The sequence below is a fragment of the Tachypleus tridentatus genome, chromosome 8, assembly GCF_004210375.1.
Source record: "Tachypleus tridentatus isolate NWPU-2018 chromosome 8, ASM421037v1, whole genome shotgun sequence".
In the NCBI taxonomy this organism is placed as follows: Eukaryota; Metazoa; Arthropoda; class Merostomata; order Xiphosura; family Limulidae; genus Tachypleus; species Tachypleus tridentatus.
Genome location: NC_134832.1, coordinates 83,203,672 through 83,314,707, shown reverse-complemented (window position 1 = coordinate 83,314,707; position 111,036 = coordinate 83,203,672). Strand labels below are relative to the sequence as shown.

Here is a 111,036-nt window from a genome sequence, read left to right as displayed (position 1 = left end):
TCTGTGGATCCAATGTAGCATTGTTTCTAGAAGGTTCCTAGGTTAATTTATAAATAAAAGAATCTTGAACAGTTTTCAAAAAAACCTATCTCCCTAACGTATTGATTCTAGTCTTTCCCGATCTATATGCCTGAAATTAAATTACCCATAATTATGATTTCATTAACTCTTTCAGCATGGGTTCGATCACGGAGACTGACCTTGTAACCATTTTGTGCTGCTTATAGTGTTCATGCTATAATTTTTTTTATTTATTATGCATATGTTCACGAAAGTTTGGATATTAACAGTGAATATTACAAGAATTCCGTACTCAAAAGTTTTAATCTTCTCAAGTGTGTCTGTGTTTTCTTATAGCAAAACCACATCGGGCTATCCGCTGAGTCTATCGAGAGGAATCGAATCCCTGGTTTTAGCGCTGTAAATACGTAAACTTGCCGCTGTACCAATGGGGGACTTATAAAACTGACCTTCACAAAATGATCTGTCTTGGCTGTGTTTTAGTAGATCAACATTTTGCAGAATACAATCATCTTTCAGTTATAATACATTATATATATATATACGTTATTACTGTTAACAAATAAGTTCTTAAACTTTGTTGTTGTTTTCTAAACATAGAACAGTAAATAAAAAGGGTGTGAGAATAGCTTAGTAAAGTCAGCATTAGTTAAGACAAGAAAGAAGCCCAGAAAGAGGAAGCCCGTATCGAAGTGGAAAGTAAACATCTCGAGGCTGAACAAGACCATATCAAAGCCAAAAAATAAAATAGACCAAAAGAAATAGATCTTAGACTCAACTTCAGTTGACAAAGGCAAAATAAGAACTCTGAATTCAGTTGGCATATTAAGATACCACAATTTAATGAAAATGAAGTTGATAAATATTTAGAACATTTGAAGAAAGTTGCTCAAATAATGGAACAGCCCACCGAAAAATGGCCATTATTGCTACAGTGTTTTGACTGATAAAACAGATAGCCAAATGTGGCTTTGCTATAAGAAAACGCACTCACACACAAGAAGCTTATGCTGTTCTTTTTCTAGAAGATTGCACAGATTATGATAACACTAAAGCAGTTATCCTCTAAGTATATGACCTAGTTCCAGAATCTTATCGCCAAAAGTTTCGAGGTTACTGCAATCATGATGGTCAAACTTATATGGAATTTGCCCATGAAAAAGAGGTTTATTTTGATAGGTGTTGTAATTCTATGCATATTGACAATAGATTTGGTAACTTAAGTCAATTATGTTTAATTTTGGAATTTCAATGCTGTACAAGTTACGATTTCAAAACTTATTTCTACAAAAATAAAGTTAAAACACTACATGAAAGCACCCGTTCTTTCCAATGATTACTCTTTAACTCATAAAACCACTTTTCATGAAAAGGAATTTCCGCCAGCTAAGCAAAAATCCGTACCCCTAAAATTGAGGATACTATTAAAAATGCAGTTCCTGTAGTTCGAAATCTTCTGGCAGATTGAACAAAAACTTCATCAAAATCATCAAGGTCTGTCTTCCATTTCTATAAACACCTTATTATATTATGCCCTGTTGTTGGAGTTTGAAAAAGGAAAAGAGGCAACATCCAATGCATCTGTGTCCACATATAGATGTAGTTTTACCAGATCATTCGATGTTGTTGATTTGGCCACTGATAGAAGTGCTAACGTTGTTAGAAAGGAATTTAAACTTTTTGTGTCTGTTGGTTCTGTAATTTCATAAACGACACTGCTAATCTCCTACCTGTACGTATTTTACGTGATAGTAGAGCGACTCAACTACAATTGTCAGAGAGCATATTGACTTTAGGTTCGAGTCCTGCCATTGCTGGTCTATCATCATTTAGGGTATTGAAGGTAACTTTGATAATGTTCCTCTTCATAACATTTATTTAACATCAGACCTAGTTTCGAGACCAGTTGTGGGTGGAGTGAGACCTACTGTGCCAATTAATAGTTAGTCATTATTGTTGGGAAAGGATTTGGCCACGGGAAATTTTGTTAACAAACCCAAGATGGTTAGTGAACCGATCACTGTTTCATATAAAGATGATGTTGTTGATGAGAATCCATAAGTTTCTTTCATGTGCTGTGAGTTGAGCTTAGGCAAAGAAATTAAGCCAAAAACATATGTTTTGGACCCAAATAGAATCCTGTGAATAACTGTTACTACTAACAACTCATTGGTGAGTGACAATGATGGAAGTGAGGAATCTGATTCAACTGGTGAAGTTTATTTGCGAGAAGTAAACTGATCATTGAGCAGGAAAACGATCTGCAGATCTCCTCATAATTTAAATACGCACTTCCAAAAGATGAACTGAAGAAAGTTCCAAATGGCTATTTTTTCAAAAATGGTGTGCTCATAAGAAAATGGAGATTACCAAATAAACCAGCCTCAGAGAACTGGGCTAGTTTATCAATTTGTTTTTCAAAAGTGTATTGTTGTTATATGTTGAAAGTAGCTCATCAACTCTCCATGAGAGGTCATTTAGGAGTCACCAAAACGTGTGACAAAATTACAAGACATTTCTTTTGGCTAAAAACTAGGCAAGAGATTTCTCGGTTTTGTAAAACTTTTCATATCTGTCAAATGGTCAGAAAATCTTACCAGAAAATTCCCATTGCTCCTTTAAAACCTGTCCCAACTTTCGAAAAACACCTAGGTCATGTAATTATTAATTACGTTATGACAATAAGATAACATTTGTGTCTGAGCACATTCACGTGCTGTGTAAATTTAGTCTCATATGATTGTTTGTATTAATTATCGTGATATTTAAAACTGTATGATTTTTTGACAGTGTATTGTATTTAATGCGTGTATATATATACATATATCAGTAAAAATTGTCTTACGTCAATTTTTAAATGTCTAAGGAATGAGGTACAACGGATTTATCGTTGTACGTTTATTTTAATGCCTACGCTTGTTTCACCATAGTTTTCTTTTTGCTTGTGACGTATAATTTAATGATCTGTAACAAATTCTCACTAAAATTCTTTGTCCTATATTATGATAAAAAGAAACCCAAATGGATTTAATCCCCTTGCTGTTGTCTTTGATATCCTCAACTTCTACAGGATCTAGCTCATATTTTGCATATAATGTCACCCCTCTGCTTCTTTTATACTCTATTCCTATTAATTAGCCTGTAATCTTATATTTTAAAGATTTTGTGTCATCAAAACCATTTATGTTTAACCATTTCTCAGTTATCTCATTATGTCAAATTTCCCTCTTTCAACCATGCACTGCTATAGTAATCAATTTCATTTTTATACGTCCACCATTATGAGTACTTCTATACCCATTTCTAATGCAAAACGTTTCTCTGCCTCAATTTCTTTTTTCACTTAGTTTATCTTAGTGGCCCGGCAGAGCCAAACGTGTTAAGACGTGCGACTCGTAATCTGAGGTTCGCATCTCCATCGCGCCAAACATGCTCACCCTCTCAGTCGTGGGGGCGTTATAATGTGACGGTCAATCCCACTATTCGTTGTTAAAAGAGTTGGCGGTGGGTGGTGATGACTAGCTGCCTTCCCTCTAGTCTTACACTGCTAAATTAGGACGGCTAGCACAGATAGCCCTCGAGTAGCTTTGTGCGAAATTCAAAAACAAACAGTTTATCTTAGCATTGACCCCTATCTCGTATACATGCACCACGAAAACTTTATCTCTGCTAACCCCTTTATATCGCCTGTTCTGCCAGTTATATCCCTCACCTGTTTCCCTGGATAGCAAAATCTGATTCTTTTCTCCCTATTTGCCCACATCTTGTCAAGGAACCACCTATAACTATAGCCTCAAGTTTATCATCCACTTCCTTTTCTGAACTTTTTGTTTTCCTTCCCTTCAAATGACGGCCTGGAGCAACCAGTTAGTTTAGACACTTGACTCGTTATCTGAGGGTCGCAGGTTCGAATCCCGGTCACACCGAATACGTTCGCCCTTTCATTCGTCGGTGTGTTATAATGTGGCGATTAATCTCACTATTAGTTGGTAAAAGAGTAGCCCAAGAGTTGACATTGAATGGTAATGACTAGCTGCTTTCCTTCTAGTCTCACACTGCAAAACTTGAGATGGCTAGCGCAGATAACCCTCATGTAACTTTCAGCGAAATTCAAAACAAACCAAACACTCCAAATAAAAGTGTTCGGGGTCTGCTGAAGCTCAAATTTGTTGCTAAATAGAAGAGTCTCATTACAATTAAATTTATTACTTTTAGTTCTAATAATGAATCATGAAAACACAATATTTTGAATAAACTAGTTTAAAGATTACGATAATTTAACACGTTTAATGATTTACCAGTGAGTTGAAATATACCTAAGCCTAAAGCACGGGTGCTACTTCAGCCTGTTTTTTAACTCTTCTGCATAAACACATTATCTGAGAAAAATATTATTTTTTTATCTACTGGGGATATTTCGCTGTTATACGTGATAACTTGTATAGAGCTGCCTCCCGCTAGTACAGCGGTATGTCTCCGGATTTACAACGCTAAAATCAGGGGTTCGATTCCCCTCGGTGGGCTGAGCAGATAACCCTATGTGGCTTTACTATGAAAAAACACACACACATTGTATAGAGCTAACTATCTCTCCTTATAGGATATTTGCTTCTGGCAAAAAAGGTTAAAAGCAGGTATACAATACATTAACTTTTATTTTTTGACTGTTAAGAAAGTTGGAAAGTCATTACTGAGATAAAAGTTATTATATTAAATTAGAGCCAATTCTAAACGTTAATTTGAAAAATAAATAAAAACAATGATATACAGTGCTTAAAAGAACGACATACTTTCCTCCAAATCTGAAAAAATTGATAAACTTTCAGCGGAAATTCTGCGTCATTATTCTTTTATTAATTTATTTGAATGAAACTTGTTGCTTAGGGACAGATGTGTTCTACTTTTGACGTTATTGCGAATGAGCGGTGTTTCTATTGGATATTGTTACAAACCAATGTTGTTTAAAATTAGGTAATGATTGTTTCTACTCCGTTGTAAATTAATTTTAAAATACAAAAAAAACGTTAGATATAATGATAATAAAATTTAGAAACCTTTATTTTCACTCAATTTTTCAAGCAAAAACCCTTTCTTTCAAGTTATTTCTGTTAAAAATACACGATTCGAATTTCACTAAAATATAACAAGTAGAAGATTGTTTTTTAATTTTGCGCAAAGCTACTCAAGGGCTATCTGCGTTAGCCGTCCCTATTTTTCAAGTCTTCAACCTTCAGGAAAGTATGAAATGTAATTCATTTAAACTGATATCAGGTTTTTTTTTAATCATAAATAATATATTTTGTTGTTTGTATTTTAAAACAGCAGAGACGTTATTAAAGTTTTATGGTAACCACTTTTTTTTTTTAATTTCGCACAGAGCTACACGAGGGTTATCTGCGCTGGCCGTCCCTACTTTAGCAGTGTAAGACTAGAGGGAAGGCAGCTAGTCATCACCATCCACCGCCAACTCTTGGGCTACCCTTTTACCAATGAACAGTGGGATTGACATTCACATTATATTATACCCTCACGGCTGAAAGGGCGAGCGTGTATGGTGCGACCGGGATTCGAACCGGCGACTATCGGATTACGAGTCGAACACCTTAACCCACCTGCCTATGCCGGGCCAACAAGTAGAAGAAAGTACGAGGCATGGTTCGAAGAGTGATGCCACAATAGTGGTGAACCAATTGCTGTAAAGAAATGACGTAAGTGAAAAAGTAGCAGAAGAAAAAGGTGTATAAAAAATATAATGCTGACATGCGAGGAATAATAGTAAGAAAGGTCGGAAGATGTTACAGTTACAAAAAAAAAATACAATTTCCCGTTTAAACTAAGTGAGAAATTGTACCTAGTGTATAATTAAGGTTATACGACGATCGACTTGCCATCTGATCGTCGCCAATTTGAATTCCTGGCTCACCATATATGCTCGCTCTTTCAGCCGTTGACAGCTTTATAATTTGTCAGCTAGTCCCACTGTTCGTCAGCGAAAAGAGCAGTCCAACAGTTAGTGATGGGTGGGGATGACTATTTGCCGTTCCTCTACTCTTTCACTGCTGAATTAGGGACGGTTGGCGCAATTATAGTCTTCGTGTAGCTTTGCCAAAATTCAAAACGAATTGGGTAAAGAACCAAGAGTTCTGTGTGCTCGAAATCTCATCCATATTTAAGTTTCCTCTTCATATACGTGTGAAGAAAGCGAGATAATTATTCGTCTAGCGATATCTTACCTGCAAACAAAGTATTTTAGGTAATATTGATGGTACTTTTTCTTCGTTAGTATATAACATTAGAATTGTTAATTCCTCTTTCTGAAAGTAATTTCGTTTATGTACTTCTTTTAATTCAAAATACTATTGGTTCTATTGTCCAATATCAACCGACAAACCAACACCTGGTGCTCGCTGATATCATTGATTACAGTCTACAGTAGCATTTGTCGAAAGTTTGTTTGACAAAATCCTGCGGTAACAGTATATTAATATTCAAACCATCTTTTTTACATTATAACTTATATTAAGTTCAGTTGACTGGAGACTAATCATGAATTAACTTCAAAGTGATCTAAGTCAAACTTATATTACAATGTATATATATAAATTATAGTACTCTGTATTATATAGTAATAGCAGTGCCTCCCAATTCCTAAGCTACTGCGCTCTTGTAACATTAGTTTTTATTTTATTTTTTTAGATCTGGAGAAATATTCATACAACATTTCGTGCCTCAATTGTTAGTTACCACTCTATAGTACAGGAATTTCAGTTTAAGTATAATACTGTTACAACTAGTAATAGAAGTAGTATGCTTACGGTTGACACAGGAAACAAAAACGTGGTTTTGTTAGTCATCTGTGATAATGATGGTGCTGCACTCCATACTGATGAAAGCTGAGACAGTGCCATCGTTCACAGATACATTAACTTTAACGTCACTACAGTGATGTCCAAGAGAGGCTCAAGCTACAGCAAACTCTTTCTGAGGTACAACAACATGAAGATGTGGAAACCATCTTCAGCATTTTTACCTTTGATGAAACGCACACAGTCATAAATGTATCCAACGATGGAGCTTCAGGTCTGGATTTTCTATATATATATTCAAGAAGTTTACAAAAGTCATCCTGGACTTTCAACATAAATTGGCAGTAGGTAACATACCTGAAATATGAACTGAATCCTTACCAAATCCTTATTCAATCTCATAAATGTTTACTGCTGTCTCACAGGTGATCCAATTGTCATCCTACAAAAGATCATTGGCAAGATCACAGTGAAGGATGAAGCTGGATGGCTTGGCTATCAACGTAAAGCATTTTTTGTGTCATCAGAAGGTGGATATAACACTGAAAAATAAATCTGAATTTGAAGCTGATATTTTGAGACTGGTCAGATCACTTTGGAAATAACCAAAGGTTTGAAGAAGTGTCTTCAATAGGGCTCAGTTGGCCATTCTTGCTGGCAAAATGCTCAGAATAGGCATTAGTTTGTTGTGGGTAAGAAGAACTAAAGATGCAAGAAGGTTTATCAAAAAGCATGAAACCGCCAATCTGACTAGATAACTATCATCACTATCTCACCTCAAGGCCAGATTAAGGCTTTTATTGGCCTTAGGCTTTTCAACTTATAGAGGCCCCCTCGAAACAGGACCACCACATGCAATACATTTATAGTCATAGCTTGAGGTCTTCTAATTTGTGTGAGGCCCTGGGCTTCAGCTCGGTAAGCCTATGCCTTAATCCAGAGTTTATTGCCATTATCACCATTTCTTAATATCTATGTCATTGGTCTAAACCACTTTAACCATCCAACCAAGTGACAGTTTCTAACCTTTACTATGTCATTCCTGATGTATAGCAGAGAATCTAATTAAACTGAAATAAAAAACAAGATGCAATCGTTCTTTAGCAGCTTTAACAAATAGTTCGGTAATGTAGAAACTGTTATTAATTCTATCTTATTCATAGTCATGTTCTTCACGTTCAACAACATACATACTTGTGAGGACAAACCATAACCATACTTTATCGAACAAATATAGAAGTACGTGGGATTAACCTTTGACAGATATCTCAACATCACTCGCTAGCAGTATTAACACTATAATAACAGAGATATCAAAGGTAACAATATGTACAAATTGAAACAGGAAATAGAAGAATTTCACTTGTTTGTACACCACTACAGTTCCAATAGCTTCAACCTATTACACATAAAGGTAACATAAAAAATAAATGCATAATATCTGTTTAATACTTGTACTTCAGCCAACTCCTCAAAAGACTGTTACATCTAACAATCTTCAGCAGCAACACGGAACACAAACAGAACTTACAAGTAACTTCATTCGGGTTTGGCATTTAAAAGGCCATTCATTAAATCGTTGAGCTACTATATTTGTTAATTGGTACATTCCATCTCCACATCAACCAACCAGTATTCCCTAAATAATGCTTGAGATGACAGTCATGGGTAGACAGTAGTTATATATCAACCTGTGGCTTTAATTTATATTTTCGAAATCGTATGTGACTGTACAAAGAGTGTATTATTTCAAAGTAAATGTTAAGCAGAAACAATTGTTTTTAGATGAATATTGTTTATGCATATCTGCACTCATTTAATTTGATTGCGTATTTCACTAAAACTACTGCTGAAAATCAGTAATTAAGGTTTCAAAAAACGTTGCATATGCAGTGCAGGGGATGTAAAGGATGACATGCTAGGGGGATCAGAAAAGAATGAAGCAAAGGTTCAAGGATGCAAATCTGGGGAATACACTGAATCCAGTGGAAGCAACATTCCTGGTAGTGACAAATACTTATGTGAAAATAAATGAATAATATAGTATATTCCAGTATATAAACATTTCAATTCATTCATTCATTCACCACTCGATTCCATCAAGGAATATAGGGCCGCAATCACTTGCGGATTCTTCAACAGGTGTTTAAGTGAGTAGGTTGTAAGCCCACTGCACCGAGCCGTCCCTAATTTAGCAGTGTAAGGCTAGAGGGAAGGCAGCTAGTCATCGCCACCCACCGCCAACTCTTGGGCTACTCTTTTACCAACGAATAGTGGGATTGACCGTAACATTATAACGCCCCCACGGCTGGGAGGGCGAGCATGATCGTTTTTGTTATCTTGAAATCTTTTTAGTGGTTATTATTATATTCTTGTTGCAAAGCTACATAATGAACTATCCGAACTCTGTTTACCGTGGGGTATCTAAAACCAAATTTTAGTGTTGCAAGTCCGTAAGTTAATCACCGACCCAATGAGTGGCGGTAGCAGTACTTTTCGGCGTATCGTCTGTTATTACCATGAGCAAATCGTCGGTAATACACGTACAAGAAAACTACAGATTTATAACTAATCTTGAGAGGGAAACAAACAACTATCAGCGTTCCCATTTTCTCGCAAATAAAAGTGAACACGAACCATAACATGGCTCGAAAACAAAAATAATACATTCATGTGAAAACAAAAGTACAATGCATAATTAACAAAGTTTAATTTTTTGTAAAGGATTTTATATGGTAATTCAAGTACAGTTTATTAATTGTCGCGATAATGTTTTAATCTTTGTCTAAAAATAGTTTGACGCAATTGTTATTTTCAAATCTTATTTTTAATGGCTGTTTGACGGATAAACAACAACATTACAGCTGTAAAATAATAAATATCAATACTGACATCAAGAAATAGGCGAACGACACATTTTTCGTTGTGCGCATGTCTCCTTTAGTACCTGCGCACATACCTTCCTTTGGCATTTGCGCGCATTATGTATGGGTTCGTTCGATTGAACAGAGACTGAGTTTGTTGGCGGGAGTGAGTGGAGAGAGGCGTATTCTATATTTTTGCAAATTTATAACGGAAAATTGAGCGAAGAGTTAATTTTTCGAGAATCTATCATTCAATATACTTTTATCTGGGCTACTCACCATTTAAAGCTACGAGTCATACTGGCCGAAATGCCAAAGAAGACTGGCAAGTCGAACGATGCAATGGCGTTGAAAATGGGAGGCCTAGGTCAATTTTCAACAAAAAGTAAGTCTAATGTAGGTGGCCAAATAGTAAATGAAAATATAAAATTAAAAACCTAAGTAAAAATTGCTAATGAAGAACTAAAAACTATAACCAACCCAGTGAATGTTACTCAAATTAAAGCTAGAAAAAAAATATATAAAATGACTAATGAAAATGTAAACTCAACTCATGTCGACAGTGTAGTTGAGGCTATATTAATGATGATAAACTAACAACTAATAGCATAAGTGTTCAAAACCCCACTTTGGATATTGAAACAAACACAAATTCTGAACCAGACGAACTAGTTCTGACGATGAAGGCTTCACACTAGTGAAGACTAGAAGTCAGAAAAAACATACACCAACAAATACAGAAATACACACAAAAAATGTATCTAAATTACCAAATAAACGCCATTATCATACCAGGCATACCAGGAAATTACAACCAGCCACAACTAACAAGGGAAATATTCAGGTGTAAACCTAAAACTTACATTACTAACATTAAGCGTCTGTCTTGCTGCGGGCTTGTCGTTCAAGGACCCGCTGACTTAAATAGATTACAGAAAGAATGGCCTTCAGATGCTTTTAAAACAGGAAACCTAACTTTACACTTACCTGGAGCTAGGTCAACACCCAAATTTTTCGTAATCAGGGGGTTGCACCACTCTTATCGACAAAGACGACATTAATGATGAATTAAGTGAACTAAATATAAAACATGTTTCAGTGGAACAAATAATTTCTAATATAACTAAAAAACAACTAACCTAATTAAAGTAGTTACAGAAATACCCAAGACATAACCCATCTAATAAATAATGATATCGCAAATACACAGTGTTACCAGTGCCAAAGGTTTGGACATGTAGCAGCAACATACCAAGCAACTGCTTGCTGTGTAGGCTGTGGAGAAAATTGCCACATATCACAATGTACCAAACTAAACCCCAAACCTTAATGCTGTAATTGTGGGGAAGAACACATGGCAAACTATAAAAGATGCTAAAAATACAAATCAGTTAAGGCACACTTGTACTGATATGACTAAGATTAGAACTAACCATGTCTAATGTTAGGACTTGGGCCTAATGTGTTAACAAGACCTAGATTTGGGTGTACATCATAACAGCAAAATTTGTAAACTTTATACAGTTTCAGGCATTGCTTTAAATTTTGCAGAAATAGATATTAGCTTAACGCATCACACTGAAGGCTGAAACCTGATTGTTTGGGTATCTTGTAAGATCAAGTTATACATGTAACTCACATCTAATAGATCTAGATGGAGATCTAAAATGAATATAATTATCTGAAGATTAAAGAGAAGATGCATTCAGTATTAGACATAGAGGTTTGTCATCATTATCATTGGTAATAATGCCCATCATTTTTAATATAACCAGCCAATTTTTCTTAAGACTAGGATGTGTCTATAAGCATATTTTTAAATACCAAACATGAAGAAATTTTCATGGCTTTGAAGTCTCTGTTCAATTTTAATTACAAGATTTACATATTGATTCAGTGATAAACCTTATGTTTTTATTAATTTTGCCTGACCTATCATAAATTATGATGAGTTTGAGTTTTGTAAAACAAAACAGTGTCCTCTTCCATTCTTTCTGTGAGCCTTGTTTATCCAACACCACCATTCTATTAAGAAAACAAACACACTTTGAAAACATAATTTCTGGTACACATTCAACAAATTTGTAAGAATTGTGAAACTTAAATTAAAATTTGCTCATAATATGAGCATCACAGCAAAAATGATAGCTGGAATTTATATGTATATTATATTTTAATGAACAGGGAAATAATAGTATGATGTCATAATTAACAACTTCTATATAAATTTGTGAAAATCATAAATTTTTTTCTCTTTTTTTTTTCCACATTAGGACTATATCAAGAATGTTTACATTTCATATCTAATATTAAAAAGCATTGTGATAATTTGACCTTGCAAAAAAACTAGTTCCAGAATAAATAGCCATCCATGGTTAGTTGTCTGTACCTGCTATTCATTAATTGTGATGCTAAAGTCAAAGAATGTAAAGGACAAAAGCAAATCCAGTAAGGTATAATTTTTCATAAAATATGCCTAAAATTTACAAAATCTCTTTCCAAAATTGAAAAACATCTATAGTAATATATTGTAGTGCCATCTGTCTGGTTGGAAAGATATTTGTCATTTCTGACACAAACATGCATAACTTTGTTGAAATCTTTGGTAATTTTTACTTTGCATTTGTATACAACACAAGATCAAATAAGTTATAAATACCTTTATAGTCTGTGGACTTACAGCACTAGAAATCAGGTTTTGATACCTGTGGTGTGCATACTGGAGATAGTCTGTTCTGCAACTTTGTGCTTAACTGTAAACAGACTTTCTCCTGATGGAACTAGTAAGCCCAAAATACAACTTTTTTGTAATTAAACCTGAAGTGAAAAAGAATTGTGGAGTCGCATAACTTAGGTTCAAACACAGTTTCTCATTTGTTCAATCCATCAACAGCAGGTCAGTTTTTTTGTAAGAGTATCCAGGTGCCCTCACCCTTTTTTCAGCAAGCTTTATTGCATAATTTGAATAGTTTGAATTCATAGTTTTAACACATGTAGCTAAATGTTATTTGACCATCAGATTTAATACACCTACCTGAAACATTACTTCATTAAAAGTTGTGGTTACTTCTCTTTTGTTTACAAATTCAAGTTAAAAAAGTTTTAGTAATCTTCATCATACAATTAAAAAATGTAAATAACAAAATCTTGTTAAAATTTATTATGCTGCTATAAGTCAGCTTTATGAACTATTCTTTTTTCTTTCAGTTAAGCCTAAATTAATGACTATTGAATCATTTAACTTTGGCTCAAATACATAAAGTCTCATGGAAGTGAAAATATCTGTTTAGATTTTAACCTAAATGATTTCTGAATTGAGCTATTTTGCTGTTATATCATGGAAATTGGAAATTAACAAAAAACCTTCTAAATCAACATGGACACTAAATTGATAAATGAAACTTTAGTTTTTACTTTTTAGACATTTTATCTTTTTCTTTGAGTACATAGATTAATAAAAAAAAATTGAGGTCGTATATAACAGCCTTTATGGAAGTGCAATTTTACAAAAAGACACTGGCTTTTGTCTACAGTAGATATGCTTATTCAGTTATGCAGCGACCACAGTGCATCTGGAGTTAACATTTGTTGAAGTAATATAATGTGTTATTAATTACATCAAGGTATTTTTCATTTAATATTTTAGGTTTACAGCATAACCAAAATTGTCCATAAATTTATGAGTTATCAGCACCCTCATGTGGCATATGGAGAATGTCTCACCCGATGATATCTTACCCAAATATATTTTTATATAGTCTACAATTTTATTTATTTTTTAGTACTTTTTAAGACATCTTGAAACTTTGTTTTAAAGAAAAAATATAATTAGGTATGTAATTTGATAGTTATAGTTTGTATTTTTCAAGATTAGAAATTACACTGTTGCAAAATTAGAAAGAAATGGTTCTATTTCAATAAAACAATTGCCAAACACATTTTTCAGTCAAATACAAGAGACAAAAAAAGATGAGAAAATGAAGATGTACAACAAAAAAGTTTTGCCTAAACACAAAACAAAGACGATGATTCAATTCACATAAAGAAAAACTTAGAGCAGCTGCCCATGGATGAAACATTGTTCATAATTAAAATATTATCACATAAGCTTTAAATCCTTAATTTTATGAGGAAATACTTTTTAAAAAATCCTCAAACTCCCATAATATGGAAACTGTAATTTACGCTCTAGTTCTTTTCTCTTCTCTAATTTATTTTTTGTCCTAAAAATAGAAGGTGTGGTAGAAATTTGTTGTAACATTGTTATTGCTCAAGCAAAGAATATTTTTAAAGTCTTCAATACAAGTAGTTTACAGAGCCATAAACAAGAAAATCAGACCCACTTACCACATGTGCCTCTCACATTCTTCCTTTCACAAATTACCAGTCTTTCTTTCTGATGTCATAAACTATATTTATATGCAATAAAAAGTCAAAGATTTAATCTAACAAATTATATATTATATTACATCATTTTTTCAACAGAGAATTGTTTATTTTCCATCCAGTTCAAACATTATTTCTGTATGAAACATTTTGATGAGCTTAACTAAGTTTCATGTCGTAGGTGGAAAGCCAGAGAAATTATGACAGTTGTAGGACATTGTTTGTTTTCTGTGTTTTATTATTTTGTGTATGTAAGTGTATTAAACAAATCAAAAAAATTTTAGCCTGTTTGTTTCACTGATACAAAACATTAGGCTTAAATTTCATCAAAAATAAAAAAAAAATTTGTAAGATAAAGAAAAACAACAGTACTACAAATGTTTCACAAGGTATGCTTGTGAGCAGTTCATGAGTTACATTATTTGATCATATAATATATGATACAATTTGTTGTGGGATTTTCAACTTTTATGGTGGAATTGTTGGTTGGACACTGTTCAGAGCAATAAAACAAAAATATTTTAGTATAAATTATATTACAATATTTAAGCTACTAATGATAAAATTGTAGTTTTCTCTTACAATTTGCAGTCATTATGGAAAGAACATATGGTAATTTTGATTTTTTTTTCCTTTCATGGTGGTTGTGAGGAGTGTTGAACTCAATAAATGCATAGAGAAAACAGAAGATAATGTATGAAGTTTTCCTGAGAAAAGCTTTTGATATTTATTTAAGAAGTTTTAGAGATTACACAAATGAAGTTTTAATAATTTTCAGATGAAGGAAATTATTTTTTTGTCTTGTGTAAAAACCACTTTGCACTTGAAGCAATCAATACTTTGATTTCATTCTGGTGTTTGTATACAAAAAACTTCTAATGTTTACTGAGAACTTGTGAAATTTCAAAGATACATAAAAACAAAGTCACAGTATGAAAACTAAAGGTCAGTTTGTGGTTACAAACAGTCAATTTGACTGAGCTCGTGGTAAGACAGTTGAAATATGACAAACTTATTTATATTACTGAAAAACATATTTTTGGATTAGTATCTTAATTTAAAACTTATAGAATTATGTGAAATATGTTTAAAATCATATATTTATATATTTACTTACAACACTATTTGTGTTGAGAATAGATTACAAGAAAATCTTGGTAAGGTTACGTCTTATTTTTTTATATCTCAATAGTGCACAGCTGGGGTTACTGACGAGGAGAGCTGATTTCCAATGAACTGTTCTAAATTGGTGAAAACTGATGTATCAGATGATAAGCTTGGCTTCATGTTTTTTCTTGCTAAAACATATGGTATGTATATATGATAATGAGAAAAAGAGTCAACATTATTCTAAAGACCACTGTCACTCCTTGTTCCATCCCTAATTGTTATGTAACATAATACATTCCACTGGTGGGAACTTATTTAATGTTACATCATCACTGTTTACAAGGAAGGGATGGTAGGAGGATGTCAACAGTACAATGTGGAGTTGGTGTGATAAAAATTCTATTATTGTGATACAGTATTTTAACAGAAGGCTACATCAAAGTCAGGACCATTATGTAATTAATTTGAATGTATGATACAGGGCAGCTGTTCAGATTAAAATCTACTTAGTGGACAACCACAAAGACAAAAACAATATTTTCTGCTATCCTTTTATACTGTTTGAATCCACATAGAACAGATGAAAATCAACCCAGTAATAGATATTGAAAATTAAATATACGGTTTTACATTTTTGCTTGAAATCTTTTTTTGTTGTCTTCAGTTGAGTATTGTTGTTGGTTAGTGATATTCTTGGCTGTAATCCCAGTAATACCTCATGATAGTAATTAGCTTTGGTGATTTAGGATAGACTTAATTCTATTTAATGAGCAAGCAATGTAAATTAATCTTTAATTAAAATGTAATGACAAAGCTGGTACTGATAAAAATAGATTTATAAAACAAACTTACTGGTACTGGTACCACAAAAAGCCATAATAATTCCCAATATGTTTTGTATATCTTGATAAAAATTTCATCAACTGTGAATAATCATTAAATCATTTGTTGAGAAAAACATAATTTTTAATGAAGTCTCTTTCACTGCAACAGTCTGAATATGTGGAGTCACAAAATTGACTACTGTGGATGCAAAGTGATTATCATATAGATTAAAAACTTAAATCATCTGAAATTTATATTTAAACATCATAAATAAACTTGAAACATTTTAATCAGTAAAACTAGACTGTATTTTATATTGTTCTACCCAAACTCTGTGTGAAGTTTGTCAATATGACCAATCTTGTAATCATCAAAATAAATGAAAATTATCATTCTTTTTTTCTATAATGACTTCAGATTGTAACAATGAACTACATTTGTTTATTCGAAATAGCTTTTTTTGTAGCAGTTTTATTGCTTTCTGAACTATGTCTAACTTGTATACCTATCAAACAGGTTGTAAATCACTCACATTATCCTAATGAACTACATAATGCAAGAGCTACTCACACATTTATTGAGTGTACCTCAGGAAAAATTGACTGCAACCACAAAGCAATAATTGCCAGAGTTTCCATACTATAAGTTCTAATATGTTTTGTGTATATTCACAAAAGTTTGCAAGCTTTCAGTAAAATCTCAAATCTTTTGTGCACAAAATATATATTTTTTAATTTTGTACATATACTTGTTCATGAATGGATGTGAAACAAAACATTGTTCTTTCTGTGAAAAGCTTCAGGTTTCATTTGTATAATGCAGTGGTTCCCAACCTTTTTTATGCCCTGCAACCCTAAAAAATTTTAATATGCTCTTGCACCTCTCACAATAATTATTTAAGAATAAAGCTGAAGTTGACCAAAACAAATGTTATCTCGCACCCATGGTTGGGAACCACTGGTATAATGTCTAGAATTTCCTAGGGAAATGTCAAATATATTACTTTCAGTAAAACTTTATATTTTGATTTTCTTTACTCTTAAACTCTGTGAATTTGTCCAATTTTGACAAACCTTGTTAGCCACACAACAAAAATACAAATCTGGCTTATTTTTTCTTTCTTACAATCTGAAGTCATTTTACAGAAAATAGCAATCATTTAACTCAAATAGCTTTTAAAATTTGTAACAGTCTACATTCATGTATACGTAATCACAATGCTAGCCAAAAACCTTAGGCCAATGAACATAAAGAAAAAATATGCATTTTGCACTGTTAGACTCGACCACTTCTTTGTGTAGATCTTCGAAAGATGAAAATAAGAAAAGGGGGAAAAAAAAAACTTTTTTAGCATTTAATAGGGAAAATGTGAACACTATGAAATTAGCCTAAATACTAGCTGGGCAAAAGTTTAAGACCATACCAAAAAGAAGTCCTGAAGAGGGTAGGAAATGCCCAACAAGAGTTTTCAGTAGCGAGTTGCACAGCTGTCATTATGAGTAACTTCTAACATTCGCTTTGGCATGGTCGATATAAGCGTTTGCACAAGACTGGCTGGAATGTTTCTCCAAGTGGTGAAGATGGCTTCACGAAGATCATGCACTGCTTGGAAATGACGTCCATTTCTATAGAGTTACCTTTCCATCCACTCCCATACATTTTCAGTGGAGTTCAGTTTGGGTGAATATGCTGGATGGTCCAAAAGAATCGTCATTTTCCATGAAAAGGTCCTTTGTCCTGTGGGCATTGTGGATTGCAGCATCGTCCTGCTAAATTTTGTTACGTGTTTACCAATTAACACACATTTTAGTATGGTCTTAAACTTTTGACCAGCTGGTATTTAGGCTAATTTCACGAAGTTCACATTTTCCCAATTAAATGCTCAAAAAGGTTTTTATTTTTCCTTTTCTTATTTTCATATTTTGAAGCTCTACTCAAATAAGTGGGTTGAGTCTAACAATGCAAAAGGCGTATTTTTCTTTACGCTCATTGGCCTTAAGATTTTGGCCAGCAGTGTATATAGTTTCGTTGCCCTTGATCTATTTCAACATAAATACATCCACCACACATGTTATAAATAAATCGGGGAACATATAGCTCATGTTGTCATTATAAATGATGTTATACATGAGATGTTCATGAATGTACATTGTGGTTTAATGTTTTACTTTATGATGTTTTTGTTTTTCACAAGTGAACATGAGTCAGTCAGTAATGGTACTTTTGATATTACTTGCCCCTGAAAATTAAAAAAAAAGTAATATATCACAATTTGCTTCAAGAAACAAGTTTGATGGTAGTTATAATGTGTAAAGCCGTCATCTGTGAAGTTGGTTAGAAAGGATTTTAGATGTAACAAAGTATTTGTCTTTATTATTAAGCCTGTATGGTTCATCAGCTTCTATATTAAATATTTCAAACCTACTAGATTGACAAGTAAGATCTATATAATAGTGCATGTAATGTTACATCAGAATAAAATTAATAACATAAATCATAACATCCTTTACTGGCCCAGACAGGTTTCTAGTAAAAAAGAGTATTGTCATATCGTGACATCTGTATCTATTAATAAATGTAGTGCATCATGATTTAAATTGTTATGCATTTAAGGAACTGTTAATAGTTAATTACTTTGTAAATGTAACTTGCTGCTCTAACAGATGAAAGAAGTTTGTAATTTTAAAAATATTTTGTTCATATATGTTCATATTTGTGTAAAAGTTATTTTTTACTGGTCTTGTTGAAGATTTGATGTTCCAGTGAGGAAAGAGTTCTTTAACCCAAGCCAATGTGCACAAATTGTGGATTTTATTTGGAAGCGGAAGAGATTCAGTAATAACGCAAGAGAATCTTGTGCATTTGGCAAGTGCAAAAAAAAATCTAATATATTTTAACATAATATGCATTTAATTTACTTTGTATAATTTACTATGCATCAGAATTACTGAAAAAAATTCATAAGCTAAATTTATACTTTTTGAAAATAAATTTCTTTATTTTGAACTGAATCATTAGATAATCTGGAAGAGAAAACTGAATTTTTTCAATTAATTTTATAAAATATGAAGTTATTTTATGTATCATGCTTATGTGTTTTTCCTTGCATTTTAAAATAACATTTAGTGATGAGTTTATAATAATTAAAATGCATGTAGTTAGCTTTTTCCGAGAGGTGCTAAAAGTATAAAATCATGTTAGTAGTTATTTATATGCAAAAACGGCTCGTTTGGGCTGAGAAAACACTTTACATAGAAGAGCGAACAAGAGCTGTTTTCTCAGCCCAAACGAGCCGTTTTTGCATATAAATTTCTCAACAAGTGGGTTTCTCGTCATCACTGATGTTAGTAGTTACTGACACGAACAGTAAGCTACTAAAATTTACATTAAGATAGAAACATGAGCTAAACATAATTACAAGTAAGAATCTGAATTTTTTTAACTTTTTGATTTACTGATATATCCTTAAATTGTATAGTCCAGCATGGTCAGATGGACAGGGCACTTGAATCAGTCTCAGGGTTGCAGATTTAAATTCCTGTCAAACCAAACACGCTTGCCTTTCAACTGTGAGAGCATTATAGTGTAACAGTCAATCCATTGGTAAAAGAGTAGCTCAAGAGTTAGTAGTGGGCAGTGATGACTAACTGCCTTCCCTCTTGTCTAAATTAGGGACATCTAGCACAGATAGCCTTCAAATATTTAGTAGAAATAATGTTAGATCTGTTAATTAAAAGTTAGTGTGTATTTTTAGAGCTAACATTTAAATGTCATAAAATACCCTTTGGGTTATAATGATTTGTACTTATCACCATTATATTTAGTTTTGACCTTGCACTGACCAGCTGCTGATTTATTTTTTCATGCACATATAAAATCCCAAGATGAACGTCCACCTGAACTTTTGTCACATAAAACTTTACAATTTAAATTTAGAAACTTGTATTTTTTTAATGTAGTTTAACATAAGACTGTGTGTACTAGAAGTTTATTTATCACATGATGTGAACCGTCAATGAATCTAATTTTATATAGCAAACTGACTAGAAGTATGTAATATACATAAGTTAATACACAGAAAATAAGAACCTACAATTATTAGAATGTACTGATTGATCAATTGGCTACCTTTGCTTATTAACACATGATAATATCTCATAAGTTTCAACTGGATAAAGTTTGTCCTAAAGTTTAATAGTGCTGAATAATATTCATAAATATAAAAATTAATAGACATAACTATATTGTACACAAGTAATCAATGTTTCTATTAAAATATTTCCCATAAAGATCTGTCTGTGAATTTCTAAAGCTGTAAATGAATCAGTTTGAGTGAAAGTTTGAAAGCTATTTTCTGGCAAAACTTCATATTTTATCTATATTTTTCAACTCTAATATTAGTAGTAATGAAATTACCAATGTGCAGTGAAATGAAAAACTGAAAAATTTGAAATAGAATGAACAAATATGTTTTTTCTCTCTGAATGCTAGGTTTTCTATTTTCTTAAGTTTCAACTTGGCATTTTCCCATACTCTTCTTTTAATTTTATGGTTTTACTGTCTGTACTTAGAACCACTGTCTCCTGTCAAAAGCTCAGGAAGTTGTAATGCTGACACATTAACTGATGTATGAAGAAATAGCAGTACATCAGTGGAAAACTAAAGTTATGATAATAGTATAATTATGGTGTTAGAAAAACATACCAGTGGTTTGTTAAATATATAATGAACTATTTAGAGTTAACAACTTAAGAAAAGGAATATTTTGTAATATAAATAGAAACAAGTCTGGAGAAAGACACATTAAAACACAACATTGAAAGATACAGCAAAGCAATAGCTTTGCAAATAAGCAAAAACTTTGAAGACTTGCAATTATTACTTTAACTGCATGAAATGAAAATAAATCTTGTAACCAAACACAAATTGTTAGTTTAATTAAATTTTAAAATCTTGTAATAAATATTATATTTTGTACGTTATTCCCCTTGGTGTGGATTCTAGTACGTGGTGAGGGGGCCTCCCAGGGAAGGTTGTTCTTTCAGATCACCTCCTTTGGCATCTAAACATCCATCCACGTGTTTGCCATGCATGGCAACTCTTGAAGGGGGGAGAGGATCCTGGTGGTTTAGGGGTCCAACCCTAACACACCACTTTGGCCTTGAATTCCTGTAGATGGGCAGCCTTTGGGTGGTTTCTGTTGGGTCAATCGGCTGGCTCACTAGGGTTAGAGTCAACCAAGTACTAGTGTTGGAAGTTCTCAATGGGTGTTGTGGACATTGGATCTGATGCTGGTCGTTGGGTATAGTGCTCACGAAACTCTGGCGTTGCTGCAGTATCCTTACTTGACATTGTAGTGTGTCCCCTCGTAGGACTCCATTGTGAGTGGGGTCAGTGGGCACTGAAATTTTCTTTTTTTCTCATGGATTCTCCAAATAAAAAAAATAAAATAGTGAAAAAATAGTCAACAGGTAAATGACCATGTCTTGAAGACTCTGATCAGCAATCTTCAGCATCTGTACCACCAGTTGTATCTCATTTTCTCATCCTACATTCTCTTTCAGAAAAACCTTTAGGGCAAATGCCCCATTTTTATTCAGAAGGAACTAGAAAAACTTGCTGGCTCTCCAAAGTCAGTAAAGAAGTTTTGATCTGGAGACATATTGGTTGAAACATCCACATCCCAACACAGTGAACTCCTTAAATTCAAAGGCAATTGGGGATATATACCTGTTGAGGTTACCCTTCATGCTACCTTGAATTCACCACGAGGAATTATTGTTGAGAGGGATTTCAAGAAAGTCCCTGAGTCAGAGATTCTTGCTTGTTTCTCCACTGAAGGAGTTTCTGCAGTGAGATGCATCTCCACTTGCAAATTTGCTGACAGATATCCTTGTTTTGACATTTACATCACCACATGCTTCTGCCACCATCAAGGCAGGTTATCTAAATTATAGTGTACAGATCTCTCTGTCCCTCCAAGAGAATCTTTCTCAAAACAAATGAAAAGCCTTTTTACCTCCATGGTTAAAGTTGATGAATCAACTTATACACCCAACCCTGTTCCTCCCATACATTCCAACAAACCACAAGATCCACATCCTTTGGTTCCAGGTACAGGCATTTCTTCAGATACATCTTTTTCTCCCAACTGAAGATGCAAAACAATCATTTGTTCGGGTCCTCAGTCACCGGAATCCCCTTCCAACAACAAAGACCTGCCCAATTGACCCAGGGCAGGCTCCATGGAGGTCAATACACCTCCCCTGAATAAGGACAGTAAAGAAAAAAGATGTGGTCGTAAACAGAAGGGTTCTCCAGTGACTTTGCCAACATGTCATTAAAAATGGCTGCCTTGATACAATGGAACTTCATTGGTCTGGCAGTACATCTGTTGGACCAGATGATGTTCACTATGACATGCTGCGACATCTACCTCCTGCTTCTCTTGATATTCTTCTAATATTTTTTAACCAGATCTGCCAGAAGAATGTTTTCCCTAATGCATGGCACCAGGCTATTATCTTACCTTTCTCTAAGCCTGGGAAAGATTCCTTCAACCTACTCTCCAATTGCTTTGATGAGCTGTCTCACTAAGACCTTAGAGAGGATGGTTAATGCTTGTCTTATTTGGTTCTTTGAAACAAACAACCTCCTCTCTCCCACCTAGTGTTGGTTCCGACAGCAGCACTCCACCATGGACCACCTAATTCGACTTGAGACGTCAATCAAAGAAGCCTTTCTCAAACAACAACATCTTGTATCAATATTCTTTGACGTTGAGAAGGCTTATGACACAACATGGAGGTATGGCATTTTTTGAGACCTCCATATATATGGGTTATGTGGCAATTTACCCATGTTTATTAAAAATCTTTTAACACACAGGAGATTACAAGTTCATGTGGGTTTGACACTTCCCCGTTTTTTTGTACAGGAACTTGGGGTCCCTCAGGGCTACATTCTGAATGTCACACTTTTTAGTATAAAGATTAATGCCATCACTGAACAACTCCCTCTCACTGTTGCAAACAGGCTCTATGTTGATGACTTTGACATCTCATGTCAGTCATCAAACATGAGATATATCGAGTGGCAACTACAAACTGTCCTCAATCGTGTATTGAAGTGGACCACGGTGAATGGCTTTAATTTCTCTCTAAAACTGTTTGCATGCACTTTTGCTGCCAACGGGGTATTCACCCTGATCCTGAACTCTATATTGGTGAAGTTTTGCTGTCTCTGGTCCCTGAGACCAAATTCTTGGGGCTTATATTTGATTGCAAGCTGATCTTTATACTACACTTAAAGCAGCTACTGGTCAAATGCACAAGAGCACTGAACATCCTCCATGTCCTCTCTACCACCAGTTGGGGAGCAGATCGATGTTCTATCTTAAAGAAAAATCGTGCTCTTATTTGATCGAAACTCGACTATGGATCAATGGCCTATGGCTCTGCCAGACCCTTGGCCTTAAAGATGCTGTACCCATTCATCATCAACAACTTCGACTCTGCACTGGGGCTTTCTGCACCTCCCCAGTTCAGAGCTTGTACATAGAATCTGAGGAACCTTCTTTGCACCTTTGCCATTTGCAACAGTCTTTACTATATTCTTTGAAACTTCGTTCCTTACCAAAGCATCCCACCTGGGTTGTGTTTTCCTTCCTCGGTGGGCCATACTTTTTCAGAACAGATGATATCCCATTGCGTCTTTTAGCCTTTGCATCCAGGTGCAATTGGATGAATTGGGTCTGTCCTTGGATAACATTGCAGAATCCACTAGTCAGCCCATCCCACCATGGCTTCTTACAGTTTCCAACAGTCACCTATCTTTAAGTCATTTGAGAAAAGCAGATAATCCCGATTGGAAGTACTGTTTTATTTACTGAACATCTTTTGAACAATCTTTTCATTCCAATTTATATGGATGGTTCCAAATCAGGTGACTATGGGCTCTGCCATGGTTTGTTTTGGTTTTGTAGTTGCATGCAGAATCCCCTCTACAGCTTCTGTGTTCATTGCTGAACTGTTTGCCATTTCTTTTGCCCTGGATCATTGAAGCTAAGCAGTACTTCAACTGCACAATTTATACTGACTTGCTTAGTTCTGTACTGGCCTTGGAATCAATTCACATTGGCTCAAACCCTGTTCTCGCTGATATTCAAAACCGACTGGCCCATTTCTCATTAACATTTACTTCTATCCAGCTTTTCTGGATACCAGGCTACGTTGGTATTCGTGGGAACGAATTTGCAAACATGGCAGCTAAATCTATCTGCTCTGTCACTATCACCACTGTGCCTATTCTGTACATAGACTATGGTCCTGTATTCAAGACTCGGGTTTGTGCCAGCTAGCAGTTGACTTGGAACGAGCAACGCAGAAACAAGCTTTTCCGAAATAAAACCCTATGTTGGACTTTGGTCATCTTGCTTCCGTAAGGATTGAAAGGAGGAAGTTGTTCTAACTAGACCAGTGATGGCGAACCTTTAAGAGATTGCGTGCCTCAATTGTGACCCAAAATTATTTTGTCTATTCGAACGTGCCAGGATTTTCATAAAAAATGACAGTTACTTTCCAATAAAATAACAACTTTTTGATGAGTATCTTTATTTAAAAAAAAGTTGAATTACAAAAGTTTCAATGAAACTAATAAATAGCCTTGTCTTAAAATTTGTAGATTTTGTCTTGAATTTTATTAAATCAATGCGATCTCTGCTGTTGTGAACACTTGGATAATTTGTTAATTGATGATTCATATTTTGTTGATTTGAGAGCAATGCATCCAGCACTCAGTTCATCTGTAAGCTTGTTTCTTCTGTCTGATTTGATGAAATTCAAAGTTGAAAACAACTGCTCACAAGCGTAAGATGATCCTAACAAAGTAAGAAGAGCTATTCCAAGTAATTTCATTGACTTAAAATTAATTGGCAAAGAATTCCACACTTTAAGAATTTCATTTTCACAACTATTTGCAACATTTTCTTCCAAGATCCCTCCACTCTTTATTTCTCAAGTGTTTTATGCAGGGCACAGAATTTACCGTTTTTATTCGCTTATAAGACGGGTCCCAACTTCACCTGAGAGATTGTCGATATTCTGTTTAGACTCGTTTATAAGACGAAGGAAGGAAAGCAGGTAACGAGAAAAAAGTGAAAAAAATGGAAATTAATAGAAACCTAATTTTGGGTTTCGTATACGATATTTCGATTTCAGATTAGAAGGAGAAAAATAGAAGAGATAGAAAAGTGAAAATAAATGAATAAATCCAAACTCGGTGTTCAAGCGTTTAATGGAATTTCGTCAACTATTTTATTTACTGTATGATAAATATTCATATTTAAAACACATAACAAAGAACAATCTAACGCACAACATATTTCAGTATCAAAGTACGTTTATGCTAACTTTTAAACCACATTTCTTCAAAGTATTAAAAGAGTTTACGCAAACTGCACTTTAATAGAACACAGCAAATCAGTATGCAAGTTATGAAATTCAAAAGCCTTCAAATTATTCGTTGTCGCTATCTCCAAACAGTTCATAAAACTGCTCCTCGGACAATCCATCATCGTGGAGGTCACATTCCTCCGTGTTCTCCTCCTGCTCTACGTCATCTCTGCCGCCGATAAACTCACTGAAAAGTTCATCATTCTCACTGCCGTCAATGGAATTCGAAATTCCGCATTTGAGGAACGATCTGATAACCATATCTGACGGAATCTCGTTCCAAGAGTCCACAATCCACTGACAAACTGTAGCTAATTCCGTCGTTTAAGGTTTCCGCTTCGTCAGCTGCTTCTCACCGTTGACCATCCATTCATTCCATTTCTGCCTCATATGCACCTTGAACGGTTTGTTGAGACAAACTTCCAGTGGCTGGAGAACTGAGGTGCATCCGCCTGGTATCACACACTGGTACGTTCTGTTTCTCTTCAGCTCACTTTTCACAGAGTCCAATAAATGTGCACGAAACATATCCCACACAAGCATGGACTTTCCATTCAGCAGTGCACCTGGTCTCTTGAACCATACTTTTCTTAACCATCCGAAAGTACTCTTTCATCAACCCAGCCCTTTTCCTGAACAAACACAATGATATCCTTAGGAAGCTTTTCCTTGGGCATTGTCTTTCTCTTGAACACCACTGCCGGTTTCAACTTGGTACCATCAGCAAGACATGACAAGATAATAGTAAAGTGTTGTTTCTCCGCTCCAGAGGTCTTGATAGACACAGTACTAGCCCCCTTCACGTCAACCGTTCTGTTGCCTGGCATATCAAAGAACATCGGTGTCTTGTCCATGTTTCCGATAGCTCTCAGGTGGAATTGCTGACTCTTTTTTAAGTCGATCACGAACTTGTGAAAGTTCATCACCTTGTCTTCTACATCTTTGGGCAGCTTCTGAGCAATGTGCGTGTGCTGTCGGAGGCATAGACCATGCCGATTCATGAAGCGCGTGCATCATCCGTTCGACGCCTTAAAGTCAGCATGCCCCAGCTCCTTGGCAATCTGCAACATTCGGACTCTGATGGATGGTCGGGTGATGACGTAACCATTGCCCCGAAGATCCAAAACCCATTCTTTAAGTTTACTCTCCATGTCTTCGTAAGGTGCCAGCATGGGACGCATTTTCTTCAAAGTCTTGGAGGAAGTGTTTCAGTAGTTTTCTTCCTTCATTCTCCAATCCCGGACCGTTTTCTCAGTTACGCCAAACTCCCGCTCTGCTGCACAGTTGGAACTTCCTTTAGCATACTCAACGACTTTCAGCTTAAATGATACATCATATGAGTTTCTCTTTCTCTTCTGTGACATGATAGTAACGGTAAATTTTTGCTGTTTATTAAATACCAGTAGGTGTTGACAACAAGGTACTTACCAACAGCAAGCTAGTACCGAAGCAGCCAAAGCAGCCAAGTGTTCGGGAAGAAACCGACAAGATGCTAAAAGATGTGTCTTTATTGATTCTTCTTCGTTAGCACTGTGGATGCATTGTGCTTACCGGTATGACGTTATAGGGAAAAACAAAGTCCCGCGCCCTTCAACGAACAATGCGCTGACTCACAATCACAGATCTAATAATAACAAGATAGCTCACTTCCCTATTTTCACTGTCTGAAATATCTGCACAGTTCTGAGTGAACTAAATTTATTTTCTATGTCTGTAGATCTCGCCTACAAGACGGCCCCCCCCCAATGTGAGCCCAAAATCTCGAGGAAAAATCCCCGTCTTATAAGCGAGTAAACACGGTATTAGTCCAAGTATAGTTTTACTGAAATTCTACCAGCTCCATTTCTAGAGTTTTCAAACCCAACCAGTGTAGACAGGAAAGATAGAGATCTTCAAATTCAGTTTTATCGGGAAAGGTAAGAAAATACAAAGTTTTTTCTATCTTTCGAAACTGCATAAATCTGTTACTAAAATTCTCCTTTGCTACTGCGATAATGCATGAAAATTCTTTGGAGATTTTCTGTTTGCTTAAGGAACAGTCTGCAAATGTTGTCGAGTTTTCTAAATGCATTTTCAGATTTGGAAAATATTTGAGTTCCCCACCTTCGATGTCTTTTTCAAAAACTTGCAATTTTCTCTCAAATACCTTTATATAACAGAACATTCTTTCTGCTGTTTTTCCTACTCCTTGTAGTTTTGTGTTCAGTGCATTGAAGTGTGATACAAAGTCTGTAAAAAACATGAGGTTATTAAGCCAAGCCACATCAGTGAGCTGTGGAAAGTCTTGTCGTTTTTCATGCACAAAAAATCTAATTTTGTTCAAGCAAGCAGTAAATTTTTCCAGAAAACGTCCTCTGCTCAACCATCGGACATTGTTATACATAATTAAAGTACTATATTGTGCTTGAACCTCATCAAGAAGTGTTTGAAACTGACGAAAATGAAGTGCACGAGTCATAATGCAATTCACCATTTTTGTAACATCTTTGAGTATATCATCTAATTTTTTGCTACTTTCTTTTGCACAAAGAGCTTCTTGATGTATAATACAATGAAACTGGATGACTAGATGTTTTATTTTGTTCTCAAACAACTTTATGAAACCAGATGTTGACCCAACCATACATGGTGCTCCATCACTAGTGATCGAAACTGTCTTTTCTGGCTTAATACTTTGTGTCAAAAAACATTCCATCACAGCATTGTAAATACAGTAAACTCTCATTGTAATGAAGTCGTAGGGACCAAAGAGAATTGTTCGTTACAAAGGAAGTTCGTTAAAAAGGATTTTTTTTTCATTCACTAGCCAAGTCTGGTAATGGTAGGCCCTATAACTGATGGCTGTTGCAGTACTGGTAATTGGATGAAAGACTCAGAAGTCACACATGTGTAAACACTTAAAACACATTTAATGAAATTCAAAAGAACAATTAACAGCACTTGTAAAAAAAAACATAAAAAAAAAAATAACATTCATAATCTAGACATATGTAATTATAATGTACAGGATACAAACACCAGCAAGAACGTCTAACTGGAGTCACTTGAAATATTGCACAATGCTTTTTTGCGAACTGCTGTCCCTCTGGCACTTGGTCACAAAACGCTCCATCATGTTTAATTGAGAGATAAATTGTCCTGCGTTAGCCTGGTGTTCAAGATATCTCTGAAGTTGCAGGCACATCTCACGAGCTGCAGAATGTGTTGGGATGGGGGGTTCCTCATTGTCGTCATCTTCACTTTCACTGTCATTTTCTGGTGTTTGTTTATTTTGCACCATGGCCACAATATCACTGTCTGTCAGGGGCGCGCTAGTGATCAGATCATTATCAGCAGTATCGTAGTCCTCTGCTGTGCCATCCACCATAAACCCAGTGTTATTCAGCCGTGTCAAGAGCTGGGCCAATGGTATGTCATCCTCTGGGTCCTCATTGTTTTCTGCTGGCTCTGGAGAGGAGAAGCCACAAGTTCTGAAGCAATTGGCTATGGTTGATTGCTTTACCAATGACCAGGCAGAGCGTAGCAGTCGCATGGCTTCAAGCACAGTAACAGTGAAAACACTTTTATTGTCTATTGAATCAATAAGACGCTGTAGCAGTAGGGTGCGGTAATGATGTTTTAGATTAGCGATGATGCCTTGGTCCATGGGCTGTCTTGCTTGTGGTATTGGGAGGCAGGAACACCAGCTTGATGGCCTTAAGTCCAGTGGGGTTGGAGTGGGTGGGGCAGTTGTCAATTATTATAAGGACCTTTCTTTTCTGCAGCACAAACTTTCGGTCAAGTTCTCTCAGCCACTCGGTGAATAGATCTGATGTCATCCAAGCTCGCTTGTTGGCTTTGTATGGTGTTGGCAGGGTTTTGACGTCTTTCTTTCCTAAAAAAAAAAAAAAAAATGTACATGGTTAATGTCTTGAAATTAAAAATGAAACATTTACATGTCAATAATCTGAAGAAAATCATAAAATAACAACTCCTATAGAAAACACAGGAAAATATTTTTACTTGCTTTTGACACTCACCTATGACAAGTAAAGGAAGCTTCTCGGTGCCGTCCATATTGGCGCATACCAAAACAGACAGCCGCTCCTTCTTCGCTTCCCGCCGTGACAGGAGTCTCCCTTGATAACAAGAGACTTGTCTGGCAGAAGTTTAAAGAATAAGCCAGACTCATCTGCGTTGAAGACATCCCGTGGGCTGTAGTTTTCTAGCAAGTGTGGCAGTGTTGTTCATGTCCACTGGTTTGTTTGCTCTGGTTCTACACTACCAGACTCACCACAGATCGTACAAAATTGAATGTCGTGTCTTTTTTTGAATCGGGTTAACCACCCATCACTCATGCAAAAGTCAGTGATTCTCATTTGATCAGCAAGTTTTTTTGCCTTTGCTTGCATAACAGGCCCAGAGATAGGAACATTCTCTGATCTAGCATTTTTGAACCACAGAAGCAATGCCGCTTCAAGGTCAGAATGTTTTGCAGTTTGCATGCGTTTTCTATTGGGACAAAAGTTGTCTCGAGAAGACAATATGGCCTCTATTTTTCAACCATGTTGACAAAGTGTTCAGAGGCACATCAAATGCTTTTGCTGTTTCTGTTTTTGTTTTAACATTTTTTCAACTTCTTCCATTGCTGCAATTTTAGTTTCTATCGATACTAGCTTGTGCTTCGCCATGATCAATGATTAATGATCTGTTTAATTTGACTGTGATTAGCCTTTTATAGGCTACAGCATGCAGGCTGCTCAGGCGTAATCTACTCAGGCCATAATCTGAAAATTTTATATCGAAGCTAATTTTTGCTGGGAGGGCGGGTGAGTTGGGGCGGACAGGGGTTTAAAGTGTTATTGACCATAATTGTTGTAAAAACATTGCTAGGCTAATCTACTACCCCATCTGCAGTCTGCTATTTCTCAAGTGTAAGATTTTGATGGTGGCAACACACATTGTTCGCCGGAGACTGACTAATTGCACTTGCTAGCGGCATAGCGGGTGGTCGGCAGCCAGCAGCGGTGACAATTAATTTAGGGAAGAAGAGAAAAATAAATGACTTCGTACCTGGTTCGATACAAAGGATGTAATATTGATGCTTTTCACACCCTAGGGACTATAATTATACATCGTTACAAGCCGACACTTCGATACATGCAGTTTTGTTCAAGGGCTTTTGTTACTATGTATTTATATGGACAGTTGGCTGGACCAGTCAACAACTTCGATACAAGTGATATATTCGGTTCTAGCAACTTCGAAACAATGAGAGTTTACTGTATCTACTACTTGTGTTCTTCCGGGTAAAGAAATCAGTTTCACCAATTCTTCCCTCATGGAGTCACCAACAGCATAATGCAAAATTACTGCTAACCTTGCATGATTATTTATATCCGTACTCTCATCCAAACACATGGGGTAACAAGAAGCCTTTTGTAAATCAGTACGGAGTTGTTGATTGACATCATTTGCCATACGTAAGATATGATCTTTCACGGTATTTCTGCTGAGTGGTACCTCACAGATTCATTGTAAAATTTCACGTTTATTTGAAAAATCACTAAAAAGGGAATCACTTCCAGCTAACATAGTCGTTTTTATGAAATCTCCATCAGATAGAGACTTACCATGTTTAGCGATACATACTGAAATTTGAAAGCTGGCCTTCATCAAATGATTAGGTTTAGAAAGAAAGTTTCCAAGATTAAGACATTGTGAATGATATTTCCTCAGTTTGTTTGCAAGAAATTCCTCCTTTTCTGTTTCATCAAGTTCAGCAACATTTTTGTGGTTGGTTTCAAAATGCTGTTTGACACTTGAAGTACGACACACAACACTTTCACCACATAAAATACATAACGCTTTTCCGTTGCGTTCAGTGGTTCCAAATAATTTTGTCCAATTTTCTTGAAATAATCGTCCACTATCCATTAGCTTTGCCTTCTTTGCATTCATTTTTGGTATAACTTAAACACACAAAAGTAAAGTTTAATGAAACAAACTTTTAAAAATTTACTTAAAGAACAGTTAAATATTTAAACAAATTAAATTGGCCCGTTTCGTTAATGTAGCTTTTTTAATGCCATGATGATGTGGAGTGCAAAATTTAAAACTAAAAACGATTGGTTGAAAAATATTCTCAAATTAATCAATAGTTTATAATGTTTTGCATTTTTAGCTGCATTTAGCTTGTATTATATTCAAATTTTCAATAAAATTACAAAGAATGATTTATGACAAGTTTTCTGTGTTTTGTATAAAAATACTGCAGAATAATGACTGCAGAATAATAAGTAACCGATATAATTATTTATTCATGTTGGTTGAAGACCAATACGAATAGATGTAATGACTTACGATGCCACCCCCATCATTCAAAAGGTTCGACATGCAACCTGCAGGGATAATATCCCTAATATATTCCTGGGATATATTATACAGGGTGAGCCAAAAGTAGGTGGACAGTAAAAAAACATTTATTTAGAGATCACTTATACGTACAACTATATGTAATAAGACAATTATATTAATGAAAATAAAATGTTATTTATTAACGCAAATGCTCAAATTGTTTTCCTTTTTGATTTACACAGCTTTGAAGTCTACCTCTTACGCCGACAACCATTTTGCACAAGTCACTCTGGGCATTAATTTCTTGAAATGCATCTCTTATGTAATTTTTAAATCACCGACACTTCTTGGTTTTGACTATAAACTTTTTCCTTGAGTACTCCCCAAAGAAAAAATCCATAGGGTCAAGTCCGTGAACGTGCCGGCCAATTGATTGGACCTCTTTGACCAATCCATTTCAATGGAAATGTTTCATCAAGATACTCATGAACCCCTTTGGAATAATGTGGAGGGGCCCAATCTTGTTGAAAATAAAAGTCATGTAAATTAGGTTGTTGCTGTAACTGGGGAACAACTTGATTCCTTAGAATTTGGAGATACTTATCTCCTGTAATTGTTCCATCAAAAAAAAATGGTCCATAAACACCAGAACTTGAAATACCACCCCAAACATTGACACCAGGCTGATTTAGCTGTTGTTCTAATGTTAAATGCATGTTCTCACTATACCAGTAAACACAATTATGTCTATTGACATGACCAGATAATTTAAAAGAAGCTTCATCACTCCACACAATGTTATCTAAAATTCCTGGGTTTTCTGCAATCTTGTTCAGCATAATTTCACTAAATTGCAGTCACCTGTCTGGATCATCCTCCAATAAGCCATGAATTAGTTGTGGTCGATTGGGTTTCAACCCAATTTGCGTTATAATTCGTCTAATAGAGGTTTGTGGTATGTTCAATTCCATAGAAGCTCTTCTGGTGGATTTGTTTGGACTTTGAACAAATGCATCGGCAACACGTTGCTTATTATTCTCTGTACAGACTGTTTTGGGTCGACCAGTTTTAGCAGCATTAAGGATTGAGCCAGTAGCGTCGAATTTGTCACGGATACGGTAAATGGTTTGTCTTTTTGGAGCTGGAGTATCAAATGTTTCAACCCACTTTCTCCTTACGGTTTCAGTATTTTGAGATTTCCAATACTCTTTTAACACCCATATTCTTTTATCTGTATTTAAAGTATTTGACATTATGGGTTCTATTAACAATCTAAAAAAAAAGAAAACATTAAATTAAAACAAATGTAATTATATAACACAAATAATATAGTTGCAACATAGTTATAATATACAATTGCATTAATATAACCAATACATAAACCTATTCCAAATGCTGTCCACCTACTTTGGCTCACCCTGTAGTATTAATCTAACCCGAAGTAGAGACAAGGGCTGACGTTAAGGTGCATTAAACTGGGAACAACGATTTCCAAGGCTTTACCGATATCCAATCCTTCTCATCAATCCTACCGGGAATATCCCTAGTTCTAGTGTTAGCTACACTTACGTGCATTGCCTCCTCTGCACCACGAGGAGGACCTGAAAATCGAAGTACTTGAACCCTAGTGCTCTCAGGTCATGCCACCTCATAATTACTAAGCTCGCTACATACTTCTTAGCAAAGATGCGGGAATCCTATCACGTGCCAGCAATCGTGGCCTTGCGTGCCACCTCTGGCACGCATGCCATAGGTTCGCCATCACTGAACTAGACTATGCATTGATCACAGTTTTTCAACTCATCATTTTCTTTTATCTGGAACTAATGCACCAGTTTGTAGTCTATGTAACACTCAGATCACAATAAGCCACATTTTACTTTCTTGCCGTTGTTATGACTCAACAACGGCGCCATTTTAAACATGTTCTGCACCAAGGTTTGTCCATAACATTAGACAGTGTTATTGGTGATGGTGACACTGTCCACCTTGATAAAGTTTATAGTTTTTTAAAGGCCATTAATTTTTTAATGCCATTTAAGTTTTATATTAATTCATTAAACCTTTTTTATTGTGGTTCTTTTTTAAGAGACATCTCTTTAGTTCGATTTCAAATTAGAAAATGGCCGTAACATTAAATAACTCAACACCAGGACTGGAAAGGCCAACTTCAGGTGACTAGTGCTGCTGTTTGAACTATCCATTAGTTGTCCTGGTAAGTTATTACAATTTTGCTGCATGTTTTTTTAACACTTTTATTTCTTTACTTTTTTATAATTGCTGTAATGACACAACCTGGAACCAGGACTGGAAAGGCCAACTTCAGGTAACTGACGGTGGTTTTTGAACTTGCCTGTCAGTCTTCCTGGCAGGTTACCATTATGTACAGAAAGTCCTTTATTACTTTCTGTAGTTTCTCTCTTAACATTGTAGACTAGATGTTAACATTGGTTTTATGCTATTTATGTTTTTCAATGCTGTTTTGTTTTACCTTCATTTCCTTTTATGAATTTTACTTCAGCCATGTGAAAAAATTAGGACACCCTATGAAAGCCTGTGTATTTTTGTAACACTTTTGGATATATATATCTTTAATCTCAATTTTAACAATACTAAGAGATTATAAGAATATAAATAAAACTCTGTAAAACTGAAGAAAAGACTTTTCAAGATCTTCTAAATATGTCATGCTACAAAAATGCATATTAGAACTGAGGAAAAATTTCGGACACTCTACCCCCTAACAGCTAGTGTTACCGCCTTTGGCTGAAATAACTGCAGTGAGATGCTTCCTGTAGCCATCTACCAGTCTCTGACATCAGTCTGAAGAACGTTTGCTCCACTTCTCAATTCAGAATTCTTTCAGCTGCAAGATGTTTGAGGGTTTTCTTGACTATGCCATTCCAGGACTCTCCATTTCTTATTTTTCAGCCAGTGCTTGATGGATTTACTGGTATGTGTTGGGCCATTGTGATATTGCAGGGTTCAGTTCTGCTTCAGCTTTAATTTTCTCACGGATGGTCTCCACTGATCCTCAAGCAACCTCTGATCACAGTGGAATTCATGGTGGATTCTATGATTGTGAACTGTCCAGGTCCTGCTGCAGCAAAGCAGCCCCAAACTATGACACTTCCACCTCCTTGCTTCACAGTTGGTATGAGGTTCTTTTCCTGGAATACTGTATTTGGTTTCTTCCAAACATGTCCTTTGTTCTGGTGTCCAAATAATTCAATTTGAGACTCATCTGTCCAAAGAACATTATTCCAGAAGTCCTGGTCTTTGTCTATATTCTCTCTGGCAAACTTTAGTCTGGCATTGATGTTTATCTTACAGAGCAAAGGTTTCCTCCTTGCACACCTCCTGTGCAAGTTACACTTGTGCAGTCTCTTTCTGATTGTAGAGGCAGGCATTTTCACATCAACAATTGTCAGAGCCTGTTGTAGGTTTCATGATGACATTTTAGGGTTTTTGGAGACCTCTTTCGGCATCTTGCAGTCTACTCTCGGGGTGAACTTCCTTGGACGACCAGACTTGGGCATGTTGGCAGTTGTTTTGAAAGCTTTCCACTGGTTGACTATTTTCTGGACAGTGGAATGGCAGATTTCAAACTATTTTGAGATCCTTTTAAATTCCTTACCAGACTTGCTACAATTTTCTTTCTGAAGGCCTCGGGCAGTTCTTTTGCTCTCACCATTGTACTCATTCTCACTTCAAAGGGTTTCATACGGTGTTCTAATTTTGTCACATGACTGTATATTTACTTTACCTTTTCACTGAACGTTTGGCACAGATAGCCTAGCTGCTTTGTGCTATAAAACACAAAGTCAACCAAACAGTCGTACATTATTTTCTTATGTAAAACAAACAACTGAAGAATCAATTAACAATTGATCATGAAATAACACACACATAATGATAAAACAAGATTTACTTGAGGTTCCAACCTTTCGTCTTTGAAATTTGCTTCAAAGAGTTATCTGATGTTTCCATGAGGACCACTGTCCTTCTCTGATGATGGCTTGTAAACTAACATAAAGTCAGTTTAATGGTAACTGTCATCAAACGGAGAAGGTTCCTAGTTTATACAATTCCAAAATTTTGAAATTCGAACTAGGTTTTCATTTCATTTAAACAAAATCATTATTGGTTTGTCTCAATGTTTTGTTTCTTGTTCATATTGAAAATAATTTAATATGTACATATACACTTGATCTTTTTCACCTATCAAAGGTGAATCTGTATTTATAAAAAATTATTAATAAGCTTTTGAAGAGTATATAAATATGCTTAGTGAAATATACTAGTGACAATTTGTAACGTCTCTACATGTAAAGCTCACAAGTAGCATAAATGAATAGGTTTTTTTACCACAGGACATGGAGAAACTTCCCTAAAATTAACCCCACCCAAAAAAAATGCTTTCCAAATTTAAGCAAATATAACTTTTGTGATAAAAAGAAAGGGGCCCTTAAAACAGGACCATTTTGAACATACTTGTAAAAAAGATCTTTAGGTATAAAACCAGACAATGTTTAGTCACACCACAGTGTCTCAATGGGATTGAGATATGGGCTTTGACTATGCCATTCCAGGACTCTCCATTTTTTAGTTTTTAGCCAGTCCTTGATGGATTTACTGGTATGTGTTGGGCCACTGTGATATTGCAGGGTTCAGTTCTGCTTCAGCTTTAATTTTCTTACAGATGGTCTTGCATGATCCTCAAGCAACCTCTGATACACAGTGGAATTCATGGTGGATTCTATGATTGTGAGCTGTCCAGGTCCTGTTGCAGCAAAGCAGAATCAAACAATGACACTTCCACCTCCTTGCTTCACAGTTGGTATGAGGTTCTTTTCCTGGAATACTGTATTTGGTTTCTTCCAAACATGTCCTCTGTTCTGGTGTCCAAATAATTCAATTTGAGACTCATCTGTCCAAAGAACATTATTCCAGAAGTCCTGGTCTTTGTCTATATTCTTTCTGGCAAACTTTAGTCTGGCATTGATGTTTATCTTAGAGAGCAAAGGTTTCCTCCTTGCACACCTCCTGTGCAAGTTACACTTGTGCAGTCTCTTTCTGATTGTAGAGGCAGGCATTTTCACATCAACAAATGTCAGAGCCTGTTGTAGGTTCCATGATGACATTTTAGGGTTTTTGGAGACCTCTCTCGGCATCTTGCAGTCTGCTCTCGGGATGAACTTCCTTGGACGACCAGACTTGGGCATGTTGGCAGTTGTTTTGAAAGCTTTCCACTGGTTGACTATTTTCTGGACAGTGGAATGGCGGATTTCAAACTATTTTGAGATCCTTTTAAATTCCTTACCAGACTTGCTACAATTTTCTTTCTGAAGGCCTCGGGCAGTTCTTTTGCTCTCACCATTGTACTCATTCTCACTTCAAAGGGTTTCATACGGTGTTCTAATTTTGTCACATGACTGTATATTTACTTTACCTTTTCACTGAACGTTTGGCACAGATAGCCTAGCTGCTTTGTGCTATAAAACACAAAGTCAACCAAACAGTCGTACATTATTTTCTTATGTAAAACAAACAACTGAAGAATCAATTAACAATTGTTCATGAAATAACACACATATAATGATAAAAAAGATTTACTTGAGGAACATGTTCTAGTTCCAACCCTTTATCTTTGAAATTTGCTTCAAAGAGTATCTGATATTTCCATGAGGACCACTGTCCTTCTCTGATGATGGCTTGTAAACTAACACAAAGTCAGTTTTATGGTATCCGCCATCAAATGGAGAAGGTTCCTAGTTTATACAATTCCAAAATTTTGAAATTCGAACTAGGTTTTCATTTCATTTAAACAAAATCATTATTGGTTTGTCTCAATGTTTTGTTTCTTGTTCATATTGAAAATAATTTAATATGTACATATACACTTGATCTTTTTTCACCTATCAAAGGTGAATCTGTATTTATAAAAAATTTTTAATAAGCTTTTGAAGAGTATATAAATATGCTTAGTGAAATATACTAGTGACAATTTGTAACGTCTCTACATGTAAAGCTCACAAGTAGCATAAATGAATATGTTTTTTTACCACAGGACATGGAGAAACTTCCCTAAAATTAACCCCCACCCAAAAAAATGCTTTCCAAATTTAAGCAAATATAACTTTTGTGATAAAAAGAAAGGGGCCCTTAAAACAGGACCATTTTGAACATACTTGTAAAAAAGATCTTTAGGTATAAAACCAGACAATGTTTAGTCACACCACAGTGTCTCAATGGGATTGAGATATGGGCTTTGACTATGCCATTCCAGGACTCTCCATTTTTTAGTTTTTAGCCAGTCCTTGATGGATTTACTGGTATGTGTTGGGCCACTGTGATATTGCAGGGTTCAGTTCTGCTTCAGCTTTAATTTTCTTACAGATGGTCTTGCATGATCCTCAAGCAACCTCTGATACACAGTGGAATTCATGGTGGATTCTATGATTGTGAGCTGTCCAGGTCCTGTTGCAGCAAAGCAGAATCAAACAATGACACTTCCACCTCCTTGCTTCACAGTTGGTATGAGGTTCTTTTCCTGGAATACTGTATTTGGTTTCTTCCAAACATGTCCTCTGTTCTGGTGTCCAAATAATTCAATTTGAGACTCATCTGTCCAAAGAACATTATTCCAGAAGTCCTGGTCTTTGTCTATATTCTTTCTGGCAAACTTTAGTCTGGCATTGATGTTTATCTTAGAGAGCAAGGTTTCCTCCTTGCACACCTCCTGTGCAAGTTACACTTGTGCAGTCTCTTTCTGATTGTAGAGGCAGGCATTTTCACATCAACAAATGTCAGAGCCTGTTGTAGGTTCCATGATGACATTTTAGGGTTTTGGAGACCTCTCGGCATCTTGCAGTCTGCTCTCGGGATGAACTTCCTTGGGCGACCAGACTTGGGCATGTTGGCAGTTGTTTTGAAAGCTTTCCACTGGTTGACTATTTTCTGGACAGTGGAATGGCAGATTTCAAACTATTTTGAGATCCTTTTAAATTCCTTACCAGACTTGCTACAATTTTCTTTCTGAAGGCCTCGGGCAGTTCTTTTGCTCTCACCATTGTACTCATTCTCACTTCATAGGGTTTCATACGGTGTTCTAATTTTGTCACATGACTGTATATTTACTTTACCTTTTCACTGAACGTTTGGCACAGATAGCCTAGCTGCTTTGTGCTATAAAACACAAAGTCAACCAAACAGTCGTACATTATTTTCTTATGTAAAACAAACAACTGAAGAATCTATTAACAATTGTTCATGAAATAACACACATATAATGATAAAAAAGATTTACTTGAGGAACATGTTCTAGTTCCAACCCTTTATCTTTGAAATTTGCTTCAAAGAGTATCTGATATTTCCATGAGGACCACTGTCCTTCTCTGATGATGGCTTGTAAACTAACACAAAGTCAGTTTTATGGTATCCGCCATCAAATGGAGAAGGTTCCTAGTTTATACAATTCCAAAATTTTGAAATTCGAACTAGGTTTTCATTTCATTTAAACAAAATCATTATTGGTTTGTCTCAATGTTTTGTTTCTTGTTCATATTGAAAATAATTTAATATGTACATATACACTTGATCTTTTTTCACCTATCAAAGGTGAATCTGTATTTATAAAAAATTTTTAATAAGCTTTTGAAGAGTATATAAATATGCTTAGTGAAATATACTAGTGACAATTTGTAACGTCTCTACATGTAAAGCTCACAAGTAGCATAAATGAATATGTTTTTTTACCACAGGACATGGAGAAACTTCCCTAAAATTAACCCCCACCCAAAAAAATGCTTTCCAAATTTAAGCAAATATAACTTTTGTGATAAAAAAGAAAGGGGCCCTTAAAACAGGACCATTTTGAACATACTTGTAAAAAAGATCTTTAGGTATAAAACCAGACAATGTTTAGTCACACCACAGTGTCTCAATGGGATTGAGATATGGGCTTTGACTATGCCATTCCAGGACTCTCCATTTTTTAGTTTTTAGCCAGTCCTTGATGGATTTACTGGTATGTGTTGGGCCACTGTGATATTGCAGGGTTCAGTTCTGCTTCAGCTTTAATTTTCTTACAGATGGTCTTGCATGATCCTCAAGCAACCTCTGATACACAGTGGAATTCATGGTGGATTCTATGATTGTGAGCTGTCCAGGTCCTGTTGCAGCAAAGCAGAATCAAACAATGACACTTCCACCTCCTTGCTTCACAGTTGGTATGAGGTTCTTTTCCTGGAATACTGTATTTGGTTTCTTCCAAACATGTCCTCTGTTCTGGTGTCCAAATAATTCAATTTGAGACTCATCTGTCCAAAGAACATTATTCCAGAAGTCCTGGTCTTTGTCTATATTCTTTCTGGCAAACTTTAGTCTGGCATTGATGTTTATCTTAGAGAGCAAGGTTTCCTCCTTGCACACCTCCTGTGCAAGTTACACTTGTGCAGTCTCTTTCTGATTGTAGAGGCAGGCATTTTCACATCAACAAATGTCAGAGCCTGTTGTAGGTTCCATGATGACATTTTAGGGTTTTGGAGACCTCTCGGCATCTTGCAGTCTGCTCTCGGGATGAACTTCCTTGGACGACCAGACTTGGGCATGTTGGCAGTTGTTTTGAAAGCTTTCCACTGGTTGACTATTTTCTGGACAGTGGAATGGCAGATTTCAAACTATTTTGAGATCCTTTTAAATTCCTTACCAGACTTGCTACAATTTTCTTTCTGAAGGCCTCGGGCAGTTCTTTTGCTCTCACCATTGTACTCATTCTCACTTCAAAGGGTTTCATACGGTGTTCTAATTTTGTCACATGACTGTATATTTACTTTACCTTTTCACTGAACGTTTGGCACAGATAGCCTAGCTGCTTTGTGCTATAAAACACAAAGTCAACCAAACAGTCGTACATTATTTTCTTATGTAAAACAAACAACTGAAGAATCTATTAACAATTGTTCATGAAATAACACACATATAATGATAAAAAAGATTTACTTGAGGAACATGTTCTAGTTCCAACCCTTTATCTTTGAAATTTGCTTCAAAGAGTATCTGATATTTCCATGAGGACCACTGTCCTTCTCTGATGATGGCTTGTAAACTAACACAAAGTCAGTTTTATGGTATCCGCCATCAAATGGAGAAGGTTCCTAGTTTATACAATTCCAAAATTTTGAAATTCGAACTAGGTTTTCATTTCATTTAAACAAAATCATTATTGGTTTGTCTCAATGTTTTGTTTCTTGTTCATATTGAAAATAATTTAATATGTACATATACACTTGATCTTTTTTCACCTATCAAAGGTGAATCTGTATTTATAAAAAATTTTTAATAAGCTTTTGAAGAGTATATAAATATGCTTAGTGAAATATACTAGTGACAATTTGTAACGTCTCTACATGTAAAGCTCACAAGTAGCATAAATGAATATGTTTTTTTACCACAGGACATGGAGAAACTTCCCTAAAATTAACCCCCACCCAAAAAAATGCTTTCCAAATTTAAGCAAATATAACTTTTGTGATAAAAAGAAAGGGGCCCTTAAAACAGGACCATTTTGAACATACTTGTAAAAAAGATCTTTAGGTATAAAACCAGACAATGTTTAGTCACACCACAGTGTCTCAATGGGATTGAGATATGGGCTTTGACTATGCCATTCCAGGACTCTCCATTTTTTAGTTTTTAGCCAGTCCTTGATGGATTTACTGGTATGTGTTGGGCCACTGTGATATTGCAGGGTTCAGTTCTGCTTCAGCTTTAATTTTCTTACAGATGGTCTTGCATGATCCTCAAGCAACCTCTGATACACAGTGGAATTCATGGTGGATTCTATGATTGTGAGCTGTCCAGGTCCTGTTGCAGCAAAGCAGAATCAAACAATGACACTTCCACCTCCTTGCTTCACAGTTGGTATGAGGTTCTTTTCCTGGAATACTGTATTTGGTTTCTTCCAAACATGTCCTCTGTTCTGGTGTCCAAATAATTCAATTTGAGACTCATCTGTCCAAAGAACATTATTCCAGAAGTCCTGGTCTTTGTCTATATTCTTTCTGGCAAACTTTAGTCTGGCATTGATGTTTATCTTAGAGAGCAAGGTTTCCTCCTTGCACACCTCCTGTGCAAGTTACACTTGTGCAGTCTCTTTCTGATTGTAGAGGCAGGCATTTTCACATCAACAAATGTCAGAGCCTGTTGTAGGTTCCATGATGACATTTTAGGGTTTTTGGAGACCTCTCTCGGCATCTTGCAGTCTGCTCGGGATGAACTTCCTTGGGCGACCAGACTTGGGCATGTTGGCAGTTGTTTTGAAAGCTTTCCACTGGTTGACTATTTTCTGGACAGTGGAATGGCAGATTTCAAACTATTTTGAGATCCTTTTAAATTCCTTACCAGACTTGCTACAATTTTCTTTCTGAAGGCCTCGGGCAGTTCTTTTGCTCTCACCATTGTACTCATTCTCACTTCAAAGGGTTTCATACGGTGTTCTAATTTTGTCACATGACTGTATATTTACTTTACCTTTTCACTGAACGTTTGGCACAGATAGCCTAGCTGCTTTGTGCTATAAAACACAAAGTCAACCAAACAGTCGTACATTATTTTCTTATGTAAAACAAACAACTGAAGAATCAATTAACAATTGATCATGAAATAACACACACATAATGATAAAACAAGATTTACTTGAGGTTCCAACCCTTTATCTTTGAAATTTGCTTCAAAGAGTTATCTGATGTTTCCATGAGGACCACTGTCCTTCTCTGATGATGGCTTGTAAACTAACACAAAGTCAGTTTTATGGTATCTGTCATCAAATGGAGAAGGTTCCTAGTTTATACAATTCCAAAATTTTGAAATTCGAACTAGGTTTTCATTTCATTTAAACAAAATCATTATTGGTTTGTCTCAATGTTTTGTTTCTTGTTCATATTGAAAATAATTTAATATGTACATATACACTTGATCTTTTTTCACCTATCAAAGGTGAATCTGTATTTATAAAAAATTTTAATAAGCTTTTGAAGAGTATATAAATATGCTTAGTGAAATATACTAGTGACAATTTGTAACGTCTCTACATGTAAAGCTCACAAGTAGCATAAATGAATAGGTTTTTTACCACAGGACATGGAGAAACTTCCTAAAATTAACCCCACCCAAAAAAAATGCTTTCCAAATTTAAGCAAATATAACTTTTGTGATAAAAAGAAAGGGGCCCTTAAAACAGGACCATTTTGAACATACTTGTAAAAAAGATCTTTAGGTATAAAACCAGACAATGTTTAGTCACACCACAGTGTCTCAATGGGATTGAGATATGGGCTTTGACTATGCCATTCCAGGACTCTCCATTTTTTAGTTTTTAGCCAGTCCTTGATGGATTTACTGGTATGTGTTGGGCCACTGTGATATTGCAGGGTTCAGTTCTGCTTCAGCTTTAATTTTCTTACAGATGGTCTTGCATGATCCTCAAGCAACCTCTGATACACAGTGGAATTCATGGTGGATTCTATGATTGTGAGCTGTCCAGGTCCTGTTGCAGCAAAGCAGAATCAAACAATGACACTTCCACCTCCTTGCTTCACAGTTGGTATGAGGTTCTTTTCCTGGAATACTGTATTTGGTTTCTTCCAAACATGTCCTCTGTTCTGGTGTCCAAATAATTCAATTTGAGACTCATCTGTCCAAAGAACATTATTCCAGAAGTCCTGGTCTTTGTCTATCATCTCTCTAGCAAACTTTAGTCTGGCATTGATGTTTATCTTAGAGAGCAAAGGTTTCCTCCTTGCACACCTCCTGTGCAAGTTACACTTGTGCAGTCTCTTTCTGATTGTAGAGGCAGGCATTTTCACATCAACAAATGTCAGAGCCTGTTGTAGGTTCCATGATGACATTTTAGGGTTTTTGGAGACCTCTCTCGGCATCTTGCAGTCTGCTCTCGGGATGAACTTCCTTGGACGACCAGACTTGGGCATGTTGGCAGTTGTTTTGAAAGCTTTCCACTGGTTGACTATTTTCTGGACAGTGGAATGGCAGATTTCAAACTATTTTGAGATCCTTTTAAATTCCTTACCAGACTTGCTACAATTTTCTTTCTGAAGGCCTCGGGCAGTTCTTTTGCTCTCACCATTGTACTCATTCTCACTTCAAAGGGTTTCATATGGTGTTCTAATTTTGTCACATGACTGTATATTTACTTTACCTTTTCACTGAACGTTTGGCACAGATAGCCTAGCTGCTTTGTGCTATAAAACACAAAGTCAACCAAACAGTCGTACATTATTTTCTTATGTAAAACAAACAACTGAAGAATCTATTAACAATTGTTCATGAAATAACACACATATAATGATAAAAAAGATTTACTTGAGGAACATGTTCTAGTTCCAACCCTTTATCTTTGAAATTTGCTTCAAAGAGTATCTGATATTTCCATGAGGACCACTGTCCTTCTCTGATGATGGCTTGTAAACTAACACAAAGTCAGTTTTATGGTATCCGCCATCAAATGGAGAAGGTTCCTAGTTTATACAATTCCAAAATTTTGAAATTCGAACTAGGTTTTCATTTCATCTAAACAAAATCATTATTGGTTTGTCTCAATGTTTTCTTTCTTGTTCATATTGAAAATAATTAAATATGTACATATACACTTGATCTTTTTTGACCTATCAAAGGTGAATCTGTATTTATAAAAAATTATTAATAAGCTTTTGAAGAGTATAAATATGCTTAGTGAAATATACTAGTGACAATTTGTAACGTCTCTACATCTAAAGCTCACAAGTAGCATAAATGAATAGGTTTTTTTACCACAGGACATGGAGAAACTTCCCTAAAATTAACCCCCACCCAAAAAAAATGCTTTCCAAATTTAAGCAAATATAACTTTTGTGATAAAAAGAAAGGGGCCCTTAAAACAGGACCATTTTGAACATACTTGTAAAAAAGATCTTTAGGTATAAAACCAGACAATGTTTAGTCACACCACAGTGTCTCAATGGGATTGAGATATGGGCTTTGACTATGCCATTCCAGGACTCTCCATTTTTTAGTTTTTAGCCAGTCCTTGATGGATTTACTGGTATGTGTTGGGCCACTGTGATATTGCAGGGTTCAGTTCTGCTTCAGCTTTAATTTTCTTACAGATGGTCTTGCATGATCCTCAAGCAACCTCTGATACACAGTGGAATTCATGGTGGATTCTATGATTGTGAGCTGTCCAGGTCCTGTTGCAGCAAAGCAGAATCAAACAATGACACTTCCACCTCCTTGCTTCACAGTTGGTATGAGGTTCTTTTCCTGGAATACTGTATTTGGTTTCTTCCAAACATGTCCTCTGTTCTGGTGTCCAAATAATTCAATTTGAGACTCATCTGTCCAAAGAACATTATTCCAGAAGTCCTGGTCTTTGTCTATATTCTTTCTGGCAAACTTTAGTCTGGCATTGATGTTTATCTTAGAGAGCAAGGTTTCCTCCTTGCACACCTCCTGTGCAAGTTACACTTGTGCAGTCTCTTTCTGATTGTAGAGGCAGGCATTTTCACATCAACAAATGTCAGAGCCTGTTGTAGGTTCCATGATGACATTTTAGGGTTTTTGGAGACCTCTCTCGGCATCTTGCAGTCTGCTCTCGGGATGAACTTCCTTGGACGACCAGACTTGGGCATGTTGGCAGTTGTTTTGAAAGCTTTCCACTGGTTGACTATTTTCTGGACAGTGGAATGGCAGATTTCAAACTATTTTGAGATCCTTTTAAATTCCTTACCAGACTTGCTACAATTTTCTTTCTGAAGGCCTCGGGCAGTTCTTTTGCTCTCACCATTGTACTCATTCTCACTTCAAAGGGTTTCATACGGTGTTCTAATTTTGTCACATGACTGTATATTTACTTTACCTTTTCACTGAACGTTTGGCACAGATAGCCTAGCTGCTTTGTGCTATAAAACACAAAGTCAACCAAACAGTCGTACATTATTTTCTTATGTAAAACAAACAACTGAAGAATCAATTAACAATTGATCATGAAATAACACACACATAATGATAAAACAAGATTTACTTGAGGTTCCAACCTTTCATCTTTGAAATTTGCTTCAAAGAGTTATCTGATATTTCCATGAGGACCACTGTCCTTCTCTGATGATGGCTTGTAAACTAACACAAAGTCAGTTTTATGGTATCCGCCATCAAATGGAGAAGGTTCCTAGTTTATACAATTCCAAAATTTTGAAATTCGAACTAGGTTTTCATTTCATCTAAACAAAATCATTATTGGTTTGTCTCAATGTTTTCTTTCTTGTTCATATTGAAAATAATTAAATATGTACATATACACTTGATCTTTTTTGACCTATCAAAGGTGAATCTGTATTTATAAAAAATTATTAATAAGCTTTTGAAGAGTATAAATATGCTTAGTGAAATATACTAGTGACAATTTGTAACGTCTCTACATGTAAAGCTCACAAGTAGCATAAATGAATAGGTTTTTTTACCACAGGACATGGAGAAACTTCCCTAAAATTAACCCCCACCCAAAAAAAATGCTTTCCAAATTTAAGCAAATATAACTTTTGTGATAAAAAGAAAGGGGCCCTTAAAACAGGACCATTTTGAACATACTTGTAAAAAAGATCTTTAGGTATAAAACCAGACAATGTTTAGTCACACCACAGTGTCTCAATGGGATTGAGATATGGGCTTTGACTATGCCATTCCAGGACTCTCCATTTTTTAGTTTTTAGCCAGTCCTTGATGGATTTACTGGTATGTGTTGGGCCACTGTGATATTGCAGGGTTCAGTTCTGCTTCAGCTTTAATTTTCTTACAGATGGTCTTGCATGATCCTCAAGCAACCTCTGATACACAGTGGAATTCATGGTGGATTCTATGATTGTGAGCTGTCCAGGTCCTGTTGCAGCAAAGCAGAATCAAACAATGACACTTCCACCTCCTTGCTTCACAGTTGGTATGAGGTTCTTTTCCTGGAATACTGTATTTGGTTTCTTCCAAACATGTCCTCTGTTCTGGTGTCCAAATAATTCAATTTGAGACTCATCTGTCCAAAGAACATTATTCCAGAAGTCCTGGTCTTTGTCTATATTCTTTCTGGCAAACTTTAGTCTGGCATTGATGTTTATCTTAGAGAGCAAGGTTTCCTCCTTGCACACCTCCTGTGCAAGTTACACTTGTGCAGTCTCTTTCTGATTGTAGAGGCAGGCATTTTCACATCAACAAATGTCAGAGCCTGTTGTAGGTTCCATGATGACATTTTAGGGTTTTTGGAGACCTCTCTCGGCATCTTGCAGTCTGCTCTCGGGATGAACTTCCTTGGACGACCAGACTTGGGCATGTTGGCAGTTGTTTTGAAAGCTTTCCACTGGTTGACTATTTTCTGGACAGTGGAATGGCAGATTTCAAACTATTTTGAGATCCTTTTAAATTCCTTACCAGACTTGCTACAATTTTCTTTCTGAAGGCCTCGGGCAGTTCTTTTGCTCTCACCATTGTACTCATTCTCACTTCAAAGGGTTTCATACGGTGTTCTAATTTTGTCACATGACTGTATATTTACTTTACCTTTTCACTGAACGTTTGGCACAGATAGCCTAGCTGCTTTGTGCTATAAAACACAAAGTCAACCAAACAGTCGTACATTATTTTCTTATGTAAAACAAACAACTGAAGAATCTATTAACAATTGATCATGAAATAACACACACATAATGATAAAACAAGATTTACTTGAGGTTCCAACAACCCTTTATCTTTGAAATTTGCTTCAAAGAGTTATCTGATATTTCCATGAGGACCACTGTCCTTCTCTGATGATGGCTTGTAAACTAACACAAAGTCAGTTTTATGGTATCCTGCCATCAAATGGAGAAGGTTCCTAGTTTATACAATTCCAAAATTTTGAAATTCGAACTAGGTTTTCATTTCATTTAAACAAAATCATTATTGGTTTGTCTCAATGTTTTGTTTCTTGTTCATATTGAAAATAATTTAATATGTACATATACACTTGATCTTTTTTCACCTATCAAAGGTGAATCTGTATTTATAAAAAATTTTTAATAAGCTTTTGAAGAGTATATAAATATGCTTAGTGAAATATACTAGTGACAATTTGTAACGTCTCTACATGTAAAGCTCACAAGTAGCATAAATGAATATGTTTTTTTACCACAGGACATGGAGAAACTTCCCTAAAATTAACCCCCACCCAAAAAAAATGCTTTCCAAATTTAAGCAAATATAACTTTTGTGATAAAAAGAAAGGGGCCCTTAAAACAGGACCATTTTGAACATACTTGTAAAAAAGATCTTTAGGTATAAAACCAGACAATGTTTAGTCACACCACAGTGTCTCAATGGGATTGAGATATGGGCTTTGACTATGCCATTCCAGGACTCTCCATTTTTTAGTTTTAGCCAGTCCTTGATGGATTTACTGGTATGTGTTGGGCCACTGTGATATTGCAGGGTTCAGTTCTGCTTCAGCTTTAATTTTCTTACAGATGGTCTTGCATGATCCTCAAGCAACCTCTGATACACAGTGGAATTCATGGTGGATTCTATGATTGTGAGCTGTCCAGGTCCTGTTGCAGCAAAGCAGAATCAAACAATGACACTTCCACCTCCTTGCTTCACAGTTGGTATGAGGTTCTTTTCCTGGAATACTGTATTTGGTTTCTTCCAAACATGTCCTCTGTTCTGGTGTCCAAATAATTCAATTTGAGACTCATCTGTCCAAAGAACATTATTCCAGAAGTCCTGGTCTTTGTCTATATTCTTTCTGGCAAACTTTAGTCTGGCATTGATGTTTATCTTAGAGAGCAAAGGTTTCCTCCTTGCACACCTCCTGTGCAAGTTACACTTGTGCAGTCTCTTTCTGATTGTAGAGGCAGGCATTTTCACATCAACAAATGTCAGAGCCTGTTGTAGGTTCCATGATGACATTTTAGGGTTTTTGGAGACCTCTCGGCATCTTGCAGTCTGCTCTCGGGATGAACTTCCTTGGACGACCAGACTTGGGCATGTTGGCAGTTGTTTTGAAAGCTTTCCACTGGTTGACTATTTTCTGGACAGTGGAATGGCGGATTTCAAACTATTTTGAGATCCTTTTAAATTCCTTACCAGACTTGCTACAATTTTCTTTCTGAAGGCCTCGGGCAGTTCTTTTGCTCTCACCATTGTACTCATTCTCACTTCAAAGGGTTTCATACGGTGTTCTAATTTTGTCACATGACTGTATATTTACTTTACCTTTTCACTGAACGTTTGGCACAGATAGCCTAGCTGCTTTGTGCTATAAAACACAAAGTCAACCAAACAGTCGTACATTATTTTCTTATGTAAAACAAACAACTGAAGAATCAATTAATAATTGATCATGAAATAACACACACATAATGATAAAACAAGATTTACTTGAGGTTCCAACCTTTCGTCTTTGAAATTTGCTTCAAAGAGTTATCTGATGTTTCCATGAGGACCACCGTCCTTCTCTGATGATGGCTTGTAAACTAACACAAAGTCAGTTTTATGGTATCCGCCATCAAATGGAGAAGGTTCCTAGTTTATACAATTCCAAAATTTTGAAATTCCGAACTAGGTTTTCATTTCATTTAAACAAAATCATTATTGGTTTGTCTCAATGTTTTGTTTCTTGTTCATATTGAAAATAATTTAATATGTACATATACACTTGATCTTTTTTCACCTATCAAAGGTGAATCTGTATTTATAAAAAATTTTTAATAAGCTTTTGAAGAGTATATAAATATGCTTAGTGAAATATACTAGTGACAATTTGTAACGTCTCTACATGTAAAGCTCACAAGTAGCATAAATGAATATGTTTTTTTACCACAGGACATGGAGAAACTTCCCTAAAATTAACCCCCACCCAAAAAAAATGCTTTCCAAATTTAAGCAAATATAACTTTTGTGATAAAAAAGAAAGGGGCCCTTAAAACAGGACCATTTTGAACATACTTGTAAAAAAGATCTTTAGGTATAAAACCAGACAATGTTTAGTCACACCACAGTGTCTCAATGGGATTGAGATATGGGCTTTGACTATGCCATTCCAGGACTCTCCATTTTTTAGTTTTTAGCCAGTCCTTGATGGATTTACTGGTATGTGTTGGGCCACTGTGATATTGCAGGGTTCAGTTCTGCTTCAGCTTTAATTTTCTTACAGATGGTCTTGCATGATCCTCAAGCAACCTCTGATACACAGTGGAATTCATGGTGGATTCTATGATTGTGAGCTGTCCAGGTCCTGTTGCAGCAAAGCAGAATCAAACAATGACACTTCCACCTCCTTGCTTCACAGTTGGTATGAGGTTCTTTTCCTGGAATACTGTATTTGGTTTCTTCCAAACATGTCCTCTGTTCTGGTGTCCAAATAATTCAATTTGAGACTCATCTGTCCAAAGAACATTATTCCAGAAGTCCTGGTCTTTGTCTATATTCTTTCTGGCAAACTTTAGTCTGGCATTGATGTTTATCTTAGAGAGCAAAGGTTTCCTCCTTGCACACCTCCTGTGCAAGTTACACTTGTGCAGTCTCTTTCTGATTGTAGAGGCAGGCATTTTCACATCAACAAATGTCAGAGCCTGTTGTAGGTTCCATGATGACATTTTAGGGTTTTTGGAGACCTCTCTCGGCATCTTGCAGTCTGCTCTCGGGATGAACTTCCTTGGACGACCAGACTTGGGCATGTTGGCAGTTGTTTTGAAAGCTTTCCACTGGTTGACTATTTTCTGGACAGTGGAATGGCGGATTTCAAACTATTTTGAGATCCTTTTAAATTCCTTACCAGACTTGCTACAATTTTCTTTCTGAAGGCCTCGGGCAGTTCTTTTGCTCTCACCATTGTACTCATTCTCACTTCAAAGGGTTTCATACAGTGTTCTAATTTTGTCACATGACTGTATATTTACTTTACCTTTTCACTGAACGTTTGGCACAGATAGCCTAGCTGCTTTGTGCTATAAAACACAAAGTCAACCAAACAGTCGTACATTATTTTCTTATGTAAAACAAACAACTGAAGAATCAATTAACAATTGATCATGAAATAACACACACATAATGATAAAACAAGATTTACTTGAGGTTCCAACCTTTCGTCTTTGAAATTTGCTTCAAAGAGTTATCTGATATTTCCATGAGGACCACTGTCCTTCTCTGATGATGGCTTGTAAACTAACACAAAGTCAGTTTTATGGTATCCGCCATCAAATGGAGAAGGTTCCTAGTTTATACAATTCCAAAATTTTGAAATTCGAACTAGGTTTTCATTTCATTTAAACAAAATCATTATTGGTTTGTCTCAATGTTTTGTTTCTTGTTCATATTGAAAATAATTTAATATGTACATATACACTTGATCTTTTTTCACCTATCAAAGGTGAATCTGTATTTATAAAAAATTTTTAATAAGCTTTTGAAGAGTATATAAATATGCTTAGTGAAATATACTAGTGACAATTTGTAACGTCTCTACATGTAAAGCTCACAAGTAGCACAAATGAATATGTTTTTTTACCACAGGACATGGAGAAACTTCCCTAAAATTAACCCCCCCCAAAAAAAATGCTTTCCAAATTTAAGCAAATATAACTTTTGTGATAAAAAGAAAGGGGCCCTTAAAACAGGACCATTTTGAACATACTTGTAAAAAAGATCTTTAGGTATAAAACCAGACAATGTTTAGTCACACCACAGTGTCTCAATGGGATTGAGATATGGGCTTTGACTATGCCATTCCAGGACTCTCCATTTTTAGTTTTTAGCCAGTCCTTGATGGATTTACTGGTATGTGTTGGGCCACTGTGATATTGCAGGGTTCAGTTCTGCTTCAGCTTTAATTTTCTTACAGATGGTCTTGCATGATCCTCAAGCAACCTCTGATACACAGTGGAATTCATGGTGGATTCTATGATTGTGAGCTGTCCAGGTCCTGTTGCAGCAAAGCAGAATCAAACAATGACACTTCCACCTCCTTGCTTCACAGTTGGTATGAGGTTCTTTTCCTGGAATACTGTATTTGGTTTCTTCCAAACATGTCCTCTGTTCTGGTGTCCAAATAATTCAATTTGAGACTCATCTGTCCAAAGAACATTATTCCAGAAGTCCTGGTCTTTGTCTATCATCTCTCTAGCAAACTTTAGTCTGGCATTGATGTTTATCTTCCAGAGCAAAGTTTTCCTCCTTGCACACCTCCTGTGCAAGTTACACTTGTGCAGTCTCTTTCTGATTGTAGAGGCAGGCATTTTCACATCAACAAATGTCAGAGCCTGTTGTAGGTTCCATGATGACATTTTAGGGTTTTTGGAGACCTCTCTCGGCATCTTGCAGTCTGCTCTCGGGATGAACTTCCTTGGACGACCAGACTTGGGCATGTTGGCAGTTGTTTTGAAAGCTTTCCACTGGTTGACTATTTTCTGGACAGTGGAATGGCGGATTTCAAACTATTTTGAGATCCTTTTAAATTCCTTACCAGACTTGCTACAATTTTCTTTCTGAAGGCCTCGGGCAGTTCTTTTGCTCTCACCATTGTACTCATTCTCACTTCATAGGGTTTCATACGGTGTTCTAATTTTGTCACATGACTGTATATTTACTTTACCTTTTCACTGAACGTTTGGCACAGATAGCCTAGCTGCTTTGTGCTATAAAACACAAAGTCAACCAAACAGTCGTACATTATTTTCTTATGTAAAACAAACAACTGAAGAATCAATTAACAATTGATCATGAAATAACACACACATAATGATAAAACAAGATTTACTTGAGGTTCCAACCTTTCGTCTTTGAAATTTGCTTCAAAGAGTTATCTGATGTTTCCATGAGGACCACCGTCCTTCTCTGATGATGGCTTGTAAACTAACATAAAGTCAGTTTAATGGTAACTGTCATCAAACGGAGAAGGTTCCTAGTTTATACAATTCTAAAATTTTGAAATTCGAACTAGGTTTTCATTTCATTTAAACAAAATCGTAATTGGTTTGTCTCAATGTTTTGTTTCTTGTTCATATTGAAATTAATTTAATATGTACATATACACTTGATCTTTTTTCACCTATCAAAGGTGAATCTGTATTTATAAAAAATTTTTAATAAGCTTTTGAAGAGTATATAAATATGCTTAGTGAAATATACTAGTGACAATTTGTAACGTCTCTACATGTAAAGCTCACAAGTAGCACAAATGAATATGTTTTTTTACCACAGGACATGGAGAAACTTCCCTAAAATTAACCCCCACCCAAAAAAATGCTTTCCAAATTTAAGCAAATATAACTTTTGTGATAAAAAAGAAAGGGGCCCTTAAAACAGGACCATTTTGAACATACTTGTAAAAAAGATCTTTAGGTATAAAACCAGACAATGTTTAGTCACACCACAGTGTCTCAATGGGATTGAGATATGGGCTTTGACTATGCCATTCCAGGACTCTCCATTTTTTAGTTTTTAGCCAGTCCTTGATGGATTTACTGGTATGTGTTGGGCCACTGTGATATTGCAGGGTTCAGTTCTGCTTCAGCTTTAATTTTCTTACAGATGGTCTTGCATGATCCTCAAGCAACCTCTGATACACAGTGGAATTCATGGTGGATTCTATGATTGTGAGCTGTCCAGGTCCTGTTGCAGCAAAGCAGAATCAAACAATGACACTTCCACCTCCTTGCTTCACAGTTGGTATGAGGTTCTTTTCCTGGAATACTGTATTTGGTTTCTTCCAAACATGTCCTCTGTTCTGGTGTCCAAATAATTCAATTTGAGACTCATCTGTCCAAAGAACATTATTCCAGAAGTCCTGGTCTTTGTCTATATCTCTCTGGCAAACTTTAGTCTGGCATTGATGTTTATCTTACAGAGCAAAGTTTTCCTCCTTGCACACCTCCTGTGCAAGTTACACTTGTGCAGTCTCTTTCTGATTGTAGAGGCAGGCATTTTCACATCAACAAATGTCAGAGCCTGTTGTAGGTTTCATGATGACATTTTAGGGTTTTTGGAGACCTCTTTCGGCATCTTGCAGTCTACTCTCGGGGTGAACTTCCTTGGACGACCAGACTTGGGCATGTTGGCAGTTGTTTTGAAAGCTTTCCACTGGTTGACTATTTTCTGGACAATGGAATCGCAGATTTCAAACTATTTTGAGATCCTTTTAAATTCCTTACCAGACTTGCTACAATTTTCTTTCTGAAGGCCTCGGGCAGTTCTTTTGCTCTCACCATTGTACTCATTCTCACTTCAAAGGGTTTCATACGGTGTTCTAATTTTGTCACATAACTGTATATTTACTTTACCTTTTCACTGAACGTTTGGCACAGATAGCCTAGCTGCTTTGTGCTATAAAACACAAAGTCAACCAAACAGTCGTACATTATTTTCTTATGTAAAACAAACAACTGAAGAATCTATTAACAATTGTTCATGAAATAACACACATATAATGATAAAAAAGATTTACTTGAGGAACATGTTCTAGTTCCAACCGTTCATCTTTGAAATTTGCTTCAAAGAGTATCTGATATTTCCATGAGGACCACTGTCCTTCTCTGATGATGGCTTGTAAACTAACACAAAGTCAGTTTTATGGTATCCGCCATCAAATGGAGAAGGTTCCTAGTTTATACAATTCCAAAATTTTGAAATTCGAACTAGGTTTTCATTTCATCTATACCAGGGGGTGTGCAACATTTTTCGTCGGTGGGCCATATAACCAACTTCATCAATCAAGCAGGGCCACTTAAAAAACAAGCTTATTCGTGTACATGCACAATAAATTAAAAAAAATTCTCAAAATGCAAGCAATAATATTTGATATTTTTGCATGAGTGATCATTTTAGTGTGACACTTGAAATTTAGAGTCCTTGCAGAGCTTGTCAATATCAGCTTTGACAGAAGTGGTTGCCACTCTTAACTGACTGGTCAGATGTTCATCAGTCAGCTGACTTTTACATTTGGTTTTGATGAGCTTCATTTTGGAGAAAAATTGCTCACAGCAGTTGGTGCTACCAAAAAGAGAGGCAATTCTTTGTGCACGACGGGACAAATTAGGAAGCTTTTCACGTACACAGAGTTTGTATAAGTCTAGCAAACTGTTTTCAGAGAATTTCCTTTTAGTGTCCATGTCAGCCTGCAGTTCAATGAGTTCCATTTGGCAATCATCAGGACTGTCTTCCACTGCCAAATCAAAAGGTTGAGCGAACAATTTCAATCTAATTTCAGTTTGTCTGAAATCTGGAAATCTGTTTGCAAATTCATCACGCAGCTTTTGTACACTGGTTCCATATTTGGTGCAATCCAGATTAGGAAATTCCAGTTTCCTGGTTGCAAGACATGTAAAATGGGTCAATATGGCTCTTCTCAACTGAACCTGGAAAAGTTCCAATTTCTTCTCAAAAGCACAAATATGCTCAAACAACTTATTCACAAGTTGACTTTTCCCTTGTAGTTTTAAGTTTAAATCAGGCAGATGCTGTGTAATGTCTGTGAGGAATGCTAAGTCATTCAGCCAGTTCTCATTGCTCAAGAAGTCCACATTCTGACGTTTGCTCTCCATGAAGAACTTGATCTCCTCTCGCAGATTCCAGAATCTCTTCAAAGTAGCAGCTCTACTAAGCCAACGTACAGCAGAGAAGTACAAAACATCTGAATACTCACTGTCCAGCTCATCTAAAAAAAGTTTTAAATTGTCGATGATTTAATCCTCGTGTTCGAATATAATTTACGCATTGGACGACATTTTCATGACTTCTGCAAAATCCAGAACTTTGGTGCACAAGCTCTCTTGGTGAATAATGCAATGGCTTACAACTACGTCTTGTGCTCCAATTGCAGTTAGAAATTTCTTGGTGAATCCATTTGTCCTACCTGTCATGGAAGGAGCACCATCTGTTGTAACACCACATAATTTATAAGGATTCAGTTCAAACTTTTCTACAACCTTAAGCACTTGTTCACAAATATCCTGTCCTGTGGTTGTGGAGGAAAGGCTTGCCATATCTAAAACTCTTCGAAAACATCAAAGCCTGCAGTAACAGCTCTGATGAAAATGACAAGTTGGGATGTGTCATTGATATCAGTGCTTTCATCCAAAGCCAGACTGAAAGCTTCACACGAATTCAATCTCTCTTTCAAAGTTTCTTTGATGTCCTCTGAAAGATCTTTTGTCCTGCGTGAGACAGTAAAGCGAGAAAGGCTAGTTTGCTCCACCAAATATTTTTCTCTGGACATGCATATTCTGTGAATATTGTTAAACACATTTTTAATAAATTCTCCATCACTGAAAGGCTTTCCCTTTTCTGCCATATATTCACAAAGCTTAAAACTCAGTTTTGTCACCAGTTCTGAATTTTTCTTGAAAGTGGTAAAAACACCTTGTTGCTTTTCAATGGATGTTTTTAAATGTTCAATTTTGTCCTTTCGTGCCTGACCAACAATTTCATCAAACTGGGAGGAGTGCTTAGTTGCGTAATGTCGCTTAATATTGTACTCTTTCATGACTGCAATTGTAGTTTGACAGACGAGGCAGACAACACCTTGATTATGTGGGACAACAAGATATTTTGTACACCATTCACTGTTGAATAACCTTCCCTCATCATCAATTTTTCGTTTCTTAACTGCTGACATTTTACTAGCCCTGAAATCAAAACAAAAATTATTCTCACGAAAATAGCAAAGTAGAAAAAAACATAGAATTTATTTACACATGGAACCTCTTATGGACAGAAACACGTGTTTCTAAATTGGCATCCCGATCATAGCCTTCCGGTACTTAAATTAATTGAGAATAGCAAAATACAGTGTGACCTTGCCTATTCGCGGTTCGCCATTCGCGGCCCCGCATATTCGCGGGTTATGCGCGAACTGCGTTTTTGTAGGTCACAGAGACTGAAAGGGCTTTTCGAGGAGATTTCTCTTGTATTTACTCAATCAAGCCGTTTTATCAATTGTCGTCTTCACCAAACAAGATTGGACTGCTATTGGCTGACTGCCTCAGCTTCCCCAACAACGCAAACGGCAAAGCACAGCCCGGTAACGCACGGTACAATTTAGTGAAATACATAACAGTATGCAATATTGCTACATTATTACTGCATCAATGAGTATAAGTATCATTAGTGTTTGGGAAGCATTTCATATAGTATATAATCGCATACATATACGTTTTAAAACTGCGTCCAATATTCGCGGTTTTTCGCTGTTCGCGGGAGGGTAAAGAACGTAACCCCCGCGAATAACGAAGTCACACTGTACATAGAATCAGATGCATCTGAAAGCAAAAATTTTAATAAATTCAGTAAAGTCACAACAATATGCTAAATAATAATCAATTTACCTTCAATCTCTTGTAGTAACTGTAAAAGGTAATAAAATTTTCACCAATAATGAATGACGGACAGCAGAGGTTAGGGAAAATTGTCGCCAGCGGGCGAAGGCGAAGTTCAGGACATAACGTTAAGTCGTAGACAATAGTGCTAGTGCACGTCACCTATTCATGCCCTAAGGAGGCCGACCAATCGAATTCGGCCTGCTCCTCTCTAGCAAAGATAATTTTAGAAGTTTGTCGAGTCGAAGCCTGGAATATTTTAAAAATATTCCATTTGCGTTGGATTACAGATCAGGCCACATGGTTAGATTACAACAACTAGGGCCACACTAAATGGCTTGGCGGGCCGGGTTGTGGCCCGCGGGCCGCCTGTTGCACACCCCTGATCTAAACAAAATCATTATTGGTTTGTCTAAATGTTTTGTTTCTTGTTCATATTGAAAATAATTTAATATGTGCATATACACTTGATCTTTTTTCACCTATCAAAGGTGAATCTGTATTTATAAAAAAATTATTAATAACTAACAGCTACGCATGTAGTCACCATGGTCAAAATAATTCGGAACTGTTATGAGAAACTAACTGCTGACCAGTTGAGGTGCACTGATGTGGCGTTTAGCTTACCATCATGGCGGCATAAGTTTATAGCACGTGATTGCATGACATAACTGCAATTCGTCTATACGTGTGGTTCTAACCTCAAGTGGGTCTACAGGCCTGTGTGATTATGATAATTAGCCACAAGAGTAAGTTGTTTACATCTTGTCCGGGGGTAGAAATATTCTAAATATTCAGCAGGACACTTCACAATTGTCATCAGACACAACCGAAAACAAGAAATCAAGTACAGTCAATTATTATATAAAATAGAATCAATTTATTTATGGCACTGAAATATTATTTCAAAGCAAGTTTCAACAAGCCTTGTATCCATGAAAAATGACACATCAATCAAACTTGTAGATTTAGTCATCCAGCGCTAGGACATCAGCTGATGTAGACTCAGTATCTCTATTGTCTCTACATGTGCGAATTTCACGTGGACTCGCAAATCGTCTTTTTTTTTTTTTACTGTCCTTCCACCAGGATTTTACAGACTTGCATAGTAATTCTGTAATTTGATTTAACATGTGGGCTCACAATCCACTTGCACTACTAGCCAGGGACTCATCTGATTTGGCAAATCTTGTGGCTTTGAGCAGTATCTCATGTGAGTCAGCTTGGCAAATATCAGCTGCAATGTTGAAATCCATAGCTTTTAGCAGAGCACCAAAGTGGTCCTAAAGTGTCTGGAGTTCTTTATGGCCATAAGATGACAATGCTTCCTCGCTTTTAGGTCAGTTGTTTGGTTTAAAAATGTGAAAGGCACCAATAAAATCCTTATCAAATTCTTCAAATCTCTCATTCAGATATGTGACAATTTTACCTATGAAGATGGCAGTTTCTTCAGTCACGGATTGAGCAACTGTCTCTTTTGTGGTACTTTTTGAGCCTCTGGATCTTGTCTGACCACTAATAGCAATCACCTTTCCTCTAAGTAACCACTTCCCAGTTTGTTCACATGTTGTGAGCTCTTTAACAATTTTCTGCAATCTCTAAACATGATTCAGATTGCCCAGCTTCTCTTTGCAAACAGCGAGGTTGTCAGAAACAATGTTCACAGTAGCAGAATTGTCTTGCATTTTGAGACTGAGAGATGTCAAAACAGGCAGAACTGCCAAGAATATATCCATGTACAGGATGAATTTAAGGCTTGTCAAAGTACTGTATGATCCTGCAGCTTTTTGTCCATGTTCCCCTTTGTCATGCAGCTTTACTTGATACAAATGCTCTGCTAAAGTTGGCCAGGTATGAGAAACTGACTCCAGAGTGCGCTCTTTGTAAGCCACCCACCAGGTTTCTGTCCCTTTTGTTGGCTTTACTAACTTCTTTGAGGCCAGCCCAGTTCTGTGGCGAATTGTCATAAAACTTCCATCGGTTTTCTCAAAAGGTTTGGGTACTATCAAGGTTAGGGATGTCCATGATGACTTCTTAACTGCAAGTTTCAATCTGTGACTAACACAGTGGATCCGTATCAAACAAGGTTTTTGCACCTTCAATCTGTTGAAAAGTCCTTTATTTGTACCAAAATTGACAGCTGCCCCATCAGCTGTCAGGCATACAATCGATTCAAGCCAGTCGGGAAACTTGCCACATATGGACAATTCTGCAAGTACAAAAAATTAGTAACCAATATTAGTTACTTTCTGTAAAAAAAAAATAAAAAAATGTAAATTTGTACTTTGGAAAATTCAATTGCTCCATCATCTATTATGCTAGTTGTGTTAGGTAAAGCTCCAATTCTGTCAGTGGTAAATACATGGTTCTTGAGTTTTCACTGATGTATATTATTAATGGAATGACTATGTAAACCTGAATTATTAAAACAAATGTACATGAAATATTGACCATTTTAATTAGGAATTCAGGATTAATCCAGAAAATTCTCATCTCGGGTAATTAAGAAACCTTTACCTGAACTAAGTGTTTGTAGCAAGTGTTCAGAATCAGTCTTCTCAACTGACTGCAGACACAGGAAGTGGGATAGTGGGTAACAGTCACTGTCCAAGTATCTTACATAAACTATCTCCTGCTGAATGTTGGTAGTATCTGTTGAGCGTCAGTCATAATTCCAAAGAATAATTATATATATAATGAGGTGTGCAGACAACATCTGACATTAATTCTAATTGTTTCTGCAGTATCATTCATAAAGATAACTGCTTGTTTGTCATTGACATTAAATTCTGTTAAGTTCGTACCAAAGTTGTGCTCCTGCAGCAACAGAAGCTCTTGAAAATTGCTGAATGGTTTGGCATTCAAAGCCATATAAAGGGCAGTTCTGAATAGCACAAGCAAATGATCTCAGTCTGATTAAGTTTGCTCAATTCTTTCATTATGGGAGTTAAATCAGGTATTTCTTTTGCTGTCTCAGTTTGACAACTTAAACTGTGGGGACAATTGTTTTCATGCTCCTTAACAGCACTTGCTCTCAGGTTGGAAGATCCTGTTATGAAGGTGTTCTGCCTTCCACTACTTTGGTCATATTCCTGACAAAATGAGTAAAACATCAGTCCGCTAGCATTATTATACTCCAGCCATGGTCGGGCCTCTATTCCATTTATACTGGAAATGACAAGTAGGCTTAGTGCCATTACTAGCAGTAACAGTTTTTGCTTTAACACTTGGGCTTGGGTCAATAAGCTTGGGTTTTTTCACTCGGGGTTCCATAGTATTGCCTTCTGATTCATTAGTCTTGCTTGTGAAGCCAAACTGAAATAGATCATGAGACTTTCCCTTTTTTTTTTTTCCATTAGACACCATGGTCAGATTGTCGTGAATGTTTGGCACTCACGTGACTATCCAGGACGGCACGGATAAGGCGACCTAAAAAGTACATTTTGTGAGCGTTCATGACAATTTTTTAAAATTTGATTCTTTTTTTTTTTTTGTCTTAAATCTTAAATTTTGCAAGTTATTTTCCACTCATTATAGAATATACTTTTAAACAAAATCTTTGGGCTGTGCATACACAGCTTTTACCTCTCTTATTTTTGAGGGAACGATGTATTTGTGTCCGATATGTTAGGTGTATGACCAATGGTCACAATGACCGAGGATAGATGGGAAAGTGCCAGTCAAACTTGATTTTTTAATGGACATGTCTGGCTTTAAATAGAAAATTTTGAACCCTGTTGTCAGCGAAGATTTCCTGCTGCACTGAGTCTTAAAGTTGACTGAGGTCGCCAACTGTGCCGAAAGGGTTAGAGTACACATATCGGTGTATTTGGCTCAGGATTCTTCTATAACAAGTGTCTGTGACTTGTTGACAATAAATGAACAGTATACATTCCACTTGTTTTAAAATAATTTCTTCAAAACAAGTTAAATGCAAGTACAAAAATTTCTTTGCATTATGTATATCATGCATTATGTAATAAATAATAAACAGATTCATAAACTATTGAACCAGTATAATGATACTTTTGTGGATTCCTCAATCTGTATCTCAATTGAACTTCCATCTGATACTGATCTGACACCTTCAGCACTTTTCTAAATACTTGACTTAGATTCTGAATCTGTCAGAAATAATAATAAAAATAATTAAAGAATACACAGAAATGGTAATTTTTTAATGCTCATTGTTGAAGTTAAAAAGTAAATTGTAAGGAAAATCTGCTTTCCTTATGTCCAAATTTTTCTTACTTTTCATCTAGTTTATATTAAAGTACACATATAGGTGTATTTGACTCAGGATTCTTCTATGACAATGGTCTGCGAGTTGTTGGCCATAAATGAACAGTACACATTTCATTTGTTTCAAAAATAATTTCTTCAAAACAAGTTAAATGCAAGTACAAAAAATTATTTGCATTATGCATATCACAGTTGTATCTCATACAGTTCTCTTCTTGTCAGTGGGCTACTTAGGCCATTTCAGTTGCTTTAGAATTCAGATGAGAAGCCAATCTATTTTTATTTTAAAACCATCAGTATATAAATCACTTATTTTTTTTCTTCTTTCTTTTTTATCACAACAGTTTCGATGTATAATTCACTTACACTGTCTTGTGAGTTACTGCAGTTGAATCTTGAACTTCCTGATACTTGTTTACTTATTAGTACATAGGTCTACTTCCAATAAATGTCTATTTTTTTTACATGTAGCCCAATTTCCAATAAATGTTTTATTTGTACATTGGCCTACTTCCAAATAGTCATCTATTTCTTGTCAAAATCCACAAAGATAGGTTCAACTGCTTTAGAACACACTTTGATAAAATACATTATTCTCCTAAAATACCAGAAAAATGTTAACCTAACTTTAACATATCAACCATTAAGCTATTCATTTCCATGACATTTAGCCTTACATTTTCCAACCTTCCTCTGGCCAAAACATTCTTTCACTTGGCTTTACCTTTGGTTCTCTTCCCATTTTTATCCGTCTTCTTGCCACTATTATGTTATTTCTTAGGCCTCATAGAAATTTCTACATCTTTGACATCAGTGGCTTGCATATGACATTCAATAGCCTTTACATTAATATATTATGTCTTATAAACACAATTTTCCAACAATCATCTGCTTTAACTCAAAACAATCATGAAATATTAACCCTTAAAATAAATAAAAGAACGTTACCTTCACTAACTAGTCTTTTATATCTGCCAGGTTACATTTTCAATGATATACTGATAAACTGTAATTAGTGACCAATCAGTCATAAAAATTGGCTCTAAGTTTACTGTTTGTTAAATATAATCTCCTGTTAGCTGTAAATCTTTTTTAGATATTTAAAGAAAAAGCATTTGGACTCAAAACAATTATAAATGCCATTTAACTGCAGTGTCTCTACAAATATTTGATTTACCATTTGTCACTTGAGATATATCAGTTTCAGAGAATTTCACTTATGATTTAGCCTCAACAAGGGCATATTGAGGAGTTAAATTCCTTAAAAGTGCTATAATTATTCAACAAGTGATAAATGAAATAACAGATCTTGCATCACATTTATTATATTAAATGCGTATGCTAAATAATTCATAAGAATAAATTGAAAACATCAGGCATATTTTATACACATACAAAACATTTTGCACAACAAGCAAAAGAACATTTTTCTTCAGAAACAGTTTAAATGTATGATATTAAATCAAAATTTTTAAACACATCCATAAAATTACAAGAAAAACTGGTGCCATTACAACACTGAAAACACATTTTTTTTCAATATTTGTCCTGAAATATGTCCTGCTGAAATTCTTTGGGCTGTTTCTGTATCAGACTCTTCCCCACTCATTTTGTTAATGCAGAAGAGCTAATCTGGATAACTAATGTGACATTTACAGAAACTTTAAAACACACTACACTTGCTAAATATAACCATATTTAGAAAACATAAAGCTATTGGGGAATTATTAGATGTTTTGAAGACACAAATCTAGCATTGTGGAGGACAGATGTTATCCAGGTATTGAATCAATATCAACATGTACTGTACAATCACAGACTGCAACAACAATTTGCTTTTAACTTGATAAAACCATGTCAACTATTTTATATAAAAAACTGATAAGAAATATCACACACATTAATGGCACTTGTGTTAAGAGGTTTCATATAGGAATATTTTCAAAAGATGTTTTTGATTTATTCTGTTTAAAAAAGGTAGGGTAAATTTAACAACATATTTGCACAAATTATTATAATTTCAAAGATTAAAACTTTTTGTGTGTGCAAAAGTTGTGCTACTTAAAAACAAACTAAAACTGACTCACTGTTCTTTCTTTTGTACCTAAACTTTAAGTAAAGATACTTTATTTTAGCCCCAAGTTAATTCCAAAGAAAGCCTTACACCACAGTTATTCTTTTTCCAGAGGACATGAGGAAGCTTACATATCCCCCTTAAAATACTCAACTCCCCTACATTTTTTGAAATTTCAAGGGATTTACATTTTGGAGATAAATTTTGTTTATTTACTGATTCAACTGTAGCATTTTAGACACTTGTAAATGAAAATATTAGGGAATACAACAAAAACACATTTAACAAATAGATTAATGTAAATATATACTTATTTACCACAGAGTGATAACAATAAAAATGAAGTTCACAACACAAAGAGTGATCATTTAACATTATATTCAATACTTTAATGTAGTAAATTATCATGTAATGCTATTATATATTTAACTGTCAGAATTTATTACATATTATTTGACATAAAATTTCTACTAAGAATTTATATTAATATGTACTGTTATTTGTTTGTTACGATTCATTATTTTTTTATGTTATATGTGGTTTAGTTTGTTTATAATCTCGTGCGAAGCCACACAAAGGCTACTGATGCGAGCTTTTTCAAATTTAACAGTGAAAGACTAGAGTGAATGCAGCTAGTCATCACCACCCACTGCTATCTCTTTGGCTACTCTTTTGCCAGTGAATAGTGGGAGTGACTTTTACATCAAAATAACCTTACAACTGAAAGGGTGAGTATGTTTGTTGGGATGGGGATTTGAACTCGCAACCTTCAGATTGTGAGTGAAGTGCCCAACCTATCTGACCATGTCAAACACATATTATACATGTATTATTATGTATCATAAAAACTGTTAGGATATGTGAAACCTATTTTGTATGATTCCTAGAATTCATTGAGAATTTCCTGCTGTGAACAAGTAGATCTAGGCCTAATATAAATAAAATTTCCTTTAGAGTGATGCTGTATGTGTTGTCCACTGTCTGGTTTGGTTTAGCAATGCTTATGCCCAACACATAGTTAGGTCATATGTTATTTTGGAAAGTTTTTGTAATGCAGTCACAGACAAATTTATGCAGTTACTGTCTGTATGACATATTTTTGCCACACCTACTGCTAAAAAAAACAAAAACTCTGATTTTGTGATATGTGAGAGATTAGATAAAATGTCTAAAAAGTAAAAACTAAAGTGTCATTTATCAATTTAGTGTCCATGTTGATTTAGAAGTTTTTTTGTTAATTTCCAATTTCCATGATATAACAGCAAAATAGCTCAATTCAGAAATCATTTAGGTTAAAATCTAAACAGATATTTTCACTTCCATGAGATTTTATGTACTTGAGCCAAAGTTAAGTGATTCAATAGTCATTAATTTAGGCTTAACTGAAAGAAAAAAGAATAGTTCATTAAGCTGACTTATAGCAGCATAATAAATTTTAACAAGATTTTGTTATTTACATTTTTTAATTGTATGATGAAGATTACTAAAACTTTTTTAACTTGAAGTTGTAAACAAAAAGAGAAGTAACCATGAGTTTTAATGAAATAATGTTTCAGGTAGGTTTATTAGATCTGATGGTCAAGTTAGGTTACAAATAACATTAGAGTCAAATAATATTTAGCTACATGTGTTAAAACTATGAATGCAAACTATTTAAATTATGCAATAAAGAAAGCTTACTGAAGGAAGGGTGAGGGCACCTGGATACTCTTACAAAACTCAAACTGACCTGCTGTTGTAGGATTGAACAAATGAGAAACAATGTGTTTGAATCTAAGTTATGTGATTCCACAATTCTTTTTCACTTCAGGTTTAATTACAAAAAAGTTGTATTTTGGGCTTACTAGTTCCATCAGGAGAAAGTCTGTTTACAGTTAAGCACAAAGTTGCAGAACTGACTATCTCCAGTAAGCCCACCACAGGTATCAAAACCTGATTTCTAGTGTTGTAAGTCCACAGACTATAAAGGTATTTATAACTTATTTGATCTTGTGTTGTATACAAATGCAAAGTAAAAATTACCAAAGATTTCAACAAAGTTATGCATGTTTGTGTCAGAAATGACAAATATCTTTCCAACCAGACAGGTGGCACTACAATATATTACTATAGATGTTTTTCAATTTTGGAAAGAGATTTTGTAAATTTTAGGCATATTTTATGAAAAATTATACCTTACTGGATTTGCTTTTGTCCTTTACATTCTTTGACTTTAGCATCACAATTAATGAATAGCAGGTACAGACAACTAACCATGGATGGCTTATTTATTCTGGAACTAGTTTTTTTGCAGGGTCAAATTATCACAATGCTTTTTAATATTAGATATGAAATGTAAACATTCTTGATATAGTCCTAATGTGGAAAAAAACAGAAAAAACTTGTATATGATTTTCATAAATTTATATGAAATTGTTAACTATGACATCATACTATTCTTTCCCTGTTAATTAAAATAAAATATATGTATAAATCCCAGTTGTCATTTTCGCTTTGTGATGCTCATGTTATGAGCAAATTTTAATTTAAGTTTCACCATTCTTACAAATTTGTTGAATGTGTACCAGAAATTATTTTTTCAAAGTGTGTTTGTTTTCTTAATACAATGGTGGTGTTGGGTAAACAAGGCTGAGAAAGAATGGAAGAGGACACTGTTTTGTATTATAAAACTCAAACTCATCATAATTTTGACATAATTTATCATTTATATTGTTTTTATTAGTGTCAGTATACATTGGTTATTTGTGTTTTTTAAGTATGCTGTCAGATTATTAACAGATAAAATTCTTTATATGATTGTAATGAAGAGTAAACTAAAGTTATTTGATTAACTCCAAGCATTAATATTTACTTGGAGGGAAATTCTTTGAACTTAGTAAAAACTTCAGTTTATGAATTGGTACTTACTATTATAAATGTGTGCTATTGAACACTTATCTAAATGTATTGGATACAACTTCAGTTTATTTTAACATATTTGTGTTAAATTATGTACTTGTTATAATTCTTTAATAATAATTCAAATCACTCATTAGGGTGGATGAAAATTATAAAGTACAAAACTCATTTTTTAAAGTAATGGATCTTTAGTTTTGTTACTTTTCTTTAAGGTGGGCTGAATTTTTTAAAAGCACTTTTGACATGAATGTTTCTTTAAACATATATTTCATGTGAAAAATTCTGTGCTTATATCAACCCTCACTAATTTTTAGATTATGTAGATGTTTGCACACATTGTCTCTTGTCATATAAAAATAAAACATATTTCAATTATGCCAGTTGTAACTATTACAAAATATTTGTTTATGTAAATTTTAAACCAGTTATTTTAATTATTATAACTTTTACTTCTGTTGAAACTGTTATTTTGTGATTTTCTTCTATAATCACAAGATGGTTAAGACAGCTGCATTCCTCTTAACATTGATCATTTCTTTGTTTTTATAGTATACGTTTGTGCAGCCAGATTTGTTTTAGATTTTAAAACTTGTATATTTTACTGTTCAAAATTTATGAGCATTTCTGTAGAAATATTTTTTGTTCAGTATGGTTTGTTTGATATTTTAAAATGTATATTTTATTCAAAATTTATGAGCATTTCTCATTAAATATTTTTTATTCAGCATGATTTGTTTGAGATTTTAAAATGTATATAGTTTATTGTTCAAAATTTATGAGCATTTCTCATTAAATATTTTTTATTCAGCATGATTTGATTGAGATTTTAAAATGTATATATTTTATTGTTCAAAATTTGTGAGCATTTCTGAAGAAATATATTTTGACTGTTTTCTTGAAAATTTATGAACATTTCTGAACAAATATTTTTGACGTGTGCGTAATTATGAAGTATTTTTTCATTTGTAATAAATTAAATTAAACCTTACTTACCAAAGTATTTAGTACTATTACATGATTTAACATGTTCTTGAGCAGAACTTGTAAATGTCATAGCTTTGTTTCATATATTTCATTTACAAAATTACCTACTAGCATCTCGCATTTAAACATCTTTTTTTTTTAGAGTGAATAAGAAGTTCCCAGTTCGTATAACAAAGATGATAACAAAATTCTGAATATATTATTATTAAAGACTTGTGCCATTTTTTAAATTCATGCTTTAATCTTCAGAACTATTTCATCTGTTGTTTCTTTAAATGTCCAAACTATGTCCCAGCGATGGAACGCTATCGAATTAATTCATTTCTTTATCAAGTGAAAAACTCGTTACAGGCTACATTTAATTTTAGGCCTAACTTCATGTACACTGGCTCAAATAACACATCTAAAAAACTATTGCACACCGACCTCTCACATATATATATAAACCTTCCTTGTTGGATTGTCATCATAGACTCATGTTAAATCTCAGTTTATATTCGATAAATGTTCGTTGATAAAAGAATATGTCCAGAGTTGATGGTGAGTGACGCTGTTAAGTCACCCTCTGGTCTGGCCTGGTGGTTAAGGCGGTCGAATCGTAATCTGAGGGTCTCAGGTTCGAATCCCTGTCACATCAAACATGCTCCCCCTTTCAGTCGTAGGGACATTATAATGTGACGGTCAATCCTATTATTCATTGTTAAAAGAGTAACTCAAGAGTTTACGATGGGTGGTGATGACTTAGCTGTCTTCCCTCTAGTCTTACACTGCTGAAATAGGGACGGTTAGCGCAGATAGCCCTCGTGTATCTTTACGCGAAATTCAAAACACCCTCTGGTCTGTCGAGTAAGTTTAATAAGATATAACAGTAACGGAAATACCAACAGCTATCAAAAATACAAAAACAAAGCACCTGGAGAAGATGGTATACAAGCTATCCTCCTGAAACATGGTACTCAGAAATTATATGAACACCTAACATTCTTTTTAAATTTATTATTAGGTGGATATATCCCTGTTTCTTGGAAGGTAGCAGTAATATTAATGTTCCAGAAAGAAGTAAAGCCAGCAAAGAAACCAAATAATTACCGCCAAATTCGCCTAACCAGTTGCATCGGAAAATTTTTAGAAAGAATAATTAGTAACCAATTATCTATATACTTAGAAGTAAATTCAAAATTACCCGAAATTCAAAAAGGATTTAGAAAATACAGACAAACTATAGACCATCTAATCAGATTAACAGAAACAATTACAGACAGCTTCAATAAAAACGAATGCACTGTAGCTTGCTTTCTCGGCATTGAGAAAGCATTTGACACGGTGTGGCATAACGGATTATGCTATCGGTTAACGGAAATGGCTTTACCCCAGAGAATTATTCGATAGCTATGTCCGTGAAAGAAGTGCGATCATTTCAAGGACACCATGTAGAAAAGTTGAACTTATCCTGGATTCACTTTTACCACGTCCAGTACGTATAAAACAGTAACAAATAAGTCATTAAACCACTTGAGAGAAAGCTTTCACCTTCCACACCCTTCACCAGGAGTTGCTTTTAAGTTGTTCTTCTCTTTGATATAATTTTAACGTCATCACATCGCGCTTTGCATCACAAAAATCAGCTCGAAGCTACAGCAAAGCATATTTTCTTTGGACTTTATTGTCATACACTGGACATTAGACGTCTTTTTAGTTATTTTTGAGCAGACAGTTTGGGACTTTGGTACATCTTGAATTTGACAATATTTCAGAATACTCAAACTTTTCTATCGCTCGAAGAGCACCTACCACTTTCCTCAGTATCAGTCGCATTGAAAAGATGTTTCGAATTAAGCACAAAGCTACACAATAGAATACATGTGCTCTGCTCACCACGGGTAACGAAACCCGGGTTTTAGCGTTGTAAGTCTGCAGACATGCCGCTGAGCCACCGGGGGAGTATTTAAAAAAAGTGATTTATTTCTACTTCTCGTCGAACCGCCTCCAGCGATGTACAGAACACCGTTTTACATCGCAAAATCGTTATCCAAGAGGGTTCATAACTATAAGTTCAATATTCCCTCTCATCAGTGAGATTTCTTTCACCATCTTTGAGAACAAACAATTTTTGATTAATCTGCTATACTGTGATGATGTCTAACCTCCCAGTGGTCAAATTGTTAGCAGCTTTGTTATTTTTTGTTTATTAAAAAGAATAACAGTTGCCTTACCAAAATGTCATAGACAGAAACTAGTCCAGTTAACCAACACAGTGACACTCCAGTTAATCATGAAAAAAACCTACACATTCTGAAATTGAGCAAAATTCCGTAGCAACTGTGAATACATTAAATTACAGAAAACTGCGTGCGAAGAATAAAATATGTGAAAACTAAATCGTGAACTAGAAGTTACACAATAAAACCTAAAAACGTCTCAGAAATATATTATTTCGTCATTTAAGAAAAGAAGACCTAACATTAATGCTCCAACAATCGCCATGTTTGAACATTAGGAAATAACTACTGATTTTTTTTTCTTCTAAATTTCAAATTAGAAATATCGCCCCAAACCATTTCTGTTCAGGAATTAACCTTTCAAATTAATGTAATTATGTATTACCAACAGACTGAAACAATAATATTCGGATGTTTGTTTTGAATTTTGCGCAAAGCTACTAGAGGGCTATCTGCGCTAGCCGTCCCTAATTTAGCAGTGTATGACTAGAGGGAAGGCAGCTAGTCATCACCACTCACCGCCAACTCTTGGGCTACTCTTTTACCAACAAATAGTGGGATTGACTGTCACATTATAACGCCCCCACGACTGAAAGGGCAAACTTGCTTGGTGTGACAGGGATTCGAACCTGCAACCCTCGGATTATAATAGAACAACTGACTAGAAAAGGAAAGCAGTTAGTCAAAAGTTCCGTCAACGATAATGGATTGACTGTAACTTTTTTAACGTACCTACAAATTAAATTGAGAAGAAGGAAATACTTTATTGTATCACATGAATTCGAAATAAGCCCGCTAGCTCTAAAATTTAGAGTTTTACCAAAGGGCCAACCTGCGTCTTGTGTTTAAGAAATGTCAACAATGGAGAAAGCTTTCAAAAGACTATTTGTATGTTTCAAAATTTCACGTATAGCAATATAAATGCTATCTTTACATAATGATCTTTAATTTTAAACAGTCAAATTATAGGGAAATGGATAATCAACGACACCCATCGCTAACTGTTGGGCTGTCATTGTCTGAGTACATCGTGAGATTTGATCATCACCCACGACTCCTAAAAACGGAGAGGTTATTTTTGAGCAACCGGACGCACACCATGATCTTCTGATCGAAAGTCTGACCTCGCTTAGCTCACATTCACTGATACATTTGCACTTGATCTGCAAAATTAGTTAAGTGAATATTCGGGTTCCGAACACAATCTCACTTAACAATAAAACATTTTTCAATCTATTGCCCCCGCTCACTCACTATTACTTGACGCATACCAAAGTAACGGTCAGTAATCCTTAAAAAAGACACGAAACGTTTCCCATGACGTCACCATTACTTTTCTAAGACTTGTTTCTTTCTTTATTTATTGTTTTCTTAGTCCATAGTTTCACGATGCGTTATTTGCACTCCACCCATCACGAGAAATCGGACCCCGATTTTAGGCGTTGTCAGTTCATAAAATTACCGCCCACCCATCCTTACCTACACGCACGTGTATGTTTATTGTGATATACAGATTAATTGACAGGTTTTTATCATAAGAAAGGCTTACGGTTTGTTTTAAACGAAAACTACAAAATGAGCTAGCTGTAGCAGAAATTGAAACCCAGATTTTAGCGTCAGACTGCTATTGATTTACTGGTGGGGAGAAATGGGTGAAAGTTCGCATAATTTGAAACAAATCAGTACACGCCCTTGTTCGTCATAGTTTAGCTTGCTTAGTTATATATAGAGAATTAGGTGTTGTTTCGAATATTTATGTAACAGCTACTGCCCCTAGATTTTAACTGATACACCAGAGGTAAGGAAGCTGCTCAATAATACCCACAGTCAACTCTCGGACTATTATAATTAAATCACTTGACCATCAGCTTTAAGACTATTATAATCAAATCACAAGAGCGCCAACTCTTGGACTATTATAATTACATCATTTGACCGTCAGCTTTAAACTCTCATTTATCACAAAAACGCGCCCTGTATGCGTCATAAAAGTTACCAAATATTCCTATTCGATTAGAGTAGCTCAAGAGTTGGCGGTGAGTACTGTTAAATAACTGCCTTTCCTGTAGTTACAGATCAAAGATGGTTAACATTTTGCGTGAGGAAACAAATTGTATAAAAGTATCACAATTAGTATAATTACGCCCCCCTAGTGGCTCAGCGGTATGTCTGCGGACTTACAACGCTAAAACCGGGTTTCGATACTCGTGGTGTGCAGAGCATAAATGGCCCATTGAGTAGCTTTTTGCATAATTCAAAACAACATCGTATAATTACTTCTGCGACTGACACCTGGCGGACCAGCGAAAACTGTAAGAGCTGTTAATACAATGGGCAGGGTACATATGGCTCATTGTGCAACTTTGCGCTTATAAACAAATGAACAACTATATCAATAACTTGTCCGCGGTAACATTTATAAAGATATCACAAAGCGCCGCTCTTAGGAAACGTTTATTTAAAGTTTGAATGAAGTAATTAAAACCTATGCCATCTAATCCCGTGTGTGTATATATTTATATATATATATTAACATATACATATTTCTAAGACTTATTTCTCTGTTTTGGACTTACTACTAAAACAATTGTTACTATAATTTTGAAAGTATATATATAAATCTCCGACTGATAAAAGGTCTATAACTTTGAATACGTTTTTCTTGTTTAGTTGTCCAGTCCTAATATCCTGATATACAGACACCCACGATTCTACTGTTTTGAATATGAAAGCCTCGCGCTATTCATGAACACATGTGGAATTTTCATGTAGGTTTCAGATTCCTAAAAGTGTTACTTTTGTGTATTTCTCTAACGAACATATACAAGTTGCTAATACGTATCACAAGGAGGCCTTCTGGACACAAAAAATATCAATGTACCACTTTCATGATTTGAGTTGGACCAGTCAGTTTAGAACTGTTACAGTAGTTTCATTTAGGAAATAGTTTAACTTCCAACGACTTGCTTTAAAATAAACAACAATCAAATTGTTTTCGTAATGATTTCTCTAGTGTCAATTGCAAAACAACAACTGTGAATGAACTAAGTTATACGACGGCATGTCCACGGACTTATACTGAGTTTCGATACCGATGGAGTACAGACAACTCTTTGTGTAACTTTGTGTTTAATTAGAAAAAAAAACAAAAAAAACAAACCTACAAACTGTAACAAATTTAAAATACCAATTTACACCTATCTAGAGGTCAGTGTTGTTAACCGAACAGCAAATGAAGGAAATATATATACATATATATCCATTGAATTTGCTATCTGTCTCTATGGCAACGAGGACAATTTTCCAACATATGAGAAATAAAATGTAATTATTTTTCGGCGACTGTTTGCTTATATTATGGACATGTTTTGTGGGTTGTTTATCTGTGACTTCGACAAGCCTTGTTGGATTGACTGATTTAACTTTTATGTGTACCAGTGATAACGTGTCAATAATGGAGAAATCTAGTGTTTTTGAATGCAAGCACTAAAAACAAGTAGTCTGATCTCTTTTTATTGCCCTTTATATTGAAACTAGAGACACCTTGCAGCTTTGTTCGGCTCGTTTTGTTACAGGTGGGAGGTTATGTAAACTTGCAAAAAAACAACTTCCGTTACTGCTAAAGCGCATTCTGGATTTTGGAAATGTGAGAGTAACAGTCAAATTCCTCTGATGTTTCAGTTAGGAGTAGCCCAAGAGATGGTGGTGGGTGCTGTTGACAAGCTCTTGCAACATTATATAGGCTCCCATGGGAGAGTACTGATACAGTGTTTTTGTTTGTTGTTTAGCATTATAAGCCCTCAGACTTACAAATAAGCCACCAGGGTGCAGCAGCTTTTCTATAGAAAGTACACATTTTTTTTTTTTCTAAATTTCTTCGATAGTTTAGGAAGCTCGCGCGAATCCACACAAGAACTAGTTACACTAATCTGGAACCCATAAACTACAGGAAGGGCAGCTAGTGAACAGTACTTATCGCCAACTCTTGGTCTACTCTAATCGAATAGTGGGGTTTGGACGTTACTCTTATAACGCATCTTGGGTCTCAAAGTGTAGGACGAGTTTTTGTGGGTAACGGAAGGCAAAAAGAACATAGTTGTGACAATTAGTTCGATGTTTCACAAAATCAGTAAAAGGAGGTCAGGAAATCAGATTAAGGAATTACTACACGGAAACTGCAGAATAACTTAATTAGTAACACGCATGTCTGTAGTGTTGAAGTAAGTTAAATAATGTTCATTTCCAGTCCCACACTGTTTAGAGATTCCGAGTCCAAGGAACTTAAAACAAAAGGAGAAATCTGACAATATCGACTTCGGGAACTGAATAAAAACGAAAGACACGCAAGTTTACGCGAAATGGTATTTGTTTATGAACAGTCAGGAATAAAAATCCAGTGTTTGATCCCAGTCCTAATAATATAGATCCTAAAGCGACAAACAGTGAATTATAAATCCCAAATAATCATTCTAAGATTTGCACAACATAATTGTAACACACCTACACTGCAGGCAACAGGCATAGTTACAGAGCAATAAAAAGTTAAACAAAAGAGGTCGCAGAAGGCGTAGATACAAATTACGACACCATGTTAAACCTCAAAGGCCTTCTTCGACTGTGTTAATCCAAAATAGGGTTTAGAAAACAAAATATTGCATTTTGCTTACTAAACTTCTGTAAACCTTATGATACTACAGTAAGGAAATTAACCATCAGAGGGAGCATAGAAAATGCCCTTTTTTTATATTGGTGAGGGGAAGAAGGTTTCGCCTGTTGCCTTATCGTCTATCGTGAGCTATAAATCATTGACTTGCTTCTAACATATGCAGGTTGGAGTCTAACGATTCCCTACGACACACTTCTAGTGCGGCTAGAAATAGTTATTGTACACAGTTTTGTTCCATTCTCAGTCTAAAGATAAAATTATAATATAATTATCTACAATTTCGTTTCAAGACCTTCTTATGAATGAAAAAATAATAAATCTATCGAAGTTTAATTATCAAGTGTGGTGTTATTGCAACAGTAGTCGTAAAGTGTCGGTCTTGGATAATATTCGATAGATTCGTGATGAGAAACCCACTTGAAGTAAAAATGTATCTCAAGATGGTTGGTATTGGTATTAACCCTTTTATTAAAATAAAGTGCAGAACAACGTTTTGACCTTTTTAAGTTATCTTCAGGTTAACAAAGGTGTAAACTCTTTTTGTTAACCTGAAGATGATCTAAAAAGGTCGAAAGGTTGTTCTATACTTTAAAGTATTAGGTTGTCCAGAAGTAAATGTCGTTTTTGAACTGCGGAGTTTGTAAAAGTATAAACAAGTGTTGTGAAACATGTGTTAATCAAAGTAAGCACCCTTTGCTTCCACATAATTTTGCCAACATGTAATGATGCTGGTTATGCCCCTGCTGTAGAAATCAGAGTTTCTATGGTCAATGAACTCCCTGAAAGCTTCCTCTACAGCTGCCCGGTTTTGGAAGAATAAGGTGAATGAGGCAGAACCTCGAATCCCAATTCGTTCAATTTTTGGAGTGTCATCCTTGACAGATCTAAAAACGCCGATTTTGTTGATCTTCACTCAGCTCATTCGGAACCCACTTATTCAACTTTTTCGTCATTACAGTGATTCCCGATTTGTTTGTGTCTAGCTTTTCTGCAAGCTCACGTTCTGTTGTGCAAGGGTCTGTCTTACCTGCTTCCCTTAATGTGTATTCATCCAAGGATGGCTTCCTTCCATGATTTTCGTGGTCTTCAATACTTTCATCTTCATATCGAAATCTTTGGAACCAACAGTAACAGATCCATGGCCGAATGCCTGGTTGATGTTCCATGTAGTTTTGGTAGCTTTTTGTCCAAATTTGAAGTCTTAGAGGAAAATCAGACGAAAGTCCTTCTTCTTCATGTTGCCTTGGGGATTGCGAAACTTATTATAAGTAGAGTTGAAACAGCAGACAATTAAAACACCTTGTAAGCGACAAACGTTGGATTAAACGAACCAACCAACGATAACTTTTATAGAACCCACTTCAGTTAGACGAAAAGTATAAATTAGAATTTCAGTATTTTTATTATGTACTCACTAATCGTAGAGCCCTAAAGGAGAACTCACGTCAAGTGATTAAAAGTGTTTATAAAATAGCAATTCTTTTCAGTGGAGCTAACAACTGCAACATACTATAAGAAAGAGGTTTAAGAGGGAAAGTTAATTTTAGATCCAGCGAGTTTATATAGATTCTTCTACTGCTGAAGAGATTTGTTCTTTATTCTTAACATTAATTGATAAGATAGAATACATAATTTGATATTTTTTATTTACTCACTTTCACTAACATTGTTTACCCATTTCAGAATTTTCGCGTAAAAATAAAGAGGAAAAAAAATCGTGAGAATTCCAACATTTACTTCTGGACAACCTAATACCGATACCCATACCAACCGTTTTTAGAATACAAAATACGATAGATATCGCTACATGTAATAACGCATCCTAAGCCCCGTATTACAACTTGTTTTTGCTAAGCGCCAAGCTACATTAAATAATATCTTGTGTTGTGCTCACCACACGTATCGAAAAGCGATTTCTGGCATTATAAGTATTCAGAATTAACGCTGATCCATTGGGTGGCGCCACCATATGAAAAGTTAGTAAACAAAGTAATTATGCTAGAAGATGATGAATTCTGTTTTAACACGGGAATTGCATTTCTGTGGATTCAGTGAGGGTTTTCCTTGTATTGAAAACGATATAGTAAAGGTGGAACAAAACGAAACCTATTTCTTTTGTTGTTTCATTAATTTAAAAATTATATTTCTTTATAGTTAGGAACTAATGATTTTGTGTTTTTAGAGTTGTTTTGTATTAGACAGATTAGGGGGTAGCATTTTTTTTAGCACAATGGGCTGTGGGTGCTCTATTCACCGAGTGAAATCCAACCCCTCATGTAGGATGTATTATAAACAGTACATAAAAGAGGACAATGATCTGTTAACTTAATCTGCAAGATCTCTGGTAGCACAATGGTATGTGTGCGGACTGACAGTGTTAGAAACGGGGTTTTGATACCCCCAGTAGGTAAAGTATAGATAACTGTTTATGTAGCTTTCTGCTTCGGGCAGTAACATATAAACTACCTGTTGAAGAAGTTCATCAAAAGATCATTGATCTAAGCTTGAAAGACAATTACAATACATTTAGTTTAAAATGTTTAATCCTTAACTGAAAAGTTAGGTTTAAACACCACAAGGAGTGTTCAGAAAAAAAAAAATCTCTTCGCCTCCATTCATGGTATGAATATTTTGGAATGACAATATGATAAAGACAAAACAAAGAGACACGATCTGATAGTTCTGAGTATCACACAGTGGTTGATGGATAGATAACGAGCAGAAAGGAGACCAGGAACAGTTAACACAAAACTCATGATCTTTCAGGGCGGCGGGGGATCTATAGATCCGATGCATAGAGTTAGATGTGGGGGAAAATGTGGCCCTCCCAGAGAAAACCCACATTCACTAGCTGGCATCAAATAACTGCTAGCTAATGTCCGGTTAAGTTTAACTGACGATTAGTTAGCTAGTAATAAAGAAGGCAGAGGACTGCATTATATGAAACTATCGTGGGAGGAAGATAGTTTGTGTAAACAAGGGTTGAAAGCGACGGAAGAAAGAGAACTGGGTGCAGCTGGATTCGTCTGTAGGCAATGATGGAGATTCAGATGATGTATTTACGAAGAGAACGGTGGAAGAACTGGATTATGGACAGTAAGTCTCGAGACGCAAAGAAGGGCAGTAATATTAGCTGGTGGGGCTGGCAACTCCGTGTTATCTTTAAAGATTCGGTAGGCGGAAAGGTCTATGTGGCTTTCCTCCTTTTCTAGGATTTCGTTTGGGCGTACTGGGAGGTTCTGATAATGCCGTTGGTCATGGTGGAGGCGTCTCGTATGATACTCAGGAATGGTTGGGAAGACTAGATGTTGGTTGGAGCTAGTCTTCGAGTTTGAGTTGACTGTTGAAGGAGTGAAAAGGTAAAAGTTCATGCACTGGGCTGTGTGGAGTTTGGTTGTATAGAGTGTTATGTTGTTTTCTTGAGATAATCGTGACCTACGTTAAAGCAGATTTTGATGTAGGCTGTGGGAAAATACCGTCTCGTCTTAGCATCCTGGTTTTGCTAGGGTCGTATTGGCCTTATACTAGCCAATGAAATCTGTGACCTCATGCTGCAAGAAGACTGGGGGTAATCCGTCCAGGATTATGGGTGCGCCCTTCGATTTACTGTGTGTGTGAGAAAGTACAGTAGCATCGATCAATACCAATCAATAAATCATATATAATATCTGATGTACGTTTTTTTCATTCAGATGTTATGTATATCTGAGTCAGCGATCAGTGAACTGTTGGAACATAAACTATGTTTCTCTTAAGCACATAGACATATAATAAACCATCTGCTTTGTACTACATGTAAGTGTCGAACCTTGAATTAAGTCCTCAAATTTATCTTTAAACCATCGAGATGCAAATATCTGAAACAGTGGCAATGGATTTGCATCACATAAATACAACTCTAAGTACACACTCCTTTTGTGCACAACCCGCCATCTGTTAGTAGTTACTAGAAATACTGGGAGTGTGAATCATATAGAATTTAAGAACAACAAGAGAGATATATCTAAATCATCCCATCTCCTACACCAAAATGTGAAATAAAAGTAAAATACTTGAAGACATCCATTAACATTGAAAAATGTATCAAGCCTTCCATTAATTTTTTTTAATTAACTGCATCTACCACATTTGAAAACAACCCATCCTAAAGGTCAACCACTCTATTAAAAAATAAAACCGTCTTAGTTTAAGAATACACCTACCCTACTCAGATTATATTTGTCTCCTAGTCTTTCCATTCTCAACATTAAATATGAAAACGATGAAGCATCGAAACTATCTTTCCTTTAACAATGTAAAACACGTTGTATCAAAACTATTTATTATCTTAACAATATAAACACCTTGTATCAAAACTATCTATCTCCTTAACAGGGGCGTAGATTTTTTACACCCGATGGGGGGGGGATGATTTTTGCAACTACTTATGTTGACTGTTGAATTTGCAAATTGGTAATATCTGATTACGTGAACCTGAAAGCTGTAAACATGCAGTCACAGAGTAATCTTGTTGCCACGATACTTCAAGGTTTCCATGTAGGTTTGTATAAGTGAGATGTTGTGAACAGTTTTCAAAACGTTAATAGGATAAAGACAAATGTGTCACAAATTAACTGCCACATGATTTTATTTCTGCACACTGTACGGTATAAAAGATGGTCATTATACTTGACAAGGTTACTAATAATTTTCGTTGCATGAATTACGTTTTCAAATATTAATAAAATTAGTAATTACCCTTGATAAGTTTATATCTACTGAAAAACTGTTAATGTTGTTTGATTAAAAATAATTAAAATGTCTTTGCGGACTCTTGAAAATTACACATCAATACAATGTAGCACATAATTATTCATACTTTTCATTGAAGTAATATTCATTTAGTCCTCTAGTCTACATGTTCCCAAACGTAGACTCCTTTGTGATTATCTGGTTATGAATTTTTTCATAAGCTCTTCTATATTTATCTTGTTAACCTCATTTTTGTGAGTGCGACAAACTGCCACATGGTTGAGGCAGCACTGAGACATAGTTGACCTTAACCATGTCTTCAACCGTCTTAATGCAGAAAAGCTGCGTTCACATTCGCAGCTGGATACTGGACATACAAGCAAAATTTTCGTGAGAAGAAACACTTCACTAAACATCTGCTGGCTTGTTTCATGGATTTTACAGTAAGCATTCTTCGCACTTTTCATAGATATTGCTTTTGTTGTCCATTTGAACATGGGCAACTGAAACTCGAGCCGTTGTGCAGAGATTTCTGGATAGAAGTTTATAACCGAGTTGTCAATCTTGCCAGATGTAATTATGTTTTTAAGTGCCATATATTGCCTCAAGTCATTGTTGTCTGCATTGGATCTAGTGGTCAGATGTTCTACGACTGTGTCCACAAATTCAAAATATTGGCTTTTGTAGTAATCTCCAGCTGTTGCAGAATGGTGTGCTGAGCCATCACCTGTGATCCTTTTGGGGGATCTGCGAATGCGTTGTAGTTTAGAGAAATAAATTTAGGGAAGTTACCTTTTTTCAGCTTCATCAAATATCTATTGTAATCTTCCTCTGTTTACAATACTCTAAATTGCTCAACTGTCGTTGCAAATGCTTCAGTCATGCCAGATACTGTCGCTGATTTTGCTTGGAATGCACGGTTTAGTTCCTCTAATGCAGCTAATAGATGCTGAGCCATCAACAATCCTAAAACTGTCTTTCCTTTGTCAAATCTGTCCAGAAGACCTCGTGCTTTCACTGCTACATCTGATTTTTCATTTGCTAATTCAGACAAAAAATCAACAATGTCATTGTAGTGATCATTAGCACATGTAATTGCAGAAAGGAGGCACAACCAGCGTGTTGGCCACAGTGGGCGGATGTATTTAACTGGACCGTTGTGGCTGTCTAACGATACAATATTTTAAAAGATTGTTTTGTATTTGCCTGACCTCTGAAGCAAGTCACTAAGTTCATGTACCCACTGGATAGAATCTCGAACACATTCACAAGCTTCAACTGCATGTTGCATTATTAAATTAGCCTTGTGTGCTCCACAGTGAAAAAAACAAAGCTGACGGTTGCTTCTCTTTTATTTTTGCCTGGCATCCACTGTACGCACCACTCACGTTAGCGGCTCCATCATAATTGTGTGTTCTTAATCCTGACAATAAAAATTTGAATCTAGTCAGTACATCAAGTATAGTCAAGAATATTGTTTCACCAGTTGTATTGAAAACACTCTACAAACCAAGAAATGTCTCATGGACGTAAAGGTCTCATCTACATATCGTACACTTATTGCTTCCTGTTCGGTACCTGTAACATCTCAAGTGCCATCAACCATTAATGCAAAGATTTTACTTTGCTGCACTTCGTGTGTTATGTTCCTCAGTATTTGATGGCTGAACATCTCCATTATTTCATTTTGAGCCTGGGGTGTTGTGAATGTGGTTTTCTTTGACAAGTAGGCCGTCAACTCAGGATCTTCCTCTTCCAGGAGCTTCATTAACTGCAGGAAGTTCCCCTTCGTATCAGTATGTCCACGTAATGCTAAACCTTGGCGCAGTAAGAAATGTAAACTTCTGAATATTTTGGCTAGACTTCTTTTGCATTCTTCCTGCTGCTTCTTTTTTCCATCATGTAACTGGACAGTCACTGGAGTTACATCAAGTGAACCTTCTGGAGATATAGCGAATCTGTGCTGAGAGGAGGCTTGGTGTTCGTTGAATTTCTGTTTTGCCTTTTACCAGTTGAAAAAAAACGGTGGATATGAAGGTATACTCCATTGGTCTCTCAATTTCCCTGTAAAATGTTTTTTATTTCCGCCTTGGCACAATGAAATCATATGACTTTTTGAATTTAATTGTCGAAGTGCAGCCATGGGAACACATCAAACAACTTGCCTTGGAAGTTGATATTTTGAGATTTTGCTTTTTATCGTGGTATTAGTTGTACGTCTGGATGATATGGCTTTCCACACTGTATCTGTGGAGTGTCAGATTTTTCATTACTGCACAAACTTGTTTTACAACTATCTGGTGGTTCATGATGTGCAATAGTTACACAAGTATTTTCAGACTCGTCCTCTGATGAACATGGTATTTCCTCTGTATGGCAAGTTTCTATTTCTTTGCTTGAGGTTGTTGGATTATCTGCACTGTCATTTGTAGTACTATTAACTGGCTTGCAGAACTGTCTAATATCGGAAAGTTTCAGACGCTTGCTTGTGATAATTGAAATTTGTTTCCCAGATGACTCAACAGGCTAAAATACAGTCTTTATTGAAAAACTCTAACGTACAACGAAGGAAGATAGAATATAATGGAAGTAGGACTGAATTGTACAATGTATTTAAGTCGAACGCGCGAACCTCACAGTGACTACCGAGCCGACTGACCGCCTGGGCATCGCTGGGACAATAATGTATGCTAGTTACAACACAAGTAATTGCAAGTTTCTCGAAAAATACTTAAACAATCACAAATATATTATATTTCTCTTAAAGCTCATCAACAGGCAAACACGTTGTGATATAATGTCTATAAGCATGTCTATTAAATAAAAACACCTAAACAAAAACTAGCAATACAATTCGAGTAGAGGCTTCAGGCCGTTGAAACCGCTCCTTTTGTGTTCTAATTTTACAAGAAAATACAATATTTTTACTATCTATGATAAGAGAATATATTGTTCTTTTACCATAAAGCACCAGCACTTTATCAGAGGGCGGTGATATTCTGAAATTTTATGGATTAATGAGGGCCACAAACACAGGTCTAATGAGCCTTGTTGTAAAATCGAAGTTCAGACTAAAGGGAGCGGAGGGGGGTGATGTCGGGCGCGTCTGGATCCGAGCGGCCCGAACCTGTCGTTAACTGTATGCTTAACGCTCACTATGGTCAGCGGCTTCGGCAGCTAAAGAGAGTAAGGCGTTCGACAATAAAACCAGCATGCATAAGAACAAATGGCGTAGGAATACCGCACAATATACACATAAGATTGATGCAGCTACAAACTACAAATGGCTTGCCAGATCTAGATCACAAGAATTTACGCTTGGGAGTAATATTTTTGAATTTCATACTTTGTTTAATCTGTTGTGATGAAAATTTTACTTAATCTTGCACTACGTATAAGACGTAGGTAGATTCTGTGATAGTACTTGCAAGCCTTGTATGTATACTTAAGCCTACTGACTGATACTTACGAACTATCGCTTAGATCGAAAAGCTTAGAAGCACGCCTATATTAAAAATGTACATTTCGGCTACTGAAAAAGCCTACGTCTAGCGCAGTATAGCCCTTGAGTTTGTTTTGGAATTTCGCACAAAGCTACTCGAGGGCTATCTGTGCTAGCCGTCCCTAATTTAGCAGTGTAAGACTAGAGGGAAGGCAGCTAGTCATCACCACCCACCGCCAACTCTTGGGCTACTCTTTTACCAACGAATAGTAGGATTGACCGTCACATTATATACCCCCACGGCTGGGAGGGCGAGCATGTTTAGCGCGACGCGGGCGCGAACCCGCGACCCTTGGATTACGAGTCGCACGCCTTACGCGTTCGGCCATGCCAGGCCCGGCCCTTGAGTAGTTTTGCGCGAAATTCAAAACCAAACACACAAACAAAACTATCTATCCACTTAACAATGTAAAACACATTATATCAAAACTATCTATTATCTTAACAATGTAAAACACCTCATTGAAACCCTCAAAATCTTTATTTTTTTAAAGAGAAAACGATTAGTTTGTGCTTGGAAGGATGAGTGACTACACAAATAGATTGATAGAATTCGTCTTAGAAATATATTTTTTTATTTTAGTCTATTTTTTTATCATTTTTAATTGAAGTTGATATCCAACTTTTATCTTAGTCAACCCTTTTTTTCTTATTGGCGAAACCACGTGCTCCAATTTAGACATACATCATACGCTAATTTCAAATTAGGAGAATAGGTGTCTTTTCGCCCTCGCCGTTGGAGGACAAAATCACAGAAAACACTCGTTAAAATATGTAATCGAATGACAAAGGAAGTTTAGTCTTCATTGTTATATCTACGGGCTAAACACGCTAGAAACCGGGTTTCAGTACCTCTGATGGGCAAAGCACAGATAGCCCATTGTTTAGCATTGTGTTTAACTTGAAATAAACAAGCAAAGAAATTTTAGAGAATACCTAAAAACGCCTCTCAATATCATAATACCTTCAGAGGGGGAGGCTCTTTCGGAAGCCCTCTGGAATTTGAAGTTTATTCCGAACCTAAATTTCATATCCTGTTATTGGAAACAAAATGAACATTATAACGTAAATGATAACATTTGTTATATTTATTAATTCTGGCCCTAAATGAAAAATTAATAGTTTTAATTTAGGATCGTAACTGCTTCCTCGCTTTTTCGTAAGAACTGGGGTTTGATCTGAATTTCGCGCTTAACTACGCGAGGGCTACCTGCATTAGCCGTCCTTAATTTAACAGTATAAGACTAAAGGTAGAAACGTTTGATGTTTAAGGTGACTATTAAATTACAGTAATTAATGTAAAAAGTATAGGTCAGTTCCAAAACTGTTACTTAATATGATTTTTTTTTAGAATTTCTGTGTACTTGTATTTTATCTGCAATGATTATCTAAAGCACCTTTAGTAGGTTTATAAAATACATTGATGGGATTTCTTTTTATGAGTCAGTTTACAGGTTTACACCTACTGACCATCGGTTGTTATTAATTAAAGACCAAATTTTGTGCATTAAAGAATTGTCATGGTGTTGACCCACCACAATTTTGGTGTAATGTAAAGACTTAATTGTTACTATCATGAAGAGACAGGAGTTTATAATGTATTACATATTAATGTCAATAGAAACAATAAATCGTTTTTAACCTTTCTGATCACTTGAAGTACATTGTCACCATATTATTACTCCATTTTGGAATTATATAGTATAATAATTCTATGTAGTAAATTGATGTTCATGTAATTCAAAAGTAATGATGTAATAGGAAATTTAAGATGAAAATGCTATTATTTTCTGTTTATCAAGCATGGTTAGTGATGCAATAGACATTTAACACAATGAATTTTATTATAATCCACGATGTCAAACCTAGTTAACTGTGTACTATGACGTTTACATATGTGAATAATTTTTTTACATTGTCAAATCTACTTAATGGTGTGAAACACTTTAAGGTTTGCTCCTACACTATTAAACTAGATAATGTTACAGTATATTACTTAAGGTGAAAGTATGTTATTTTCTGAACTATCATTTCTATATTCTTACTTTTCAGGCATTGATCATCGCCTTTACATCAAGTTTTTTTGATAAAATATTCTGTACATTTTTCATTTCACCAGATGGGTCACTGAATGGATTTCTGAACTTTACTTTGTCAGATTTCAATATCAGTGGCTTTTCTGTTGATATGAATATCGTTTCTGAGACTGACACCAGTGTGGAATACTGCAAGTAAGTGTTAATTTTTGCTTTATTGTTTCAAATTAACAGAGCATAAAAACAATGTATGTGTGATTAAGAACCAATGTGGTATCTCTAACCCAACTGGCATGGCATACCAGTGTAGTGTCTCTTTAACCCTACTGACATGGGATATCAAAGTGCACAAATCACAACCATTTTACATAGATTCAAACATTAATCCTACTGACATGGGATATCAAAGTGCACAAATCACAACTATTTTACATAGATTCAAACATTAATCCTACTGACATGGGATATCAAAGTGCACAAATCACAACCATTTTATATGGATTCAAACATTAATCCTACTGACATGGGATATCAAAGTGCACAAGTTACAACCATTTTACATAGATTCAAACTTTAACCCAATTGACATGGGATATCAAATTGTGCAAGGTACAACCATTTTATTGAGTTAGTTTCAAAGTTATCATCCATGGAAATATTTTCTATCACTGCAACAACATTTTGACCACAATGAACCAGATGCAAGGCAGTTGAGTGCAACATGATACATTTAGCATGTATAAGTAGGTGGAAATGATGCACAGATAGATGGGTACAGATGATGTCTGTCATGTTAAATATATGGGTGGAAATGATGTCTATTATGCAAAGACATATGGGTTGAAATGATTTTTGGCATGTGCAGATATAATGCTGTAGATGATATCTTGCATATGTAGATATATGGGTGGAGACAATAAAGGGTTAATTAAACTACTTTATATCAATCAATACATATTATTACACTTGGTACAAAAGATATTTTATAACTTAAAAATGAATATTTAAATACGTTCTCAGTCTGTACTTCTCTGCACAATCTTGTGATGCTCTGAATTATCATTTATAAGTTTTTGTTGTATCTTCTCTTGTGAGGGCTTCAAATTGTTCAACCAATTAGAAACATATATAGTAGATACTGACAACCCAGAATATAAAATTTCAACCCAAATGACAAACCCTTCTATTATCTTCTGTTTTTCAAGAAATATGTGTAACTCTCTTTTATATTGCTGTTAGAAAATTGGTTGTATTTATATAACTAATAAAAAGAGGGTATTCTATGTATAAATCAGGCAAGTTTCTTTTTGTTTCAGTAGTAAAATCCAATACTCTACAAAGCTAGCCTGATAGGTTTAGACAAAAAATGTTGCTTTAAGCAGTAATGAATTTGATTTTTGTTCTTTATAAACCTATTTGAAGGTTAGAAATTACAGTGGTTTTACACTTCTATTCAAGTGCATTATTCAATATTTTTAATATAGCATAATTATTCATAGTACAAAACAGAAATTTTATTATCCTTCTATAAACATAAAAAATAATCACAAGAGATTTCATAATATTCACCATTGGTTTCATTTTGTATTGTAACAGAAGTGACATTTGAACAAAACTTTAAAGTATTTTTCTCCAAGGATGTACTTAGTTGTTTAAGATAGAAAGTTAAATTTTTTAAAAAAATGACTGAGTACAGATAACAATTTTAAGGTAAAGTTGAAATTTTATAAAGTGTAAAACATCCACAATAAAATAAGTTGTTTAAAATGCTGGCTTCTATTTTAAGGTCATTTTATTTCATGGTTTTTTCATTCAGGTACCAAGACTATAGAGAGCCCCCAACAGCAAACAACAAATACGAATATAAGACGTTATATTGGCAGCTTGCTACAACTCGCTTGGTTTTTGTTTTTATTTTTGCAGTTGGAAACAATTTATCAACTTCTATATCTTAGTTTTGATTAAACTTAATTACCTTTACAGTTTATTTTTAGTTTATATTAAAATAAATCAATTTACAGTAGCTTTCACTTTAGGACATAAAATACAACCTTCTTTCTTCAAAAGATAAAATATTTTTAAATGCTAATTGTAGAACTAACCTGACACTTTATTTAACCAAAGTTTTCAAAACAAATATAAAGTGTGAATAGCTTTTATTAAATCACCTTTTATTTGTAATTTAAATTTTTTGAGAAAGTTAAACATATGTTTTGGTGTACATAAACCCACAGAACCAGTTGAGAAATGTTGTATTAAATTAACTTTAAGGGAGTTGGAAACTTTTTAACATTTATTGCGACTGAAAATGTATAAACATTATAACTATGTTCAGTTGTTTTTAATGAAGCAACATAAATAGGCTATAATAGGTAATACATTTTAATACAGCCAGGACAATCCTAGAATGTTTTTAAAAGCTTCAATAACATTTACTAAGTTATCCTACACAAAATGGATGGATTAATCATTTTTGTTATAAAACTATCCTTTTTTATTACCCAATTCTAAAAGTGCTAGATTTTTTTGTGGCTTCTGTTCACCCAGTATAATGTTTTTCTAATTGTGTAGCACTGATACTGTTCTGATTGACTGTGCGTGCTCATTAGTAATTTAAGAAATATTCATAATTTAATCTTTGTTCATAAAGTTTTATAATCTGCACTGGTTAAACTGGTTGATAATAACACCTAATCAAATATCTATGGTCAATTAAGTCCAACAGGGAAAACAGTTTCCATACATTTATGTGCCACAAGAACAAGTACATTTCAAACTTTGCCAAAGTCTATCTAGAAGCTCCCTAAAATAAAGAACAGAAGATAAATACCAGATATTCTTCAAAACCAGTCACCAGATTCTGTACTTTAATAATGCATTTGATTAGATTTATAATAGATTAAGCTATGTATAGTATACTTCTATTAAGTTCTAATAACCACACACTAATATATCAAAAACTTTCTGCCTGATGTAAATACATTTTTCATTTAATTAGAAACAAAAAAAAATTATAGGACAGAATAAATCTCTGGGCACAAGAACAAGAAGTTATGAATTTTATTTTGATAGAAAATAAAAAAGACAATGTACAGAATATATTTTTTACTATCATAAAGAGAAGAAACTATTTCTCTTAAAACAAACCACCTTTATAAGTACTTCGAGTTGTAAGAATATTTTGCTCATTGTTTTTTAACCAAACTTCTACCTGTTTTTCCAGTAAATCTTATCTGTGTAGTACTCAAACTGCACTATTTATACTGACTTGCTTTGTTCTCTTTTGGCCCTGGAATTGCTTCATGTTGGTTCACACCGTGTTCTTGCTGATATTCAAAACCGACTGGCCCATTTCTCTTTAAAATCTACTTCTATCCAGTTTTTCTGGATACCAGGCCACGTTGGTATTTGTGGGAACAAGCTTGCAGACACGGCAGCTAAATCTATCTGCTCTGACACTATCACCACTGTGCCTATTCCTTACAGGGACTATGGTCCTGTATTCAAGGCTTGGCTCTGTGCCAGCTGGCAGTTGACTTGAAGTGAACAACGAGAAAACAAGCTTTTCCAAATAAAACTCTATATTTGACTTTGGCTGTCTTGCTTCTGTAAGGATTGGAAGGAGGAAGTTGTTCTAACTAGACTATGCATTGGTCACATCACAGTTTTTTAACTCATCCTTTGCTTTTATCTGGAACTGATGCACCAGTGTGTAGTCTATGTAACACTCAGATCGCAATAAGCCATATTTTATTTTTTTGCTGTTGTTACGACTCTCAACGACAACACCATTTTAAACGTTCTGTTCCATGGTTTGTCCATGATGTTAGACAGAGTTATTGGTGACAGTGACACTGTCCAACTTGATAAAGTTTTTAGTTTTTAAAGGCTATTAATCTTTTTAATCTCATTTAAGTGTTTTATATTTATTCATTAAACCTTTTTTATTATGGTTCCCTTTTAAGAATCACAATCTCTCTAGTTTGATTTGAAATTAGAAAATGGCCGTAACATTAAGTAACTTGACACCAGAACTGGAAAGGCCAACTTCAGGTGACTGATGGTGGTTTTTGTGCTTACCTGTTAGTCTTCCTGGCAGGTTATGATAATTACCATTATGCTACAGAAAGCTCTTTATGACTTTTCTTACTGTAGTTTTTCTCTTAACATTGTAGACTAGATGTAAATGTTGGTTTTATGTTCATAATTATAATTATGAATTATAATATTCATATGCCAAGAAACCAATAAAAATATTGTAAATAGGGTGAGGTTGTTGGTGCGTTGATCAAAAGCTTCATTTCAGACTCATCTTAGTTAAGAGCCTTAAGTGTCATGAAGAGTAAAGATGGAATTGGTGTGACGTTCTTGTTGTAAAAGAACGAATATTTAATTATTGACTTTGATTCTACTGTAGTAAATTCACTAGTCTGGAAATTAGATGTCACTTTGTATTGAGGTATCAAACACTGTCATGCATGTCAAGTTTCCACATTTCATTTAATTTAACACTATGAAAGTGGTTATTTAATATTATGGCATGTGCCAAAACTTGAAATAAGTTAATTTTAGTGCATTATCTTTAACATTTAAATAAAGTTTTAAGAAAATAGTGGATAGTAATGAAGCAATGAAATTTATCATGCTCCAGGCTAGCAAAATGAAGAATATGGTGTCCATATTTTAAAAATTTGTTTAATTAAATTGTGTATTTTAATGGATTGAACTCAAGAAGGTCTTGTATGGCTAAAAAGTCTTTCTTTTAATTAGGTCAAAATTGGGGGCTGAATATCTAAGACATTAGTGTTACTGTTCACATTACTGACTGCCTTACTCAATCTTTGCTATAAGTATGGTACAGACAATTCACCTTGACATTCATTACTTATCAACACATCATACGGTGTGTTTTAGTTAAAGGTACAAGAAATACTGTGGTAAAGGAGTTTAACTTGATTCTCTTCCAGATAATAGTGAAACTGTCAAAAGAGGTCCATCGGGTATTGGGTTTTATTATCAGTATCACTTGATACAAATGATAGTTCATCTGTTTTAACTTTTAAAATTCACATGTCACATTTGACATGACATTTTTATTTTTTCAGTATACCTGTAGATTGTTTTGCTAGCAATACTTAAGTGCATTACAGATCAGTTGGTAAATAATCACGTGATTGGCTGTACTTGGCAAGTCGTTATTGCACTGGTTGATATACATGACTTACTAAGAATTAGTTTTATTACAGAATTAGCAATCTGCTATCTTTGTAACATGTCTTAAATTTTTAAAAGCTGTGATGATAAACATATTGCAAATACAAAACACTTAAGGTGGGTATTGTAAATAGCAGTTTTGCATAAATTGGTTTCATTGTGTGTAGAAAAGATAAGGTACTAATAATAAACAAATTTGTTTCTCAAATAATGTGTAGACTCAACCAGTTAATCTTATTGATCTAGTTTATAGAATGTCATGTCAACAATTAATGTTGGAATAACTTCTGTCATCAGGTATTTAATGCACCCCTCCCCCCTTTCATATTTCTAATCAAAATGGGTCATCATCACAACCCAGTAAAAACCAGTGTTTTGTCAAAGGCTCCAATATTTTTATACGTTTATTTATGAACATGTATATGACATAAGTAATAGTAATGGACTTTTCACTGGTTTATAAAATTTATGAAAATATTTAACTTAAGTTTTTGACTGAAAGTTAAATGTGTGCTACATTAATCTGGTGTTCTACCAGTTGAAAGGGTAGTTTAAAGTATGTTTTAAACTTTTGTATTTTTGTACTCCTAATTTATGATTTTTTGGCAAAAATGACTGCTAACATCAGGTTTCTCATGGATATGTCATTTGGTTTGTTCAATATATTCCAGGTATTCTAATGACAAGACTTTGCAAGTCTTGCATGTGTTATGAACCTGATTTTATATAATGTTTTATGTTTATCATTGTTACAGTGAAAGTGTGGATACCTATTGATATATACATTTGCAATCTAAATACTAGATTTAGGCTTAGATCTAAAATGAACATTAGCATTCTTTTGTGTAGCCTAGTAATAAAAATATTGCTGTTACAGCAACACTCTTCTGTGGCTCATCTTTTACATTTAATCTTACTGTGGGAAAGTTTTTGTAAGTTGTTTTGAACATGGTTTTAGTTTCTGCATCCTGTTACTTTGTTAGAATTGAAATTTCTGCTTTAACATGACTCCTTAGTTTGAGAATGTATCAAATCTAACTAATCCTTTCAACTTACAACACTAATATTGATTATCATAAATTTTTTAAATCAACTTGAAAAATATTTAACATTATATTCTTATGACTGAATTATTCCCAGACTATTATAGTACAAATTTAATGACCCAAAATATAACCCCAAATTGAAAGTTTCCACTGTTATCATTTGTTGCTATACTAAATCACAAAAGTATCAGCAACTGTACTATTCTAAGTAGCAAGTGCAGTTTTGACCTCCATGACGTAAATGATGCATTTCATACAAGTAAAAAATAACAGTATTGTCTAGTTAACACTTTTCAATTAGACATGTTGAAGAATAATTTTATATTTCACTAGAAATTGTATGAAAACTGAAGGATGTGAAAGTAAAATAATACGGTTGATAATATAAAACAACTTATCAAACGTAGGTAACTCAGGATGTGATTATTACACTGATCTAGATGAAAGTACAAGTTTTACCTCCAGAACAATAAGGCAGAAATTAGTATGAAGCGACCATAGTGAATGTTTATCTACTAAAAATACGACTTCAGAGTGGTAATTAAACCAAAAGACTAAAGTGGGATATGCAGATAGATTGCAGTTGAGGAAGAACCATTAGCTTTTCCAATGTCCAACTGTTGTCTCTCTGTTTGTTATTCTGGACGTCAATAGTGAAGTGGCAGTTGGCTATTCAAACTGTCAATTGTAAACTAATGTTGTTCATTTGTTTGGAAGATTGGTAGCTGGTTGGTTTCTGTTTTAGACCCAAAGTACAAATGCAACTTGTTTTCAGATCCCAGCACAAATCATGAAGAACAGCCCCAGACTATTATTCCTCCTCTACAAAGCTGTACAGTTGGAACTATGCATTCAGGCAGGAAGCGTTCTCTTGACATTCTCCAAACTCAGATTCGTCCGTCAGACTGCTAGATAGTGAAAGGTGATTCGTCACTCCAGAGAACGCGTTTTACTGTTCTAGAGTCCAATGACTATGTTCTTTACACCACTCCAACTGACGCTCGGCATTGCACGTGGTGATCTTAGGCTTCTATGTGGTTGCTCGGTCACAGAAACCCATTTAATGAAGCTGCCGACAAAAAGTTCTTGTGCTGACGTTGCTTCCAGAGAAACGTTTAGAACACTAAGTACCGAGTTGATTTTACTCCTAGATGTTTCCATTTCAAAATAACAGCACTTACAGTTGATAGGGACAGCTCTAGAAGGGCAGAAATTTGACAAACTGACTTGTTGGAAAGGTGGCATCCTTTCAACAGTGCCACGTTGAAAGTTACACAGCTCTTCAGTATGACCAACTCAACTGCCAATGTTTGTCTAAGGAGATAGAATGGCTGTATGTTTGATTTCATGCACTGTTAGTAAAGGGTGTGACTGAAATAGCCAAGCCCACTGATTGGAAAAGGTGTCCACATACTTCTGACCACATTATGTATATACCACTTTAATACACTGCATGATAAAATAAGAAAATGATAAGTTATCAGGGTATAGCAGTAGATATCATATTACTAAACTTATAGTACTTACTTAAGGGTGAGAGATATACTTTGGCTCGTTTCCATCCTGTTTAAATACAGCGATTTAATGTGCAAAACATTTCGTTTTTATTAAAGTATATGGATTATCTGCTTGGAAATCTGTCATCGAGTGGTTGTATATTATGTAGGAATTTAGAGTTTGTTGAGTGAGGTACTTTATATGTGTTTATAAGTATTGCATGTTTTTAGTTCAATTTTATCTTTCTTGGATGTGACATTGATTCACTCTGGAGAAGCGTATTCTATGATTGGTCGTATGTATTGTTTGTATATTTTTCATGTGTTAGTTCGTGTTGTTCCTGTATTATATCCTGACAGAACTATAGTTTGTTTCATTCTTCGCCAGATTCTTTTGAAATGTCATCTGTATACTTTTGTTAGGTTAATTTTGTGACGTTGGTAAGTTTTTCTGTTTTTGAATTAGGCGTAAAGTTATACGAAGGCTATTTCTTAATTTATCAGTGTAAGATTGCAGGGAAGGCAACTAGTCATTACCATCCACCGCCAACTCCTGGGCTACTTTTTTACCAACGAATAGTGGGATTGATTGTCACCATATAAGACCTTCACAGCTGAAAGGTCGAGCATGTTTGGTGTAACGTGGATTCAAACCCCCAATTCTCGGATTATGAGTTGAGCAACTTAACCACCTGGCCATGGCAGGCCAGTCGTAGATAAGACGAAGAAATTTTGCTGATGTAACTGTTGTGAAGTGTTCTGTTAAGATAGAATTTGGAGTTAATTTTAATTAGTTTTGTTAGTACAGTCAAACATCGATATAAGGCGCTAGTTGGGGTCCAAAAAATTCGACCGCGTTGTATCTGATTGCGCCTTATACCGATTTGATTATATATTTTTTTGACCCTCGGGGTGAGCGATAATGCAAAATTTACGCGTTTTGTAGTGAAATAAAGAAAAACAAACAAAACTACTTACACCAATGATATAGCATTTTCTTTCTATTTTTATTTATTAAACTCAATTTTAAGACTGAAATTAAATGTAAAAAGCAGAATTCTAAAGAAATTTATCGAATTCATTACTTTGATGGGGCTGATATTCTAAAAGTAGTTCCGTCAAAGCAATCATGTGATCATTTTTACGATTAGACGCTGATTAAAATTAGTTCAATTTTAAAAGTTAATACATATAGTAATTAATTTTGATAATTTATTTACTAATTATTAAAATCTAAGTACAAACTGAAGTCAAATAATTACCAGATAAAAAAATGTCATGGCAAAGTTTAAAATACGAATTCAGTACTGAAACAAAAACGGATTTTTCAAAAAATTTAATAACAATAAAATATAGTAAGCACATAAAACAAGCTGAAATGCACAAATTTATAGTTACTCAGTAGTCTTCTTTCTTTCAAAAGCCTCCAAAAGTGTCTGTTGTCTTCCTCCTTGGTTCCGCATCCTCTTCGCAGTTCTCATTAGGTCCTGGATCTGTAGTACAGTATCTTGCAAATTCCTAGATTGTGGTGTTCTGCCCAATATAGAAGTTGTTCTGTGTACTGTACTGCCTGAATTGAGGTGATGCAATTCCTGAGTACTTCTGGAATGGGGTCATCTTCTTCTTCTTCATCTGGAGTGGTAAAATCTGTTGGTGCTGCAGCTGGGTTCTCTATTGCTTTCTGGATCTCTTCATCTGTGAGGGGTGGCTGGGTAACTGGTGCTACTTCGTCAATCTCGGCCCACTGCTTCACAAGGGTTGTCAAGGGGGAGTCCATCCTGGTAGTCTACAAACTTCCTTTCTGCCTCTGCTACTTCTTCTGCTGTAAATCCATGGAAAATGTCATCTTTTTCTTCTATTGGTTCTGGTTGTGGTTCTGGTGCTGCTTCTTTGAGTCCTTTATTCCAACAATTGATGATGGTGCTCTGGCTTATCTTGTTCCATGCTATGCTGCTCATGTAGATGGCGTCCTTGATGGTCATCTTCTTCAAGAACTCTGGTACGTTGCTGATATCATCGACTATGGCCTTGACCAGTTGAGCTCTGTATTCTCTCTTGAAGCTGGCGATGATCCCTTGGTCAAGTGGTTGAATCTTGCTGGTGGTGTTTTTGGGTAAGTAGAGTACGGTAATCTTTCCATCTCTTCTGGTGAGGTTCTCTGCCAGCGGGTGTGCTGGGCAATTATCCAATAGTAGTACGGCCTTCTCTTCTTTCTTCTGTGTTCTGAGGTGCTTCCTGACCGCTGGGACGAATTCCTGATGAAACCATTCTTCAAAGATTGTTGCTGTCATCCATGCGTTTTTGCTGCTGTTGTAGTCAAGTGGTAGTGTCTTCATGTTGAGGTGATGGAAACATATTGGTTGTCGAAACTTTGCTCTGTCTTTGACTTGCTTGTATCCTGATGTCTGGGTCTCTGTCCGAAGTGCGAATGTCCTATCTGGCATAGCCTTGTAGTAAAGTGCTGTCTCATCACAATTGTAGATCTGGTTCAGTTCCAAGTTATTCTCCTTGATGTAATCCTGTAGTTGAGGGATGAATTCCACTGCTGCTGCTATATCTGCCGACTTTTTGCCTCTCCACAAATCTTGATCTGGTTGATGCCGTGCCGCTCCTTGAATCTCTGTAGCCATCCATGGGTGGGCTGCCAATCTTCTTTCTGGTATAGTTGCTGGTAGGTCTTCTCTGCCTTTGCAAGGACCATGGGTCCTGAGATGGGAATGTTGTCTGCTCGAAGTCTCACAAACCAATCATAAACTTCCATGTCCACTGCTGGGTCTGCTGCTGTCTTGGCTTTCTTCCTCTGTAGTCCTGTCATTCTGTCTACCTGGTTGCAGAATTCTCTCAGTTGATCTTCATTCTTCAGCCAACCTCGAAGTGTAGACTTTGGAACTCCTATTTCTTTCATAATCTTGGTCCTTGCTTCCCCGTTCCGGATTCGCTGCACAATCTGTATCTTCTTTTGTACTGTGTAAGCATTCCTTTTGGTGCCTCTCTTCTCCATGGGTATAAATACGCTGTATGTTGAAAAAATATGAAAATCGCAGTCTGTCGCCACCGGATGGTCACTATCCCATTCACTCACGACAAAATTGACTCGGTCGACGAAATTCTGCCTACGAGCTGGTGTTACAAGACCTTTCAGTTATTCGGCGATATTAGAATAAAAGGGAATAGCTGACGTCACAGATTTCCAAGAAACTATTTCGTCTGAAAGCTTCTGGGGAGCGAGCTGTTTCTTAGAAATTTATATGGTTTCAACATTGACGCTATCGTTTGCAGCACTTCATGCCACTGTCACTGGTGTATGAGTGTATATGACTCATCCTTCGTCATCCATCGGTCGATCAAGGATGACTTGTGGTTTTAATGAAAATAAAGTTTTGATACTTCTTGCCTAAGCACTGAGAGCTATCCTATGACTGGCAGATTATGTACTTTACTGTAGTTGACAGCGCCAGGAATTATTACATGCAGGCCGGGGTTTGATCACAATATGCGGCGTGACAACCATACAAAAGATTGAAGTGGATGGGGTTTTGATTTTGATCACATTAACCGGCTGATTACATTAAGCAGTGGTAATATTAAGCGGCGGCCTCTGTAGAAACCCAAAAAAATTTTGGGCCTAAGACCCCATCGCGCCCAACTGATTATCGCGCTTTATCGATGCGTTTTATATCGATGTTTACCTGTACTAATATTTGTGTTAATGTTATATTAATTTTTTATTAGTTATCATCCTAACATAGATAGTAAATCTCGTGATTATTTTACCAGAAAGTAAAAGAATTGAAAGAACAAAAAGGTACATTTTGAAAACAAGCATCAATACCAAGCAATGCTTTTCTAACATCCTACAAGGTGGCATATAGAGTTGCGAAATGTAAAAAGCCCCACACAATTGCAGATGAACTGATTTTACCGGTTGCACTGGATATGGTAAACATTATGGTAGGTGAATCTGCGGGAAGACTTCTTTGAATGGTGCCTTTATCCAACAGCACTACCAGTCTTAGAATCCAACACATGACCGAAGACCTCAACGATCATCTTACTGCAAAAATAAAGGGAAGGAATTCTAGTTTCAGCTCCATGAGGCGAGATATAGTAATAAGAATACTTGCCTGATTTGCTTCAAACAGTTCGTGGATGGTGATAAGATTGCGGAAACTTTCTCTTTACTAAAAGTATCACTGTAGGTATAAAGGCTAAAGACTTCTTTGAGATTCTTGACACTTTTATGTGTGTAAACAACTTATACTAGACTAAATGCGTTGGCGTCTGCATATTCGGATGTTGTGGAAAATTACAGGCACTTATACAAAGTAAAGGTCTTGATGTACCGTGAACCCATTGCAAAATCCACAGGAACGTCAGTTGGTTAAAGCACCTCAGTCCTCCACTGAATCAAGTCTTGGAAAGTGTGTTGAAAGTGGTGAACTTTATAAAAACTTGGGTGAGGTTTTTAAAAAACCGCGTGAGTAACTATTCTTATATCGAAGAAGAAGAACACGAATGTACTAAAAACTTCTTTGGTACTGATTTTTTTGTCAAAATTTGCATACCTGTGTGAATTCTTCGAAAAACTGAAGGCCTTCAATCTCTTCTTGCAGGGAAAAACACTCACGTTCTAAAACTCGCAGAGAAGGTTTCAGCCTATGGAGAAGAAAAATTAATGAAGATGGTGGTAAAGACTGTTTCCCTCTGTTGCAGCAGTTTGTTACATCGAATGAAGTTGATTTGACCAACGAACTAAAATTTCTGTTTGAGGAGCATCTGACACAGCTCAGTGACTGTTTTCAAAATTACTGTCCAGAAGATATGAAGAAGTTTGCATGGTTCCAAGACCAATTCAAGTGACTAAGGCGCAATTTGAATTTACCTCTGTAGAAGAAGAAAATATTATTGAGCTGTTTTCTGACAGGATATTAAAAACAAAATTGGGCAGCATGGAACTAATTGAGTTTGGGTTTGAGGTAAACCTGAATATCATCCGCTAAGTGGGTTTTCGGCGGTTGCTGTGATAAAAAGAAAGTACCGCACGATAATCAATGTAGAACAGGAGATAAAAGTGTCGGTGTCCAATCTTATTCCAAGGTGTGCAGTGCCCAACAGGAACACACATTCCATTAGTAATTGTGATTATATAAAATGTAATAAAACATATATTTTTTTTTACTTTCAATTTGCGTGTATTATTCTGTCAAACGGTTACTAAGTTGTTAGGACATAGATACTTATTAAGTTGTTTGGACCTAACTACTTAAGAAACGGAAAAGTTAGCTTTTTTCATTTTGTCTAGGCACGCCGTGAAAAAATTATTGAAACAATAAGAGCGCCGTAAAGCGAGAAAGTTTGAGATTCGCTGTCTTATATTATTGATAGAGATGGTTGTTTATACTATTACTAAAAGACGATAGTGACGCAATGATTCTTCTCCATTTGATTGCTTTAGCAGGGAAGTACATTCCGCTTTAACCAAAGCTATGGGTCAATTTACTTTACGCTAATACAGTTTTAATGAGTGTTTTCTGGTATTTCTTAAGACCTGTTGGCCTTGCATAACAGAATAATATAGAACCAACTGTTTCAATAACATTAATTTCTCTGTTCTGAAACTTATCTTTGAAATCGTTGTAGATTAATATTAAGATTCCACAAGTACTGAAAACTGAAAATGTTTTATTATTAGGTTCATGTAGATTACAAACAAAAATCACTAACAAATAATTCAAATTACACATACTCAAATTAAATAACAACCTAAACTAGCAAACGATCTTTAAGTCATTAAATTATTAGATTGCCTTAAATAGTTCCTTCATCACACAAAACTAATAAAATTATAAATTCTAGAAGCGTTTTGTCATTTATAGAGAATAAGTAAAAATGTGGAGACTTGTAATTTATATTATTATATTTCAACAATTATCCACTTTCTCTTCACTTCGGAAAATTACAGAGAAATGTGAGTGTTGTGTAGCTTGTGTGCAGTATAGAAGTGTTTATTTTTTTCGTGTGTGAGTAACTACAGTGCAGGTCAGTATGGCTGTAGCCATCCGGCCATACTCTGTTCTGCCGCGGTCCATCCGTTTCATAATGCCCGCGGCCTCGCTACCCTTGGCGGTCATAGACGCCATGAACACAGACGTGGGGAGTAGCCACGTGGAATATATATACATTTTGACAATGGGGGTTATGTAGCGATACTGGCGTCGGCAACGCACGCTCGGACCATGCTGGACAAAGGAGACGTTCCCTTTGGAGTCGGCCGGGAAAAACATAAAGTGAATATCTCTCCGATCGGCTCCATTTCAATTGTCCCACGACGCCGTGAAGGACGTATTGTTGGTGTACAGGGCGGTCCGAAAATTTAAGTACGAGACTTATCAGACTAGCACGAGAGTGTGTACAGGGAGCCGGCGTGTGTTTTGACATGCAAAAGCCGGTTCCAAACTTTATTTCTGTTCACGGATTCCTGGTAATATGTAATTACCCGAACATACGGCGGCTATGTGGCTGCTGTGGCCTTGAAGGCAACATGCTCAATGATTACCAGATCCCGCGGTGCGGGATGTGTGGAATTTGGACACGAAGACTGAATGGTAAAGTGTGTCGTGTGTAGTGGTGGTCACACGTCCTCGCGTTGCCTCAGGCGTGTGGCGACATATACTGCGGTGGCTGAAGGGCAGCCGCACGAAAAGAAGATGGGAAAACGTGGGGGCTTCCACTATCCCACACCTAACTTCGACAGCTGCCGAGGGTGGAGTCTCTGAGGGTGCCTGCCTCGGCAGCTGCCGTGTCTCGGGAGGGAGGGTCCCGGTTCCCTGAGGAGGGCTGGATCTTTTCAGTCCATGTTGAGGGGGCTTTCGGCCCCCTCGGTGAGGCGCTCCAGAGCCGTTCGGGTGGAGGGGGCCTCAAAGAGGCTCAGCCCCATCCTCATGGCACCAGTATAGATGGGGCCCCTGAGTGGGCTCTGGCTCCTGGGTGACATTGGGATGCCCCCATCGCTGTGGAGGTACTGGCCTCTGAGTCTGGTGGTGAGGGAGTTGCGGCTGCGTTTGCGCCCACACTTACCACCCCAGTATGTGTTGAGGTGGGATCCTCTAAGGAGGGTCCAGCTCCCTCTGTACAGGGTGGGTCAGCCGAGGGAGATGGTGCTTCCGAGGTGGCCCAGGCTTCCCCTGCTGACAAGACTGTGGCTGAGGGTTCTGAGAAACCCCTTGCCCAGGTCTCGCGTGTTCAGGATGTTCTTTTTCACCCGCATTTCACTGACACCATCCTTGCGTCACATAGTGATGCTGATGGGCAGGTTGTGAGCATTGATGTTGTCGCTGGGAGTTGTAAGATTCAGCTTATCAATGTCTATGCACCTGTCTGATCTGAGGAGGTGTAACCCTGTGGAAGAGGTTGGAGACAAAATGATTGCCTTTGTCAAGGGGCTCTGTTCTGTCGAGTCTGTCACCAGGTCCTGCTGGGCAGGTTTATTTTCCCTTTTCTTATTTTCATCTCTCGAAACTCTACTCAAATAAGTAGTTGAGTCTAACAACGTAAAATTCATATTTTTTCTTTATGTTCATTAAGATTTTGGCCAGCAGTGTATCATTGTAAAATTACTCTTATGCTTAAGCAACAAATAATTGCCTTTATTCCTTATCCAAGTGTATTCAGTTATAATGTTTCACACCATTAAATATAGAACCTCACATGAAGGCAGATGTATCAGTATTATACTTCATGTGAAGACGGAGTTCTCAGATCGATATCTCGACTGAAATCAGATGTATCAACCTAGTATTTCCTATGATAAAAGGATTAATTCCTGTGTTCCAAATATCAAAAACTGAAAGATAACATGTAGCTTTCTACAAAGCAATAAAACAGATCAAAATGAGAGCTAGCTCTTCCACCCACCAAGGATATCTCACAACTGCAGATTTTGAAGCCCAGAGAAATGTAAGCTTCAGAACCACTTTAATTGGATCTCAAGAGAGAGAGAGTCGTATTTAAATTAGTTTACGTACTGTATCGATTACGTGAAACCGAAAGAAAACTGCAAATGTAAGTTATTAATAATAGAAAAGTGTAAAATTCTTTAAGCCTAACGATACCTTGATTTAGTATATTATACATTTTAATTGAATAAATATATTTCTTGCTTTTATGATACACTTTCATATTATACATTGATAATAAAGCATAAAATTTGCTAATTGTATACATATATATATATTTACAGTTTAAACGAATAACCATCATAGAAAAATAACACCTGTTATATTATTTGAGTTCCTCTCTAGAATACTTAATTTCTCCAGTCCTTAAGTAACTTGCATTCAAAGACCATCGAACACACTCAACTAGTTTCTTCAACCGTTACTCACCTTTTCAGACTACTAAACAATAATCATCTAGTTTCTTCAACCTATACAAATATTTATAGGCTATAGAAGAAATCCAACTGGCATCCTTAACTCCTATTTATTATCTTTAACCACACACTTAACTAATTAAATTAATCAGCTAGACACAGTTATTTTCATAAGATATCTCTCAGTTATATAACATAAATATTTTGTTATGTAATAACTATAGCTATATAGTACGTAAGAGGAATTCAGCTAGGTTTTCCAACAGATACACCTTACTAGACTACATAACAAGAATATAACTGTGTTTATTATTCGAAGGTAGTTTTCACAATTAAAGCTACTTTCGTTAGCGCTATTGCAATAGATTAAAACAGTATTTCAATTTACTAGTTATTTTTAATATTGCAGACCAAGAGAAGATGTGGGTTGTTATAAATGTATATAACCATACATAAATTACTTGTGAGAAAAAAGATGGGGTATGACAGACATCAGAGTTTTTAACATATCGTCTAAAGTTGTCATGGTAATTATGTAACACAAAATAAACGGAAGGTACAGCTATTACCCGTGATGTAGATTATAGAAAAATGAAAATAATGCGCTTAACAAAGAAAACACACATTAATAACCACAACCTTAAAAACCATAGCAAGGCAAAATCGAAGATCACCACAACCTGAACAGGTAAAATTCCACTCAAACAAAGCTCAGCCTTACTAAGTAACTACTGCGATGTGCTTTCTATGAGACAGTTAAAATATCAAAAACAAAATGTGCAATAAAAAATACAGTTTATGATAAAATTGAAATTAAACTATATACTACGTAATTCCCTCATCAGCAGTACTGATACTTAATACTCTTGTCGAAAGTATAACTTTTAAAAAGTAAACTTTAGATATCGTATTGAATCAGAATGTTTCCCATACAGTTGCAACAATCTGTAGTGATGTGCAAATAGGTTTAGCTTACTTCAAACTCGTGAAGATAACTTTTGAGATGTATAAAATTAATACTTTTAGCCCAACTTCATATAGTTTGTTTAAAATATTCGTGCAAAGCTAAAAAGCGCTATTTTCACTAGCTGTTCCTAATTTTAACACGTATATTAGACTTGTTGTGAATTTAATGTGTAATACGAATATAAGAAATGTATAAAATATATTTTGTGCAAAACTACCTCTGACGGAAATGTTACCAGACTTCGAATGATACATTTAAATGGTAATACAGTCTGGTACAAGTTAAACAATCGACCAGCCAAGGACGTTTGAAGGTCTCCAATGGATACATGCCAAATCAGGTTGTATATGTTTTTGAATCCTCTATTTATGCTGTCATGACTAACTGCGGTGATTATTATTCGTGTGATGGAACTCACACTTGCTTCTGATCTAGAATTAATTTTGAAAGCAGGTTACAGCAAGGTGATAGTCTAAGTGCAAAGTCTCTAAAAATGGCTGCTCGGTTCACAGCCACGTGACATTTCTCGTTTGAGTTTGGCAAGTTGCTAATATCTTGCCGAACACATTGCATAAAGATCTTTCAGCTAAGACTAGCAAACACCGAAAGTTTTCAGATTGTATGCAGTCATATGAAATACGCAGTTTATAACTTAGGTGATTTTTTGGTCGATGACCAGTTGCCACATCTGTGGAAAACAAGTTTTAGTTTCCGTGTTTTAGTTTTACGCTCGGATGGGTTTTAAAATAAAACAATATTTTCTGTGAACAAGAAAGATTGTGTTGTAGGAAGTGACGATTCTTCACTTATTAACTTAGAGTACAGTGAAACTGTTGTTAATAAGTCAAGTAGTGTTTCTGAACGTCTGACAGGATGTGAACAATATTCCCAACTAGGTTTTAAAATTGATTCTGTTTTCGCAGAGAGTTGAAACTCTACTGGGGAATTATAGAGCTGAAAATGAAATTTGAAGTTCACAGGTAATGGATAACAACGAACATCGCGTTTTGTACGAGAAACTTGAGAATTATGCGGAGAGCTGGACATTATCGAAACCCGAAATCAGAAGGTTTTGAGCCATCTTACGATGTTCACAGTGGTAGGAATAGTGTTGGAGAGCTAAACTTTGAAGAGAATGGTTACACTATATTGGGAAATGTCTATAACTTCAACCAGATGAAAGATAGCGGTATAACCTCTCCGTTTGACGAATATATTGATACACTGGACGCAGTTAATACATCCGACTTTGAAGATCCATTAAATTATTACAGAAGAAATGCCAGCAAGTTACATGATAACTTAGAAATTTGTCTCTTGTCAAAGACAAACATATGAGTTAATATACAGGAAGAAGATAAGTCAGTAGTTGAAAAAAAACGAAATGCTAGGGATTTATTGAATCCCAAGGAAGAAGCCAGAAAATATCAATTGATTAAAGTAGGTGAGATTTCACGGCATTCCAAGCCAGAAACATTATTAGAGCGACAAGAAAAAAGCAGACTCAAAATGGTTTCTTCTTAATTGTAGTAAAGACGAAAACAGACATGGACCAAAGGTCCTTGTTCGCAGTAGTTAAGTCTGTGAGAATCCCTCTCAGAACTCCGCGCATCAAGAAAATTGTGCGTTTCGCCGGTGCATTAGGTCTTGACGTGGAGGTCGTGCGGCATGTAGGACTAGAATATGATTTACCTAATATCCCAGCATCTGCTTTCAGTAATCTTAAAATACCTTCCCAAACAGAGACCTCTAGTGGTTCATCAGCTGGTTTGACTTCTCAGTACATAACACTGAACCCTTTTGCTGATAGAACCAATCTATTTGCCACTTCTCAGAGCAGTCGTATATTAACACCACTATTTTTCCAGTCTATCACATAAAAAAAGTTTTAATGATCGAGTTCGTAACCAAAAGGTCTGTTTTGAGAACATTGTTGTAGTTGATTTAAACATTCATTGTTGTGTGCGAGTTTTCAACACTTCTTTAAAAAAAAAAAGTGCTTGCCCACCACACAACTAATGAGTGGTTATCTCACGAAGATATTCTAGCCAACTACGTTTACGGATCCTGCGATGGGTTTTCAGATAAGTTTTCTTGGAATTTGCCTGTTCCTCTCATGACTGATGGCTAGCGACTGATTTTTGCTATCTGTTATGTGACCACCAATCAAGAATTTTAGGATAATAACAACGGAAAAAATTGTCCTCCACTGTCATGGTAACAATACGAGAACCTTTGGACAATTGGCTGAAGAAAATTCTTCATGGATTCATTAGTTTATGTAAGCTGGTAAACTAGATTGATTCATCAGTTGAACCTAAATACGGTTGAGATCTTCCAAATAAACAAAGACAAATTGCACTCAAAGTATAAATTGTATACATAAAGAGGTCGTAAATATTCGAAAAGTTACTCATTTATGATCTGAATATCTTTGCATTAGCTTCAGTTATTTAAATTTTTATTGGGCTTTCGAATAATCAAAGTGTGATATATAAAAGACATGACAATGATAGTAAGATTATTTTGCAATGAAAAACTTAGAACTCGTGCAATATGAATGGAAAGATCTGAATCCGTGAAGAAGGACGATACATAACAATATAGCAAGAACTTATCACATTCTGTTGTATGAAAATACGAAACCTAAATGGTGTTATAAAATTTATCTTCCTGTCTTAATTTCAAATAAAACAAAATAAATTATTGTATGTTGTAGAAACAGTCAAATAGAGTATTTTCATAAATTAGTAGTTTATTTGGCACTAATGTAATTTGAGTGAAATTATAACTTGACACTTATGTAAGTTAAGTAAGCTTTAAATAAGGTTTTATTTTAATAAACGAGTTTTCTGTGGCTTGAGAAAGTAAGGTTAGTAAAGCTAAGAATAACGAATACCTGTTAGGAGTATATATATTATATATAGCTGAAACACAAGCACTGCTTATATATAGCTGACCACAAACACTGCTTATATATAACTGATCGCACAAACACTGCTTATATATAGCTGATCACACAAGCACTGCTTATATATAGCTGACCACACAAGCACTGCTTATACGTAGCTGATCACACAAGCACTGTTTATACATAGCTGACCACACAAGCACTGCTTATACATAGCTGATCACACAAGCATTGCTTATACATAGCTGATCACACAAGCACTGCTTATATATAGTTGACCACACAAGTACTGCTTATACGTAGCTGATCACACAAGCACTGCTTATTATGTACGTAGCTGACCACACAAGTACTGCCAGCGACCCAAAACTACACTTTAGAAATGACAGCAAAACATAACTGTTATTTAAATGTCATATTCTGCCTACATTTCCTAGAACAAGTTTAAGTACTACAATAAAGTAAAAATTTAGAATAAGAGATATTTAGATTGTTATGTTAGTGATAAATAAATAAATACAAAAGTATAAAGTAATGATAATCTAAATCACACAATTTATTGAGTAAATCCTGTGAAACAACTCTTTAATTTGCCAGTACTTCTACGGAACATTTTATAAACATATACGTTGTAAGACCGATCAAAAGACAGAAGTGATTAGAAGATGCATCATTTCCATCCTCCTAGTAGCTCATTGTAACGACCGAATCTGTCAACAGCGTTTTATGGTTTTCGATAGTTTCATGTATATTGTAATAATAGAATTGGTGGTACAAACTCGTTTCCTTGAGATACTTTATCTACGATATGGACAAGAAGCAGGTTATCCAGCAATGAGATGGATCAAGAGGTAATCTGTTACATGGATCAGACAGAACGTGTTAAGATACGTGATGGATCAAGTAACGTTATCAAACTACGAAGTGGATAAAATGCTGTTTATTAACCTACTAGATTAATGAAGAATAAGCTAATGAAATTACTAGATGGATCAAGAAACAGCTAAAGAAACTACTAGATGAATGAAATACTAGTTTAGAAAGCTATGGATATCAGTGGCCCTCTATGGTCCTTAAATATTTCACACATCTTTTTTAGTCAGACTAGAACGAGAATGTTTCTTTGATAATTAATTTGACAATAGGTATAGTGTTATTTCTCTCTCTGTTAGAACTGACAATAGGTATATTGTTATTTCTGTCTGATAGAACTGACAATAGGAACGAATTTTGTTTTGGGAGAACTAAATTAGAATAAACGTGAACATTTTTGTAAATGTCAAAGTGTTTTAATTTTCTCCCAGTTAATTATTTAATCGTATAATAAAAGCAATTAATTTCACACAAGTTCATTATCTTCAGATGAAAATATAATAAATTATTTATAAATAAAATTAATTTTGCTTTAATTTGTGCAAAAGTATGGAATACAGTTAAAGAACAGAAATTCTGTTTCAAGATACAAATTTAACAGTAAGGACGAACATTTTCAGAGCACATTCGATGCTTTGATCACTGGTTCATCATTTTTAAGTACACCAGTGATCTAAACGTTGTATGTGTTCTAAAAAAATTCCTCCTTACTGTAAAAGCTGTAATAAAATGATACTTGTATTTCATGAGTAAACATAAAACAAGGCACCATTTTTAGTTAAAAAAGAGTTTTGTGAAAGTGTGAAATGTAGTTCAACAATAGACATCTTCTTCACCTGTACGTTTTTACTATATTTCTTTCATGAAGTTTATAGACGTAATACGTGTATTTTAATACATAAACTACATTATTAATGTCTGTATTATATATTATTTTAAAAACAATTGTGAACTACAAATGAACTGCAGTTTATACAAGGCACATAATGTTAAAACATACTAGGTTTGGTGAGATGTTTTATTTTCTACGCATTAGTTAAATAGTTATTTTTAAAGCAAACATTAATCATTTTTTACATCTCATAACACGTGACACGTAGCTTTTGTTTGTTTTGAATTAAGCACAAAATTACACAGTGGACTATATGTTTTCTGTCAGTCACAGGTATCGAAACGTGGTTTCTAGTGGTGTGAGTCTGAAGACATTTAGCTGTGTCACTAGGGGTCCACGCGTAACTTCCTTGAAACAAGAACTTTAGTAACTCTTAGTAGATCTCTACTTTTTCTCATAGTGGACTCACAAAGCGAGAAACCTGTAGTGGGCAGAGCACAGATCGCTCACTGTGTAAGTTTGAGCTTAATTATAACCAAACCAAAGCAGCCATTACTTCACTCACTTACATCATTTTCTAAATCTAACAAAACTCTTCACCCAGATTGGAGTATTAATATTATAGAAACACTAACAATTATACTTCCCTGTCCATAAAACATGGGCCTTGCATAGCCAGGTGGTTAAGACAAACGGCTCATAATCTTATGGTGGTGGATTCGAATTCTTGTCACACTAAACATGCTCGCCCTTTCAGTCGTGGGGGTGTTATAATGTGACGGCGGTAAATCCCACTATTCTTTCATAAAAGAGTAGCCCAACATTTGGCGGTGGGTGGTGATGACAAGCTGCCTTCCCTCTAGTCTTACACTGCTAAATTAGGGACGGCTAGCGCAGATAGCTCATGTGCGCGATATTTCAAAACAAACAAACAATCGTAGAAACTTTGCACGAATATATTTGTTTAGCTATTGTGACAATACTTTCATTGAAACATGCGTAAAGTAAATGTATAAGGAAAGAAAGCAGCGAGCACAAATGAAGAATAAATGAAAATGACAAAAGTATTAGAACATTTCAGTTTGTTCATTAATTACAAAATGCTTTTTGTTTGTCTATGCAGATTATTTCCAATCTGGTTTTAAATTTAATAACTAAACCAATTCATTTCATTTCGATGCTTTAAGAACATTGTTCCAGTTTTGAGAAGATGAGTTGTTAACTGATTAATATTGAGTGTATTTTCCTTTTTTTACTTTTTACGTTTAAAAGACCAGTATCAGTGGTATTGTACAAACATTTACATTTGGTCCTGATAAATATATCTTAGTCTTATACATAAACCTGATAATTACACCATCGTTGTCCTATACATAAACCTGATTATTACACCATCTTAGTCCTCTACATAAACCTGATAATTACACCATCTTAGTCCTCTACATAAATCTGATAATTACACCATCTTAGTCCTATAAAGTTTATACGTCTGTCATCTTATTGCTATAAATGAAATGAAATGAACATTATCTTCACTTTTTACTTAGGATTGGAAATGTTTTAGGTAAAGTTGGTAAGTACATCGCTTTAGTCCTTCAGGTGAAGCAGGTCCTTGCATATTGTTAGTCCTTTAGATTAGTACATCGTCCTAGTTCTTCAATTGAGATTTTGTAGCTGTACCATATCAGTTCTTCAGCTATTATTGGTAGGTATACCATCCTAATTTTTCAAAAAAACACTGTGTTACCAGATTTTACTAATATTGATAATCGACAAAGAGCGTGTCGTTAATTAGGTTGGTGCTAGGAAGGTAACAAGATTTCAAATTACAACCCAAGCAAAACTATATTCATGGTTTTTCTAATTAACCAAAGAGATAACTGTCATATGATACCCGAAAATTGTTTATCTCAGAAGTATATAGGAAAACACACCTTCAGAAGGTTTTTGAGTCAAACCTGTGGACAACGAACAATAGTGATTTGGTCTCATGATTGGCATTTTGCCTTTTTTTTTTCACTGGTTTTTATTGTGAAAATGAGACATTTGATCTTAATTTTATTGTCTCGACATTTTTGTAGGTGCAGCAGTGTGAACAAAGCTTTCCTATGGCAATTATTAAGAAATGTTTTCCTAAATAAGAATAGATGCTATCCAGACTCTACTTCATCATACTTGTTTGCAATGTTGTATTTTTTTCCTAATGATCGTGGAGTTTCCTAGGATGACAATATTTCACTGAAACTATTTACACGTTGATGTAAGTTATATAAATGTAGCTGCTAAATGTAGCAATTATTTTAAATTGCATTTGCTATGAATTAGATGGGGACCATTTTACCCGTCTTGGGCGGCCTTTTTATCACATTCTATAGGAAAATTGTTTGTTTGGTTTTGAATTTTGCCCAAAGCTACATAATGGATATCTGCGTTATCCATCCTTAATTTAGCAGTGTAAGACAAGAGGGAAGGTAGCTAGTCATAACTACCTACCACCAAGGTTACTCTTTTACCAACGAATAGTGGGATTGACTGAACTTTATAACGTCCTCACAGCTGAGAGGGCGAGTATGTTTTGTGTGACGAGGATTCGAACCTGGGGCCCTCAAATTACGAGTCGAGCGCACTAACCACCTGGCCATGCGAAGCACAGGAAGAAATAGACCTCCATCAACAAGAAATGATTTTTTATCAATAAAAAGTCTATTTCTAGTTTTTCTTTTACGTAAAAATTACATGTAATTAGCATTCATTTGAAACTTTTCACCTTTCCATATCTTAAATCTTAATTGGTGAAAACAGCATTCAAATTTAGAGGGACTATCTTAAGTATTTTAACATTCGTAATAAGAAAAGTAAACCGCGACTATAATTGACTTTAAGAAACAAGTTCGAAGTGTTCGTCATATGTACATTTACAATGGTTGAAAGTCGTTGCTTGAAGAAAAATTTAGGAAATATTCATTCATGACTTTGATTATAATGCATGAAATATAAACTTAGTTTTTATGTACTATTGAACTAAAACATAAATGTTCAGTCATGTTTATGGTCAAGTTAAACGTGTTTTACCAACATTTACTCTACTGTCAATTCGTGACTTATTTCCTTTAACATATTCCAGTCTGGAATAGAAAGGCGTTTTCTATAAAGTCAGAGGAAGAGATTTTTCTTTTGTTTTTATTTTGTGAAAAGCTGCTCCAGGGCTATCTTTGTTAGTCGTCACTATTTTTGTAATAATAGACAGTTAGTTAATATCACCCACCGCCAACTTTTAGGTTCATCACGTTATGTGTGTGTTTTCTTATAGTAAAGCCACATCGAGCTATCTGCTGAGCCCACCGAGGGAATCGAAATCCTGATTTTACCGTTGTAAATCCGGAAACATACCGCTGTACTAGCGGGGGCTCATCACGTTATAACATCACCGCATTTTCAGGGACAGGATTCGAGTGCATGACAGTCAGATTGTGAGTGAAGTGCCTTAAACAGCAGGCGTAAAAGACAGAGGAAATTAATATCTACAGATAACATTCTTGTACGATAAAAGTGAATCCAGTAAAATTAGAAACATTATTACGAGTTAAACAGAAGCACAAATCAAGTTATTAATTTTTTTTTTTTTGCAGTGAAAAAGTCAGCCTGCGACAACTGTCAATTTTTATATAGCTTATCGATCATTGCCTACAATTCATCCAACATTTCTAACATTCGATAAGTACACACCATGTGTGTTGAAACATGTTGGCCATTACATATAATTATCAGTATATGCATCTAATTCTCCAAGGTATGATTGTTGATTTGTTTTTGTTGAATTTAGTGTTATTATACGGTTATCTACGTTAGCCGTTCCTAATTTTAAAGGGATAGACTAGGGAGAACACAGGTATTTAACGCCACCTCACAACAACTCGTGAACCACTGTAATCAAATAGTGCCATTTAACTGTTAATTTTATACAATAGTCACAGTCACAAATTGCAAAAGGCGATTTTTGTAGATTATGCACTTACTTAATTTATGTTACAATACGCATTAATCCATAAGGTTTATTAAATAGAACTTCCGAGGCCCTAGTAGACGGTGAACGTGTTTAAACTTAATAACGTTATTTAACATCAGCACGAGTAGAATACAGATTGAAATACATCTAGTGCAATACAAGCTTCAATCAAAAACGAATTTATTCATAACATGAAAGAATGGTTTTGACCATTGTAATTACCTAAAACAATTTTTGTAAGCTCAAAGTTTCTTTCACTTTCTGAATACTTTGGTGGCTAAAATGTGATAGGACAGTACTAACTGAGTCATTTCTACAGATTTCTGGTTCGATTGGAGTCAATCAAGTCCATTTGGCTATAAATTATTCTCTGGACCAATAAATTCCACAATTTTCTCTAAAGCGAATAGTTGTATCATATGGTTGGAAACAAATACATATTATTTTGCATTACGACTTTTGTGTAATGAGAAGAGCTATCGGTTGGATTCAAAAGTAACTTCGCCATAGGGCTTCATCTGAGGCAAAAACTCAAAAACAACAAACGTAATACAAGGGCAGTGATGATGACCACTGTTTTTCCAGATTAAAACATGTTTTAATTCTTACATTTAATCAAAAAAGAATATTCGATAAAAATTGTAAATTAACCAACTCTAGTTAGGTTCTCGAAACCTTGCTGTGAAGTTCTTTGAGGTATCGGATACCTGGCAGACATGACCTACCTGTACATTACGTATCTGTACATCATTACCTACCTGTGCATTATAACCTCACTGTACATTA

The 111,036-nt window shown here is 35.4% G+C and overlaps 1 protein-coding gene and 1 long non-coding RNA gene across 3 annotated transcripts; both read left to right on the top strand.

The window, feature by feature from the left end:
* The first annotated feature begins 9,803 nt into the window (after positions 1-9,803).
* LOC143222806 (uncharacterized) lies at positions 9,804-73,403 on the top strand. Of its 2 annotated transcripts, XR_013012492.1 has the most exons (4): positions 9,804-10,076; positions 15,270-15,387; positions 18,762-18,877; positions 72,270-73,403. It is a non-coding gene; the product is annotated as an uncharacterized LOC143222806 (long non-coding RNA). The 2 variants fall into 2 exon arrangements; XR_013012491.1 differs by lacking the exon at positions 72,270-73,403 and having other exon boundaries at positions 18,762-19,023.
* An 11,256-nt stretch (positions 73,404-84,659) lies between these two features.
* Positions 84,660-89,742, top strand: LOC143224202 (anoctamin-2-like). Its single transcript, XM_076452634.1, has 2 exons — positions 84,660-84,729; positions 86,351-89,742. The coding sequence occupies exons 1-2, from the start codon at positions 84,686-84,688 to the stop codon at positions 86,487-86,489; spliced, it is 183 nt and encodes a 60-aa protein (XP_076308749.1). The 5' UTR covers positions 84,660-84,685; the 3' UTR covers positions 86,490-89,742.
* The last annotated feature ends 21,294 nt before the right edge of the window (positions 89,743-111,036 follow it).

Coding starts and splice junctions, on each gene's coding strand:
- LOC143224202 (XM_076452634.1), top strand. CDS start 84,686: ATGAATATCGTTTCTGAGACTGACACCAGTGTGGAATACTGCAA. Junction 84,730..86,350: donor ACCAGTGTGGAATACTGCAA/GTAAGTGTTAAT, acceptor TTTTTCATTCAG/GTACCAAGACTATAGAGAGC.